This window comes from Ranitomeya variabilis, chromosome 2 (genome assembly GCF_051348905.1).
Source record: "Ranitomeya variabilis isolate aRanVar5 chromosome 2, aRanVar5.hap1, whole genome shotgun sequence".
NCBI classification, from domain to species: domain Eukaryota; kingdom Metazoa; phylum Chordata; class Amphibia; order Anura; family Dendrobatidae; genus Ranitomeya; species Ranitomeya variabilis.
In genome coordinates, this window is record NC_135233.1 from 9,402,994 (window position 1) to 9,547,172 (window position 144,179).

A 144,179-nucleotide genomic window follows, 5' to 3' on the forward strand; every position below is an offset into this window, starting at 1 on the left:
TGAGATCCTGAAGAGTCACACCAACCAGAAGAAAAAGTCTCTATACATAGGCATGTAACCTATTTTTAGATCTAACAAGTGTCCTTCAGTCCAGCATCAAGATAAGGGAAAGAAAGGTGATGACATCAAGTAGCATTACTTGATTATTTAGTCAACTTGCATAGTTTATCCCTCTCTGCTTTCGAAGTCAACAAACTGGCTCCATAACTCAATGCATAATTAGCATATCAGCAAACATCTTTGTTCAGTAGCCATGCCTCACTGTTTTACAAAGATAACAGAAGACAAACTGTAGGAAATAATATTAGAGGCAAATATTCATCCTATAAGAAGAGTCAATACTTCACACAACAGTTTATGATTCTGAGCCTACACAATTTATGTCTGGCATAATTAAGAAAAAATGTTGAAATTAAGAAAAAATATAAATACTTCATGGATTGACTAAAGTACATTAACAACAAAAATTGAAACTTTTTAAAAAGGCACAAATGACAAATCAATCAAAAACACCTCGAACTCTTAAAGTTCGTCCACAATGGGGAACAGGAAAAATGGTGAACACGTAAAATAGACATCAAAACCAGCCAAATGGGAAGAAGAAATATGGCAGCTCTTGTGTAATCACCGATCAATGACATATCCAATGTGACTGAGGAGACAAGACCAGAGACACTGCCAGCAGCTCCTGTGCAATTGCCGACCAATGATGTCCTTGATGTGACCAATGAAGACAAGACTGGAGATAATGCCGGTAGCTCCTGTGTAATCTTCGACCAATGACGTCCTTGATGTGCCCAGTGGAGGCAAGTCTGGAGACGCTGCAGCCACTGGAGCAGGTTTAGGCCTTGCAGGGACTCACTGTAGTATGAGGAACATGTCGTGGATAATGAGCTTCTGGACACTTTAGAGAAATGGCCGCACCATTGAGAGCGGTGGCATGAGGTAATTTGACACCTGTTGGAAGCCTCTATCATAGAGAACACTGGAGCGCTCGGCAGAACGAGAGCTCCTGTGTAAGGGAGAGATGGCCGAGATGGCTGTTGGGCGAACCAGTGTTTGGACAACATCTAATGCAGTGCCGGCTTTAGGCTCGCTATGTGGCGTACAATTACTTGCAGTGCATTATGGATTAATCGTGTATCGATTAATGACCTCAGTGACCGCAGCTGAGGACGCAGGTGCCGGGATTTGTGCACGAAGCTCAGACTCCAGACTGAATACATCGGAATTTAAGTAAATGTTGTTTCCATGTTTCATCATTTGCAGATCAGTGACATCTCCGTCCTGTGATCTCCACCATCCACCACTTCTCCTTGGTGAGGAGGACAGTGTATATCTATACTGGCTGCTTTTGCCTCCGCAGCTCCCGTTCTGATCCGCTGCACAGGTTCTTACATCAGGCTTGTTTACATTTTTTACATTTTTCGCGATTTTTATTTGCGCTTTGCATTACTGATTGCCTCCGATACGGCAGAGTGTTGTTGTAAGGTGAGAACTGCTGCAAGGCTTCTCCCAGGAATGTAGTCATTGAGATATAACAGAGGTTCTTGGTGAGATATTTCTATGCTGCGGATTCTTTCTGTGTGTTCTCATTTTTTTCTGTATTAAAGAAGCCTCAACCTCTAAGTCAATGCTGAGTGTCGCATGCAATGCCATAAGCTTGGGGTGCGCCTGCAGAGACCCCCGATACCACACAGCTCCCACGTCACTACGGCGTTCAGGAATCTGAGATATATGGAGCTGCATCGGGGTCCGGCCTCCGCAGAGGTTCCCCTGTGATATTGAGGGGACCTATAGGATCATACAAGGGTCTGATTACTGGACCCCGCACTGGTCACTATCCTGGCGACTCCAGTGCCCCCTCCATGTCACAGTCAGCACAAGGACCCGCATACAGCTCCCCAAACCTCAGCTTCCTGGAGCCTTGGGATATTGATTAAGTAGGAACATCAGGGTTTTCCCCGGAATTTTTCAGTTTCCAGTAGTCACCGTGCAGTGCAGATCCCAGGGACGGTTACTCGCAGACTGGTTATGGACTTGGCCAGCGCTTCTCAGGACGCTGTAGGTCCTTGGGGGTCCTCACATCCTGGCAGTAAGTGACCAGGGAGCTGTCGGGGGTTTCCACCAGGGTAATTTAATATAATTATATATTTTTTTATGTTATGTAAATGTCACTGCTCTGAATCCAACATTGTTTTTCCCTTGGCCCTGCATCTCTTCAGTCCTGAGACATGGTCTCCAATTCCATATATATATATATATATATATATATATATATATATATAATCTCTTTAGCCAAGTGGGTGTGGAAGATAAGAAAAAGTCAAGGACCAAGCTCGGTTGTCTAAAAAGACAAGATTTACATACAGGGAAGAAGAGGCCATATCTGGAGGTTATCCCACCCATTGGCCTGCGGGGGAGGCCGAGGCTTGGATAGCGCCTGCTCTCTGTAGTGACTACTCCTGCCTTCCTATATACTATATTTATCTCTCTCTCTATATATATATATATATATATATTTTACTAGATGAAGAAAAACTGAATCCCATTTTTGTGGCTCCTAAAATGTATAGGACTGATGGGGGTTGATACTAGATGGCCACAGCTTTGTTATCCGGTGGCTGTAGGCTTTCCTGCTGCTGCCTGACATTGAGCAATGTGTCTTAGCACACAAGTACCTGGTAACAATGTATCAGTGTGGGGAATGTTCGGTATTTGCTTCACTTTACTCCACTTTGCTTGGATACATGTTACATAAAGTGACATCATATCATTAGTCTGGATGCATGACTTGCCAAACTAGCTGACATTTTTATGGGTGGCATTCCTCCAGGATGTCCTTTGTTGAAATCCCCCCCAGCATTTCATAGTTTCACTTAATTAACTGAATTACTGAACGCTGTTCACACCCAGAGCCGCTTTCATCATTTTTCTGCTTGCCCTCACTAATTATCTATCAGTCATGTGACTTAATTGCTCTTGGCTCCGGCTGCTGACGATCTGAACTCCTACAATACATCGCTCTTCTTCTAGCCGGCGAGTATGGCTTGGTGTGCACTATTGACCGCCATTTGGTGATCCTTTACTGATCAGCGCTCCTTCGATATCCTGCGTACATAGATGTACTGAGTGATCTGTAATAGTTAAGTGCACATAGGTGGCCGTAATTCTCGGCAGCACGAGTTCTGTTTACACAAGACAATGTGCTGCCGAGAACGATGATTCCATCTGATCATTGCATCCAATGAACGTTTTGCTCGCACGTCAGGTGATCGGCCATCTGTTGAAACTGCAAGATAATCGCGAAATGAGCGTTTCTAGGAGCAATAATCGTTTAGTGTAAATGCATCTTTAGATATCACAGAATACAAGATTAGTCAAGTGAAGAATTTACAAAGTTACACAACTTTTCCAGTGTATTTCATCTGTGGAATGCTGTAAATTGTTCAGATGAGGAGTTTTCCTTTAACTCTTCACATACCTTTGCAACATTAGGAAATTTAATCCTGACAGCGGCTCTAACATTGATCGCTCACATTGATAAGGAGAGCAATTCCATCTGCAGAAGTCTACAGTCCGGGAGGCCCTTCTATTTGTGGTTAATGTGTAGGTGTTCTATAAGTGCTCCATGTTTGCCACATAAGTATCGTGTGCTATGTGTGTAAGTGTGGGTGGTGTATGTGTGATCTATGTGTGATATGTGAGTACTGTGTGTTCACTCTGTGTGATATGTGTGTACTGTATGTCCGCTGTAGGTATGATATGTGTGTGATATGTGTGTACTGTATGTCCGCTGCAGGTATGATATGTGTGTGATATGTGTGTACTGTATGTCCGCTGCAGGTATGATATGTGTGTGATATGTGTGTACTGTGTGTTCACTCTATGTGTGATATGTGTGTACTGTGTGTTCACTCTATGTGTGATATGTGTGTACTGTATGTCCGCTGTAGGTATGATATGTGTGTGATATGTGTGTACTGTATGTCCGCTGCAGGTATGATATGTGTGTGATATGTGTGTACTGTATGTCCGCTGCAGGTATGATATGTGTGTGATATGTGTGTACTGTGTGTTCACTCTATGTGTGATATGTGTGTACTGTGTGTTCACTCTATGTGTGATATGTGTGTACTGTGTGTTCACTCTATGTGTGATATGTGGGTACTGTATGTCCGCTGTAGGCATGATCTATGTGTGATATGTGTGTACTGTGTGTTCACGCTATGTGTGATATGTGTGTACTGTATGTCCGCTGTAGGCATGATCTATGTGTGATATGTGTGTACTGTGTGTTCACGCTATGTGTGATATGTGTGTACTGTATGTCTGCTGTACGTATGATATGTGTGTACTGTGTGTTCACTCTATGTGTGATATGTGCGTACTGTGTGTTCACTCTATGTGTGATATGTGGGTACTGTATGTCCGCTGTAGGCATGATCTATGTGTGATATGTGTGTACTGTGTGTTCACTCTATGTGTGATATGTGGGTACTGTATGTCTGCTGTAGGCATGATCTATGTGTGATATGTGTGTACTGTGTGTTCACGCTATGTGTGATATGTGTGTACTGTATGTCCGCTGTACGTATGATATGTGTGTACTGTGTGTTCACTCTATGTGTGATATGTGCGTACTGTGTGTTCACTCTATGTGTGATATGTGTGTACTGTGTCCGCTGTAGGTATGATATGTGTGTGATATGTGTGTACTGTGTGTTCGCTCTATGTGTGATATGTGTTTACTGCATGAATCATGTAAATGCCCTATGTGTGCGCTGTATGTATACTGTATGTGTGCACTGTATCCAGGTCCGTCGTTGGGGTAGGAGAAAACTGGACAAATGCCTGGTCCCCACTCCATTAGGGTACCCTGTAATTTACAGCAGAAACTGCATTAATAATAATAGTTCTGCATTTTCAGTGTAATTTCTGAGTTTGAGAGTGCAGCAGAACATTTGGCGACATAATGGTAATATTCTGTACTCTGTGGAGCCTAGAAGAACCGAACAGTTAGCGACAGAATGGTAAGTCCTCTATAGTGTCTGTGAATGTATGTGTGTGTATGTGTTCTGTATATTTCTCTCTCTATATATATATATATATATATACACATCTGTATGTATATGCTCTGTGCATACATATGTATATATGCAAGTGCCATGTGTATAGGTGTGTGTATGCTCTGTATAAATATATGTCTGTATGTGTGTATGTGCTCTGTATACAGGTGTCAGGACTCTGAACATTTTTTATTACCTTTTTGTGCATTACTGCCCTTTTCCAAGATGGCGTCTTTGGTCTCATGTGCACTGTGTCTTCCTGCTATAAAACTCCACCCCAGCCTTCAGTCTGTGGTAGAGTATTCTGCCTTGCATCCAGCTCCTGACCTCTGGTGACTCCCTGGCTATATACCTGCTCCTGTGGACCTGTGGGGTGATCCTGCTACTCTGCTCTGAGTTCCTGCTGCATACACCAGTTCCAGTAATCCTCCTTCATCCGCTGCTCGTGTTTACTTCCATCTGCATTTGCTGGACATGTAAGCTGGTTCTGCTCTGCAAGAACCTGAGACTATTAACCAGGCCTCCCTGGTTGAGCTAAGATATGATTTGAACTGCCTTATAAGCATATCTATCTGTGCCTGGACTAAGACAAGGATTTATTCGTGTCAAGTATCCTCAAGAATAACTGTGCTTCATAGACTTTCTGCGTGATTGCATTTTCCTCTGAAGTTTCCTATAGACTGCTGAGCTGCATTTGTTATTTGCACCAAGTGTTGTGGACTTGAGTTTCTCTCTGCACCTGTTTGAATCACCTTGTGATAATATAGACTTTACCACTTATAAAACTGTGTCCTGTAGTTGTCTTGTTCCACACAAAGAGACTCCTGAGTTATCCCCTATAATTATTACAACAGGTCTTTATGTATTTGCTCGTTGTATACAGGTCTTTATGTATTTTCTCGCTGTATACAGGTCTTTATATATGTGCTCTGTGTATACAGGTCTTTATATATGTGCTCTGTGTATACAGGTCTTTATACATGTGCTCTGTGTATACAGATCTTTATATATGTGCTCTGTGTATTCAGGTCTTTATATATGTGCTCTGTGTATTCAGGTCTTTATATATGTGCTCTGTGTATTCAGGTTTTTATGTATGTGCTGTGTGTATACAGGTCTTTATATATGTGCTCTGTGTATTCAGGTCTTTATGTATGTGCTCTGTGTATACAGGTCTTTATATATGTGCTCTGTGTATTCAGGTCTTTATGTATGTGCTCTGTGTATACATGTCTTTATATATGTGCTCTGTGTATTCAGGTCTTTATATATGTGCTCTGTGTATTCAGGTTTTTATGTATGTGCTCTGTGTATACAGGTCTTTATGTATGTGCTCTGTGTATTCAGGTCTTTATATATGTGCTCTGTGTATTCAGGTCTTTATATATGTGCTCTGTGTATTCAGGTTTTTATGTATGTGCTCTGTGTATACAGATCTTTATATATTTGCTCTGTGTATTCAGGTCTTTATGTATGTGCTCTGTGTATTCAGGTCTTTATATATGTACTCGTTGTATACAGGTCTTTATGTATTTGCTCTGTGTATACAGGTCTTTATATATGTGCTCTGTGTATTCAGGTCTTTATGTATGTACTCTGTGTATACAGGTCTTCATATTTGTGCTCTGTGTATTCAGGTCGTTATGTATTTGCTCTGTGTATACAGGTCTTTATATATGTGCTCTGTGTATTCAGGTCGTTATGTATGTGCTCTGTGTATAAAGGTCTTTATATATGTGCTCTGTGTATTCAGGTCGTTATGTATGTGCTCTGTGTATTCAGGTCTTTATATATGTGCTCTGTGTATTCAGGTCTTTATATATGTGCTCGTTGTATACAGGTCTTTATGTATTTGCTCTGTGTATACAGGTCTTTATATATGTGCTCTGTGTATTCAGGTCTTTATGTATGTGCTCTGTGCATACAGGTCTTCATATTTGTGCTCTGTGTATTCAGGTCGTTATGTATTTGCTCTGTGTATACAGGTCTTTATATATGTGCTCTGTGTATTCAGGTCGTTATGTATGTGCTCTGTGTATACAAGTCTTTATATATGTGCTCTGTGTATTCAGGTCTTTATATATGTGCTCGTTGTATACAGATCTTTATATATGTGCTCTGTGTATTCAGGTCTTTATGTATGTGCTCTGTGTATTCAGGTCTTTATGTATGTGCTCTGTGTATACAGGTCTTTATATATGTGCTCTGTGTATACAGGTCTTTATGTATGTGCTCTGTGTATTCAGGTCTTTATGTATGTGCTCTGTGTATTCAGGTCTTTATGTATGTGCTCTGTGTATACAGGTCTTTATATATGTGCTCTGTGTATTCAGGTCTTTATGTATGTGCTCTGTGTATTCAGGTCTTTATGTATGTGCTCTGTGTATACAGGTCTTTATATATTTGCTCTGTGTATTCAGGTCTTTATATATGTGCTCTCTGTATACAGATCTTTATATATGTGCTCTTTGTATTCAGGTCTTTATGTATGTTCTCTGTGTATACAGATCTTTATATATTTGCTCTGTGTATTCAGGTCTTTATGTATGTGCTCTGTGTATACAGGTCTTTATGTATGTGCTCTGTGTATACAGGTCTTTATATATGTGCTCTGTGTATACAGGTCTTTATGTATGTGCTCTGTGTATTCAGGTCTTTATGTATGTGCTCTGTGTATTCAGGTCTTTATGTATGTGCTCTGTGTATACAGGTCTTTATATATGTGCTCTGTGTATTCAGGTCTTTATGTATGTGCTCTGTGTATTCAGGTCTTTATGTATGTGCTCTGTGTATACAGGTCTTTATATATTTGCTCTGTGTATTCAGGTCTTTATATATGTGCTCTGTGTATACAGATCTTTATATATGTGCTCTTTGTATTCAGGTCTTTATGTATGTTCTCTGTGTATACAGATCTTTATATATTTGCTCTGTGTATACAGATCTTTATATATGTGCTCTGTGTATACAGGTCTTTATATTTGTCCTCTGTGTATTCAGGTCTTTATATATGTGCTCTGTGTATTCAGGTCTTTATGTATTTGCTCTGTGTATACAGGTCTTTATGTATGTGCTCTGTGTATACAGGTCTTTATATATTTGCTCTGTGTATTCAGGTCTTTATATATGTGCTCTGTGTATACAGATCTTTATATATGTGCTCTTTGTATTCAGGTCTTTATGTATGTTCTCTGTGTATACAGATCTTTATATATTTGCTCTGTGTATTCAGGTCTTTATGTATGTGCTCTGTGTATACAGGTCTTTATATTTGTCCTCTGTGTATTCAGGTCTTTATATATGTGCTCTGTGTATTCAGGTATTTATGTATTTGCTCTGTGTATACAGGTCTTTATATATGTGCTCTGTGTATTCAGGTCTTTATATATGTGCTCTGTGTATTCAGGTCTTTATGTATGTGCTCTGTGTATACAGATCTTTATATATGTGCTCTGTGTATTCAGGTCTTTATGTATGTGCTCTGTGTATACAGATCTTTATATATGTGCTCTGTGTATACAGGTCTTTATATTTGTCCTCTGTGTATTCAGGTCTTTATGTATGTGCTCTGTGTATACATGTCTGTTGTGAAATTGGATTCTGGGCTCCCCCGGTGGCCACTTGTGGAATTTAACTTGTGTGCATCATCCCCTCTGTTCACCTGCTCCTATCAGGATGTGGGAGTCGCTATATAACCTTGCTCCTCTGTCAGTTTCATGCCGGTCAACAATGTAATCAGTAGCCTTTCTGTGCTTGTTCCTGCTACTAGACAACTCCCAGCTAAGTTGGACTTTTGTCCTTGTGTGTTTTTGCATTTTGTTCCTGTTCACAGCTGCTGTTTCGTTACTGTGTCTGGAAAGCTCTTGTGAGCGGAAATTGCCACTCTGGTGTTATGAGTTAATGCTAGAGTCTTAAAGTAATTTCTGGATGGTGTTTTGATAGTGTTTTCTGCTGACCATGAAAGTGCCCTTTCTGTCTTCATGCTATCTAGTAAGCGGACCTCGATTTTGCTAAACCTATTTTCATACTACGTTTGTCATTTCATCTTAAATCACCGCCAATATATGTGGGGGCCTCTGTCTGCCTTTTGGGAAAATTTCTCTAGAGGTGAGCCAGGACTGTCTTTCCCTCTGCTAGGATTAGGTAGTTCTCCGGCTGGCGCTGGGCATCTAGGGATAAAAAAACGTAGGCATGCTACCCGGCCACTTCTAGTTGTGCGGCAGGTTTAGTTCATGGTCAGTATAGTTTCCATCTTCCAAGAGCTAGTTCTCATATATGCTGGGCTATGTTCTCTCGCCATTGAGAATCATGACACATGTCTTTATGTATGTGCTCTGTGTATTCAGGTCTTTATGTATGTGCTCTGTGCGTACATATGTGCTTTGTGTATACATATATTTCTGTATGTATGTGCTCCAGCACAACCAAAGAAATGGGCCGACACACCTCTTGGAATATGTGCAATGTGAAGGTGTACATTCACACTGTGGTCATGTAACAAACAGAACCTAGGATAAAAACAAATGAGCAAATCCCCTGCAGTAAGTAAACATGTATAGAAGACTTAGGTGACAATATTTTGATCAAAAGAGCAGAAAAACCATCCCACCACGACAAGGTGTGACCAATCAGGACAGTCCCTAACTCTTATTGTTCGCCTTGCTATGTGCCAACAGGTCTCAAAACATGTCCATCAAAAGCTATATAACTGGAATGCACAGCCCAGAAAGAGGTAATCACGTCCTTGTATGTGTAAAGTACACTAAAAGCAAAAACAAAATGGGCAGCACACCTTGTTTGAGGTCTGTACATAAATGTGTCTGTATGTATGCGTTCTTTTTATACATATATGCCGTATGTATGTGCTCTGTCTGTACATATAAGTTTGTATGCATTTGCTCTGTGTATACATACTGTATTTATCTGTATGTGTGTGCTTTGTGTATACATGTGTATGCATGTATGTGCTCTGTATACAGGTGTTTATATGAATGTACTCTGCATACATTTATGTCTGTATGTATGTGCTTTGTGTATACAGGTGTTCGTATGTATGTGCTCTGTGCATACATTTATGTCTGTATATAGGTGTTTTGTGTATACAGGTGTTTGTATGTATGTGCTCTGTGCATACATATATGTCTGTGTATGTGCTCTGTGTATACTGATGTTTGTATGTGCTCTGTGCATACATTTATAACTGTATGTATGTGCTCTGTATATACATTTGTGTATGCATGTACTCTGTGTATACGTGTGTGTATGTGCTTGTTATGATTGTGTAACAACTCACATGGGGTAATAGGTAAAACAATTGAAACTAAAAACTGCAACTGAGCCAGTGGAGTCCTGTACAGGCTAGAAATTCTGACCCCACAGTCCCTAGTGGTTCCTACATGGGTTGAAATAACCTTATCAACAGTCTAAACAATCGCAGCTCGGGCCTGTGCTGCCTGAAAGGCTGTAGAGCGCTTCAAGTTCTCCCTAAGGAATCGGAGGGCAGAGCAAAGTGCAAATTACCTACTGAAGGGAAGGAGTGCTGAGATAGAAAAAGATCCCAGAGTCAGTTTAAACAAACCACGAAATACAAAATGAGAAGATAAGGTACGTACTGCTAGAGAGTATGCCACCTACTTCCTAGAGAAGTGCAGGGTGAAAAACATAATCAGTAGAGATATAACCCCTAGCTGGTCCTTCACTGACTGACATAAACAACAGCAGTATGGTTAGACATCCAAATGAGACTATCACCAGCATGAAACACCAGCAGGGGGGAATGGAAGGAATTATGAATCCTCCATACAATCGGGAGCAAATTTCCTTGACAAATCTTTTAGATGAAGAATTTTTGAGGAAAGCCAAGCAAGATCTTCTACCTTAATGAAAGGGGCCCTCTTATGTCTGCAGTTCGTAGTTCTCTTGGTCCGATCGCAAGTTATCAAAATACCTTTTTCAACTTGTCTCCAGACCTTAATCAAAAGAGAAAAATATCTTTCCTCCTCCGAGACTGCAAACCAGCAAAATTTAGAAAAACTGGATGAAAACCCCCACAGCACAAAAAAGGCTAGGTACCGGTAACAGTAGAGGTGCGGCTATTGAAAGCGATCCAGACTTCTCAAATATTGTTCTAATTCTTGGTTCATTCTCTTCCTCTGACCCTTAGTTTCAAGATGATAACCTGAGTAGAACAAAAGCTTAAGTCCTAATCTGGAACAAAAGTAAAGCCAAAAGCTAGCCATAAACTGAACCCCTTTATCGGAAATAATGTTTTTAGAAACAGCATGTAACTTAACGACGTGAGAGATAAACAATGCAGCTAAACTCTTAGCCGTAGGCAATTTTGGTAGAAGAACCAAGAGAACACCTTGCTGAAACTTTTCACGACCACCCATGCTACAGTATTAGCACCAGAATTAGGCAAATTTGTGACGAAATCCATGGAATTAATTCCAGGTTGAGATGGAACCTTTTTAGACAAAAGAAACCCTGGCGGGGCCTGTCGATAGACTTTAGACCTGTCGCAAACTCTGCACTTATGGACATATTCATCAACATCCTTTCGAGCACTCTGCCACCAAAATGAAATGGAAACAGTTGTTCAGGTTGCAGAGGAACCGGGACACAGAGTCATGCACTTCATTAAGAAGATCAGTGCGAAGCGAAAATGGCACAAAAATCTTGCCGGGTGGTAAAACATCTGGTGCACCAACCTGAGCCTCCACAATGTGCTGCCTGAGCTCAATCCCCAGACACCCACCACCACCCCTTCACTAGGAATCTTGACTGGATTTTTGTACTTCAACTCAAGAACAAAATTACGTGATAAAGCATCAGCCTTTATATTCATAGTACCAGGGAGATATGTTAGAAAGAAATCAAACAGAGTGAAAAAGAGGGTCCACCGGACCTGTCTAGTATTCAAGCACTTAACGACTTCAACATACAGTTCATTTTTGTGATCAGTAAAGAGGGTTACTCTAGGCCTAGCCCCCTTCAACCAACGCCTCCATTCCTCGAAAGCTCTCGTAACAGCTAGGAGTTCCCGATCGCCTATATCATAGTTGGACTCTGCTTGCGAGAATCTCCTGAGGAAAAAAAGCACAAGAATGAAAGTAACCGTCCTTCTTCAACTCCCATCCCCACCAAAGAGGCGTCTACCTCACCACAAAAGGCAAATCAACATCGGGTTGACTGAGGACAAAAGCTTTAGAAAAGGCCATCTTAAGAGCAGCAAAAGCATCAACAGCCTCGATGTTAGGAATTGTGGCTCTGTGCTACCACTTGGGAGTGGATTGGGTCCAGTGCTACGCTACTCCGGTTGCAAGCACCGCCATTGTTCTGGCCCTGGAAATGGAGCTGCCACGCGCACAGGGAAGGGATCCCTATCATATGGAGGATTGCATTCTGGTGTAGGGATGTATGGGGTCACGGAACTCTCGTTATCTGACATGGATTTCACTGCCCGGGGCAACTCAGGACGCTACTGTGTCTGGTACTAGGCAATGGTGGGATTGTGTCCATTCTGCTGTCAGGTAAGCAGGGAGTGGCTGTCTGGGGATGATTGGGAGATATTCAACACCTGATCATTTCCCTCAGTATCCAGCTGGCTATTTATTTAACCCTATATTTCAACCCTATATTTCAATATCATCAAAACAGAAATCATAATACCTCTATTAAATGTAAACACTGACCTATGCCTCCATAGCAGGACCCATGCAAATAGTACATTCGGAAACTCCTACCAAGGATATATGCAGAAGAAATGGAGCATGGAGTCCAGAGTAAGATTCAAAAAAGCTTTAATTCTTTATTATGTCTACAAAGGCAACAATTGATATAAAACCTGTATAAAAAACAAAGCTATTCACAGCAGAGAACGGGGACAATAAGGGGCGTGAATACCACAAGCGTGGTTAGGACAGGGAGAGCATAATGGTATAATTGATATTTATATAAAGGGACAGTGCCAAGATACTGTTAATATCGAAAGTGCATGAGTCCCTGCCAAAAGAGATACAAAGGTATTATAAGTGTTTATATCCTCAGTCTCATTATCAGCATCTCTGTTAGCAACATACACCTAACAATTAGAGGATCTTACGCATTTTCCACATTTGTGGTACCATATGGATCGCCCACAAAGGCTGTGGGGTACTCGGTACTGGGTCCTTCGGTTCTCAAGGGGGATGTCACGGTGGCTGGCCTGGTCCGTGGCCCTAGGGACGTCCGTTTTAAAGGGGAAAGGTCTTTAAAGTGGAAATGTTCGTGACTCCACCTGTGGTATTCGGTCAGGGTGACCGACGCTGCTTAGGGGTCCGCTGGGGTGATGTTATGGCAGCTAGATGGTATACCTTCCCGCAGGTGAAGTATGTCCCCAGGGCTTCCCAGTGTGTAGATGGTGAATGGTGTGAGGCGCAGTGAAGAACGATGACACAAGGTTGCAGTCCCTTTAACTTTTTACTGTAGACTTCAGCATCCACAGTCCAGAGCACCAGATCACAGGGCAGGCAGAGTCCGGTCGGTCTGGAGGCAAATCCAGAGTCCCCTTATCCAGGTGGAAATCAGTAGCCTTCCTCTAGCGCCTGGGTTTTTTCTTGCCGGTCTCTGGTGCAAGGCATAAAGGACTGTTGCTCCCTCGGTGTTCTGGCTACCGGATCCTGCGCCTCAGAAGGAGGCAGCCTGTGCAGGGCAGAACTCCTTCTGGTTTCCACTCCTTTTGCTATGACTTCTTTCTCACTCTCTACAATACAGTTCGCTTTCGTGTCCTTTCTTAGGAACTGCCGCACATGGGGCAGGCGCAGCTCCGTGTCCTTCTGTCTAGGCCTCTAACAGGATCCCACCCCTGTCAAGGACCAACTACCTGAGCCGAAGCTCAGCCAGCAACTGCCTAACTTCCTCTCCAGGCCACCAGTTTTACCTAAGTGTGAAGAGTGCCCTAATAAATAGGAGCATAGCTCCCCCTGGTGGACTGGAGTATGAAATGTGTTGTATGTTTGTGATACCTGGTAAAGAGATCTCCTTCATTGCCTCCAAACGTAATATCACTCCCCCCTAGAGGAGAATGATATTACTACAACGACCAGGACCCTAGGGCGCTGCACATGCACACAGCCCCAGCTGTTCTCACGGAGCGAGCGATGCCGTAAGTGAGGTCACCGGGGTTTATCAGCTATGAACTCCGGTGAAATTTCTCACAACAGCTCAGCACTAAACACTGCAGGAGCGTGATTCCACTCCTGCGTCAGTGTGAGCCGGCTGGAAGGGATAGTGGTCACTGATGTGACTGCTCTCCAAGTCATCCGGATCAATGTGGCACAATATGGATTATCTTCACGTCAGACAGGTGAGGAATATGGTTGTTTATCATTTTTCTTCTTTACCAGGGGACATGGACATTGTTGGATTAGGCGTAATGGGGAGTATTATGGTTGTTTGTTATTTTCTGTTTTTTACAGGTGACATGGGCTTCAATGGATTAGGCGTAAAGGTGAGTGCAAGTGTTCTTTTTTATTTCTTTTTCAAATAAAGGAGTCTTATTTCAATTAAAGGATTTTATTCTGGCTGTGTCTTTTTTACAATCTAGCTATGGGGTTAGTCATGGGGGTGCCTTATAGATGTCTCTCCATTACTAACCTCTGGGCTTGATGTCAGCGGCCATAAAACATGACATCAACCCCACAACCATTACCCCACTTGCCACGACACTAAGGCAAGTTGGAAGAGGCGGGCAAAGCACCAGAACTGGTGCACCTAATAGAGGCATCTTTTCCAGGGCTGCTGTGGGCTGCTATTTTTAGCTTGAGGGGGCAATATCCAGTCTGAGAATACTAGCCCCCAGCTGTTTGCTTTAGCTTGGCTGGTTGTCAAAATGGGGGGACCCATTGCTGTTCTTTTTATTTATTTAAATAAAAAAAGGAGTAGGACCCCTCTATTCTTGATAATCAGCCATGATAAAGCTGACAGCTGAGGGTCTCAGCCTGCAGCTGTCAATTTTGCCTGCACTGGTTATCAAAGATAGAAGAGACCCCACATAATTTTTTAAATTTTTTTATAGTGCACAGTTGCTGGCTGATGAATACTCCCATCAGCGGTGCCTGCTCTCGCTGTTATCAATGACATCAGGCGTAGGCTGATGAGAGTAGTACTTACTCATAATCCGCAGTCTGTGACCAGCGGTAACCTTTTTACTGCCAGTCACAGCTGCTGACTCACACCGCAGCTCTCTGACTTACGGTAATCATCTTACCGCCAATCAGAGCCTGTGTTTGCTGTGCTGTCATACAGATGTCAGCGTGACAAACAACAGAAGTTTTGGCGTTTATTCATCTGAATGGAATCCTGGTTACAGTACCATTCTGGTACTGGATGCAAAAATTTTTTAGATGTTCGGCGAACGTGAACATCCGCGGGTTCGCCCTTCACTAAACATCATACCAACAGAAAATATAGTGGTGGTAGTGTGATGATCTGAGGCTGTTTTGCTGCTCCAGGACATGGAAGACCAAAATTCCTGAAGGAGCATGTCTGGCCATCTGTTTGTGACCTCAAGCTGAAGCGCACTTGGGTTATGCAGCAGTACAATGATTCAAAACACATCAGCAAGTCCACCTCTGAACGGCTTTAGAAAAACAAAATTAAAACTTTGTAGTGGCCTAGTCAAAGTCTGACCTTAATCTGATTGGGAAGCTGAGGCATGACCTTAAAAAAGGCAGTTCATGCTCAGAAACCTCCAATGTGGCTGAATTATAACAATTCTGCAGAGAAGAGCAGCCAAAAGTCCACCAGAGCGAGGTAAAAGACTCATCGGCAGTTATCACAAATGCTTGATTGCAGTTGTTGCTGCTAAGGGCAGCCCAACCAGTTATTAGGTTTAGGAGGCAATCATTTTTCACACAGCACTATGTAAGTTTGGATTTCTTTTTCCCTTAATAATAAAGACCTTCTATTATAAACTGCAATTTGTGATTACTTGTGTTCTCTTTTTCTAATACTTGCTTTGTTTGGTGATCGGAAACATTTAAGTGTGACAAACATGCAAAAGAATAGGAAATCAGGAGGGGGCAAACACTTTTTCACACAAGTTTATCTAACATGAAGTATGCTCTTTGATGTATGTGTGCTGTGTGGAGGTACAAGGTGGGTCTCAGCATAGCACATGTTCGCACTGTACCCTGCTGGCTACGCCCAGTCATGTATACAAGATTTCTGTATTAGTGGATCTCAGAGAGACTTCTTTAATTAAAAAGTTTTTTCAGACAACCCCATTGTAAATGCTCTAACGAGGCAGCTGGAGTTAATGTCAGGACGTTTCATAATCTCATGCCATGAGTTTCTTCACCTTGCCACATGACTGATGCCTCACGTATAACAGCTGCTTTCAGGACATCTCGGCAGTGGGACCCCATATACTGTACTTCAGCTATTACTGCAGGGGACAAGTCCTGGCAGCAGGCTGGCCATCATGTGACAGCGGCATCATGCAGCTGGGATAGTCTTCACCGACTCTGGAGCTTGTCCTTCGTCTTGGACATGGTGTTTGATCTGACACAGGAGTCTTCCCAGTCCCAAATTCTGGACACAAGGGGTGACCCTGTTTTACATCCCGTGTCCTCCATAGAGAAACACATTATTAAAAGGGTGGGGTATTTCACTAGCCTGGTCATGGCAGTGATGGTGTTCGCATTTTAAGAAGGGCTGTGGAGTCGGGGAGACGGAGTCAGAGTCCATTTTGGTGGAGTCGGAGTTGGAGTTTGAGTCGGTCTAAAATGGACCAAGTCCAACTCCTAAAATATATAATAAATTGAGTACAGTAGTTCAATACAGTTTGTGGGCAATATTTTTTTCATAAGAATTTGAGAAAGTTATGAAATGTCCTATAAATGTCTGTCCTATTCCTGAATTAAGGTCTAGACTTTTAGCTGAGATGAATCTGTGCTGCAGTTTATGTTCATGATAAGTAGTGAAGCTCCTCCTCTACAGATAAGGGGAAAAAATAAACTCACAGGGAAGGAATGCCTGCATTCATCTCAGAACTTCTGGAGTGAACAGTAAAGCAGGATTAAAAAAGGTAAGTACTTCCTAAAGCATATCTAAACATTCAATAAACTGTGCATAAATAAATAGTCCAGTATATGTTGTCTCTGTATGCTTGATGTTTTAGTTTGCTTTTCCCACTTAGCTCATGTTTGGAGAAATTAGCTGCTCTGATGACTTATATACACTATACATAGAATATAAGGGGGAAAACTGTTTTCTAACATCTCAAATTCAGAAATACAGTAACAGGATTGAAGAGGACATATTTATTTGTGTGTGTGGTCTGCAATATGATTCAGAACAAACATGCTCCCTCCTCTCCTCTTCATAGACAGTGAAGAAATATGATGTGAAGCATATAGTGAGCTGTACCCTGCTGAGACAAGCCTTGACATTGAAAGTTCAGAGTAAAGCTATTTAACAACACATTTTACAAAATTATTCTTATCATCTGTCCTATTGATTTATGCAAAGATTGTTTTATTTCTATCCCAAATTATACAGTGCATGACTCCCTCTTGCAAGAATTACAGTATACTTTTTTTTTACAGCACAAAATTATTTTGAGAGCTAAATTAACATAATTACAAAATGTCTAAGAAGCATCTTATGAAATCAGCTGTATTTGAGCATTTCACAGTAACTCAAGATAGTAAAGATTTTGTGTGTCAGTGTATAAGTGACTCAGATGAAAACAAATGCTGTGATGCCTAAATCAGTGCATACTCAGGCAGTGGTAAAAATGCTCCTTGAAGAGCTTCCAATCTAAAAAGACATTTACAATGCTGCCACGCAGAAGTTTACAAAGCTGTGACTGAAAAATATCACAGCAGCACCAAGAAACCAGAGACTAGCACTTCCTGGCAGGCAAAGGAGCTTCTCAAACATCAGTTACAAGATATTTTGTAAGTGACAAAGTTACTGTAACAATGACAGCAGATGTGTTTAAAAGACAGCTCATCGAGCTTGTGAAGAACTGTGTGCCATTATCATTATTTGTACGACCAGCTTTTACAGCTCTTAATGGAGAAATGGCTCGCAAACTTGGTGTTTCTCTGGAAAGAGAAAGTAGTAGAAAATTAGTGATTGAAGAAGCCCTTAACCAAAAGGAAGATCTTAAAAAGACTCTCAAGAGATGCTTTGTATTTCTTAAAATGGATGCCTGCACACATCAAAGAGTGAACTATTTTGCTATCAACGTTCAATATGTTTGTGACAACAAAAAAATTGTTACTAAGACTCTCACAGTATAAGATACTAAAGCTCATCCCAGCAGCCAGTTTCTCCAGATCTTAGTGGAAAAAGTTTTGCAAGATTATGAACTCAAAAAATAACAGGTTCTTGCTATTGTAACTGATAATGCTTCAAACATGACAAGTACAATTAAACTGATGAATGAGAATAATGAAGGTGAACAGCAGCTAGAAGAACATTTCACATGCAGTATGTTGGAAAAGGAAGGCCACAGTCCTGTTCCCATAACAGAGGAATAAACAGATATTATTACAGAAGAACAACAAAATGATTCTTTACAATTAGATGATCTTGATGAAGCTGCTTCACACCTCTTTCCTATTCAGCACATGCACTGTGTTGTGCACATGCTGCAGCTGGTAATAAGAGATAGTCTGCAAGAGGGACATGCTGGAACACTGATTATCAAAGTGAGGAATTTGTCTATTACTGCCAGAACCCCTAAAATTGATTCCATTTTGAAGAGACGTGCTGTAAAAGGGGCAATTGTGGACCAAGCCACTCGGTGGGGCAGCACCTTTTTAATGATTGAGCAATTGCTTGAGCTGAAACCCTTCCTTGTAGATATGGCCAACCCTCAGGTAACACTACATGAAGGTCAATGGACACAGGTGGCTGAATTGAAGGAACTGGCTCATCACCCATTTACAGTGACTAAAAAGGAACAAGCTGAGGATTTATCTCCTGGCATTTTTATAAAAGAGTGTAAGAATTTGTTGTTTTCCCTGTCCCAAAGAGGAGGTTTAATCACAGATGGCATTGCTGCTTCAATGAAATGGAGAGACACTGCTATTAGAAAATAAAATTCTTCTGGCAGCTGTTTATGTGGAGGGGACATGAGTCTGGATGGCACAGAAGGTCTAGAGAGGACAGAAAGGTCTGGAGGGTGTAAAGGAGTCTGGAAAGGCGGACAGAGTAGTCTGCAGCAGAGAAGTCTGGAGGGGACAGAGAGGCCTGGAGGGTATAAAGGAGGTTGGAGAGGTCTGGAAAGGAGAACAGAGAAATCTGGAGGGTATAAAGGAGTCTGGAGAGACAGAGGAGTCCACAGGGGATATAAAAATCTGGAGAGAACATAGGAATCTGGAGGGGACAGAGAGGTCTGAAGGGTATAGAGGAGTCTTGAAGGGACAGAGAGGTCTGGAGGGGACAGAGGTCTGGAGGGTATAAAGAACTCTCGAGGAGTCTTGGGGCAGAGGAGTCTGGAAAACAGAGGAGTCTGGAAAAGAAGGCAAAGGAGTCTGCAGTGGACAGAAAATTCTGGAGGGGACAGAAAGTCTAGATGTGACAGAGAAGTCTGGAGGGGACAGAAGGTCTGAAAGGACAGAGAACTGGAGGAGACAGTAAAGTCTGGAGGGTATAAAAGAGTCTGGAAAGGAAGACGGGAGTCCGCAGCTGACAAAAAAGTCTGGGTCTGGAGGAGACAGAATGTCTGGAGGGGACAGAGAAGTTTGGAGTCCGGTAGCAACTTTCTCCTCTATTCTTCATTGAAGACACGTGAACATTCTACCAAGGAACGGACTTGATGATGTTAGTGATGGAGGTACTCTGGCTGGTATTCATCATGAGACACTGGCTGAAGCTGTTACGGGGGAACTCTGACACCATTATAGAGGCCTCTGTAACTGATTTCATACCAACAACTGCCAAGTAATTACTTTGATGGACACTTAAAATCAGGGCTGTGGAGTCAGTAAGCCAAACCTCCGACTCCAACTCCTCAATTCCCATGACACTGACTCCAACTCCGACTCCCTCATACATGGCTCATGCTTAAGTTTAAGCGATAAATTTACTGTAGTAAAATTATAATATCAGGCTTTTAATCTTTATTATGATACAATAATCAAGCCAATAAGATAGAGCATAAAATATATTTATTGGAATACAACTTTAGAACAAAGAACTTTGCATATTTACAATTTATTATACACTCTGCAGTAAGTGTAAAAAAACAGTTTTCAACAAAAACGTACTGAATAGCATTTGTGCAGTCTATGAATTTGTTCTGAGAAATAGTATCGCCATCAGATCCTCCATTATAGATTACCTCAAATCTGACCTAATTATTTTAAGGCTAGAGAACAACCTCTCTACACTAACTTGGCTTGGTGGCAAAGCAGTAACCACATGGGTGACATCGCTAACAATTTCAGGATGTAAAGGAATTGCCTCGTGCACAGTCAAGTTTTGATGAAAAATTTTGCTGAAATATGGTCAATCTGTTTTCTATGGGAGTGGATTCTTTTTACCTGCAGCAACGCTTTCCCTGCTCCATGTCATCCAAATACTTGTCGAAATCTGTTGAGGATGAAGGAACGGCAGCAGCAGTGCTGGCAGGACCCGAGTCCTCTTGCTCTTGGCCGTCCTGTAGCCACTCATCCTAACTGCTACCTCAATCAGAGCTTCTTTTCCTTTAGTAAGCTGTTGATCATCCAGCAACATACGATGACTCGGGTCCACATAAACAGCTGTGGCAGGGCCCCTTTATTTTTTTCCTTGTGTGTTGCATGTATATATATAGTGCTGGACGACCCGCCTGCTAATACTATGGGCGTGATCAATAGGTTGTCCAGACACTGTGCATCACATTTATCTGTGTGAATAGCGTCTTATGCAGCCTTACCTGTGTGCATTTTTGCTACTAGGTGGCCAACCCCTCTAATGTTTGGGTGAGTGGGTGGTTGCTCTCATCAGTAGCTTGCACCTGTGCTGATTTATTATCGGGGGCCTGCTGCACCCTGCGAGTGCATTTGTCATTTGACAAGATTTTGATGAGTCTTCTCTTCATGTTGGTTTTTTTTTTGTTTTTCTATGTTAGCAGACCTCTTTATCCCCTCCAGGCATCTCTGGCTGCAGCCTATCTCCTCTGAGAACAGAAGGAATGGTATTTACCTACTAGTTGGCTAATCCTTCTCTTCCCCGTCATCATCTGTCAGTTAAGACCCTGGAGAACCTTATGAACATTACACGCGTGTCCTGTCCCACCGATCGGCAAACTTTATTGTGCATTTGGGCCTTTTGATAATCTGATGGATTGATGGGAATAATAATGGCAGGTATCAGGGTAGATGGTGGAGGCCCCTGAGTCATTGCCCCATTGCAAGATTTCTCTCGCGTATCACCCCTACTCTGGAACTCTCTACCACAACACATCAGACTCTCGCTTACCATCGAAACCTTCAAAAAGAGCCTGAAGACCCACCTCTTCCGACAAGCCTACAACCTGCAGTAACCACCGATCAACCAAACCGCTGCACGACCAGCTCTATCCTCACCTACTGTATCCTCACCCATCCCTTGTAGATTGTGAGCCCTCGCGGGCAGGGTCCTCTCTCCTACTGTACCAGTTATGACTTGTATTGTTTAAGATTATTGTACTTGTTTTTATTATGTATACCCCTCCTCACATGTAAAGCGCCATGGAATAAATGGCGCTATAACAATAAATAATAATAATAATTTGCCCCTTCCTACTCTGGTTATTTTATGACCCATGGCTGATATGTCCTACACTGGACATCCAGGGTCCTCAGACACTGTTGGCAGTGCGTACACTTAGTTTACATATGGGGCACTTGGTCTTCACCTGCTCTCCAGATGTGTGGGGAATGTTATATGTTAGTCTGATGTCCACTTTTATCCTCGTGTCTGTGACATTTCTCCACCGTGAGATGATACTGAATACACTACAACTCCCATCATTTATATCCAGTCTGAGAAGGAAGACATGCTGACAAATGTGGAGGGGACAGAAGATGATCCATCATGGCTCCGGGTCCTTTGTGCCTGTGCTGCGCACCTTTGAAGATTTTGCTTTGAGTTTCCATTACAGATAATGTTCTGCACATGATCCAATATCAAAGTTACAATATGAGAGGTGACGACGAGCCGGCTGTCTGCAGGATTCCTGCCCATGATTTATGGGAAGGCTCCCGTCCACACATCACTATGGCTTTCTACTGGATGTGTAGAAGCAGAGTGAGGAGCGTGGAGAGCGGAGTTCGGGGTGCGGAGGGTGGAGGGCGGTGTGCCTTCCCTTCATTGCTGCTGGGGAGTCACTTTAATGAAGTTATCAGTAAATGTAAGTAGAATCCAAGATCAACACTCAGAAACGAAGGCCACGGTGCCCATAGGGCGGACAGGCCTCGTGACAATTTAGAGAGTGGGAGTGAAGGGGTTCACTTATTTGAGAATAATAATGGGATGCATCTTTTGTGGTGTAGTTGCAGGAAGTCTGAATGGTAGGGGAGGAGTTGGGGGGGCACTATGTAATGGAAACAGGAGGAATCCCACCTTCTCTTACTTCCTAGATCCAGCTGCAGCATAACAATGAATATAGAAGAGTCAGAAGAATGGCAGACCTGCCGGCATTAGTGGGCTTGGTGCAGGCAGCCACTGCAGTCCACGTGGCCTAGGTGGTGGAAAAGCTCCGTGCAACCTATCATCCCCTTCGGCGGTGGCGGTGAGTCCATCTAACAAAGCTGTGCATGCTCAGTGTGTTACTCTCTGTAAAGCCCAAGAGGGGCCAAAAGGCTTTCCAGGAGCCCCCTCCGGGACCCTCGGGGCTGGAGGAGAGTTGTTGGCCTGCGGCTGCTTCTCCAGATTCCAGTAGGAATCCTTGCCGTAGCTGCGGCCTACTGAAAGTGAGCATTGCCACCCTTCGACCTACTTCCAATTCGCAGCCTGCTAGGCTCTGGACCTGTGTAGTGGTGACCCCTGGTGATGTGCCAGCCGGGGGTTGAACCCAGAGAAAGGGGGATGTCGTGGAGCTTCCTTGCAACCGGCGTGAGGATTGCGGCCGGCTTTAAGTGTATGGACTGCTAGGCCCCAGACTTGCACAGCAATGGCCCCCAGTGGTGTGCAGGCTGGGGGTCGAACACAGCGCCAGTGGGATGTCGGGAGAATTCCTTGTGGTTGGCAGGACAAGCCGCGGCCTGCCTCTTTGGTGTGGTCAGTGGTAGGGGTGGTCCCTGGTGATGTCCTGGCTGGGGGCCAAATTTGGTGCTGGATCTGAAAGGCCCTTCTGCAGTCGGCTGGGGGATCTATTGACAGCATACGCACCACAGGTGGGTGTGGAATTTTGGGGGTCTCTGGATCCATAGTGGTCATGTGGGGCTCCCTCATCTGGCGGGGCTTCCAGACGTTGTTCAGCAGGAGGAAGGAAGCATCCAGCTGCAGGGGAAGAGCTGGGCGCTGTAACGGGGGGGTTGACTGCATACGTCAGTAGGCGGTTCCTTCTATGGTCCCCCCGGTGCTTGATAACGATATTAGGAGTCCACAATGCAGTGGTAAAGATGGCAAAATCTCCCAGGATGAGCAGGTACCAGCAGGCGACATTGCGGCTGTTCCGAGGTTATCTCCGAGGCAGCTTGGTGAGGAGATGTAGATTGTAAGTGGTTTACATAATGTGGGGTTTTTTGGTAATGAGTTGGGGGTTAGTAATGTTGGGGTAGCACTGGATAATCAGGGCTTTAATGCGGGGGCATCAAATTTAGGGGGTCAGTTATTAGGTGTGTTACAAGGTTTAGTGGGGGAGCAGTCAGGAGCTGGTGAACCATATTCCCTGCTGGGAGCTTGGTTGGGCCCTGTAAGTTCTGGGTCTGGAGTTGGGCAGAATAAATCAGTTACTCAGCACAGTGTTGAGGTTGAGCACCAGAAGGGCGTTTCGGCTGTGGTGGCAGAAGAAAGCTCTGGGGAAAAGGAAAAAGAAGATGAAGTTGTGCGTTTAGGTGATAGGGCAAAAAGTGAAGTGTATGTTTGATTTGAGGGCCCATTGGGGGCGCATTTAAAAAAGGAGGTGAGAAATAAGGTCTGGAAGGGAGAGTATGTGGAGATATTTTCTTTACTCCCGCTAGAAAAGATAGTCAGTAATTCTGAAAAAGACAAGGGCAAAAAAGAAAAGCGTAGGTACAGGTCGGTTCCGAGAACGTTTTCTAACTGGTTACAAGCATTCGCGATCTTGGCCAGTGTGAATGGGGAAAAAGAATCATTGTTCCGCTCTCTTTGGTTAACTAGGTGCAATTGGGAAGGCGTATAGGGTATACGGCGGAATCGCTTGGCTGAGGTACCACAAACAATTTAGGCAGAGGAAGACTATGCTGCAAGCTATGCGGTGGGACCATAAGGACATATCCTTATGGATGAGCCTGATGACAGCCTCTGCCCCTCAGCCCTTTCGGGATGGTGCCGGGAGCTCCAGCTCAGCCTTGTGCTAGTTCAAGCATGAGTGTTCTGCTTGTGAAGGCAGTCACTGTTTGTCCAAGTGCTCCCCCATATACAGGAGCTATGGTTGCTCTCCTACCTGCTCCTTCATATATAGGAGCTATGGCTGCTGTAAGATGGCCTCCGGACGGGACCTTTGGGGGAGATATGTATAATCGAAGTTGAGAGAGTTATTAGGCAATTCCAGGGCCGGGTTTTATGAGCAGTCAAAAGAGATGGGTGGGAATGACCGCTCACATATCTCCACCCCAGGGGCATGGTTTGGCAGATAAAATGGAGACCGAGAGTCTCATTCAGTGTCTGGGGATGTGTAGATCTTCTGTGTGTTGGTCTGTGCTAAGGCCTAAACAACCGGACACTATCCTGAGTGGGCAGATACACAATATTGTATGGACTTTTTATTTTGTGTTTTCACTTTGTTCCAGAAAAGGCTTGTTTGGATCGCTAAGTGGTTTATCCAGTCTATATAAACCTGCCTGGACATTTTCATGAAACCACTTCCCGTGGCTACCATAAACCACAGCACAGTAAGTACAAAACCCTCCACTGCTCTCTTACCTGCTCCCTCGTGCATAGAACCTATGGTCGCTCTCCTACCTGTGCCTTGTATATAGGAGCTATGGCCGCTCTCCTACCTTCTCCCTGATGTATAAGAGCTATGGTCGCTCGCATACCTGTTCCCTCATATATAGGAGCTATGGTCGCTATATAGGAGCTATGGCCACTCTCCTACCTTCTTCCTCATATATAGGAGCTATGGTCGCTCTCCTACCTGTTCCTCATATATAGGAGCTATGGTCACTATATAGGAGCTATGGCCACTCTCCTACCTTCTCCCTCATATATAGGAGGTATGGTCGCTCTCCTACATGCTCCCTAACTGCACCGATTAGAAGAATTAGGACATTTTATTGTTAATAGGACACTTATTCCCATTTTAAAATGGAGTGGCAGATGGGATGTCTGACCGCAGCTCCATTCATTCTCTTTGGCGCGTCTAGAAAAAAACAAGTGCAGCCACTGAGGGAATTAATGGATCACTGGTCAAGTCGGACATGCCACTCCAGTCTAATGGGGATAAAAAGTTCCACATTTTGCTGAATGGGTCCAAGTAGTCAGACCCCCACCAGTCAATTTGTTATCACTTATCCTGTGGAGAAGTGATTACTTTCTTCCACAGGAAAACCCCTGTTAGTGCATGTCTACCGCTGTGTTCCAAGTATTTAATCTTTAATGGAAATAAAGAATTTTCTCCTAATATCAGGGAGAACAAATTACCACCATACACAACACAATCACCTATACCAAGACCAATAATACCACATATACAGAAAGAAATATCACCACACCATGACCAGACCACATAGTGACCGAATAATACTACATACAGGGAACAAATACCGCCACACCATGACCAAACCACATATTACCACCACATAGTGACCGAATAATATGACATATTGCCAGCATATAGGGACCAAATAATGCCACATACAAGGAGAAATACTGCCACACCGTCACCAGACCACAAATTACCACCACATAGTGACCGAATACTACATTACTAATTATGCATACAAACCACAATACTAACAGCACTATTACCACCAGTGACATTATACACAGGAGCTCTGTATATATTAGTGTATTGGTGATACAGTGATCACAGGTAACATTATACACAGGAGCTCTGTATATAGTGTGAGAGTACAGATAACACAGTGATCACCAGTGATATACACAGGAGCTCTGTATATAGTTTCAGTGTACAGGTAATACAATGATCACCAGTGACATTTTACACAGGAGCTCTGTATATACAGTAGTATCAGTGTACAGGTAATACAATGATCACCAGTGACATTATGCACAGGAGCTCTGTATATAATGTCAGTGTACAGGTAATACAGTGATCACTGGTGACGTTATACACAGGAGCTCTGTATATAGTGTCAGTGTACAGGTAATACAGTGATCAGTGATATACACAGGAGCTCTGTATATAGTATCAGTGTACAGGTAATATAGGGATTACCAGTGACATTATACACAGGAGCTCTGTATATAGTGTAGAGTGTACGGGTAATACAGTGATCACCAGTGACATTATATACAGGAGCTCTGTATATAATGTCAGTGTACAGGTAATACAGTGATCACCAGTGACATTATACACAGGAGCTCTGTATATAATGTCAGTGTACGGGTAATACAGTGATCACCAGTGACATTATATACAGGAGCTCTGTATATAATGTCAGTGTACAGGTAATACAGTGATCACCAGTGACATTATACACAGGAGCTCTGTATATAGTGTCAGTGTACAGGTAATACAGTGATCACCAGTGACTTTATACACAGGAGATCTGTATATAGTGTCAGTGTACAGGTAATACAGTGATCCCCAGTGATATTATAGACAGGAGCTCTGTATATAGTGTCAGTGTACATTTAATACAGTGATCACCAGTGATATTATAGACGAGCTCTGTATATAGTGTCAGTGTACAGGAAATACAGGGATCACCAGTGATATATACAGGAGCTTTGTATATAGTGTCAGTGTACAGGTAATACAGGGATCACCAGTGATATACACAGGAGCTCTGTATATAGTTTCAGTGTACAGGAAATACAGGAATCACCAGTGATATACACAGGAGCACTGTATATAGTGTCAGTGTTTAGGTAATACAATGATAACGAGTGACAATATGCACAGGTGCTCTGTGTATAGTGTCAGTGTACAGATAATACAGTGATCACCAGTGACATTATACACAGGAGCTCTGTACACGGTGTATAGTGTGCGTGTACATGTAAGACACTGACTCATCAGTGACGTCTGTAGTTGAAGTCTTTCATCTTTGCTTTTGTTCTTCAACCAGCACAGACCACCATCACTTCTTCCAGCCAGGACTCATCTCTGCAGAAAATAGCACACAGTCATCAATAGCTGATTGCTTCCAGAGCACTTTCTCCACTTTTTCCATGACTCCTACACTACGTCAGATGAAGAAGAAAAGCGACGTAGTGCCGCCCTGCATAGTAACAGGACCCCCCTTTTATTCCCTCCATGGAAAACCGTTTCCTAAAAAGTAAATTATATTACAGAAGTAATAATGTCCATAATTTGACTCTAAAGAAATTATGTTCCCCTCTTGTCACCATAAACTAATATGGCATGTTCCTCATTCTGGCTTACGAACAGTAATTAAGTCCCTCATCCTGGCCCCCTTTATTTAATAATCTCACCCAGCCTGGCCCCCTTTATTTTATAATATGCCCCAGCCTGGCCCCCATATATCCATCCCGCTTCCCCAGCTATACATACTGGCCCTCATATGTCCCTTGTCCTGCCCCACCTTATATCTCTCCTGGACCCCCATATATCTTTCCTGGTCCCTTGTCCTGGCTCCCCCATATATATGCATCCCCCATATATATGCTTCCTGGTCTCTTGTCCTGCCAACCCATATATCCATCCTGGCCTCACATATATGCAACCTGGCCCCCCACATATATCCATCCTGGCCCCACATATATGCAACCTGGCCCCCCATATATATCCATCCTGGCCCCTCCCCATATATTCATCCTGCCCCCCAAATATATATGCATCCTGGTCCCTTGTCCGTCCCCTCCCCATATATCCATCTTGACCCCCATATATGCATCCTGCCCCCTCTCTATTTATCCACCCTATCCCCCCTATATATCTGTAAGGGGTTGGAAAGACTATCATCTCTTGCTAACTACTTAAGTGACGTCCCAGTTGTATTTATTGCTGCTGTATGTATACAAGTTATATATCTGTGTAATATATATATGTAATATCATTGTACTGGTAGGTGAGTATAGTACCCAAAGTTAGCCACAAGATGGGGTACATTATAGGTGTAGTTGTAGCTTGTAATGGTTAAACATAGGAGGGGCACGGTGGATAAGGCAGGAAGGACTTCCTGGTAAAGTTAGTTGGGGCCTGGGCGCCTGTGCAGCTCACTTGGGCTAGCCAGCCCTGGGCTACATCGTGTCACGCAACGTTAGAATAAGTTAAAGGCCCAGCCATATAGTATCTCTGGCCAGGAACTCATCAGAAAGAGCAACAGCAACAGTGCTAGTGGTGCAGTATTAGTGGGACTGCAGTTGCTATAAAAGGCTAAGCAGTACGAGCAGGTCGCTCATCATGTGGCAGCTTATTGCGTGGGCTGACACCCTCAGAACCGGCGCAAAACAGCTGAGAGAGTCTCCAAACAGAGTAAGGCTGAGCAGAGAGGACACTGAGGAATCGAAAGGTATGGTCCGTCCCGGAAGCGAGTTTAGCGACAGAGAGAGGAGGGCAGGGACAGAAGAGGAGTTCCACGTTGTGAAACCTGATGTTGATGCTGGAAAGAACATGGATGTGCTGTGTAAGGAACTCAGTAAAGCAGTTGTTGTTAAAGTTGAGCTGGACTGTGTCTCTCTTTGTGTGATACCAATGAGGAGCCTTCAGCAGCCCAGGGTGGACCCTGATGGCACAGAGACCCAGAACATTGGTATGCCGAAGGAAAGGCACTATTGTACTGTGGGGAGAGGCCAGGGTGTGATACAGGGATTACTCTAAGCCATGGCTACTGCCGTGGCCCACCCCAACATATCCATCCTGGCCCCCCATATATCCATCCTGCCCCTCCCCATGTATTCATCTTAGCCGCCCCATATATGCATCCTGGCCTGCCATATATATGCATCCTGGTCCCTTTTCCTCCACCCCCCATAAATCCATCCAGGCCGCCCATATATTTGCATCCTGGCTCCTTTATATATCCATCTTGGCACCCCATATATCCATCCTGGTCCCTTGTCCTGCCCCCCCATATCTCCATCCTGGCCCCCATATGTATCCATCCGGCCCATTGTCCTGTCCACCCAGATCTCACACAGGTGTGTTTGGCTCAGGTTGCATGTATCCGGCACCAGCTGTGCGATCTCAGACAGATGTGTCAAACTCAGGTCGCATGTATCCGGCATCGGCTGTACGATCTCAGACAGGTGTGTTTGGCTCAGGTCGCATGTATGCGGCACCGGCTATACGATCTCAGACAGATGTGTCAAACTCAGGTCACATGTATCCGGCATCGGCTGTACGATCTCAGACAGGTGTGTTTGGCTCAGGTTGCATGTATCCGGCACCAGCTGTACGATCTCAGACAGGTGTGGTTGGCTCAGGTCGCATGTATCCGGCACCGCTGTACGATCTCAGACAGGTGTGTTTGGCTCAGGTCGCATGTATCCGGCACCAGCTGTACGATCTCAGACAGGTGTGTTTGGCTCAGGTCGCATGTATCCGGCATCGGCTGTACGATCTCAGACAGGTGTGTTTGGCTCAGGTCGCATGTATCCGGCATCGGCTGTACGATCTCAGACAGGTGTGTTTGGCTCAGGTCGCATGTATCCGGCATCAGCTGTACGATCTCCGACAGGTGTGTTCAGCTCAGGTCGCATGTATCTGGCACCGGCTGTACGATCTCAGACAGGTGTGGTTGGCTCAGGTCGCATGTATCCGGCATCGGCTGAACGATCTCAGACAGGTGTGTTTGGCTGGTCGCATGTATCCGGCACCGGCTGTACGATCTCAGACAGGTGTGTTTGGCTCAGGTCGCATGTATCCGGCACCGCTGTACGATATCAGACAGGTGTGTTTGGCTCAGGTCGCATGTATCCGGCATCGGCTGTATGATCTCAGACAGGTGTGTTTGGCTCAGGTCGCATGTATCCGGCATCAGCTGTACGATCTCAGATAGGTGTGTTCAGCTCAGGTCGCATGTATCTGGCACCGGCTGTACGATCTCAGACAGGTGTGGTTGGCTCAGGTCGCATGTATCCGGCATCGGCTGTACGATCTCAGACAGGTGTGTTTGGCTCAGGTTGCATGTATCCGGCACCGGCTGTACGATCTCAGACAGGTGTGTTTGGCTCAGGTCGCATGTATCCGGCACCGCTGTACGATATCAGACAGGTGTGTTTGGCTCAGGTCGCATGTATCCGGCACCGGCTGTACGATGTCAGAGAGGTGTGTTTGGCTCAGGTCGCATGTATCCGGCATCGGCTGTACGATGTCAGACAGGTGTGTTTGGCTCAAGTCGCATGTATCCGGCACCGGCTGTACGATGCCAGACAGGTGTGTTTGGCTCAGGTCACATGTATCCGGCACCGGCTGTACGATCTCAGACAGGTCTGTTCAGTTCAGGTCGCATGTATCCGGCATCGGCTGTACGATCTCAGACACGTGTGTTTGGCTCAGGTCGCTTGTATCCGGCATCGGCTGTACGATCTCAGGTGTGTTTGGCTCAGGTCGCATGTATCCGGCATCGGCTGTACGATGTCAGACAGGTGTGTTTGGCTCAAGTCGCATGTATCCGGCACCGGCTGTACGATGCCAGACAGGTGTGTTTGGCTCAGGTCACATGTATCCGGCACCGGCTGTACGATCTCAGACAGGTCTGTTCAGTTCAGGTCGCATGTATCCGGCATCGGCTGTACGATCTCAGACACGTGTGTTTGGCTCAGGTCGCTTGTATCCGGCATCGGCTGTACGATCTCAGGTGTGTTTGGCTCAGGTCGCATGTATCCGGCACGAGCTGTACGATCTCAGACAGGTGTGTTTGGCTCAGGTCGCATGTATCTGGCACCAGCTGTACGATCTCAGACAGGTGTGTTTGGCTCAGGTCGAATGTATCCGGCATCGGCTGTACGATGTCAGACAGGTGTGTTTGGCTCAGGTCGCATGTATCCGGCACCAGCTGTACAATGTCAGACAGGTGTGTTTGGCTCAGGTCGCATGTATCCGGCATCGGCTGTATGATGTCAGACAGGTGTGTTCGGCTCAGGTCGCATGTATCCGGCACCAGCTGTACGATCTCAGACAGGTGTGTTTGGCTCAGGTCGAATGTATCCGGCATCGGCTGTACGATGTCAGACAGGTGTGTTTGGCTCAGGTCACATGTATCCGGCACCGGCTGTACGATCTCAGACAGGTGTGTTCAGTTCAGGTCGCATGTATCCGGCATCGGCTGTACGATCTCAGACACGTGTGTTTGGCTCTGGTCGCTTGTATCCGGCATCGGCTGTACGATCTCAGGTGTGTTTGGCTCAGGTCGCATGTATCCGGCATCGGCTGTATGATGTCAGACAGGTGTGTTCGGCTCAGGTCGCATGTATCCGGCACCAGCTGTACGATCTCAGACAGGTGTGTTTGGCTCAGGTCGCATGTATCCTGCACCGCTGTACGATGTCAGACAGGTGTGTTTGGCTCAGGTCGCATGTATCCGGCACCGGCTGTACGATGTCAGACAGGTGTGTTTGGCTCAGGTCGCATGTATCCGGCACCGGCTGTACGATCTCAGACAGGTGTGTTTGGCTCAGGTCGTATGTATCCGGCACCGGCTGTACGATCTCAGACAGGTGTGTTTGGCTCAGGTCGCATGTATCCAGCACCGGCTGTACGATCTCAGACAGGTGTGTTTGGCTCAGGTCGCATGTATCCGGCACCGGCTGTACGATCTCAGACAGGTGTGTTCGGTTCAGGTCGCATGTATCCGGCATCGGCTGTAGGTGATCTATGCTCCAGGCTGGGGTCTGGGTGAGGACTAATGAAGATTAATTGAGTGACAACAGATAGTAGCCACCCACCGCCCCGTAACACCAGACATTAACGAGACGGTGACCTGAAGTTTATATATAAACAGCCAGGGATCAGTGTCATGGCAGACACAACAGGACACACTCCTGACTGTCACCAAACCTTACCACTTCCCAGACCACCCAGGGTGATGGCTGCTGAGGGACCCTGCTCCAGATCTACAGGTAATGCTAGGAAATGTACCTGCAGTCCCATGTAACACCACAGATAACACATAAATAACTCTCTGAGTACAGATAATGTAGTAGATGTCACCTGCAGTCCTATGTAACACCACAGATAACACAGCGATAACTGAGTACAGATAATGTAGTAGATGTCACCTGCAGTCCTACGTAACACCACAGATAACACAGTGATAACTCTCTGAGTACAGATAATGTAGTAGATGTCACCTGCAGTCCTATGTAACACCACAGATAACACAGTGATAACTCTCTGAGTACAGATAATGTAGTAGATGTCCCCTGCAGTCCTATGTAACACCACAGATAACAGTGATAACTCTCTGAGTACAGGTAATGTAGTAGATGCCACCTGCAGTCCTATGTAACACCACAGATAACAGTGATAACTCTCTGAGTACAGATAATGTAGTAGATGTCACCTGCAGTCCTATGTAACACCACAGATAACACAGTGATAACTCTCTAGTACAGATAATGTAGTAGATGTCACCTGCAGTCCTATGTAACACCACAGATAACACAGTGATAACTCTGAGTACAGATAATGTAGTAAATTACACCTGCAGTCCTATGTAACAGCACAGATAACACAGATATCTCTGAGTACAGATAATGTAGTAGATGTCACCTGCAGCCCTATGTAACACGATGCCCAGAATAGAGACGTCATCAATAATACGCACTTCCAATATTTATAACCCGAACAGGACAAGGAAGCAAATTAGCGTGATAAAATGTATGAATAAAACAAATACTTTATTGATACAAGAATACAGGGTCCCTGTTGTCACATTATTCTCAGGGAACCATCATTTCTGTCCAGGCCGATTTCATGAGTTGTTTTTTTTATTCTGTGGACTCATGGTGGACAAGCAATGTCTGACTTTCATCTGTTCATTTTCATAGATCTTTTATTTATTATTACCTTTGTCAGATTCAAGTTATTTCTGTGACCATTGTGGGTTTTTCTGTCATTAAACGAGGGGGACCAGCAATTTTGACCATGATGGAAATATGGAACCTATATGGTCTGTCTTTACTTTGGCAATGTTTCCACCAGGCTAAAAAATGTTTACATAAATATTTGCTACTGTTTGTACTATTGTCTATGAACAGACCTCTACCTTCCACCAGTCCCTGGATAGTTAGCACATTTTACTCGCAGGAGTCTCATCTTTTTAGCAGGCTGCTATTTTGCATGTTATCATTATTTACTCTTGTTGTGGAGATTACATTGTATCCCTGGCAGGGCCGGCATTAGAGGCAGGCAGACAAGGCAGCTGCTTAGGGCACCCGCTCCTCCAGGGGCCCCCACCAGCCAGTGCTGTGCCGTTAATGTCATGATCTGCATAGTTTGTGAGATTAGGCAGTTCAGAGGTTATTCTGGATGGCCTCACTATGGGATTCTGGGAGGCTTCTTATAGCCTCATTGTTTGCTCTTCCCTGGTCGCTTATACTCTGACCCTTGGCCGAGTGTGTGTGACCCTGTTGTGCCTGTGTCTGTGCTTTGTGCATGCGCTACTTTATGCTTGTCCGGTTCTGTCCCCGTTTAGAGTTCTGCCTGTCCCTCTTGTACTGCGCTGCTATCTCCGTGTATGACTCCTTGCTTACGTTCTGACTATTCTCTGCTCGCCCCTTCTGTACCGCGCCGCCCTCTCCGTGTATGACCCCCGCCTGTCCGACCTGAGTTCCCCTCTCCTCTACTTTAGTTTCCCTGTAGAATCCTGCACTCATCTCCAGCAGCAGGACGCTAAGCTCCACCCCCTGTGGTCACATGATCGTAGGTCCTTCTGCTCAGTGCTCACTGTCATACTCAGCACACTGCTCAGGTCCCGTCTGCCTGAGCTTTCCCTGCGGCATCTGACCCCGGGCTCTCACGCAGTGTGGGTGAGTCACCCTGTTCAGCCGTGGCAGTGCGCCAGTGCTGACAGGATCCTGATAGTTAATAGTGGCACACCACACTCACTATGGAGCCCCTGAGTAAGAGGGGCCCAGCACTGCACCCCCCCCCCCCGCATTCAACTTATCAGCATCATAGATGCCGACACAGTTACAAGCAGTGATGGAGGAGAGAGCGTCTGGCTCCCTCTCTCATCACTTCCCCTCTGCCTCTGACTCAGCATGTGCCAGCAGCGGAGCTGATGAGATGCTCTGCAGAAGTCAGAGCTGCAGGGGAACTAGGAGGAGGGGTAAGTATTGTGCGTGTATGAGTCTGCCATAATGTACTGTATGTGAGGGGACTGCAATATACTGTGTTTTTTTTGTCTGCTGCACTATACTATGTGTGGGGGGTTGCATTATACTGTGAGTGGAGGCCTGCACTATATTGTGTGGGGGTTGTATTATACTGTGTAGTGGGAACTGCACTATACTGTTTGTGTAGGGGCTGCATTATACTGTGTGTGTGGGGCTGAACTATACTTTGGGGGCTATACTATACTGTATGTGGGTGGACTGCACTATACTGTGTATGTGGGGGGCCTGCACTATACCGTGTATGTGGGGGGCTGCATTATGTGTTGCGGCTGTATTATACTATGTGGGGGAACTACACTATACTGTGTTGGGCTGCATTATACTGTGTGTGGTGTCTGCACTATACTGTGTGTGGGGACTACACTATACTGTGTGTGGGGGTCTGCATTATACTGTGAGTGGGAGGCTGAAATATACTGTATGTGAGGCTGCACTATATTGTGTGTGTTTGGGGGGCTGCATTATACTGTGTGGGGGGGCTGCATTTTAATCTGAAGGGGCTACATTATACTCTGAGGGGCTGCTTTATACTTTGGGGGCTGCATTATACTGTGTGTGAGGATGCATTAAACTCTGAGGGGGCTGCATTATGTTCACTGAGGGGACTACATTATACTCTGGTGTGCTGCATTATACTCTGAGGGGGCTGCATTATACTCTTATCAATGACCATGGGGAGTACATTCTGCTATATGTACTATATGGGACCTGCATTATACTGCATCAAGAACTATCTGTCCCCATCATTCTTTCTCAGCCGCAGTAAGGGTAGGTGCACACGGTCAGTAAACAATGTGGGTTGGACGCTGCGTACTTGTGCAGTGAGTGACCATATGTTACAGCATAGTGGATGGTTTCAAGAAATCCCATGCCCACAATGCATGCACAGACGCCCACAGCTCACCCGTGGAGACTGACATGCGGCTTGTCTCTCCAGACCACAGTAAGTCTATTTATCTTGCGGAGACTCGAGGGTCCGCAAGATAAATTTCATCCTTACAATGTATTGGACGCGGTGAATCCACACCGTTCAGTGAACACATGCGGAGTCACCTGCATTCAATAGCCCGCAGAATACATGTGCTGCATCCAAAGCGCTGCCAATTACTGACCCTGTGCACCTGCCCTAAAGAGGCCGGGAAACAAGTGGCAAATGACTTCAATATTGTCGATCGCGCTCGTTTAGTGACCTGAACTCAGCACAAGTAAATGCACCACCACACAGAAACCTTTTGGTTGTAATATGTGAGCATTTGGGGCCCCACTTCGTCTAAAACCCGCCCTGATCCCTGGTGCTGTGCTCACTCAGTGATACTTCTCCCTGGTTTTATTGGTGTTTTTATGACTGTATTTTTGTATCAATAAAGTATTTGTTTTATTCATACATTTTTTCACGCTAATTTGCTTCCTTGTCCTGTTTGGGTTATACTTTCACATACGAGACAACTGCGGAATTTCATCAGATTCGTTCATTGTTCGTATCTACCATTATGTGGTCCCTATATGGCCTTTGTATGGCCTGTGTATTGTCCTTGTGTGGTCCCTGTGTGGTTTCTGGTTCTGTGTGGTTGGCCTTTTTTTTACATGGTCTTTATATGGTCACTGTATGGTATGATCCTTGTACATCCCTGTGGGTTCCCTGTATGGTACCTGTATGATCCCTATGTGTTCTCTGTATGGTCTCTATGTGTCCCCTGCAACGTCCTTGTGTGGTCGATTCCTGTGTGGTCCCTGTATAGCCTGTGTGGTCTCTGTATTGTCTCTATGTGGTCCCTATATGATCTCAATGTTGGTGCCTGTATTCTCCCTGTGTGGTCTCTATGTTGTCCCTGTATAGTCCCTATATGGTCCCTGTGTGGTGTGGTTGGTCACTGTATAGTCTGTGTGGTCTCTATGTGGTCCCTGTTTAGTCCTTGTGTGCTCTCTATGTGGTCCCTGTCTGGTCTCTATGTGGTTCCTGTTTGGTCCTAGTATGATCTCCATACGGTCCATGTGTAGTCCCTGTGTGGTCGGTCCCTGTGTGGTCTTAGCATGATCTCTGTATATTCCCTGTGCGGTTGGTCCCTGTGTGGCCTCTATGTGGTCCCTGTATAGTCCCTGTGTGGTCTCTATGTGGTCCCTGTGTGGTCCCAGTATGATCTCCATATGGTCCATGTGTAGACCCTGTGTGGTCTTAGTTTTCTTTATGGTCCCTGTGTGGTCTCTATGTGGTCCCTGTATAGTCCCTGTGTGGCCTCTATGTGGTCCCTGTGTAGTCCCTGTGTGGTCTCTATGTGGTCCCTGTGTGGTCCCAGTATGATCTCCATATGGTCCATGTGTAGACTGTTGTGAATTTGCTTTTTGCTCCCTCTAGTGGTTACTAGTTTTTTGACTCTGGTTTTTCTGTCATTCCTTTTATCCGCACCTGGGTCGTTAGTTAGGGGTGTTGCTATATAAGCTCCCTGGACCTTCAGTTCAATGCCTGGCAACGTAGTTATCAGAGCTAGTCTGCTGTGCTCTTGTCTACTGATCCTGGTTCCAGTTATATCAGCTAAGTCTGCCTTTTGCTTTTTGCTATTTGTTTTGGTTTTGTATTTTTGTCCAGCTTGTTCCAAATCTATATCCTGACCTTTGCTGGAAGCTCTAGGGGGGCTGGTGTTCTCCCCCCGGACCGTTAGACGGTTCGGGGGTTCTTGAATTTCCAGTGTGGATTTTGATAGGGTTTTTGTTGACCATATAAGTTACCTTTCTTTATTCTGCTATCAGTAAGCGGGCCTCTCTGTGCTAAACCTGGTTCATTTCTGTGTTTGTCATTTCCTCTTACCTAACCGTCATTATTTGTGGGGGGCTTCTATCCAGCTTTGGGGTCCCCTTCTCTGGAGGCAAGAAAGGTCTTTGTTTTCCTCTACTAGGGGTAGCTAGATTCTCCGGCTGGCGCGTGTCATCTAGAATCAACGTAGGAATGATCCCCGGCTACTTCTAGTGTTGGCGTTAGGAGTAGATATATGGTCAACCCAGTTACCACTGCCCTATGAGCTGGATTTTTGTACTCTGCAGACTTCCACGTTCCTCTGAGACCCTCGCCATTGGGGTCATAACAGTTTGCCAGGCCAGTATTAAATGTTTAATGCATTGCAGAAGAGGGATTATAAGAAAGAAGATTCTGAGTTTTTTTTTTTTTTGTTTTTTTTTCTTTCTTCTTCCCCTTTACCTCAGAGTGGCTATGCTTGCTGCAGACATGAATGTCCAGACCTTGATTACAAGTGTGGACCAGCTGGCTACTCGTGTGCAGGGCATACAAGACTATGTTATCAGAAATCCTAGGTCAGAACCTAAAATACCGATTCCTGAACTGTTTTCCGGAGACAGGTTTAAGTTTAGGAATTTCGTGAATAATTGTAAATTGTTTTTGTCCCTGAGACCCTGTTCATCTGGAGATTCTGCTCAGCAAGTAAAAATTGTTATTTCGTTCTTACGGGGCGACCCTCAGGATTGGGCTTTTTCGCTGGCGCCAGGAGATCCGGCATTGGCTGATCTTGATGCGTTTTTTCTGGCGCTCGGTTTACTTTATGAGGAACCCAATCTTGAGATTCAGGCAGAAAAGGCCTTGCTGGCTATGTCTCAGGGGCAGGACGAGGCTGAAGTGTATTGCCAAAAATTTCGGAAATGGTCCGTGCTGACACATTGGAACGAGTGTGCACTGGCCGCTAATTTTAGAAATGGCCTTTCTGAAGCCATTAAGAATGTTATGGTGGGTTTTCCCATTCCCACAGGTCTGAATGATACTATGGCACTGGCTATTCAAATTGACCGGCAGTTGCGGGAGCGCAAAACCGCAAATTCCCTCATGGTGTTGTCTGAACAGACACCTAATTCGGTGCAATGTGATAGAAAAACTGCAAATTCCCTCATGGTGTTGTCTGAACAGACACCTGATTTAATGCAATGTGATAGAATCCTGACTAGAAATGAGCGGAAAATTCATAGACGCCGGAATGGCTTGTGCTACTACTGTGGTGATTCTACACATGTTATCTCAGCATGCTCTAAACGTATAGCTAAGGTTGTTAGTCCTGTCACCGTTGGTAATTTGCAACCTAAATTTATTCTGTCTGTAACTTTGATTTGCTCACTGTCATCTTATCCTGTCATGGCGTTTGTAGATTCAGGTGCTGCCCTGAGTCTCATGGATCTCTCATTTGCTAAGCGCTGTGGATTTACTCTTGAACCATTAGAAAATCCTATTCCTCTTAGGGGTATTGATGCTACACCATTGGCAGCTAATAAACCGCAGTATTGGACACAGGTTACCATGTGCATGACTCCTGAACACCGCGAGGTGATACGTTTCCTGGTTTTACATAAAATGCATGATTTGGTTGTTTTAGGGCTGCCATGGTTACAGACTCATAATCCAGTCCTGGACTGGAAGGCTATGTCAGTCTCAAGTTGGGGCTGTCGTGGTATTCATGGGGATTCCCTGCCTGTGTCTATTGCTTCTTCTACGCCTTCGGAAGTTCCGGAGTATTTGTCTGATTATCAGGATGTCTTCAGTGAGTCTGAGTCCAGTGCACTGCCTCCTCATAGGGACTGTGACTGTGCTATAGATTTGATCCCAGGCAGTAAATTTCCTAAGGGAAGACTGTTTAATCTGTCGGTACCTGAACATACCGCTATGCGTTCATATATCAAGGAGTCTCTGGAGAAAGGACATATTCGTCCGTCTTCTTCTCCTCTTGGTGCGGGATTCTTTTTTGTGGCAAAAAAGGACGGATCTTTGAGACCTTGTATTGATTATCGGCTTTTAAATAAGATCACTGTCAAATTTCAGTATCCTTTGCCGCTGCTGTCTGACTTGTTTGCCCGGATTAAGGGTGCCAAGTGGTTCACCAAGATAGACCTTCGTGGTGCGTACAACCTTGTGCGCATTAAGCAAGGTGATGAATGGAAAACCGCATTCAATACGCCCGAAGGTCATTTTGAGTACTTGGTGATGCCTTTTGGGCTCTCCAATGCGCCTTCAGTTTTTCAGTCCTTTATGCATGACATTTTCCGGAAGTATCTGGATAAATTTTTGATTGTTTATCTGGATGATATTTTGGTTTTTTCTGATAATTGGGATTCGCATGTGGAGCAGGTCAGGTTGGTCTTTAAAATTTTGCGTGAAAATTCTTTGTTTGTCAAGGGCTCAAAGTGTCTCTTTGGTGTACAGAAGGTTCCCTTTTTGGGGTTCATTTTTTCCCCTTCTGCTGTGGAGATGGACCCAGTCAAGGTCCGAGCTATTCTTGATTGGACTCAGCCCTCGTCAGTTAAGAGTCTTCAGAAGTTCTTGGGCTTCGCTAACTTCTACCGTCGTTTTATTGCTAATTTTTCTAGCATTGTGAAACCTTTGACGGATATGACCAAGAAGGGCTCCGATGTAGCTAACTGGGCTCCTGCTGCCGTGGAGGCTTTCCAGGAGTTGAAACGCCGGTTTACTTCGGCACCTGTTTTGTGCCAGCCTGACGTCTCACTTCCCTTTCAGGTTGAGGTGGATGCTTCGGAGATTGGGGCAGGGGCCGTTTTGTCGCAGAGAGGCCCTGGTTGCTCTGTTATGAAACCTTGTGCCTTTTTCTCTAGGAAGTTTTCGCCTGCCGAGCGAAATTATGATGTGGGCAATCGGGAGTTGTTGGCCATGAAATGGGCATTTGAGGAGTGGCGTCATTGGCTCGAGGGTGCTAAGCATCGTGTGGTGGTCTTGACTGATCACAAAAATCTGATGTATCTCGAGTCTGCTAAACGCCTTAATCCGAGACAGGCCCGCTGGTCATTGTTTTTCTCCCGCTTTGATTTTGTTGTCTCGTATTTACCAGGTTCAAAGAATGTGAAGGCCGATGCTCTTTCTAGGAGCTTTGTGCCTGATGCTCCTGGAGTCGCTGATCCTGTTGGTATTCTTAAAGATGGAGTTATCTTGTCAGCTATTTCTCCGGATCTGCGACGTGTGTTGCAGAGATTTCAGGCTGATAGGCCTGAGTCTTGTCCACCTGACAGACTGTTTGTCCCGGATAAGTGGACCAGCAGAGTCATTTCCGAGGTTCATTCCTCGGTGTTGGCAGGTCACCCGGGAATTTTTGGCACCAGAGATCTGGTGGCCAGGTCCTTTTGGTGGCCTTCCTTGTCAAGGGATGTGCGGTCATTTGTGCAGTCCTGTGGGACTTGTGCTCGAGCTAAGCCTTGCTGTTCTCGTGCCAGCGGTTTGCTCTTGCCCTTGCCTGTCCCGAAGAGACCTTGGACACATATCTCCATGGATTTCATTTCTGATCTTCCGCTATCTCAGGGCATGTCCGTTATCTGGGTGATATGTGATCGCTTCTCCAAGATGGTCCATTTGGTTCCTTTGCCTAAGCTGCCTTCCTCTTCCGATCTGGTTCCTGTGTTTTTCCAGAACGTGGTTCGTTTGCACGGCATCCCTGAGAATATTGTGTCAGACAGAGGATCCCAGTTCGTTTCCAGGTTCTGGCGATCCTTTTGTAGTAGGATGGGCATTGATTTGTCGTTTTCGTCTGCTTTCCATCCTCAGACTAATGGACAGACGGAGCGAACCAATCAGACTTTGGAGGCTTATTTGAGGTGTTTTGTCTCTGCTGATCAGGACGATTGGGTGACATTCTTGCCGTTGGCTGAGTTTGCCCTTAATAATCGGGCTAGTTCCGCCACCTTGGTTTCGCCTTTTTTCTGCAACTCTGGTTTCCATCCTCGCTTTTCTTCGGGTCATGTGGAGCCTTCTGACTGTCCTGGGGTGGATTCTGTGGTGGATAGGTTGCAGCAGATCTGGAATCATGTGGTGGACAACTTGAAGTTGTCACAGGAGAAGGCTCAGCGCTTTGCCAACCGCCGCCGCGGTGTGGGTCCCCGACTACGCGTTGGGGATTTGGTATGGCTTTCTTCCCGCTTTGTTCCTATGAAGGTCTCCTCTCCCAAATTTAAACCTCGTTTTATTGGGCCTTACAAGATATTGGAAATCCTTAATCCTGTATCTTTTCGTCTGGATCTTCCTGTGTCGTTTGCTATTCACAATGTATTTCATAGGTCCTTGTTGCGGCGGTACATTGTGCCTGTAGTTCCTTCTGCTGAGCCTCCTGCTCCGGTGTTGGTTGAGGGCGAGTTGGAGTACGTGGTGGAGAAGATCTTGGATTCTCGCCTCTCCAGGCGGAGGCTTCAGTACCTGGTCAAGTGGAAGGGCTATGGTCAGGAGGATAATTCCTGGGTGGTCGCCTCTGATGTTCATGCGGCCGATTTAGTTCGTGCCTTTCATGCCGCTCATCCTGATCGCCCTGGTGGTCGTGGTGAGGGTTCGGTGACCCCTCACTAAGGGGGGGGTACTGTTGTGAATTTGCTTTTTGCTCCCTCTAGTGGTTACTAGTTTTTTGACTCTGGTTTTTCTGTCATTCCTTTTATCCGCACCTGGGTCGTTAGTTAGGGGTGTTGCTATATAAGCTCCCTGGACCTTCAGTTCAATGCCTGGCAACGTAGTTATCAGAGCTAGTCTGCTGTGCTCTTGTCTACTGATCCTGGTTCCAGTTATATCAGCTAAGTCTGCCTTTTGCTTTTTGCTATTTGTTTTGGTTTTGTATTTTTGTCCAGCTTGTTCCAAATCTATATCCTGACCTTTGCTGGAAGCTCTAGGGGGGCTGGTGTTCTCCCCCCGGACCGTTAGACGGTTCGGGGGTTCTTGAATTTCCAGTGTGGATTTTGATAGGGTTTTTGTTGACCATATAAGTTACCTTTCTTTATTCTGCTATCAGTAAGCGGGCCTCTCTGTGCTAAACCTGGTTCATTTCTGTGTTTGTCATTTCCTCTTACCTAACCGTCATTATTTGTGGGGGGCTTCTATCCAGCTTTGGGGTCCCCTTCTCTGGAGGCAAGAAAGGTCTTTGTTTTCCTCTACTAGGGGTAGCTAGATTCTCCGGCTGGCGCGTGTCATCTAGAATCAACGTAGGAATGATCCCCGGCTACTTCTAGTGTTGGCGTTAGGAGTAGATATATGGTCAACCCAGTTACCACTGCCCTATGAGCTGGATTTTTGTACTCTGCAGACTTCCACGTTCCTCTGAGACCCTCGCCATTGGGGTCATAACAGTAGACCCTGTGTGGTCTTAGTTTTCTTTATGGTCCCTATGTGGTCTCTATGTAGTCCCTGTATAGTCCCTGTGTGGTCTGTCCCAGTATGGTCTCTGTGTAGTCCCTGTGTGGTCTCTGTATGGTCCCTGTGTGGTTTCTATGTGATCCCTGTATAGTCTCTGTGTGGTCAGTCCCAGTATGGTCTCTGTGTAGACTCTGTGTGATCCCTGTATGGTCCCTGTGTGGTTTCTGTGTGGTCCCTGTGTGGTTTCTATGTAGTCCCTGTGTGGTCGGTCCTAGTATGGTCTCTTGTGTAGTCCCTGTGTGGTCTCTATGTCTTCCCTGTATGGTCCCTGTGTTGTTTCTCTGTGGTCCCTGTATAGTCCCTGTGTGGTCAGTCCCAGTATGGTCTCTGTGTAGTTCCTGTGTGGTCTCTATGTGGACCCTGTATGGTCCCTATGTGGTTTCTATGTGGTCCCTTTGTGGTCTCTATGTAGTCTCTGTATGTCTTTGTCCCAGTATGATATCCATATGGTCCATGTGTAGACCGTGTGTGGTCTTAGTATAATTTCTTTATGGTCCCGGTGTTATCTCTATATAGTCCCTGTGTGGTCGGTCCAGTGTGGTCCCTGTGTGGTTCCTATATGGTCCCTGTGTTTTCATTGTCTTTGTGGTCAGTCCCTGTGTGGTCGGTCCCTGTGTGGTTGTTCCTGTGTTTTCATTCTCTGTGTGGTCGATCCCTGTGTGGTCGTTCTCTGTGTGGTCTCTCCCCATGTTGTATCTCCACATGTGAGCTCTCCCTGTGTGGTCGGTCCTTGTGTGGTCATTCCGTGTGTTGTCATTCCCTGTGTGGTCGGTCTCTGTGTCGTTGGTCTCCGTGTGGTTGGTCCCCGTGTATTCGGTCCCTGTGTGGTCGATCCCAGTGTGGTTGTTCCTGTGTGGTCATTCTCTGTGTGGTCGGTCCCTGTGTGGTTGTTTCCTGTGCGGTCGATCCCTGTGTGGTTGTTCTCTGTGTGGTCGGTCCCTGTGTGGTCGTTCTCTGTGTGGTCGTTCCTGTGTGGTCATTCCCTGTGTGATCGGTCCCTGTGTGTTCAGTTCCTGTATTTTCATTCTCTGTGTGGTTGGTCCCTGTGTGGTTGTTCCTGTGTGGTCAGTCCCTGTGTTTTCATTGTCTGTGTGGTCAGTCCCTGTGTGGTCGGTCCCTGTGTGGTTGTTCCTGTGTTTTCATTCTCTGTGGTCGTCCCCTGTGTGGTCGGTCTCTGTGTGGTCAATCCCTGTGTGGTTGTTCTCTGTGTGGTCTCTCCCCATGTTGTATCTCCACATGTGATCTCTCCCTGTGTGGTCATTCCGTGTGTTGTCATTCCCTGTGTGGTCAGTCTCTGTCGTTGGTCTCCGTGTGGTCGGTCTCCGTGTAGTCGGTCCCTGTGTGGTCGATCCCAGTGTGGTTGTTCCTGTGTGGTCGTTCTCTGTGTGGTCTGTTATGTCCCCAATGGCAGAGGGTCTCAGAAATAAATACCAAGTCTGCAAACACAAAAAAACAGCTCATAAGGCAGTGGTAACTGGGCTGACCGTATATCTAATCCTAGCACCACAAATAGCAGCAGCCGGGGAACGTGCCTACGTTGGTTCTAGACGTCTCGCGCCAGCCGGAGAACTAACTAACCCTAGAAGGGAAAAGATAGACCTTTCTTGCCTCCAGAGAAAAGACCCCAAAAGTTGGATACAAGCCCCCAACAAATAATAACGGTGAGGTAAGAAGAAAAGACAAACGTAAGAATGAACTAGGTATTTAGCAAAGAGAGGCCCACTGACTAATAGCAGAATATAGTAAGATGACTTATACGGTCAGCAAAAACCCTATCAAAATTTCCACGCTGGATATTCAAGAACCCCCGAACCGTCTAACGGCCCGGGGGGAGAATACCAGCCCCCTAGAGCTTCCAGCAAAATCAGGAATCACATTTAGTACAAGCTGGACAAAAAATAAGAGCAATGCAAATAACCAAAAAACAAGGAAGCAAGACTTAGCTTAATTTTGCAGGTACCAAGACCAGCAGACAGGAGCAAACAGAAAGAACTGATTACAACGATGCCAGGCACCAGACTGAGAATTCAGGAAGTTCATATAGCAACACCCCTGGACTAACGACCCAGGTGGGTGCCAAACTGAGGAAAGACAATCCCAGAGTCATATCACTAGTGACCACAAGAGGGAGCCAAAAAAGTCTAATTCACAACAGTGGTCATTCTCTGTGTGGTTGTTCCTGTGTTTTCATTCTCTGTGTGGTCATTCCCTGTGTGGTCGGTCCCTGTGTGGTTGTTCCTGTGTTTTCATTCTGTGTGTGGTTGTCCCCTGTGTGGTCGGTTCCTGTGTTTTCATTCTCTGTGTGGCCGGACCCTGTGTTTTCATTATCTGTGTGGTCGGTCCCTGTGTGGTTGTTCTCTGTTTGGTCATTCCCTGTGTGGTCGGTCCCTGTGTGGTTGTTCCTGTGTTTTCATTCTGTGTGGTTGGTTCCTGTGTGGTCGTCCCCTGTGTGGTCAGTTCCTGTGTTTTTATTCTCTGTGGTCGGTCTCTGTGTGGTTGTTCCTGTGTGGTCGGACCCTGTGTTTTCATTCTCTGTGTGGTCGGTCCCTGTGTGGTCGTCCCCTGTGTTTTCATTCTCTGTGTGGTCATTCTCTGTGTGGTCGGTTCCTGTGTGGTCAGTCCCTGTGTGGTCAGTCCCTGTGTGGTCAGTCCCTGTGTGGTCGGTTCCTCTGTGGTCATTTCCTATGTAGTCAGTTCCTGTGTGGTCGTTTCCTGTGTGGTCGTTTCCTGTGTGGTCGTTTCCTGTGTGGTCGTTTCCTGTGTGGTTGTTTCCTGTGTGGTCGGTCCCTGTGTGGTCATTTCCTTTGTGGTCGGTCCTTGTGTGGTCATTTCCTTTGCGGTCGGTCCCTGTGTGGTCATTTCCTGTGTGGTCATTTCTTGTGTGGTCGGTCCCTGTGTGGTCGGTCCCTGTGTGGTCGTTTCCTGTGTGGTCATTTCTTATGTGGTCGGTCCCTGTGTGGTTGTTTTCTGTGTGGTTGTTTTCTGTGTGGTTGTTTCCTGTGTGGTCGGTCCCTGTGTGGTCGGTCCCTGTGTGGTCGGTCCCTGTGTGGTCATTTCCTGTGTGGTCGGTCCCTGTGTGGTCGTTTTCTGTGTGGTTGGTCCCTGTGTGGTTGGTCCCTGTGTGGTTGGTCCTTGTGGTCGGTCCCTGTGTGGTCGTTCTCTGTGTGGTCGTTCTCTGTGTGGTCAGTCCCTGTGTGGTTGTTCTCTGTGTGGTTGTTCCTGTGTTTTCATTATCTGTGTGGTCATTCCCTGTGTGATCGGTCCCTGTGTGTTCAGTTCCTGTGTTTTCATTCTCTGTGGTCGGTTTCTGTGTGGTTGTTCCTGTGTAGTCGGACTCTGTATTTTCATTCTCTGTGTGGTCGGTCCCTGTATTTTCATTCTCTGTGTGGTCTGTTATGATCCTTAGTGGTTGAGGATCACAAAATACTCCAGCTAAGTAACAAAACATAGGACAAGCTCTAGGGAGGTGGTAAACTGGACTGACCGCAAATCTGAACCTATCCAACACACTAGAGGTAGCCGGTGAACGTGACTAAAATCCTAGACGTCTCGAGCCAGCCTGAGGAACTAACTACCCCTAGAGAGAAATAAAGACCTCACTTGCCTCCAGAGAAATAATCCCCAAAGATATAGAAGCCCCCAACAAATAATAACGGTGAGGTAAGAGGAAGGCACATACACAGGGGTGAAAGCAGATTCAGCAAATGAGGCCCACTAATACTAGATAGCAGAAAATAGAAAAGGGGTCTGTGCGGTCAGTAAAAAACCCTTACAAAATATCCACACTGAGATTTCAAGAACCCCCGCACCAACTAACGGTGTGGGGGGAGAAACTCAGTCCCCTAGAGCAACCTGCAAGTGAGGAAATCACATTTTAGCAAGCTGGACAAGAAACATGATGAATGCTGATAATCAAAAAATAAACAAACAAAAACTTAGCTTGTCTTGGAGAGACTGGGAGCAAGGTAGTCACAAGGAATCTGAAGAGCACTGAATACATTGAGAGCAGGCAAGGAACTGAGTATCCAGGTGAGCCAAATAGGAAACCAACCAAGGATAACGAACTAGCTGATGCTGCCAACCTGCAGAAAGACAACACTACACAGTACCGCTTGTGACCACTAGAGAGAGCCCAAAAATAGAGTTCACAACAGTGGTCGGTCCCTGTGTGGTTGTTCCTGTGTGGTCAGTCCCTGTGTTTTCATTGTCTGTGTGGTCGGTCCCTGTGTGGTCGGTCCCTGTGTGGTTGTTCCTGTGTTTTCATTCTGTGTGGTCGGTCTCTGTGTGGTCGTTCTCTGTGTGGTTGTTCCTGTGTTTTCATTCTCTGTGTGGTCATTCCCTGTGTGGTCGGTCCCTGTGTGGTTGTTCCTGTGTTTTCATTCTGTGTGTGTTTGTCCCCTGTGTGGTCGGTTCCTGTGTTTTCATTCTCTGTGTGGCCGGACCCTGTGTTTTCATTCTCTGTGTGGTCGGTCCCTGTGTGGTTGTTCTCTGTGTGGTCATTCCCTGTGTGGTTGTTCCTGTGTTTTCATTCTGTGTTTGGTTGTCCCCTGTGTGGTCGGTTCCTGTGTTTTCATTCTGTGTGGTCGGTTCCTGTGTGGCCGGACCCTGTGTTTTCATTCTCTGTGTGGTCATTCTCTGTGTGGTCGGTCCCTGTGTGGTTGTTCCTGTTTTCATTCTGTGTGTGGTCGTCCCCTGTGTGGTCAGTTCCTGTGTTTTCATTCTCTGTGGTCGGTCTCTGTGTGGTTGTTCCTGTGTGGTCGGACCCTGTGTTTTCATTCTTTGTGTGGTCGGTCCCTGTGTTTTCATTCTCTGTGTGGTCATTCTCTGTGTGGTCGGTCCCTGTGTGGTTGTTACTGTGTTTTCATTCTGTGTGTGGTCGTCCCCTGTGTGGTCGGACCCTGTGTTTTCATTCTCTGTGTGGTCGGTCCCTGTGTGGGCGTTCCCTGTGTTTTCATTCTCTGTGTGGTCAGTCCCTGTGTGGTCGGCCCTTGTGTGGTCGGTTCTTGTGTGGTCATTTCCTATGTAGTCAGTTCCTGTATGGTCGTTTCCTGTGTGGTCTGTTGTGTATCCTGTCATGAATCCCCAATGGCTAGGGATAGCACAGGACAAGCAAAGTATAACAAATATCGGACGAGCTCTAGGGTGATGGAAACTGGGCTGACCGCTGCCCTACGCCTGACAAACGCAACTAGAGATAGCCAGGGAGCGTGCCTACGTTGGTTCTAGACGCCACGCACCAGCCTAAGAGCTAACTAGTTCTGCAGAGAAAACAAAGACCTCACTTGCCTCCAGAGGAATTAACCCCAAAGGTATAGTTGCCCCCCACATGTATTGACGGTGAAATGAGAGGAAGGCACACACATAGAGATGATGTATATAGCTTTAGCAAATAGAGGCCCGCTGAAAACTAGAAAGCAGAATGATACAAAAGGGGACTGAGCGGTCAGCAAAAAACCCTAATCGAAAAAAACCATCCTGAGATTACAAGAACCCATGTGCCAACTCATGGCACATGGGGAGAACCTCAGTCCACTAGAGCAACCAGCTAGCATAGAGACATTCTAAGCAAGCTGGACCAAAAACCAAACAACTGAAAATCAGCACTTAGCTTATCCTGAAAGATCTGGGAGCAGGTAGGCAGGAACCAAACCGAGCACATCTGAACACATTGATAGCCGGCAAGGGAAATGACAGAAATGCCAGGTAAAATAGGAAACACCCAGCCTCTGATGGACAGGTGGAAACCAAAGGCCGCAACCCACCAAAGTCACCCAGTACCAGCAGTAACCACCAGAGGGAGCCCACAAACAGAATCCACAACAGTACCCCCCCCTTGAGGAGGGGTCACCGAACCCTCACGAGAACCCCCAGGGCGATCAGGGTGAGCTCTATGGAAGGCGCGGACCAAATCAGTCGCATGAACATCGGAGGCGACCACCCAGGAATTATCCTCCTGACCATAACCCTTCCACTTAACCAAATACTGGAGTTTGCGTCTGGAAACACGAGAATCCAAGATCTTTTCAACAACATACTCCAATTCTCCCTCCACCAGCACCGGAGCAGGAGGCTCGACCGAAGGAACAACGGGCACCTCATACCTCCGCAACAACGACCGATGGAACACATTATGAATAGCAAACGATGCTGGGAGATCCAAACGAAAAGATACAGGATTAAGAATCTCCGAGATCCTATAAGGACCGATGAACCGAGGCTTGAACTTAGGAGAAGAGACCTTCATAGGGACAAAACGAGAAGACAACCACACCAAATCCCCAACAAGAAGTCGGGGACCCACGCGGCGACGGCGATTAGCAAACTGCTGAGTCTTCTCCTGAGATAACTTCAAATTGTCCACCACCTGATTCCAAATCCGATGCAGCCTGTCCACCACCACGTCCACTCCAGGACAATCCGAAGATTCCCCCTGACCAGAGGAAAAACGAGGATGAAACCCCGAATTACAAAAAAAAGGAGAGACCAACGTGGCAGAACTAGCCCGATTATTAAGAGCAAATTCGGCCAGTGGCAAAAAAGCAACCCAGTCGTCCTGATCAGCAGAAACAAAACACCTCAAATAAGTTTCCAAGGTCTGATTAGTTCGCTCCGTCTGGCCATTCGTCTGAGGATGGAATGCAGACGAGAAAGACAACTCAATGCCCATCTTGGCACAAAACGTCCGCCAAAATCTAGACACAAACTGGGATCCCCTGTCAGAAACGATATTCTCCGGAATCCCATGCAAACGCACCACGTTCTGAAAAAACAAAGGAACCACTTAGAGCAACTTAGGCAAGGGCACCAAATGAACCATCTTAGAAAAGCGGTCACACACAACCCAGATAACGGACATTTTCTGTGAAACCGGGAGATCAGAAATAAAATCCATGGAAATGTGCGTCCAAGGCCTCTTCGGGATGGGCAATGATAACAATAACCCACTAGCCCGTGAACAGCAAGGCTTAGCTCGAGCACACACTTCACAAGACTGCACAAAGGTACGCACATCCCTAGACAAGGAAGGCCACCAAAAAGACCTGGCCACCAAATCTCTTGTACCAAATATTCCAGGATGACCAGCCAACACAGAAGAATGGACCTCAGAGATGACTCTACTGGTCCAATCATCCGGAACAAACAGTCTTTCTGGTGGACATCGATCCGGTTTATCCACCTGAAACTCCTGCAATGCGCGTCGCAAGTCTGGGGATACGGCGGACAATATTACCCCATCCCTAAGGATACCAGCAGGCCCAGTGTCTCCAGGAGAGTCAGGCACAAAACTCCTGGAAAGAGCATCTGCCTTCACATTCTTTGAACCTGGCAGGTATGAAACCACGAAATTGAAACGAGAAAAAAATAACGACCAACGAGCCTGTCTAGGATTCAAACGCCTGGCAGACTCAAGGTAAATGAGATTCTTGTGATCAGTCAAGACCACCACGCGATGTCTAGCACCCTCAAGCCAATGACGCCACTCCCCAAATGCCCACTTCATGGCCAAAAGCTCCCGATTACCCACATCATAATTGCGCTCGGCGGGCGAGAATTTTCTAGAGAAGAAAGCACATGGCTTCATCACCGAGCCATTAGAACTCCTCTGTGACAAAACCGCCCCTGCTCCAATCTCGGAAGCATCAACCTCCACCTGAAAAGGAAGTGAAACATCTGGTTGACACAACACAGGAGCAGAAGAAAACCGGCGCTTAAGTTCCCGAAAGGCCTCCATGGCCGCAGGAGACCAATCAGCAACATCAGCACCCTTTTTAGTCAAATCAGTCAAAGGTTTAACAACACTGGAAAAATTAGCAATGAACCGACGATAAAAATTAGCAAACCCCAAGAACTTCTGAAGGCTCTTAACAGATGTAGGTTGTGTCCAGTCACAAATAGCCTGAACCTTAACGGGATCCATCTCAATAGTAGAAGGAGAAAAAATGTACCCCAAAAAAGAAATCTTCTGGACTCCGAAGAGACACTTTGAGCCCTTCACAAACAGAGAATTGGCCCGCAAAACCTGAAACACCTTCCTGACCTGTAGAACATGAGACTCCCAGTCATCAGAAAACACCAAAATATCATCCAAATACACAATCATAAACTTATCCAGATATTCACGGAAAATATTGTGCATAAAGAACTGAAAGACTGATGGAGCATTGGAGAGTCCAAAAGGCATTACCAAATACTCAAAATGGCCCTCAGGCGTATTAAATGAGGTTTTCAACTCATCACCCTGTTTTATCCGCACCAGATTATACGCACCACGAAGATCTATTTTAGTGAACCACCTAGCCCCCTTAATGCGAGCAAACAAATCAGTAAATAATGGCAATGGATACTGGTATTTGACTGTAATCTTATTCAGAAGGCGATAATCTATACAAGGCCTCAGGGAACCATCTTTTTTTGCCACGAAAAAAAAAACCTGCTCCCAGAGGGGACGAAGATGGACGAATATGTCCCTTTTCCAAGGACTCCTTAATATAATTCCGCATAGCAGTATGCTCTGGCAGTGACAGATTAAATAAACGACCCTTAGGGAACTTACTGCCAGGAATCAATTCTATAGCACAGTCACATTCTCTATGAGGAGGGAGCGAATTGAGCTTAGGCTCCTCAAAAACATCTCTATCTCTATAATCCGACAAAAACGCAGGGATCTCCGAAGGAGTGGATGAAGCGATAGAAATCGGAGGTGCATCATCATGAACCCCCTGACATCCCCAGCTTAGCACAGACATTGTTTTCCAGTCCAGGACAGGATTATGAGTTTGTAACCATGGCAGACCAAGCACTAGTACATCATGTAAATTATACAGTACAAGGAAGCGAATCACCTCCTGATGAACGGGAGTCATGCGCATGGTCACTTGTGTCCAATACTGCGGTTTATTCATATCCAATGGTGTAGAATCAATTCCCTTCAGAGGAATAGGAACTTCCAGAGGCTCTAGACTAAAACCGCAGCGTTTAGCAAATGACCAATCCATAAGACTCAGGGCAGCGCCTGAATCCACATAGGCATCGACGGGAGTCACAGACAGAATGAACTTAGACTGCAGAGTATCAATGGCAAAAGATTTATCAACCCTTTTTGTGCGTTTAGAGCATGCTGATATAACATGAGCTGAATCACCACAATAAAAACACAAACCATTTTTCCGCCTATAATTTTGCCGTTCACTTCTGGACTGAATTCTATCACATTGCATAGTCTCAGGTGCCTGTTCAGAAGACACCGCCAACTGGTGCACGGGTTTGCGCTCCCGTAAACGCCGATCAATCTGAATGGCCATAGCCATAGACTCATTCAGACCTGTAGGCGCAGGGAACCCCACCATAATATCCTTAATGGCCTCAGAAAGACCATTTCTGAAGTTTGCAGCCAGGGCGCACTCATTCCACTGAGTAAGCACCGATCATTTCCGAAATTTCTGACAATATATTTCCGCTTCATCATGCCCCTGAGAGAGGGCTAATAAAGCCTTTTCAGCCTGAATCTCTAGGTTAGGTTCCTCATAGAGTAATCCCAATGCCAGAAAAAACGCATCCACACTGAGCAATGCAGGATCCCCTGGTGCCAATGCAAATGCCCAATTCTGAGGGTCGCCCCGTAGGAACGATATAACAATCTTGACCTGTTGAGCAGGGTCTCCAGAGGAGCGAGATTTCTAAGAGAGAAACAATTTACAATTGTTCCTGAAATTCAGGAAGGTAGATCTATCTCCAGAAAAAAACTCTGGAATAGGAATTCTAGGTTCAGACATGGGAGTGTGAACAACAAAATCCTGTATGTTTTGGACCTTCGCCGCGAGATTACTCAGGCTGGAAGCCAAACTCTGGACATCCATGATAAACAGCTAAGATCAGAGCCATTCAAGGGTTAAGAGGAGGTAAGAAGCAGCTAGACAGCAATTAAGGGCTAGGCAGCAAAACTCTGAAGGAAAAAAAAAAAAATTTCCCTTGAACACTTCTTTTTCTCCTGCTTCAGCCCAAACAATTAACACTTTGTGGGCCGGCTATACTGTCATGAATCCCCAATGGCTAGGGATAGCACAGGACAAGCAAAGTATAACAAATATCGGACGAGCTCTAGGGTGATGGAAACTGGGCTGACCGCTGCCCTACGCCTGACAAACGCAACTAGAGATAGCCAGGGAGCGTGCCTACGTTGGTTCTAGACGCCACGCACCAGCCTAAGAGCTAACTAGTACTGCAGAGAAAACAAGACCTCACTTGCCTCCAGAGGAATTAACCCCAAAGGTATAGTTGCCCCCCACATGTATTGACGGTGAAATGAGAGGAAGGCACACACATAGAGATGATGTATATAGCTTTAGCAAATAGAGGCCCGCTGAAAACTAGAAAGCAGAATGATACAAAAGGGGACTGAGCGGTCAGCAAAAAACCCTAATTGAAAAAAAACCATCCTGAGATTACAAGAACCCATGTGCCAACTCATGGCACATGGGGAGAACCTCAGTCCACTAGAGCAACCAGCTAGCATAGAGACATTCTAAGCAAGCTGGACCAAAAACCAAACAACTGAAAATCAGCACTTAGCTTATCCTGAAAGATCTGGGAGCAGGTAGGCAGGAACCAAACAGAGCACATCTGAACACATTGATAGCCGGCAAGGGAAATGACAGAAATGCCAGGTAAAATAGGAAACACCCAGCCTCTGATGGACAGGTGGAAACCAAAGGCCGCAACCCACCAAAGTCACCCAGTACCAGCAGTAACCACCAGAGGGAGCCCACAAACAGAATCCACAACAGTATCCGCTTTTTGGGCTCCCCTGGTGGTTGCTGGTGGTACTGGTGACTTGTTTGCACTTTGCTGCTTCTGTTCACCTGCTTCCATCAGTGTTTGGGAGTTTCCTATTTAGCCTTGCTCTCCAGTCTTTTCCTTGCCGGTCATCATTGTAACCAGAGCCTTCGGTTGCATGTTCCTGCTACTAGTCTGCTGATCAGCTAAGTGGACTTTGTCCTTTTGTTTTGTACCTTTTGTCCAGTTTGCAGTTTTGTTATTCTCTGTAGCTGGAAGCTCTTGCGGGCTGAAATTGCCACTCTTGTGTCATGAGTTGACACAGGAGTCTTAAAGTAATTTCAGGATGGTTTTTGAAAGGGTTTTCAGTTGACCGTGAAGTCCTCTTTTGTATCCTTCTGCTATCTAGTAAGTGGACCTCTCTTTGCTAAATCTACTTTCATACTGTGTATGTCTTTTCCTCTTAATTCACCGTTATTACATGTGGGGGGCTGCTATCATCTTTTGGGGTATTTCCCTAGAGGTAAGCCAGGTCTGTTTCTTCCTCTACCAGGCGTAGTTAGTCCTCCGGCTGGCGCGTGGCATATAGGAAGCCGTAGGTATGCTCCCTGGCTACTGTTAGTTGTGTGGTAGATTTAGCTCACGGTCAACTCGAGTTTCCATCACCCGAGAGCTCGTTCGTTACTTATATGTTTCTTACGTTCCCTTGCCATTGGGAACCATGACAGTATGACCGGCCTGTGTTAAACTTATTGGCAGAAGAAAGTAGAGACAAAAGAAGTCTGTAGATTTTTTTTTTTTTCCTATGTTTGCTCCATAGTTGGATCAGTTGTATTTCAGCTCTAATTACAGCCTTTGCCTTTCTCTCCTTCTAATCCTTGAATGGCTCTGAGCTCACCTGTTTAAAGATGGATCCTCAGAGTTTGGCTGCAGGTTTAAATAATCTTGCTACGAAGGTTCAAAATTTACAAGATTTTGTTATGCATACTCCTATTTCTGAACCTAAAATTCCTACACCAGAGGTGTTTTCCGGAGATAGATCTCGGTTTTTGAATTTCAAATATAATTGTAAATTATTCCTTTCTCTCAGACCTCACTCCTCAGGAGATCCTGTCCAGCAGGTTAAGATTGTAATCTCTTTGCTGCGAGGTGACCCTCAAAATTGGGCATTTTCATTGGCACCAGGGGATCCTGCGTTGCTCAATGTGGATGCGTTTTTCCTGGCTTTAGGGTTGCTTTATGAGGAACCTAATTTGGAGATTCAAGCTGAAAAAGCTTTGATAGCCCTATCTCAAGGGCAAGATGAAGCGGAGATATACTGCCAAAAATTTCGTAGGTGGTCTGTGCTTACTCAGTGGAATGAGTGCGCCTTAGCGGCAAATTTCAGAGAGGGCCTTTCTGATGCCGTTAAAGATGTTATGGTCGGGTTCCCTGCGCCTACAGGTCTGAATGAGTCCATGACAATGGCAATTCAGATTGATCGGCGTTTGCGGGAGCGCAAACCCGTGCACCATTTGGCGGTATCTTCTGAAGAGACGCCAGAGAAAATGCAATGTGACAGAGTTATGTCCAGAAGCGAGCGGCAGAATTATAGGCGTAAAAATGGGTTATGCTTCTATTGTGGTGATTCTGCTCATGTTATATCAGCATGCTCTAAGCGTACTAGGAAGGTTGACAAGTCCATTTCAATTGGCACTTTACAGTCCAAATTTATTTTGTCTGTAACCTTGATTTGTTCATTATCAGTTATTACCGTGGATGCCTATGTGGACTCTGGCGCCGCTCTGAGTCTTATGGACTGGTCCTTTGCCAGGCGCTGTGGGTTTGATTTAGAGCCTCTGGAAGTCCCTATACCTCTGAAGGGTATTGATTCTACACCTTTGGCTTGTAATAAACCACAGTTCTGGACGCAAGTGACTATGCGTATGACTCCAGACCATCAGGAGGTGATTCGCTTCCTTGTGTTGTACAATTTACATGATGTTTTGGTGCTTGGATTACCATGGTTACAGTCTCATAACCCAGTCCTTGACTGGAAGGCTATGTCTGTGTTAAGCTGGGGATGTCGGGGGGCTCATGGGGACACTCCTATGGTGTCCATTTCATCATCTATTCCATCTGAGATTCCGGCATTTTTGTCTGATTATCGTGATATTTTTGAAGAGCCTAAGATTGGTGTTGTGAAATTGGATTCTGGGCTCCCCCGGTGGCCACTTGTGGAATTTAACTTGTGTGCATCATCCCCTCTGTTCACCTGCTCCTATCAGGATGTGGGAGTCGCTATATAACCTTGCTCCTCTGTCAGTTTCATGCCGGTCAACAATGTAATCAGTAGCCTTTCTGTGCTTGTTCCTGCTACTAGACAACTCCCAGCTAAGTTGGACTTTTGTCCTTGTGTGTTTTTGCATTTTGTTCCTGTTCACAGCTGCTGTTTCGTTACTGTGTCTGGAAAGCTCTTGTGAGCGGAAATTGCCACTCTGGTGTTATGAGTTAATGCTAGAGTCTTAAAGTAATTTCTGGATGGTGTTTTGATAGGGTTTTCTGCTGACCATGAAAGTGCCCTTTCTGTCTTCATGCTATCTAGTAAGCGGACCTCGATTTTGCTAAACCTATTTTCATACTACGTTTGTCATTTCATCTTAAATCACCGCCAATATATGTGGGGGCCTCTGTCTGCCTTTTGGGAAAATTTCTCTAGAGGTGAGCCAGGACTGTCTTTTCCTCTGCTAGGATCAGGTAGTTCTCCGGCTGGCGCTGGGCATCTAGGGATAAAAAAACGTAGGCATGCTACCCGGCCACTTCTAGTTGTGCGGCAGGTTTAGTTCATGGTCAGTATAGTTTCCATCTTCCAAGAGCTAGTTCTCATATATGCTGGGCTATGTTCTCTCGCCATTGAGAATCATGACAGTTTGACCGGCCCAAAAAAGGGTTAAATTACTGGCTGAGAAAGGAGAGAAAAAAGAAGTCTGCTACAATTTTTTTTTTTTTTTTTTTTTTTTTTTCCCCTCTAGTTCTGAGTGTGCTCTTAATTGAATCACTTGCTAGTCTGCCTATACTGCAGCCTTCCTCTCTTCCTCTCCTTCTAATCCTTGAATGGCTCTGTGTTCACCTGTTCCAAATGGATCTTCAGAGTGTAGCTACAGGTTTGAATAATCTCGCCACAAAGGTACAAAATTTGCAAGATTTTGTTGTTCATGCACCTATGTCTGAGCCTAGTATTCCTTTGCCTGAATTCTTCTCGGGGAATAGATCTCACTTTCAAAATTTTAAAAATAATTGCAAATTGTTTTTGTCCCTGAAGTCTCGCTCTCCCGGAGACCCTGCACAGCAGGTCAGGATTGTAATTTCCTTGCTCCGGGGCGACCCTCAAGACTGGGCTTTTGCATTGGCACCAGGGGATCCTGCGTTGCTCAATGTGGATGCGTTTTTTCTGGCCTTGGGGTTGCTTTATGAGGAACCTCATTTAGAGCTTCAGGCGGAAAAGGCCTTGATGTCCTTGTCTCAGGGGCAAGATGAAGCTGAAATATACTGCCAAAAATTCCGCAAATGGTCTGTGCTTACTCAGTGGAATGAGTGCGCCCTGGCGGCGATTTTCAGAGAAGGTCTCTCTGATGCCATTAAGGATGTTATGGTGGGGTTCCCTGTGCCTGCGAGTCTGAATGAGTCCATGACGATGGCTATTCAGATCGATAGGCGTCTGCGGGAGCGCAAACCTGTGCACCATTTGGCGGTGTCTACTGAGAAAACGCCAGAAAATATGCAATGTGATAGAATTCTGTCCAGAAGCGAGCGGCAGAATTTTAGACGAAAAAATGGGTTGTGCTTCTATTGTGGTGATTCAACTCATGTTATATCAGCATGCTTTAAGCGTACTAAGAAGCCTGACAAGTCTGTTTCAATTAGCACTTTACAGTCTAAGTTTATTCTATCTGTGACCCTGATTTGTTCTTTGTCATCTATTACCGCGGACGCCTATGTCGACTCTGGCGCTGCTTTGAGTCTTATGGATTGGTCCTTTGCCAAACGCTGTGGGTATGATTTGGAGCCATTGGAGGCTCCGATACCTCTGAAAGGGATTGACTCCACCCCATTGGCTAGTAATAAACCACAATACTGGACACAAGTGACTATGCGTGTTAATCCGGATCACCAGGAGGTTATTCGCTTTCTGGTGCTGTATAATCTACATGATGTTTTGGTGCTGGGATTGCCATGGCTGCAATCTCATAACCCAGTCCTCGACTGGAGAGCTATGTCTGTGTTAAGCTGGGGATGTAAAGGAACTCATGGGGACGTACCTTTGGTTTCCATTTCATCATCTATTCCCTCTGAGATTCCTGAATTCTTGTCTGACTTTCGTGACGTTTTTGAAGAACCCAAGGTTGGTTCACTACCTCCGCACCGGGAGTGCGATTGTGCCATAGACTTGATTCCGGGTAGTAAATACCCTAAGGGTCGTTTATTTAATCTGTCTGTGCCTGAACACGCTGCTATGCGAGAATATATAAAGGAGTCCTTGGAAAAGGGACATATTCGTCCTTCGTCATCTCCCTTAGGAGCCGGTTTTTTCTTTGTGTCTAAGAAAGACGGCTCTTTGAGGCCGTGTATTGATTATCGACTTTTGAATAAAATCACGGTTAAATATCAATATCCGTTACCACTGCTTACTGATTTGTTTGCTCGTATAAAGGGGGCCAAGTGGTTCTCTAAGATTGATCTCCGTGGGGCGTATAATTTGGTGCGAATCAAGCAGGGGGATGAGTGGAAAACCGCAATTAATACGCCCGAGGGCCATTTTGAGTATTTGGTGATGCCTTTTGGTCTTTCAAATGCCCCTTCAGTCTTCCAGTCCTTTATGCATGACATTTTCCGCAATTATTTGGATAAATTTATGATTGTGTATCTGGATGATATTCTGATTTTTTCGGATGACTGGGACTCTCATGTCCAGCAGGTCAGGAGGGTTTTTCAGGTTTTGCGGTCTAATTCCTTGTGTGTGAAGGGTTCTAAGTGTGTTTTTGGGGTTCAGAAGATTTCCTTCTTGGGATACATTTTTTCCCCCTCTTCCATCGAGATGGATCCTGTTAAGGTTCAGGCTATTGGTGATTGGACGCAACCCTCTTCTCTTAAGAGTCTTCAGAAATTTTTGGGCTTTGCTAACTTTTATCGTCGATTTATTGCTGGTTTTTCTGATGTTGTAAAACCATTGACTGATTTGACTAAGAAGGGTGCTGATGTTGCTGATTGGTCCCCTGATGCTGTGGAGGCCTTTCGGGAGCTCAAGCGCCGCTTTTCTTCGGCCCCAGTGTTGCGTCAGCCTGATGTTGCTCTTCCTTTTCAGGTTGAGGTCGACGCTTCTGAAATCGGAGCTGGGGCGGTGTTGTCGCAGAGAAGTTCCGACTGCTCCGTGATGAGACCTTGTGCTTTTTTTTCCCGTAAATTTTTGCCCGCCGAGCGGAATTATGATATTGGGAATCGGGAGCTTTTGGCCATGAAGTGGGCTTTTGAGGAGTGGCGTCACTGGCTTGAGGGGGCCAGACATCAGGTGGTGGTATTGACTGACCACAAAAATTTAATTTACCTTGAGTCTGCCAGGCGCCTGAATCCTAGACAAGCGCGCTGGTCGTTGTTTTTCTCTCGGTTTAATTTTGTGGTGTCTTATTTACCGGGTTCTAAGAATGTTAAGGCGGATGCCCTTTCTAGGAGTTTTGAGCCTGACTCCCCTGGTAATTCTGAGCCCACAGGTATCCTTAAAGATGGAGTGATATTGTCTGCCGTTTCTCCAGACCTGCGGCGGGCCTTGCAGGAGTTTCAGGCGGATAGACCTGATCGTTGCCCACCTGGTAGACTGTTTGTTCCTGATGATTGGACCAGTAGAGTCATCTCTGAGGTTCATTCTTCTGCGTTGGCAGGTCATCCTGGAATCTTTGGTACCAGGGATTTGGTGGCAAGGTCCTTCTGGTGGCCTTCCCTGTCACGAGATGTGCGAGGCTTTGTGCAGTCTTGTGACGTTTGTGCTCGGGCCAAGCCTTGTTGTTCTCGGGCTAGTGGATTGTTGTTACCCTTGCCTATCCCGAAGAGGCCTTGGACGCACATCTCGATGGATTTTATTTCGGATCTGCCTGTTTCTCAGAAGATGTCTGTCATCTGGGTGGTGTGTGACCGTTTCTCTAAGATGGTCCATCTGGTTCCCTTGCCTAAGTTGCCTTCTTCTTCCGAGTTGGTTCCTCTGTTTTTTCAAAATGTTGTTCGTTTGCATGGTATTCCGGAGAATATCGTTTCTGACAGAGGGACCCAATTCGTGTCTAGATTTTGGCGGGCATTCTGTGCTAGGATGGGCATAGATTTGTCTTTTTCGTCTGCTTTCCATCCTCAGACTAATGGCCAGACCGAGCGGACTAATCAGACCTTGGAGACATATTTGAGGTGTTTTGTGTCTGCGGATCAGGATGATTGGGTTGCTTTTTTGCCTTTGGCGGAGTTCGCCCTCAATAATCGGGCCAGCTCTGCCACCTTGGTGTCCCCGTTTTTCTGTAATTCGGGGTTTCATCCTCGATTTTCCTCCGGTCAAGTGGAATCTTCGGATTGTCCTGGAGTGGATGCTGTGGTGGAGAGGTTGCATCAGATTTGGGGGCAGGTGGTGGACAATTTGAAGTTGTCCCAGGAGAAGACTCAGCTTTTTGCCAACCGCCGTCGTCGTGTTGGTCCTCGGCTTTGTGTTGGGGACTTGGTGTGGTTGTCTTCTCGTTTTGTCCCTATGAGGGTTTCTTCTCCTAAGTTTAAGCCTCGGTTCATCGGCCCGTACAAGATATTGGAGATTATTAACCCTGTGTCCTTCCGTTTGGACCTCCCTGCATCCTTTTCGATTCATAATGTTTTTCATCGGTCATTGTTGCGCAGGTATGAGGTACCAGCTGTGCCTTCCGTTGAGCCTCCTGCTCCGGTGTTGGTTGAGGGTGAGTTGGAGTACGTTGTGGAAAAGATCTTGGACTCTCGTTTTTCCAGACGGAAACTCCAGTATCTGGTCAAATGGAAGGGATACGGTCAGGAGGATAATTCTTGGGTCACTGCCTCTGATGTTCATGCCTCCGATCTTGTCCGTGCCTTTCATAGGGCTCATCCTGATCGCCCTGGTGGTTCTGGTGAGGGTTCGGTGCCCCCTCCTTGAGGGGGGGGTACTGTTGTGAAATTGGATTCTGGGCTCCAACGGTGGCCACTTGTGGAATTTAACTTGTGTGCATCATCCCCTCTGTTCACCTGCTCCTATCAGGATGTGGGAGTCGCTATATAACCTTGCTCCTCTGTCAGTTTCATGCCGGTCAACAATGTAATCAGTAGCCTTTCTGTGCTTGTTCCTGCTACTAGACAACTCCCAGCTAAGTTGGACTTTTGTCCTTGTGTGTTTTTGCATTTTGTTCCTGTTCACAGCTGCTGTTTCGTTACTGTGTCTGGAAAGCTCTTGTGAGCGGAAATTGCCACTCTGGTGTTATGAGTTAATGCTAGAGTCTTAAAGTAATTTCTGGATGGTGTTTTGATAGGGTTTTCTGCTGACCATGAAAGTGCCCTTTCTGTCTTCATGCTATCTAGTAAGCGGACCTCGATTTTGCTAAACCTATTTTCATACTACGTTTGTCATTTCATCTTAAATCACCGCCAATATATGTGGGGGCCTCTGTCTGCCTTTTGGGAAAATTTCTCTAGAGGTGAGCCAGGACTGTCTTTTCCTCTGCTAGGATCAGGTAGTTCTCCGGCTGGCGCTGGGCATCTAGGGATAAAAAACGTAGGCATGCTACCCGGCCACTTCTAGTTGTGCGGCAGGTTTAGTTCATGGTCAGTATAGTTTCCATCTTCCAAGAGCTAGTTCTCATATATGCTGGGCTATGTTCTCTCGCCATTGAGAATCATGACAGATTGGTTCACTCCCTCCTCACAGGGATTGTGATTGCGCCATAGATCTGATTCCTGGCAGTAAATTTCCAAAGGGTCGTTTGTTTAACCTATCTGTACCTGAACATGCTGCTATGCGCGAGTATATTAAGGAGTCCCTGGAAAAGGGACACATTCGTCCTTCTTCATCTCCTTTAGGAGCTGGTTTTTTCTTTGTCTCTAAAAAGGATGGCTCTCTGAGGCCTTGTATTGATTATCGTCTCCTGAATAAAATTACAGTCAAATATCAGTATCCGTTGCCTTTGCTGACTGATTTGTTTGCTCGCATAAGGGGGGCTAAGTGGTTCTCTAAGATTGATCTTCGTGGGGCGTATAATTTGGTGCGAATTAAGAAGGGGGATGAGTGGAAGACCGCATTTAATACGCCTGAGGGCCATTTTGAGTATTTGGTAATGCCTTTCGGCCTTTCTAATGCACCTTCTGTCTTTCAGTCCTTAATGCATGATATTTTCCGTGAATATTTGGATAAATTTATGATTGTGTACTTGGATGATATTTTGATTTTTTCTGATGACTGGGAGTCTCATGTTCAGCAGGTCAGGAGGGTTTTTCAGGTTTTGCGGGAGAATTCTTTGTGTGTAAAGGGTTCAAAGTGTGTTTTTGGGGTTCAAAAAATTTCATTTTTGGGGTATATTTTTTCCCCTTCTTCTATTGAGATGGACCCTGTCAAGGTTCGGGCTATTTACGACTGGACGCAGCCTACTTCTCTGAAGAGTCTCCAGAAATTCTTGGGCTTTGCTAATTTTTATCGTCGATTTATAGCTGGTTTTTCTGGCGTTGCTAAACCTCTGACGGATTTGACTAAAAAGGGTGCTGATGTTGCCAATTGGTCCCCTGCTGCCGTGGAGGCCTTTCGGGAGCTTAAGCGCCGCTTTTTGTCTGCCCCTGTGTTGCGCCAGCCTGATGTTTCTCTTCCCTTTCAGGTTGAGGTCGATGCTTCCGAGATCGGAGCGGGGGCGGTTTTGTCGCAGAAAAGTTCCGACTGCTCAGTGATGAGACCTTGTGCGTTCTTTTCGCGAAAATTTTCGGCCGCCGAGCGAAACTATGATGTTGGTAATCGGGAGCTTTTGGCCATGAAGTGGGCATTTGAGGAGTGGCGTCATTGGCTTGAGGGTGCCAGACATCAGGTGGTAGTTTTGACTGATCACAAGAATTTAATTTATTTGGAGTCTGCCAGGCGCCTGAATCCTAGACAGGCACGTTGGTCGTTGTTCTTTTCCCGGTTTAATTTTGTGGTCTCGTACTTACCGGGTTCTAGGAATGTGAAAGCAGATGCTCTTTCTAGGAGTTTTGAGCCTGACTCTCCTGGGAATTCTGAACCTGCTGGTGTCCTTAAGGATGGAGTGGTTTTGTCTGCTGTCTCTCCAGATTTGCGACGTGCTTTGCAAGAATTTCAGGCGGATAGACCTGATCGTTGTCCGTCTGGTAGACTGTTTGTTCCTGACGAGTGGACCACTAGAGTCATCTCGGAAGTTCATTCTTCTACTCTGGCAGGTCATCCGGGAATTTTTGGCACCAGAGATTTGGTGGCTAGATCCTTCTGGTGGCCTTCCCTGTCTCGAGATGTGCGTGTTTTTGTGCAGTCTTGCGATGTGTGTGCTCGGGCCAAGCCTTGTTGTTCTCGGGCTAGTGGGTTGTTGTTGCCCTTGCCTATTCCGAAGAGGCCTTGGACGCACATCTCTATGGACTTTATCTCGGATCTCCCTGTTTCTCAGAAGATGTCTGTCATCTGGGTGGTGTGTGACCGTTTTTCTAAAATGGTTCATTTGGTGCCATTGCCTAAGTTGCCTTCCTCATCTGAGTTGGTCCCTCTGTTTTTTCAAAATGTGGTTCGCTTGCATGGTATTCCGGAAAACATCGTTTCTGACAGGGGTACCCAGTTCGTGTCTAGATTTTGGCGGGCAGTCTGTGCCAGGTTGGGCATTGATTTGTCCTTTTCGTCTGCATTCCATCCTCAGACCAATGGCCAGACGGAGCGAACTAATCAAACTTTGGAGACTTATTTGAGGTGTTTTGTGTCTGCGGATCAGGATGATTGGGTTGCCTTTCTGCCGTTGGCGGAGTTTGCTCTTAATAATCGGGTTAGTTCTGCCACTTTGGTTTCTCCTTTCTTTTGCAATTCAGGGTTTCATCCGCGTTTTTCATCTGGTCAGGTTGAATCTTCGGATTGTCCTGGAGTGGATGCGGTGGTGGATCGGTTGCATCGGATTTGGGGACAAGTGGTGGATAATTTGGAATTGTCCCAGGAGAGGACTCAGCAGTTTGCTAACCGTCGTCGTCGTGTTGGTCCCCACCTTCGCGTTGGGGACTTGGTGTGGTTGTCTTCCCGTTTTGTCCCTATGAGGGTTTCTTCTCCCAAATTTAAGCCTCGGTTCATCGGTCCTTATAGGATTTTGGAGATTCTTAACCCTGTTTCCTTTCGTTTGGACCTCCCGGCATCTTTCGCTATCCATAATGTGTTCCATCGGTCGTTGTTGCGGAGATATGAGGTACCGGTGGTTCCTTCTACTGAACCTCCTGCTCCTGTGCTGGTGGAGGGTGAATTGGAGTACGTCGTAGAGAAGATCTTGGACTCCCGTATTTCCAGACGGAGACTTCAATATCTGGTTAAATGGAAAGGCTATGGTCAGGAAGATAATTCTTGGGTAACTGCCTCTGATGTTCATGCCTCGGATTTGGTTCGTGCCTTTCATAGGGCTCATCCAGATCGCCCTGGCGGTTCTTGTGAGGGTTCGGTGCCCCCTCCTTAAGGGGAGGGTACTGTTGTGTATCCGCTTTTTGGGCTCCCCTGGTGGTTGCTGGTGGTACTGGTGACTTGTTTGCACTTTGCTGCTTCTGTTCACCTGCTTCCATCAGTGTTTGGGAGTTTCCTATTTAGCCTTGCTCTCCAGTCTTTTCCTTGCCGGTCATCATTGTAACCAGAGCCTTCGGTTGCATGTTCCTGCTACTAGTCTGCTGATCAGCTAAGTGGACTTTGTCCTTTTGTTTTGTACCTTTTGTCCAGTTTGCAGTTTTGTTATTCTCTGTAGCTGGAAGCTCTTGCGGGCTGAAATTGCCACTCCTGTGTCATGAGTTGACACAGGAGTCTTAAAGTAATTTCAGGATGGTTTTTGAAAGGGTTTTCAGTTGACCGTGAAGTCCTCTTTTGTATCCTTCTGCTATCTAGTAAGTGGACCTCTCTTTGCTAAATCTACTTTCATACTGTGTATGTCTTTTCCTCTTAATTCACCGTTATTACATGTGGGGGGCTGCTATCATCTTTTGGGGTATTTCCCTAGAGGTAAGCCAGGTCTGTTTCTTCCTCTACCAGGCGTAGTTAGTCCTCCGGCTGGCGCGTGGCATATAGGAAGCCGTAGGTATGCTCCCTGGCTACTGTTAGTTGTGTGGTAGATTTAGCTCACGGTCAACTCGAGTTTCCATCACCCGAGAGCTCGTTCGTTACTTATATGTTTCTTACGTTCCCTTGCCATTGGGAACCATGACAGTGGTCGTTTCCTGTGTGGTCATTTCCTGTGTGGTCGTTTCCTGTGTGGTCGGTCCCTGTGTGGTCATTTTCTTTGTGGTCGGTCCCTGTGTGGTCATTTCCTTTGTGGTCGGTCCCTGTGTGGTCGGTCCCTGTGTGGTCGTTTCCTGTGTGGTCATTTCTTATGTGGTCGGTCCCTGTGTGGTCAGTCCCTGTGTGGTCGGTCCCTGTGAGGTCGTTTCCTGTGTGGTCATTTCTTATGTGGTCGGTCCCTGTGTGGTTTTCTGTGTGGTTGTTTTCTGTGTGGTCGGTCCCTGTGTGGTCGGTCCCTGTATGGTCATTTCCTGTGTGGTCGGTCCCTGTGTGGTCATTTTCTGTGTGGTTGGTCCCTGTGTGGTCAGTTCCTGTGTGATCATTTCTTATGTGGTCGGTCCCTGTGTAGTTGTTTTCTGTGTGGTTGTTTTCTGTGTGGTCGTTTTCTGTGTGGTCCTTTTCTGTGTGGTCCTTTTCTGTGTGGTCCTTTTCTGTGTGGTCCTTTTCTGTGTGGTCCTTTTCTGTGTGGTCCTTTTCTGTGTGGTCATTTCCTGTGTGGTCATTTCTTATGTGGTCGGTCCCTGTGTGGTTGTTTCCTGTGTGGTCGTTCTCTGTGTGTTCGATCCCTGTGTGGTTGTTCTCTGTGTGGTCGGTCCCTGTGTGGTCGGTCCCTGTGTGGTCGGTCCCTGTGTGGTCGTTCTCTGTGTGGTCGTACTCTGTGTGGTCGGTCCCTGTGTGGTCGTTCTCTGTGTGGTTGTTCCTGTGTTTTCATTCTCTGTGTGGTCATTCCCTGTGTGATCGGTCCCTGTGTGTTCAGTTCCTGTGTTTTCATTCTTTGTGGTTGGTCTCTGTGTGGTTGTTCCTGTGTAGTCGGACCCTGTATTTTCATTCTCTGTGTGGTCGGTCATTGTATTTTCATTCTCTGTGTGGTCGGTCCCTGTGTGGTTGTTCCTGTGTGGTCAGTCCCTGTGTTTTCATTGTCTGTGTGGTCAGTCCCTGTGTGGTCGGTCCCTGTGTGGTTGTTCCTGTGTTTTCATTCTCTGTGGTCGTCCCCTGTGTGGTCGGTCTCTGTGTGGTCAATCCCTGTGTGGTCGTTCTCTGTGTGGTCTCTCCCCATGTTGTATCTCCACATGTGATCTCTCCCTGTGTGGTCGTTCCGTGTGTTGTCATTCCCTGTGTGGTCAGTCTCTGTCGTTGGTCTCCGTATGGTCGGTCCCCGTGTAGTCGGTCCCTGTGTGGTCGATCCCAGTGTGGTTGTTCCTGTGTGGTCGTTCTCTGTGTGGTCATTCTCTGTGTGGTCATTCTCTGTGTAGTTGTTCCTGTGTTTTCATTCTCTGTGTGGTCATTCCCTGTGTGGTCGGTCCCTGTGTGGTTGTTCCTGTGTTTTCATTCTGTGTGTGTTTGTCCCCTGTGTGGTCGGTTCCTGTGTTTTCATTCTCTGTGTGGCCGGACCCTGTGTTTTCATTCTCTGTGTGGTCGGTCCCTGTGTGGTTGTTCTCTGTGTGGTCATTCCCTGTGTGGTCGGTCCCTGTGTGGTTGTTCCTGTGTTTTCATTCTGTGTGTGGTTGTCCCCTGTTTGGTCGGTTCCTGTGTTTTCATTCTGTGTGGTCGGTTCCTGTGTGGCCGGACCCTGTGTTTTCATTCTCTGTGTGATCATTCTCTGTGTAGTCGGTCCCTGTGTGGTTGTTCCTGTTTTCATTCTGTGTGTGGTCGTCCTCTGTGTGGTCAGTTCCTGTGTTTTCATTCTCTGTGGTCGGTCTCTGTGTGTTTGTTCCTGTGTGGTCGGACCCTGTGTTTTCATTCTCTGTGTGGTCGGTCCCTGTGTTTTCATTCTCTGTGTGGTCATTCTCTGTGTGGTCGGTCCCTGTGTGGTTGTTACTGTGTTTTCATTCTGTGTGTGGTTGTCCCCTGTGTGGTCGGACCCTGTGTTTTCATTCTCTGTGTGGTCGGTCCCTGTGTGGTCGTTCCCTGTGTTTTCATTCTCTGTGTGGTCGGTCCCTGTGTGGTCAGTCCCTGTGTGGTCGGTCCTTGTGTGGTCGGTTCTTGTGTGCTCATTTCCTATGTAGTCAGTTCCTTTATGGTAGTTTCCTGTGTGGTCATTTCCTGTGTGTTCGTTTCCTGTGTGGTCATTTCCTGTGTGGTCGTTTCCTGTGTGGTCGGTCCCTGTGTGGTCATTTCCTTTGTGGTCGGTCCCTGTGTGGTCATTTCCTTTGTGGTCGGTCCCTGTGTGGTCGGTCCCTGTGTGGTCGTTTCCTGTGTGGTCATTTCTTATGTGGTCGGTCCCTGTGTGGTCGGTCCCTGTGTGGTCGGTCCCTGAGAGGTCGTTTCCTGTGTGGTCATTTCTTATGTGGTCGGTCCCTGTGTGGTTTTCTGTGTGGTTGTTTTCTGTGTGGTCGGTCCCTGTGTGGTCGGTCCCTGTATGGTCATTTCCTGTGTGGTCGGTCCCTGTGTGGTCGTTTTCTGTGTGGTTGGTCCCTGTGTGGTCAGTTCCTGTGTGGTCACTTCCTGTGTGGTCATTTCTTATGTGGTCGTTCCCTGTGTGTTTGTTTTCTGTGTGGTTGTTTTCTGTGTGGTCCTTTTCTGTGTGGTCCTTTTCTGTGTGGTCCTTTTCTGTGTGGTCCTTTTCTGTGTGGTCATTTCCTGTGTGGTCATTTCTTATGTGGTCGGTCCCTGTGTGGTCGGTCCCTGTGTGGTCGTTCTCTGTGTGGTCGTACTCTGTGTGGTCGGTCCCTGTGTGGTCGTTCTCTGTGTGGTTGTTCCTGTGTTTTCATTCTCTGTGTGGTCATTCCCTGTGTGATCGGTCCCTGTGTGTTCAGTTCCTGTGTTTTCATTCTTTGTGGTTGGTCTCTGTGTGGTTGTTCCTGTGTAGTCGGACACTGTATTTTCATTCTCTGTGTGGTCGGTCCCTGTGTGGTTCTTCCTGTGTGGTCAGTCCCTGTGTTTTCATTGTCTGTGTGGCCAGACCCTGTGTTTTCATTCTCTGTGTGGTCGGTCCCTGTGTGGTTGTTCCTGTTTTCATTCTGTGTGTGGTCGTCCCCTGTGTGGTCAGTTCCTGTGTTTTCATTCTGTGTGGTCGGTCTCTGTGTGGTTGTTCCTGTGTGGTCGGACCCTGTGTTTTCATTCTGTGTGTGGTCGGTCCCTGTGTGGTCGTTCCCTGTGTTTTCATTCTCTGTGTGGTCATTCTCTGTGTGGTCGGTCCCTGTGTGGTTGTTACTGTGTTTTCATTCTGTGTGTGGTCGTCCCCTGTGTGGTCGGACCCTGTGTTTTCATTCTCTGTGTGGTCGGTCCCTGTGTGGTCGTTCCCTGTGTTGTCGTTTCCTGTGTTTTCATTCTCTGTGTGGTCTGTTATGGACCTGGTGGTTAGGTGCACCAGGAATGACCTGATAGTTAAACACAGAATCGGGACGAGCTCTGGGGAAATGGGAACTCTGCTGACCGCAAACCCTACTCCTATCAACACAACTAGAAATAGCCGTGGAGCGTGCCTGACTCTGCCTAGACGCCTCTTCACAGCCTAAGAGCTAACTACCCATAAAGAAAGGAAACAAAGCCTCACTTGCCTCAGAGAAATTTCCCCAAAGGTAAAAGCAGCCCCCCACAAGTATTGACTGTGAGCTAAGAGGAAATCACAAACACAGGATGAAATAGGCTTTAGCAAAGGGAGGCCAGTCTAACTAAACAGATTGAGGATAGAAAAGGGATCTTTGCGGTCAACACAAAAAACTACAAAACCACGCAGAGTGTGCAAAACATACCCCCGCACCGACTCACGGTGCGGTGGTGCCACTCTGCACCCCCAGAGCTTCCAGCTAGCCTGGCAGTTTCATGATAGCAAGCTGGACTAGAACTTAGCAAGAAAAACCATATGTAACAAATGAACAAGCAGGAACTTAGCTTCGCTGGAGTAGACAGGTCCTCAGAAAGATCCAGGAGAGATCTGAACCAGTACTAGAACATTGACAGCTGGCATGGAGTAACGATCTGAGTGGAGTTAAATAGAGAATCCAACCTAGCCCTAAACGAGGGCAGGTGGGGAAGGAATCTCAGAACCAGCAGCTCCACTCACAGCCACCAGAGGGAGTCCACGGACAGAACTCACCGAAGTACCATTCATGACCACAGGAGGGAGTTCGAGAACGGAATTCACAACAGTGGTCATTCTCCGTGTGGTCGGTCCCTGTGTGGTCAGTCCCTGTGTGCTCGGTCCTTGTGTGCTCGGTTCCTGTGTGGTCATTTCCTATGTAGTCAGTTCCTGTGTGGTCGTTTCCTGTGTGGTCGTTTCCTGTCTGGTCGGTCCCTGTGTGGTCATTCCCTTTGTGGTCGGTCCCTGTGTGGTCATTTCCTTTATGGTCGGTCCCTGTGTGGTCAGCCCCTGTGTGGTCATTTCTTATGTGGTCGGTCCCTGTGTGGTTGTTTTCTGTGTGGTTGTTTTCTGTGTGGTCGGTCCCTGTGTGGTCGGTCCCTGTGTGGTCGTTTCCTGTGTGGTCGTTTCCTGTGTGGTCGGTCCCTGTGTGGTCATTTCCTTTATGGTCGGTCCCTGTGTGGTCGTTTCCTGTGTGGTCATTTCTTATGTGGTCGGTCCCTGTGTGGTTGTTTTGTTTTCTGTGTGGTCGGTCCCTGTGTGGTCATTTCCTGTGTGGTCGGTCCCTGTGTGGTCGTTTTCTGTGTGGTTGGTCCTGTGTTTTCATTCTCTGTGTGGTCATTCCCTGTGTGATCGGTCCCTGTGTGTTCAGTTCCTGTGTTTTCATTCTCTGTGGTCGGTCTCTGTGTGGTTGTTCCTGTGTAGTCGGACCCTGTATTTTCATTCTCTGTGTCGTCGGTCCCTGTATTTTCATTCTCTGTGTGGTCGGTCCCTGTGTGGTTGTTCCTGTGTGGTCAGTCCCTGTGTTTTCATTGTGTGGTCAGTCCCTGTGTGGTCGGTCCCTGTGTGGTTGTTCCTGTGTTTTTATTCTCTGTGGTCGTCCCCTGTGTGGTCGGTCTCTGTGTGGTCAATCCCTGTGTGGTCGTTCTCTGTGTGGTCTCTCCCCATGTTGTATCTCCACATGTGATCTCTCCCTGTGTGGTCGTTCCGTGTGTTGTCATTCCCTGTGTGGTCAGTCTGTCGTTGGTCTCCGTGTGGTCGGTCCCCGTGTAGTCGGTCCCTGTGTGGTCGATCCCAGTGTGGTTGTTCCTGTGTGGTCGTTCTCTGTGTGGTCATTCTCTGTGTGGTTGTTCCTGTATTTTCATTCTCTGTGTGGTCATTCCCTGTGTGGTCGGTCCCTGTGTGGTTCCTGTGTTTTCATTCTGTGTGTTGTTGTCCCGTGTGGTCGGTTCCTGTGTTTTCATTCTCTGTGTGGCCGGACCCTGTGTTTTCATTCTCTGTGTGGTCATTCCCTGTGTGGTCGGTCCCTGTGTGGTTCCTGTGTTTTCATTCTGTGTGGTCGGTTCCTGTGTGGCCGGACCCTGTGTTTTCATTCTCTGTGTGGTCATTCTCTGTGTGGTCGGTCCCTGTATGGTTGTTCCTGTTTTCATTCTGTGTGTGGTCGTCCCCTGTGTGGTCAGTTCCTGTGTTTTCATTCTCTGTGGTCGGTGTTATGGACCTGGTGGTTAGGAGCACCCGGAATGACCTGATGAGTAAACTCAAAAACGGGACTAGCTCTGGGGAAGTGGGAACTCTGCTGACCGCAAACCCTACTCCTATCACACACACTAGAAATAGCCGTGGAGCGTACCTAACTCTCCCTAGACGCCTCTTCACAGCCTAAGAGCTAACTACACCTAAAGATAGAAATAGAAGCCTTACCTTGCCTCAGAGAAATTCCCCAAAGGTAAGGCAGACCCCCACATATATTGACTGTGAGTTAAGAGGAAAGTCACAAACACAGGAATGAAACAGGTTTTAGCAAAGGAGGCCAGATTTCACTAAATAGTCAGAGGATAGAAAAGGGAACTATGCGGTCAGCACAAAAGACTACAAAAAACCACGCAGAGTAAGCAAAAAGACTCCCCACACCGACTCACGGTGTGGAGGTGCCACTCTGCACCCCCAGAGCTTCCAGCTAGCAAGGGAATATCAGATAGCAAGCTGGACTAGAAATTAGCAGTACTAAGAAATATATTCAGGAAGCAGTAACAACAAATGAACTAGCAAAGACTTAGCTTCTGCTGGAGTAGACAGGTCCTCAGAGAAGTCCAAGAGAGATCTGAACCAATACTGAAACATTGACAGCTGGCATGAAGTAACGATCTGAGTGGAGTTAAATAGGGAAGCCAGCATAGCAATAAATGAGAGCAGCTGATAAAGCCAACCTCAGTGACCAACAGTTCCGCTCGAAGCCACCAGAGGGAGTCCAAGAGCAGAACTAACCAAAGTACCATTCATGACCACAGGAGGGAGTCCGAGAACGGAATTCACAACAGTACCCCCCTCCACCACATACTCCAACTCCCCCTCAACCAACACCGGAGCAGGAGGATCAACGGAGGGAACCATAGGCGCCACGTACCTCCGCAACAACGACCTATGGAACACATTATGGATGGCAAAAGAAGCTGGAAGGACCAAACGAAATGACACAGGGTTGAGAATTTCAGAAATCTTATAAGGACCAATGAAACGAGGCTTAAACTTAGGAGAAGAAACCTTCATAGGAACATAACGAGAAGACAACCAAACCAAATCCCCAACACGAAGTCGGGGACCAACACAACGACGGCGGTTAGCGAAATGTTGAGCCTTCTCCTGGGACAACGTCAGATTGTCCACCACGTGAGTCCAAATTTGCTGCAACCTGTCCACCACAGAATCCACACCAGGACAGTCAGAAGGCTCAACCTGCCCCGAAGAAAAACGAGGATGAAAACCAGAATTGCAAAAAAAAGGCGAAACCAAAGTAGCCGAACTAGCCCGATTATTAAGGGCGAACTCAGCCAATGGCAAGAAGGTCACCCAATCATCCTGATCAGCAGAAACAAAGCATCTCAGATAGGTTTCCAAAGTCTGGTTGGTTCGTTCGGTTTGGCCATTTGAGGATGGAAAGCCGAAGAAAAAGACAAATCAATGCCCATCTTAGCACAAAAGGACCGCCAAAACCTAGAGACAAACTGGGAACCTCTGTCCGACACAATGTTCTCCCAAATGCCATGCAAACGAACCACATGTTGAAAAAATAATGGCACCAAATCAGAGGAGGAAGGTAATTTAGGCAAGGGTACCAAATGGACCATCTTAGAAAAGCGATCACAAACCACCCAGATGACAGACATCCTTTGAGAGACATGAAGATCTGAAATAAAATCAATGGAAACATGCGTCCAAGGCCTTTTCGGGACTGGCAAGGGCAAAAGCAACCCACTGGCACGAGAACAGCAGGGCTTAGCCCGAGCACAAGTCCCACAGGACTGCACAAAAGAACACACATCCCGTGACAAGGATGGCCACCAAAAGGACCTAGCCACCAAATCTCTGGTACCAAAAATCCCAGGATGACCAGCCAACACCGAGCAATGAACCTCAGAAATAACTCTGCTAGTCCATCTATCAGGGACAAACAGTTTCTCCGCTGGACAACGGTCAGGTCTATCAGCCTGAAACTCCTGCAGCACCTGCCGCAAATCAGGGGAGATGGCAGACAGAATTACCCCCTCTTTGAGAATACCAGCCGGCTCAGGGACTCCCGGAGAATCAGGCACAAAACTCCTAGAAAGGGCGTCCGCCTTCACATTCTTAGAACCTGGAAGGTATGAGACCACAAAATCGAAACGGGAGAAAAACAGCAATCATCGAGCCTGTCTAGGATTCAACCGCTTGGCAGACTCGAGATAAGTCAGATTTTTGTGATCCGTCAAGACCACCACGCGGTGCTTGGCTCCCTCAAGCCAATGTTGCCACTCCTTGAATGCCCACTTCATAGCTAGCAGCTCCCGATTGCCAACATCATAATTACGCTCAGCAGGCGAAAACTTTCTAGAAAAGAAGGCACATGGCTTCATCACAGAGCCATCAGAACTAGTGTTGAGCATTCCGATACCGCAAGTATCGGGTATCGGCCGATACTTGCGGGTATCGGAATTCCGATACCGAGATCCGATACTTTTGTGGTATCGGGAATCGGTATCGGGATTAATATCAATGTGTAAAAGAAAGAATTAAAATAAAAAATAGGGATATACTCACCCTCTGACGCAGTCTGGATTTTACAAATTACAGTCAAATATCAGTATCCGTTGCCTTTGCTGACTGATTTGTTTGCTCGCATAAGGGGGGCTAAGTGGTTCTCTAAGATTGATCTTCGTGGGGCGTATAATTTGGTGCGAATTAAGAAGGGGGATGAGTGGAAGACCGCATTTAATACGCCTGAGGGCCATTTTGAGTATTTGGTAATGCCTTTCGGCCTTTCTAATGCACCTTCTGTCTTTCAGTCCTTAATGCATGATATTTTCCGTGAATATTTGGATAAATTTATGATTGTGTACTTGGATGATATTTTGATTTTTTCTGATGACTGGGAGTCTCATGTTCAGCAGGTCAGGAGGGTTTTTCAGGTTTTGCGGGAGAATTCTTTGTGTGTAAAGGGTTCAAAGTGTGTTTTTGGGGTTCAAAAAATTTCATTTTTGGGGTATATTTTTTCCCCTTCTTCTATTGAGATGGACCCTGTCAAGGTTCGGGCTATTTACGACTGGACGCAGCCTACTTCTCTGAAGAGTCTCCAGAAATTCTTGGGCTTTGCTAATTTTTATCGTCGATTTATAGCTGGTTTTTCTGGCGTTGCTAAACCTCTGACGGATTTGACTAAAAAGGGTGCTGATTTTGCCAATTGGTCCCCTGCTGCCGTGGAGGCCTTTCGGGAGCTTAAGCGCCGCTTTTTGTCTGCCCCTGTGTTGCGCCAGCCTGATGTTTCTCTTCCCTTTCAGGTTGAGGTCGATGCTTCCGAGATCGGAGCGGGGGCGGTTTTGTCGCAGAAAAGTTCCGACTGCTCAGTGATGAGACCTTGTGCGTTCTTTTCGCGAAAATTTTCGGCCGCCGAGCGAAACTATGATGTTGGTAATCGGGAGCTTTTGGCCATGAAGTGGGCATTTGAGGAGTGGCGTCATTGGCTTGAGGGTGCCAGACATCAGGTGGTAGTTTTGACTGATCACAAGAATTTAATTTATTTGGAGTCTGCCAGGCGCCTGAATCCTAGACAGGCACGTTGGTCGTTGTTCTTTTCCCGGTTTAATTTTGTGGTCTCGTACTTACCGGGTTCTAGGAATGTGAAAGCAGATGCTCTTTCTAGGAGTTTTGAGCCTGACTCTCCTGGGAATTCTGAACCTGCTGGTGTCCTTAAGGATGGAGTGGTTTTGTCTGCTGTCTCTCCAGATTTGCGACGTGCTTTGCAAGAATTTCAGGCGGATAGACCTGATCGTTGTCCGTCTGGTAGACTGTTTGTTCCTGACGAGTGGACCACTAGAGTCATCTCAGAAGTTCATTCTTCTACTCTGGCAGGTCATCCGGGAATTTTTGGCACCAGAGATTTGGTGGCTAGATCCTTCTGGTGGCCTTCCCTGTCTCGAGATGTGCGTGTTTTTGTGCAGTCTTGCGATGTGTGTGCTCGGGCCAAGCCTTGTTGTTCTAGGGCTAGTGGGTTGTTGTTGCCCTTGCCTATTCCGAAGAGGCCTTGGACGCACATCTCTATGGACTTTATCTCGGATCTCCCTGTTTCTCAGAAGATGTCTGTCATCTGGGTGGTGTGTGACCGTTTTTCTAAAATGGTTCATTTGGTGCCATTGCCTAAGTTGCCTTCCTCATCTGAGTTGGTCCCTCTGTTTTTTCAAAATGTGGTTCGCTTGCATGGTATTCCGGAAAACATCGTTTCTGACAGGGGTACCCAGTTCGTGTCTAGATTTTGGCGGGCAGTCTGTGCCAGGTTGGGCATTGATTTGTCCTTTTCGTCTGCATTCCATCCTCAGACCAATGGCCAGACGGAGCGAACTAATCAAACTTTGGAGACTTATTTGAGGTGTTTTGTGTCTGCGGATCAGGATGATTGGGTTGCCTTTCTGCCGTTGGCGGAGTTTGCTCTTAATAATCGGGCTAGTTCTGCCACTTTGGTTTCTCCTTTCTTTTGCAATTCAGGGTTTCATCCGCGTTTTTCATCTGGTCAGGTTGAATCTTCGGATTGTCCTGGAGTGGATGCGGTGGTGGATCGGTTGCATCGGATTTGGGGACAAGTGGTGGATAATTTGGAATTGTCCCAGGAGAGGACTCAGCAGTTTGCTAACCGTCGTCGTCGTGTTGGTCCCCACCTTCGCGTTGGGGACTTGGTGTGGTTGTCTTCCCGTTTTGTCCCTATGAGGGTTTCTTCTCCCAAATTTAAGCCTCGGTTCATCGGTCCTTATAGGATTTTGGAGATTCTTAACCCTGTTTCCTTTCGTTTGGACCTCCCGGCATCTTTCGCTATCCATAATGTGTTCCATCGGTCGTTGTTGCGGAGATATGAGGTACCGGTGGTTCCTTCTACTGAACCTCCTGCTCCTGTGCTGGTGGAGGGTGAATTGGAGTACGTCGTAGAGAAGATCTTGGACTCCCGTATTTCCAGACGGAGACTTCAATATCTGGTTAAATGGAAAGGCTATGGTCAGGAAGATAATTCTTGGGTAACTGCCTCTGATGTTCATGCCTCGGATTTGGTTCGTGCCTTTCATAGGGCTCATCCAGATCGCCCTGGCGGTTCTTGTGAGGGTTCGGTGCCCCCTCCTTAAGGGGAGGGTACTGTTGTGTATCCGCTTTTTGGGCTCCCCTGGTGGTTGCTGGTGGTACTGGTGACTTGTTTGCACTTTGCTGCTTCTGTTCACCTGCTTCCATCAGTGTTTGGGAGTTTCCTATTTAGCCTTGCTCTCCAGTCTTTTCCTTGCCGGTCATCATTGTAACCAGAGCCTTCGGTTGCATGTTCCTGCTACTAGTCTGCTGATCAGCTAAGTGGACTTTGTCCTTTTGTTTTGTACCTTTTGTCCAGTTTGCAGTTTTGTTATTCTCTGTAGCTGGAAGCTCTTGCGGGCTGAAATTGCCACTCCTGTGTCATGAGTTGACACAGGAGTCTTAAAGTAATTTCAGGATGGTTTTTGAAAGGGTTTTCAGTTGACCGTGAAGTCCTCTTTTGTATCCTTCTGCTATCTAGTAAGTGGACCTCTCTTTGCTAAATCTACTTTCATACTGTGTATGTCTTTTCCTCTTAATTCACCGTTATTACATGTGGGGGGCTGCTATCATCTTTTGGGGTATTTCCCTAGAGGTAAGCCAGGTCTGTTTCTTCCTCTACCAGGCGTAGTTAGTCCTCCGGCTGGCGCGTGGCATATAGGAAGCCGTAGGTATGCTCCCTGGCTACTGTTAGTTGTGTGGTAGATTTAGCTCACGGTCAACTCGAGTTTCCATCACCCGAGAGCTCGTTCGTTACTTATTATTATTATTATTATTATTTATTGTTATAGCGCCATTTATTCCATGGCGCTTTACAAGTGAGGAGGGGTATACATAATAAAAACAAGTACAATAATCTTGAACAATACAAGTCATAACTGGTACAGGAGGAGTGAGGACCCTGCCCGCGAGGGCTCACAATCTACAAGGGATGGGTGAGAATACAGTAGGTGAGGTGAGTATATGTTTCTTACGTTCCCTTGCCATTGGGAACCATGACAGTGGTCGTTTCCTGTGTGGTCATTTCCTGTGTGGTCGTTTCCTGTATGGTCGGTCCCTGTGTGGTCATTTTCTTTGTGGTCGGTCCCTGTGTGGTCATTTCCTTTGTGGTCGGTCCCTGTGTGGTCGGTCCCTGTGTGGTCGGTCCCTGTGTGGTCGTTTCCTGTGTGGTCATTTCTTATGTGGTCGGTCCCTGTGTGGTCAGTCCCTGTGTGGTCGGTCCCTGTGAGGTCGTTTCCTGTGTGGTCATTTCTTATGTGGTCGGTCCCTGTGTGGTTTTCTGTGTGGTTGTTTTCTGTGTGGTCGGTCCCTGTATGGTCATTTCCTGTGTGGTCGGTCCCTGTGTGGTCATTTTCTGTGTGGTTGGTCCCTGTGTGGTCAGTTCCTGTGTGGTCATTTCTTATGTGGTCGGTCCCTGTGTAGTTGTTTTCTGTGTGGTCCTTTTCTGTGTGGTCCTTTTCTGTGTGGTCCTTTTCTGTGTGGTCCTTTTCTGTGTGGTCCTTTTCTGTGTGGTCCTTTTCTGTGTGGTCATTTCCTGTGTGGTCATTTCTTATGTGGTCGGTCCCTGTGTGGTTGTTTCCTGTGTGGTCGTTCTCTGTGTGTTCGATCCCTGTGTGGTTGTTCTCTGTGTGGTCGGTCCCTGTGTGGTCGGTCCCTGTGTGGTCGGTCCCTGTGTGGTCGTTCTCTGTGTGGTCGTACTCTGTGTGGTCGGTCCCTGTGTGGTCGTTCTCTGTGTGGTTGTTCCTGTGTTTTCATTCTCTGTGTGGTCATTCCCTGTGTGATCGGTCCCTGTGTGTTCAGTTCCTGTGTTTTCATTCTTTGTGGTTGGTCTCTGTGTGGTTGTTCCTGTGTAGTCGGACCCTGTATTTTCATTCTCTGTGTGGTCGGTCATTGTATTTTCATTCTCTGTGTGGTCGGTCCCTGTGTGGTTGTTCCTGTGTGGTCAGTCCCTGTGTTTTCATTGTCTGTGTGGTCAGTCCCTGTGTGGTCGGTCCCTGTGTGGTTGTTCCTGTGTTTTCATTCTCTGTGGTCGTCCCCTGTGTGGTCGGTCTCTGTGTGGTCAATCCCTGTGTGGTCGTTCTCTGTGTGGTCTCTCCCCATGTTGTATCTCCACATGTGATCTCTCCCTGTGTGGTCGTTCCGTGTGTTGTCATTCCCTGTGTGGTCAGTCTCTGTCGTTGGTCTCCGTATGGTCGGTCCCCGTGTAGTCGGTCCCTGTGTGGTCGATCCCAGTGTGGTTGTTCCTGTGTGGTCGTTCTCTGTGTGGTCATTCCCTGTGTGGTCGGTCCCTGTGTGGTTGTTCCTGTGTTTTCATTCTGTGTGTGTTTGTCCCCTGTGTGGTCGGTTCCTGTGTTTTCATTCTCTGTGTGGCCGGACCCTGTGTTTTCATTCTCTGTGTGGTCGGTCCCTGTGTGGTTGTTCTCTGTGTGGTCATTCCCTGTGTGGTCGGTCCCTGTGTGGTTGTTCCTGTGTTTTCATTCTGTGTGTGGTTGTCCCCTGTGTGGTCGGTTCCTGTGTTTTCATTCTGTGTGGTCGGTTCCTGTGTGGCCAGACCCTGTGTTTTCATTCTCTGTGTGATCATTCTCTGTGTAGTCGGTCCCTGTGTGGTTGTTCCTGTTTTCATTCTGTGTGTGGTCGTCCTCTGTGTGGTCAGTTCCTGTGTTTTCATTCTCTGTGGTCGGTCTCTGTGTGGTTGTTCCTGTGTGGTCGGACCCTGTGTTTTCATTCTCTGTGTGGTCGGTCCCTGTGTTTTCATTCTCTGTGTGGTCATTCTCTGTGTGGTCGGTCCCTGTGTGGTTGTTACTGTGTTTTCATTCTGTGTGTGGTTGTCCCCTGTGTGGTCGGACCCTGTGTTTTCATTCTCTGTGTGGTCGGTCCCTGTGTGGTCGTTCCCTGTGTTTTCATTCTCTGTGTGGTCGGTCCCTGTGTGGTCAGTCCCTGTGTGGTCGGTCCTTGTGTGGTCGGTTCTTGTGTGGTCATTTCCTATGTAGTCAGTTCCTTTATGGTCGTTTCCTGTGTGGTCATTTCCTGTGTGTTCGTTTCCTGTGTGGTCATTTCCTGTGTGGTCGTTTCCTGTGTGGTCGGTCCCTGTGTGGTCATTTCCTTTGTGGTCGGTCCCTGTGTGGTCATTTCCTTTGTGGTCGGTCCCTGTGTGGTCGGTCCCTGTGTGGTCGTTTCCTGTGTGGTCATTTCTTATGTGGTCGGTCCCTGTGTGGTCGGTCCCTGTGTGGTCGTTCTCTGTGTGGTCGTACTCTGTGTGGTCGGTCCCTGTGTGGTCGTTCTCTGTGTGGTTGTTCCTGTGTTTTCATTCTCTGTGTGGTCATTCCCTGTGTGATCGGTCCCTGTGTGTTCAGTTCCTGTGTTTTCATTCTTTGTGGTTGGTCTCTGTGTGGTTGTTCCTGTGTAGTCGGACCCTGTATTTTCATTCTCTGTGTGGTCGGTCCCTGTATTTTCATTCTCTGTGTGGTCGGTCCCTGTGTGGTTCTTCCTGTGTGGTCAGTCCCTGTGTTTTCATTGTCTGTGTGGCCAGACCCTGTGTTTTCATTCTCTGTGTGGTCGGTCCCTGTGTGGTTGTTCCTGTTTTCATTCTGTGTGTGGTCGTCCCCTGTGTGGTCAGTTCCTGTGTTTTCATTCTGTGTGGTCGGTCTCTGTGTGGTTGTTCCTGTGTGGTCGGACCCTGTGTTTTCATTCTGTGTGTGGTCGGTCCCTGTGTGGTCGTTCCCTGTGTTTTCATTCTCTGTGTGGTCATTCTCTGTGTGGTCGGTCCCTGTGTGGTTGTTACTGTGTTTTCATTCTGTGTGTGGTCGTCCCCTGTGTGGTCGGACCCTGTGTTTTCATTCTCTGTGTGGTCGGTCCCTGTGTGGTCGTTCCCTGTGTGGTCGTTTCCTGTGTTTTCATTCTCTGTGTGGTCTGTTATGGACCTGGTGGTTAGGTGCACCAGGAATGACCTGATAGTTAAACACGGAATCGGGACGAGCTCTGGGGAAATGGGAACTCTGCTGACCGCAAACCCTACTCCTATCAACACAACTAGAAATAGCCGTGGAGCGTGCCTGACTCTGCCTAGACGCCTCTTCACAGCCTAAGAGCTAACTACCCATAAAGAAAGGAAACAAAGCCTCACTTGCCTCAGAGAAATTTCCCCAAAGGTAAAAGCAGCCCCCCACAAGTATTGACTGTGAGCTAAGAGGAAATCACAAACACAGGATGAAATAGGCTTTAGCAAAGGGAGGCCAGTCTAACTAAACAGATTGAGGATAGAAAAGGGATCTTTGCGGTCAACACAAAAAACTACAAAACCACGCAGAGTGTGCAAAACATACCCCCGCACCGACTCACGGTGCGGTGGTGCCACTCTGCACCCCCAGAGCTTCCATCTAGCCTGGCAGTTTCATGATAGCAAGCTGGACTAGAACTTAGCAAGAAAAACCATATGTAACAAATGAACAAGCAGGAACTTAGCTTCGCTGGAGTAGACAGGTCCTCAGAAAGATCCAGGAGAGATCTGAACCAGTACTAGAACATTGACAGCTGGCATGGAGTAACGATCTGAGTGGAGTTAAATAGAGAATCCAACCTAGCCCTAAACGAGGGCAGGTGGGGAAGGAATCTCAGAACCAGCAGCTCCACTCACAGCCACCAGAGGGAGTCCACGGACAGAACTCACCGAAGTACCATTCATGACCACAGGAGGGAGTTCGAGAACGGAATTCACAACAGTGGTCATTCTCCGTGTGGTCGGTCCCTGTGTGGTCAGTCCCTGTGTGCTCGGTCCTTGTGTGCTCGGTTCCTGTGTGGTCATTTCCTATGTAGTCAGTTCCTGTGTGGTCGTTTCCTGTGTGGTCGTTTCCTGTCTGGTCGGTCCCTGTGTGGTCATTCCCTTTGTGGTCGGTCCCTGTGTGGTCATTTCCTTTATGGTCGGTCCCTGTGTGGTCAGCCCCTGTGTGGTCATTTCTTATGTGGTCGGTCCCTGTGTGGTTGTTTTCTGTGTGGTTGTTTTCTGTGTGGTCGGTCCCTGTGTGGTCGGTCCCTGTGTGGTCGTTTCCTGTGTGGTCGTTTCCTGTGTGGTCGGTCCCTGTGTGGTCATTTCCTTTATGGTCGGTCCCTGTGTGGTCGTTTCCTGTGTGGTCATTTCTTATGTGGTCGGTCCCTGTGTGGTTGTTTTGTTTTCTGTGTGGTTGTTTTCTGTGTGGTCGGTCCCTGTGTGGTCATTTCCTGTGTGGTCGGTCCCTGTGTGGTCGTTTTCTGTGTGGTTGGTCCTGTGTTTTCATTCTCTGTGTGGTCATTCCCTGTGTGATCGGTCCCTGTGTGTTCAGTTCCTGTGTTTTCATTCTCTGTGGTCGGTCTCTGTGTGGTTGTTCCTGTGTAGTCGGACCCTGTATTTTCATTCTCTGTGTCGTCGGTCCCTGTATTTTCATTCTCTGTGTGGTCGGTCCCTGTGTGGTTGTTCCTGTGTGGTCAGTCCCTGTGTTTTCATTGTGTGGTCAGTCCCTGTGTGGTCGGTCCCTGTGTGGTTGTTCCTGTGTTTTTATTCTCTGTGGTCGTCCCCTGTGTGGTCGGTCTCTGTGTGGTCAATCCCTGTGTGGTCGTTCTCTGTGTGGTCTCTCCCCATGTTGTATCTCCACATGTGATCTCTCCCTGTGTGGTCGTTCCGTGTGTTGTCATTCCCTGTGTGGTCAGTCTGTCGTTGGTCTCCGTGTGGTCGGTCCCCGTGTAGTCGGTCCCTGTGTGGTCGATCCCAATGTGGTTGTTCCTGTGTGGTCGTTCTCTGTGTGGTCATTCTCTGTGTGGTTGTTCCTGTATTTTCATTCTCTGTGTGGTCATTCCCTGTGTGGTCGGTCCCTGTGTGGTTCCTGTGTTTTCATTCTGTGTGTTGTTGTCCCGTGTGGTCGGTTCCTGTGTTTTCATTCTCTGTGTGGCCGGACCCTGTGTTTTCATTCTCTGTGTGGTCATTCCCTGTGTGGTCGGTCCCTGTGTGGTTCCTGTGTTTTCATTCTGTGTGGTCGGTTCCTGTGTGGCCGGACCCTGTGTTTTCATTCTCTGTGTGGTCATTCTCTGTGTGGTCGGTCCCTGTATGGTTGTTCCTGTTTTCATTCTGTGTGTGGTCGTCCCCTGTGTGGTCAGTTCCTGTGTTTTCATTCTCTGTGGTCGGTGTTATGGACCTGGTGGTTAGGAGCACCCGGAATGACCTGATGAGTAAACTCAAAAACGGGACTAGCTCTGGGGAAGTGGGAACTCTGCTGACCGCAAACCCTACTCCTATCACACACACTAGAAATAGCCGTGGAGCGTACCTAACTCTCCCTAGACGCCTCTTCACAGCCTAAGAGCTAACTACACCTAAAGATAGAAATAGAAGCCTTACCTTGCCTCAGAGAAATTCCCCAAAGGTAAGGCAGACCCCCACATATATTGACTGTGAGTTAAGAGGAAAGTCACAAACACAGGAATGAAACAGGTTTTAGCAAAGGAGGCCAGATTTCACTAAATAGTCAGAGGATAGAAAAGGGAACTATGCGGTCAGCACAAAAGACTACAAAAAACCACGCAGAGTAAGCAAAAAGACTCCCCACACCGACTCACGGTGTGGAGGTGCCACTCTGCACCCCCAGAGCTTCCAGCTAGCAAGGGAATATCAGATAGCAAGCTGGACTAGAAATTAGCAGTACTAAGAAATATATTCAGGAAGCAGTAACAACAAATGAACTAGCAAAGACTTAGCTTCTGCTGGAGTAGACAGGTCCTCAGAGAAGTCCAAGAGAGATCTGAACCAATACTGAAACATTGACAGCTGGCATGAAGTAACGATCTGAGTGGAGTTAAATAGGGAAGCCAGCATAGCAATAAATGAGAGCAGCTGATAAAGCCAACCTCAGTGACCAACAGTTCCGCTCGAAGCCACCAGAGGGAGTCCAAGAGCAGAACTAACCAAAGTACCATTCATGACCACAGGAGGGAGTCCGAGAACGGAATTCACAACAGTACCCCCCTCCACCACATACTCCAACTCCCCCTCAACCAACACCGGAGCAGGAGGATCAACGGAGGGAACCATAGGCGCCACGTACCTCCGCAACAACGACCTATGGAACACATTATGGATGGCAAAAGAAGCTGGAAGGACCAAACGAAATGACACAGGGTTGAGAATTTCAGAAATCTTATAAGGACCAATGAAACGAGGCTTAAACTTAGGAGAAGAAACCTTCATAGGAACATAACGAGAAGACAACCAAACCAAATCCCCAACACGAAGTCGGGGACCAACACAACGACGGCGGTTAGCGAAATGTTGAGCCTTCTCCTGGGACAACGTCAGATTGTCCACCACGTGAGTCCAAATTTGCTGCAACCTGTCCACCACAGAATCCACACCAGGACAGTCAGAAGGCTCAACCTGCCCCGAAGAAAAACGAGGATGAAAACCAGAATTGCAAAAAAAAGGCGAAACCAAAGTAGCCGAACTAGCCCGATTATTAAGGGCGAACTCAGCCAATGGCAAGAAGGTCACCCAATCATCCTGATCAGCAGAAACAAAGCATCTCAGATAGGTTTCCAAAGTCTGGTTGGTTCGTTCGGTTTGGCCATTTGAGGATGGAAAGCCGAAGAAAAAGACAAATCAATGCCCATCTTAGCACAAAAGGACCGCCAAAACCTAGAGACAAACTGGGAACCTCTGTCCGACACAATGTTCTCCCAAATGCCATGCAAACGAACCACATGTTGAAAAAATAATGGCACCAAATCAGAGGAGGAAGGTAATTTAGGCAAGGGTACCAAATGGACCATCTTAGAAAAGCGATCACAAACCACCCAGATGACAGACATCCTTTGAGAGACATGAAGATCTGAAATAAAATCAATGGAAACATGCGTCCAAGGCCTTTTCGGGACTGGCAAGGGCAAAAGCAACCCACTGGCACGAGAACAGCAGGGCTTAGCCCGAGCACAAGTCCCACAGGACTGCACAAAAGAACACACATCCCGTGACAAGGATGGCCACCAAAAGGACCTAGCCACCAAATCTCTGGTACCAAAAATCCCAGGATGACCAGCCAACACCGAGCAATGAACCTCAGAAATAACTCTGCTAGTCCATCTATCAGGGACAAACAGTTTCTCCGCTGGACAACGGTCAGGTCTATCAGCCTGAAACTCCTGCAGCACCTGCCGCAAATCAGGGGAGATGGCAGACAGAATTACCCCCTCTTTGAGAATACCAGCCGGCTCAGGGACTCCCGGAGAATCAGGCACAAAACTCCTAGAAAGGGCGTCCGCCTTCACATTCTTAGAACCTGGAAGGTATGAGACCACAAAATCGAAACGGGAGAAAAACAGCAATCATCGAGCCTGTCTAGGATTCAACCGCTTGGCAGACTCGAGATAAGTCAGATTTTTGTGATCCGTCAAGACCACCACGCGGTGCTTGGCTCCCTCAAGCCAATGTTGCCACTCCTTGAATGCCCACTTCATAGCTAGCAGCTCCCGATTGCCAACATCATAATTACGCTCAGCAGGCGAAAACTTTCTAGAAAAGAAGGCACATGGCTTCATCACAGAGCCATCAGAACTAGTGTTGAGCATTCCGATACCGCAAGTATCGGGTATCGGCCGATACTTGCGGGTATCGGAATTCCGATACCGAGATCCGATACTTTTGTGGTATCGGGAATCGGTATCGGGATTAATATCAATGTGTAAAAGAAAGAATTAAAATAAAAAATAGGGATATACTCACCCTCTGACGCAGTCTGGATTTTACAAATTACAGTCAAATATCAGTATCCGTTGCCTTTGCTGACTGATTTGTTTGCTCGCATAAGGGGGGCTAAGTGGTTCTCTAAGATTGATCTTCGTGGGGCGTATAATTTGGTGCGAATTAAGAAGGGGGATGAGTGGAAGACCGCATTTAATACGCCTGAGGGCCATTTTGAGTATTTGGTAATGCCTTTCGGCCTTTCTAATGCACCTTCTGTCTTTCAGTCCTTAATGCATGATATTTTCCGTGAATATTTGGATAAATTTATGATTGTGTACTTGGATGATATTTTGATTTTTTCTGATGACTGGGAGTCTCATGTTCAGCAGGTCAGGAGGGTTTTTCAGGTTTTGCGGGAGAATTCTTTGTGTGTAAAGGGTTCAAAGTGTGTTTTTGGGGTTCAAAAAATTTCATTTTTGGGGTATATTTTTTCCCCTTCTTCTATTGAGATGGACCCTGTCAAGGTTCGGGCTATTTACGACTGGACGCAGCCTACTTCTCTGAAGAGTCTCCAGAAATTCTTGGGCTTTGCTAATTTTTATCGTCGATTTATAGCTGGTTTTTCTGGCGTTGCTAAACCTCTGACGGATTTGACTAAAAAGGGTGCTGATTTTGCCAATTGGTCCCCTGCTGCCGTGGAGGCCTTTCGGGAGCTTAAGCGCCGCTTTTTGTCTGCCCCTGTGTTGCGCCAGCCTGATGTTTCTCTTCCCTTTCAGGTTGAGGTCGATGCTTCCGAGATCGGAGCGGGGGCGGTTTTGTCGCAGAAAAGTTCCGACTGCTCAGTGATGAGACCTTGTGCGTTCTTTTCGCGAAAATTTTCGGCCGCCGAGCGAAACTATGATGTTGGTAATCGGGAGCTTTTGGCCATGAAGTGGGCATTTGAGGAGTGGCGTCATTGGCTTGAGGGTGCCAGACATCAGGTGGTAGTTTTGACTGATCACAAGAATTTAATTTATTTGGAGTCTGCCAGGCGCCTGAATCCTAGACAGGCACGTTGGTCGTTGTTCTTTTCCCGGTTTAATTTTGTGGTCTCGTACTTACCGGGTTCTAGGAATGTGAAAGCAGATGCTCTTTCTAGGAGTTTTGAGCCTGACTCTCCTGGGAATTCTGAACCTGCTGGTGTCCTTAAGGATGGAGTGGTTTTGTCTGCTGTCTCTCCAGATTTGCGACGTGCTTTGCAAGAATTTCAGGCGGATAGACCTGATCGTTGTCCGTCTGGTAGACTGTTTGTTCCTGACGAGTGGACCACTAGAGTCATCTCAGAAGTTCATTCTTCTACTCTGGCAGGTCATCCGGGAATTTTTGGCACCAGAGATTTGGTGGCTAGATCCTTCTGGTGGCCTTCCCTGTCTCGAGATGTGCGTGTTTTTGTGCAGTCTTGCGATGTGTGTGCTCGGGCCAAGCCTTGTTGTTCTAGGGCTAGTGGGTTGTTGTTGCCCTTGCCTATTCCGAAGAGGCCTTGGACGCACATCTCTATGGACTTTATCTCGGATCTCCCTGTTTCTCAGAAGATGTCTGTCATCTGGGTGGTGTGTGACCGTTTTTCTAAAATGGTTCATTTGGTGCCATTGCCTAAGTTGCCTTCCTCATCTGAGTTGGTCCCTCTGTTTTTTCAAAATGTGGTTCGCTTGCATGGTATTCCGGAAAACATCGTTTCTGACAGGGGTACCCAGTTCGTGTCTAGATTTTGGCGGGCAGTCTGTGCCAGGTTGGGCATTGATTTGTCCTTTTCGTCTGCATTCCATCCTCAGACCAATGGCCAGACGGAGCGAACTAATCAAACTTTGGAGACTTATTTGAGGTGTTTTGTGTCTGCGGATCAGGATGATTGGGTTGCCTTTCTGCCGTTGGCGGAGTTTGCTCTTAATAATCGGGCTAGTTCTGCCACTTTGGTTTCTCCTTTCTTTTGCAATTCAGGGTTTCATCCGCGTTTTTCATCTGGTCAGGTTGAATCTTCGGATTGTCCTGGAGTGGATGCGGTGGTGGATCGGTTGCATCGGATTTGGGGACAAGTGGTGGATAATTTGGAATTGTCCCAGGAGAGGACTCAGCAGTTTGCTAACCGTCGTCGTCGTGTTGGTCCCCACCTTCGCGTTGGGGACTTGGTGTGGTTGTCTTCCCGTTTTGTCCCTATGAGGGTTTCTTCTCCCAAATTTAAGCCTCGGTTCATCGGTCCTTATAGGATTTTGGAGATTCTTAACCCTGTTTCCTTTCGTTTGGACCTCCCGGCATCTTTCGCTATCCATAATGTGTTCCATCGGTCGTTGTTGCGGAGATATGAGGTACCGGTGGTTCCTTCTACTGAACCTCCTGCTCCTGTGCTGGTGGAGGGTGAATTGGAGTACGTCGTAGAGAAGATCTTGGACTCCCGTATTTCCAGACGGAGACTTCAATATCTGGTTAAATGGAAAGGCTATGGTCAGGAAGATAATTCTTGGGTAACTGCCTCTGATGTTCATGCCTCGGATTTGGTTCGTGCCTTTCATAGGGCTCATCCAGATCGCCCTGGCGGTTCTTGTGAGGGTTCGGTGCCCCCTCCTTAAGGGGAGGGTACTGTTGTGTATCCGCTTTTTGGGCTCCCCTGGTGGTTGCTGGTGGTACTGGTGACTTGTTTGCACTTTGCTGCTTCTGTTCACCTGCTTCCATCAGTGTTTGGGAGTTTCCTATTTAGCCTTGCTCTCCAGTCTTTTCCTTGCCGGTCATCATTGTAACCAGAGCCTTCGGTTGCATGTTCCTGCTACTAGTCTGCTGATCAGCTAAGTGGACTTTGTCCTTTTGTTTTGTACCTTTTGTCCAGTTTGCAGTTTTGTTATTCTCTGTAGCTGGAAGCTCTTGCGGGCTGAAATTGCCACTCCTGTGTCATGAGTTGACACAGGAGTCTTAAAGTAATTTCAGGATGGTTTTTGAAAGGGTTTTCAGTTGACCGTGAAGTCCTCTTTTGTATCCTTCTGCTATCTAGTAAGTGGACCTCTCTTTGCTAAATCTACTTTCATACTGTGTATGTCTTTTCCTCTTAATTCACCGTTATTACATGTGGGGGGCTGCTATCATCTTTTGGGGTATTTCCCTAGAGGTAAGCCAGGTCTGTTTCTTCCTCTACCAGGCGTAGTTAGTCCTCCGGCTGGCGCGTGGCATATAGGAAGCCGTAGGTATGCTCCCTGGCTACTGTTAGTTGTGTGGTAGATTTAGCTCACGGTCAACTCGAGTTTCCATCACCCGAGAGCTCGTTCGTTACTTATTATTATTATTATTATTATTTATTGTTATAGCGCCATTTATTCCATGGCGCTTTACAAGTGAGGAGGGGTATACATAATAAAAACAAGTACAATAATCTTGAACAATACAAGTCATAACTGGTACAGGAGGAGTGAGGACCCTGCCCGCGAGGGCTCACAATCTACAAGGGATGGGTGAGAATACAGTAGGTGAGGTGAGTATATGTTTCTTACGTTCCCTTGCCATTGGGAACCATGACAGTGGTCGTTTCCTGTGTGGTCATTTCCTGTGTGGTCGTTTCCTGTATGGTCGGTCCCTGTGTGGTCATTTTCTTTGTGGTCGGTCCCTGTGTGGTCATTTCCTTTGTGGTCGGTCCCTGTGTGGTCGGTCCCTGTGTGGTCGGTCCCTGTGTGGTCGTTTCCTGTGTGGTCATTTCTTATGTGGTCGGTCCCTGTGTGGTCAGTCCCTGTGTGGTCGGTCCCTGTGAGGTCGTTTCCTGTGTGGTCATTTCTTATGTGGTCGGTCCCTGTGTGGTTTTCTGTGTGGTTGTTTTCTGTGTGGTCGGTCCCTGTATGGTCATTTCCTGTGTGGTCGGTCCCTGTGTGGTCATTTTCTGTGTGGTTGGTCCCTGTGTGGTCAGTTCCTGTGTGGTCATTTCTTATGTGGTCGGTCCCTGTGTAGTTGTTTTCTGTGTGGTCCTTTTCTGTGTGGTCCTTTTCTGTGTGGTCCTTTTCTGTGTGGTCCTTTTCTGTGTGGTCCTTTTCTGTGTGGTCCTTTTCTGTGTGGTCATTTCCTGTGTGGTCATTTCTTATGTGGTCGGTCCCTGTGTGGTTGTTTCCTGTGTGGTCGTTCTCTGTGTGTTCGATCCCTGTGTGGTTGTTCTCTGTGTGGTCGGTCCCTGTGTGGTCGGTCCCTGTGTGGTCGGTCCCTGTGTGGTCGTTCTCTGTGTGGTCGTACTCTGTGTGGTCGGTCCCTGTGTGGTCGTTCTCTGTGTGGTTGTTCCTGTGTTTTCATTCTCTGTGTGGTCATTCCCTGTGTGATCGGTCCCTGTGTGTTCAGTTCCTGTGTTTTCATTCTTTGTGGTTGGTCTCTGTGTGGTTGTTCCTGTGTAGTCGGACCCTGTATTTTCATTCTCTGTGTGGTCGGTCATTGTATTTTCATTCTCTGTGTGGTCGGTCCCTGTGTGGTTGTTCCTGTGTGGTCAGTCCCTGTGTTTTCATTGTCTGTGTGGTCAGTCCCTGTGTGGTCGGTCCCTGTGTGGTTGTTCCTGTGTTTTCATTCTCTGTGGTCGTCCCCTGTGTGGTCGGTCTCTGTGTGGTCAATCCCTGTGTGGTCGTTCTCTGTGTGGTCTCTCCCCATGTTGTATCTCCACATGTGATCTCTCCCTGTGTGGTCGTTCCGTGTGTTGTCATTCCCTGTGTGGTCAGTCTCTGTCGTTGGTCTCCGTATGGTCGGTCCCCGTGTAGTCGGTCCCTGTGTGGTCGATCCCAGTGTGGTTGTTCCTGTGTGGTCGTTCTCTGTGTGGTCATTCCCTGTGTGGTCGGTCCCTGTGTGGTTGTTCCTGTGTTTTCATTCTGTGTGTGTTTGTCCCCTGTGTGGTCGGTTCCTGTGTTTTCATTCTCTGTGTGGCCGGACCCTGTGTTTTCATTCTCTGTGTGGTCGGTCCCTGTGTGGTTGTTCTCTGTGTGGTCATTCCCTGTGTGGTCGGTCCCTGTGTGGTTGTTCCTGTGTTTTCATTCTGTGTGTGGTTGTCCCCTGTGTGGTCGGTTCCTGTGTTTTCATTCTGTGTGGTCGGTTCCTGTGTGGCCAGACCCTGTGTTTTCATTCTCTGTGTGATCATTCTCTGTGTAGTCGGTCCCTGTGTGGTTGTTCCTGTTTTCATTCTGTGTGTGGTCGTCCTCTGTGTGGTCAGTTCCTGTGTTTTCATTCTCTGTGGTCGGTCTCTGTGTGGTTGTTCCTGTGTGGTCGGACCCTGTGTTTTCATTCTCTGTGTGGTCGGTCCCTGTGTTTTCATTCTCTGTGTGGTCATTCTCTGTGTGGTCGGTCCCTGTGTGGTTGTTACTGTGTTTTCATTCTGTGTGTGGTTGTCCCCTGTGTGGTCGGACCCTGTGTTTTCATTCTCTGTGTGGTCGGTCCCTGTGTGGTCGTTCCCTGTGTTTTCATTCTCTGTGTGGTCGGTCCCTGTGTGGTCAGTCCCTGTGTGGTCGGTCCTTGTGTGGTCGGTTCTTGTGTGGTCATTTCCTATGTAGTCAGTTCCTTTATGGTCGTTTCCTGTGTGGTCATTTCCTGTGTGTTCGTTTCCTGTGTGGTCATTTCCTGTGTGGTTGTTTCCTGTGTGGTCGGTCCCTGTGTGGTCATTTCCTTTGTGGTCGGTCCCTGTGTGGTCATTTCCTTTGTGGTCGGTCCCTGTGTGGTCGGTCCCTGTGTGGTCGTTTCCTGTGTGGTCATTTCTTATGTGGTCGGTCCCTGTGTGGTCGGTCCCTGTGTGGTCGTTCTCTGTGTGGTCGTACTCTGTGTGGTCGGTCCCTGTGTGGTCGTTCTCTGTGTGGTTGTTCCTGTGTTTTCATTCTCTGTGTGGTCATTCCCTGTGTGATCGGTCCCTGTGTGTTCAGTTCCTGTGTTTTCATTCTTTGTGGTTGGTCTCTGTGTGGTTGTTCCTGTGTAGTCGGACCCTGTATTTTCATTCTCTGTGTGGTCGGTCCCTGTATTTTCATTCTCTGTGTGGTCGGTCCCTGTGTGGTTCTTCCTGTGTGGTCAGTCCCTGTGTTTTCATTGTCTGTGTGGCCAGACCCTGTGTTTTCATTCTCTGTGTGGTCGGTCCCTGTGTGGTTGTTCCTGTTTTCATTCTGTGTGTGGTCGTCCCCTGTGTGGTCAGTTCCTGTGTTTTCATTCTGTGTGGTCGGTCTCTGTGTGGTTGTTCCTGTGTGGTCGGACCCTGTGTTTTCATTCTGTGTGTGGTCGGTCCCTGTGTGGTCGTTCCCTGTGTTTTCATTCTCTGTGTGGTCATTCTCTGTGTGGTCGGTCCCTGTGTGGTTGTTACTGTGTTTTCATTCTGTGTGTGGTCGTCCCCTGTGTGGTCGGACCCTGTGTTTTCATTCTCTGTGTGGTCGGTCCCTGTGTGGTCGTTCCCTGTGTGGTCGTTTCCTGTGTTTTCATTCTCTGTGTGGTCTGTTATGGACCTGGTGGTTAGGTGCACCAGGAATGACCTGATAGTTAAACACGGAATCGGGACGAGCTCTGGGGAAATGGGAACTCTGCTGACCGCAAACCCTACTCCTATCAACACAACTAGAAATAGCCGTGGAGCGTGCCTGACTCTGCCTAGACGCCTCTTCACAGCCTAAGAGCTAACTACCCATAAAGAAAGGAAACAAAGCCTCACTTGCCTCAGAGAAATTTCCCCAAAGGTAAAAGCAGCCCCCCACAAGTATTGACTGTGAGCTAAGAGGAAATCACAAACACAGGATGAAATAGGCTTTAGCAAAGGGAGGCCAGTCTAACTAAACAGATTGAGGATAGAAAAGGGATCTTTGCGGTCAACACAAAAAACTACAAAACCACGCAGAGTGTGCAAAACATACCCCCGCACCGACTCACGGTGCGGTGGTGCCACTCTGCACCCCCAGAGCTTCCATCTAGCCTGGCAGTTTCATGATAGCAAGCTGGACTAGAACTTAGCAAGAAAAACCATATGTAACAAATGAACAAGCAGGAACTTAGCTTCGCTGGAGTAGACAGGTCCTCAGAAAGATCCAGGAGAGATCTGAACCAGTACTAGAACATTGACAGCTGGCATGGAGTAACGATCTGAGTGGAGTTAAATAGAGAATCCAACCTAGCCCTAAACGAGGGCAGGTGGGGAAGGAATCTCAGAACCAGCAGCTCCACTCACAGCCACCAGAGGGAGTCCACGGACAGAACTCACCGAAGTACCATTCATGACCACAGGAGGGAGTTCGAGAACGGAATTCACAACAGTGGTCATTCTCCGTGTGGTCGGTCCCTGTGTGGTCAGTCCCTGTGTGCTCGGTCCTTGTGTGCTCGGTTCCTGTGTGGTCATTTCCTATGTAGTCAGTTCCTGTGTGGTCGTTTCCTGTGTGGTCGTTTCCTGTCTGGTCGGTCCCTGTGTGGTCATTCCCTTTGTGGTCGGTCCCTGTGTGGTCATTTCCTTTATGGTCGGTCCCTGTGTGGTCAGCCCCTGTGTGGTCATTTCTTATGTGGTCGGTCCCTGTGTGGTTGTTTTCTGTGTGGTTGTTTTCTGTGTGGTCGGTCCCTGTGTGGTCGGTCCCTGTGTGGTCGTTTCCTGTGTGGTCGTTTCCTGTGTGGTCGGTCCCTGTGTGGTCATTTCCTTTATGGTCGGTCCCTGTGTGGTCGTTTCCTGTGTGGTCATTTCTTATGTGGTCGGTCCCTGTGTGGTTGTTTTGTTTTCTGTGTGGTTGTTTTCTGTGTGGTCGGTCCCTGTGTGGTCATTTCCTGTGTGGTCGGTCCCTGTGTGGTCGTTTTCTGTGTGGTTGGTCCTGTGTTTTCATTCTCTGTGTGGTCATTCCCTGTGTGATCGGTCCCTGTGTGTTCAGTTCCTGTGTTTTCATTCTCTGTGGTCGGTCTCTGTGTGGTTGTTCCTGTGTAGTCGGACCCTGTATTTTCATTCTCTGTGTCGTCGGTCCCTGTATTTTCATTCTCTGTGTGGTCGGTCCCTGTGTGGTTGTTCCTGTGTGGTCAGTCCCTGTGTTTTCATTGTGTGGTCAGTCCCTGTGTGGTCGGTCCCTGTGTGGTTGTTCCTGTGTTTTTATTCTCTGTGGTCGTCCCCTGTGTGGTCGGTCTCTGTGTGGTCAATCCCTGTGTGGTCGTTCTCTGTGTGGTCTCTCCCCATGTTGTATCTCCACATGTGATCTCTCCCTGTGTGGTCGTTCCGTGTGTTGTCATTCCCTGTGTGGTCAGTCTGTCGTTGGTCTCCGTGTGGTCGGTCCCCGTGTAGTCGGTCCCTGTGTGGTCGATCCCAATGTGGTTGTTCCTGTGTGGTCGTTCTCTGTGTGGTCATTCTCTGTGTGGTTGTTCCTGTATTTTCATTCTCTGTGTGGTCATTCCCTGTGTGGTCGGTCCCTGTGTGGTTCCTGTGTTTTCATTCTGTGTGTTGTTGTCCCGTGTGGTCGGTTCCTGTGTTTTCATTCTCTGTGTGGCCGGACCCTGTGTTTTCATTCTCTGTGTGGTCATTCCCTGTGTGGTCGGTCCCTGTGTGGTTCCTGTGTTTTCATTCTGTGTGGTCGGTTCCTGTGTGGCCGGACCCTGTGTTTTCATTCTCTGTGTGGTCATTCTCTGTGTGGTCGGTCCCTGTATGGTTGTTCCTGTTTTCATTCTGTGTGTGGTCGTCCCCTGTGTGGTCAGTTCCTGTGTTTTCATTCTCTGTGGTCGGTGTTATGGACCTGGTGGTTAGGAGCACCCGGAATGACCTGATGAGTAAACTCAAAAACGGGACTAGCTCTGGGGAAGTGGGAACTCTGCTGACCGCAAACCCTACTCCTATCACACACACTAGAAATAGCCGTGGAGCGTACCTAACTCTCCCTAGACGCCTCTTCACAGCCTAAGAGCTAACTACACCTAAAGATAGAAATAGAAGCCTTACCTTGCCTCAGAGAAATTCCCCAAAGGTAAGGCAGACCCCCACATATATTGACTGTGAGTTAAGAGGAAAGTCACAAACACAGGAATGAAACAGGTTTTAGCAAAGGAGGCCAGATTTCACTAAATAGTCAGAGGATAGAAAAGGGAACTATGCGGTCAGCACAAAAGACTACAAAAAACCACGCAGAGTAAGCAAAAAGACTCCCCACACCGACTCACGGTGTGGAGGTGCCACTCTGCACCCCCAGAGCTTCCAGCTAGCAAGGGAATATCAGATAGCAAGCTGGACTAGAAATTAGCAGTACTAAGAAATATATTCAGGAAGCAGTAACAACAAATGAACTAGCAAAGACTTAGCTTCTGCTGGAGTAGACAGGTCCTCAGAGAAGTCCAAGAGAGATCTGAACCAATACTGAAACATTGACAGCTGGCATGAAGTAACGATCTGAGTGGAGTTAAATAGGGAAGCCAGCATAGCAATAAATGAGAGCAGCTGATAAAGCCAACCTCAGTGACCAACAGTTCCGCTCGAAGCCACCAGAGGGAGTCCAAGAGCAGAACTAACCAAAGTACCATTTATGACCACAGGAGGGAGTCCGAGAACGGAATTCACAACAGTACCCCCCCCCCCTTGAGGAGGGGTCACCGAACCCTCACCAGGGCCCCCAGGCCGATCAGGACGAGCCAAATGAAAGGCACGAACTAAATCGGCAGCATGGACATCGGAGGCAACAACCCAGGAATTATCCTCCTGACCATAGCCCTTCCACTTAACCAGGTACTGAAGCTTCCGTCTCGAAATACGAGAATCCAAAATTTTTTCCACCACATACTCCAACTCCCCCTCAACCAACACCGGAGCAGGAGGATCAACGGAGGGAACCATAGGCGCCACGTACCTCCGCAACAACGACCTATGGAACACATTATGGATGGCAAAAGAAGCTGGAAGGACCAAACGAAATGACACAGGGTTGAGAATTTCAGAAATCTTATAAGGACCAATGAAACGAGGCTTAAACTTAGGAGAAGAAACCTTCATAGGAACATAACGAGAAGACAACCAAACCAAATCCCCAACACGAAGTCGGGGACCAACACAACGACGGCGGTTAGCGAAATGTTGAGCCTTCTCCTGGGACAACGTCAGATTGTCCACCACGTGAGTCCAAATTTGCTGCAACCTGTCCACCACAGAATCCACACCAGGACAGTCAGAAGGCTCAACCTGCCCCGAAGAAAAACGAGGATGAAAACCAGAATTGCAAAAAAAAGGCGAAGCCAAAGTAGCCGAACTAGCCCGATTATTAAGGGCGAACTCAGCCAATGGCAAGAAGGTCACCCAATCATCCTGATCAGCAGAAACAAAGCATCTCAGATAGGTTTCCAAAGTCTGGTTGGTTCGTTCGGTTTGGCCATTTGAGGATGGAAAGCCGAAGAAAAAGACAAATCAATGCCCATCTTAGCACAAAGGGACCGCCAAAACCTAGAGACAAACTGGGAACCTCTGTCCGACACAATGTTCTCCCAAATGCCATGCAAACGAACCACATGTTGAAAAAATAATGGCACCAAATCAGAGGAGGAAGGTAATTTAGGCAAGGGTACCAAATGGACCATCTTAGAAAAGCGATCACAAACCACCCAGATGACAGACATCCTTTGAGAGACATGAAGATCTGAAATAAAATCAATGGAAACATGCGTCCAAGGCCTTTTCGGGACTGGCAAGGGCAAAAGCAACCCACTGGCACGAGAACAGCAGGGCTTAGCCCGAGCACAAGTCCCACAGGACTGCACAAAAGAACACACATCCCGTGACAAGGATGGCCACCAAAAGGACCTAGCCACCAAATCTCTGGTACCAAAAATCCCAGGATGACCAGCCAACACCGAGCAATGAACCTCAGAAATAACTCTGCTAGTCCATCTATCAGGGACAAACAGTTTCTCCGCTGGACAACGGTCAGGTCTATCAGCCTGAAACTCCTGCAGCACCCGCCGCAAATCAGGGGAGATGGCAGACAGAATTACCCCCTCTTTGAGAATACCAGCCGGCTCAGGGACTCCCGGAGAATCAGGCACAAAACTCCTAGAAAGGGCGTCCGCCTTCACATTCTTAGAACCTGGAAGGTATGAGACCACAAAATCGAAACGGGAGAAAAACAGCAATCATCGAGCCTGTCTAGGATTCAACCGCTTGGCAGACTCGAGATAAGTCAGATTTTTGTGATCCGTCAAGACCACCACGCGGTGCTTGGCTCCCTCAAGCCAATGTCGCCACTCCTTGAATGCCCACTTCATAGCTAGCAGCTCCCGATTGCCAACATCATAATTACGCTCAGCAGGCGAAAACTTTCTAGAAAAGAAGGCACATGGCTTCATCACAGAGCCATCAGAACTAGTGTTGAGCATTCCGATACCGCAAGTATCGGGTATCGGCCGATACTTGCGGGTATCGGAATTCCGATACCGAGATCCGATACTTTTGTGGTATCGGGAATCGGTATCGGAATTAATATCAATGTGTAAAAGAAAGAATTAAAATAAAAAATAGGGATATACTCACCCTCTGACGCAATCTGGATTTTACCGCCGTAACCGGGAGCCGTTGTACCTAAAAATGCGCGCTTGAAGGGCCTTAGATGACGTCACGGCGCTCTGATTGGTCCGTAGGGGTCGTGTGACCGCTACGCGACCAATCACAAAGCAGTGACGTCACCTAAGGTCTTTCAAGCGCTTGAAAGACCTTAGGTGACGTCACTGCTTTGTGATTGGTCGTGTAGCGGTCAAGCGACTGCTACGGACCAATCAGAGCGCCGTGACGTCATCTAAGGCCCTTCAAGCGCGCATTCTTAGGTACAACGGCTCCCGGTTACGGCGGTAAAGTCCAGGCTGCGTCGGAGGGTGAGTATATCCCTATTTTTTATTTTAATTCTTTCTTTTACACATTGATATGGATCCCAGGGCCTGAAGGAGAGTTTCCTCTCCTTCAGACCCTGGGAACCATACAGGATACCGTCCGATACTTGGTGTCCCATTGACTTGTATTGGTATCGGGTATCGGTATCGGATTAGATCCGATACTTTGCCGGTATCGGCCGATACTTTCCGATACCGATACTTTCAAGTATCGGACGGTATCGCTCAACACTAATCAGAACTTCTTTGAGACAAAACAGCCCCTTCTCCAATCTCGGAAGCATCCACCTCGACCTGAAAAGGGAGCGAAACATCTGGCTGACGCAACAGAGGGGCCGAAGAAAAACGACGTTTCAGCTCCTGAAAAGCCTCAACGGCCGCAGAGGACCAATTCACCACATCAGCACCTTTCTTTGTCAAATCAGTCAAAGGTTTAACCACACTAGAAAAATTAGCGATGAAGCTACGGTAAAAATTAGCAAACCCCAGGAATTTCTGGAGGCTCTTCACAGATGTAGGTTGAGTCCAATCATAAATGGCCTGAACTTTAACAGGATCCATCTCGATAGTAGAAGGGGAAAAAATGAAGCCCAAAAAGGAAACCTTCTGAACTCCGTAGAGACATTTAGACCCCTTCACAAACAAGGAATTAGCACGAAGGACATGGAATACCATTCTGACCTGTTTCACATGAGACTCCCAATCATCCGAAAAGACCAAAATATCATCCAAATATACAATCATGAATCTATCCAGATACTTTCGGAAGATGTCATGCATAAAGGACTGAAACACAGATGGAGCATTTGAAAGCCCGAATGGCATTACCAGGTACTCAAAATGGCCCTCGGGCGTATTAAATGCTGTTTTCCATTCATCGCCCTGTTTAATACGCACAAGGTTATACGCCCCTCGAAGATCTATCTTGGTGAACCAACTAGCCCCCTTAATCCGAGCAAACAAATCAGACAGCAGAGGCAAAGGGTACTGAAATTTGACCGTGATTTTATTGAGAAGGCGGTAATCTATACAGGGTCTCAGAGAACCATCCTTCTTGGCCACAAAAAAGAACCCTGCTCCCAACGGTGATGAAGACGGGCGAATATGCCCTTTCTCCAAGGACTCCTTTATATAACTCCGCATAGCGGCGTGCTCTGGCACAGATAAATTGAAAAGTCGGCCCTTAGGAAACTTACTACCAGGAATCAAATTTATAGCACAATCACAATCCCTATGAGGGGGTAGGACACTGGATTTGGGCTCATCAAATACATCCTGGTAATCCGACAGAAACTCAGGGACTTCAGAAGGAGTGGAAGCAGAAATTGACACCAACGGAACATCGCCATGTACCCCTTGACAACCCCAACTAGACACAGACATTGATTTCCAATCCAATACTGGATTATGAACCTGCAGCCATGGCAAACCCAACACGACCACATCATGCAAATTATGCAACACCAAAAAGCAAATATCTTCCTGATGTGCAGGAGCCATGCACATGATCAACTGAGTCCAGTACTGAGGTTTATTCTTGGCCAACGGCGTGGCATCAATTCCCCTTAATGGAATAGGATACTGCAAAGGCTCCAAGAAAAAACCACAGCGCCTGGCAAACTCCAAGACCATCAAATTCAGGGCAGCGCCTGAATCCACAAATGCCATAACCGAGTAGGATGACAAAGAGCAAATCAGAGTAACAGACAAAAGAAATTTAGGCTGTACAGTACCAATGGTGACAGACCTAGCGAACCGCTTAGTGCGCTAAGGACAATCAGAGATAGCATGAGTGGGGTCACCACAGTAAAAACACAGCCTATTCTGACGTCTGTGTTCTTGCCGTTCAGTTCAGGTCAAAGTTCTATCACATTGCATAGGCTCAGGCCTCTGCTCAGAGGACACCGCCAAATGGTGCACAATTTTGCGCTCACGCAAACGCCGATTAATTTGGATGGCCAAGGACATTGATTCATTCAGACCAGCAGGCGTGGGGAATCCCACCATAACATCCTTAAGGGCTTCAGAAAGACCCTTTCTAAAAATTGCTGCCAGGGCACACTCATTCCATTGAGTAAGCACAGACCATTTTCTAAACTTCTGACAATATATCTCCGCTTCATCCTGACCCTGACACAAAGCTAGCAAGATTTTCTCTGCCTGATCCACTGAATTCGGTTCGTCATAAAGCAATCCAAGCGCCAGAAAAAACGCATCTACATTAAGCAATGCAGGATCTCCTGGCGCAAGGGAGAATGCCCAGTCTTGAGGGTCGCCACGCAACAAAGAAATAATAATTTTTACTTGCTGAATGGGGTCACCAGAGGAGTGGGGTTTCAAAGCAAGAAACAGTTTACAATTATTTTTGAAATTCAGAAACTTAGATCTATCCCCAGAAAACAAATCAGGAATTGGAATTCTAGGCTCTAACATCGGATTCTGAACTACATAATCTTGAATGCTTTGTACCCTAGCAGTGAGATGATCCACACAAGAGGACAGACCTTGAATATCCATATCTACACCTGAGTCCTGAACCACCCAGAGGTTAAGGGGAAAAGAGAGACAAAACACACTGCAAAGAAAAAAAAATGGGTTCAGAACTTCTCTTATCCCTCTTTTGAGATGCATTAACACTTTAGGGCCAGCTGTACTGTTATGGACCTGGTGGTTAGGAGCACCCGGAATGACCTGATGAGTAAACTCAAAAACGGGACTAGCTCTGGGGAAGTGGGAACTCTGCTGACCGCAAACCCTACTCCTATCACACACACTAGAAATAGCCGTTGAGCATACCTAACTCTCCCTAGACGCCTCTTCACAGCCTAAGAGCTAACTACACCTAAAGATAGAAATAGAAGCCTTACCTTGCCTCAGAGAAATTCCCCAAAGGTAAGGCAGACCCCCACATATATTGACTGTGAGTTAAGAGGAAAGTCACAAACACAGGAATGAAACAGGTTTTAGCAAAGGAGGCCAGATTTCACTAAATAGTCAGAGGATAGAAAAGGGAACTATGCGGTCAGCACAAAAGACTACAAAAAACCACGCAGAGTAAGCAAAAAGACTCCCCACACCGACTCACGGTGTGGAGGTGCCACTCTGCACCCCCAGAGCTTCCAGCTAGCAAGGGAATATCAGATAGCAAGCTGGACTAGAAATTAGCAGTACTAAGAAATATATTCAGGAAGCAGTCACAACAAATGAACTAGCAAAGACTTAGCTTCTGCTGGAGTAGACAGGTCCTCAGAGAAGTCCAAGAGAGATCTGAACCAATACTGAAACATTGACAGCTGGCATGAAGTAACGATCTGAGTGGAGTTAAATATGGAAGCCAGCATAGCAATAAATGAGAGCAGCTGATAAAGCCAACCTCAGTGACCAACAGTTCCGCTCGAAGCCACCAGAGGAAGTCCAAGAGCAGAACTAACCAAAGTACCATTCATGACCACAGGAGGGAGTCCAAGAACGGAATTCACAACAGGTCGGTCTCTGAGTGGCTGTTCCTGTGTGGTCGGACCCTGTGTTTTCATTCTCTGTGTGGTCGGTCCCTATGTGGTCGTTCCCTGTGTTTTCATTCTCTGTGTGGTCATTCTCTGTGTGGTCGGTCCCTGTGTGGTTGTTCCTGTGTTTTCATTCTGTGTGTGGTCGTCCCCTGTGTGGTCGGACCCTGTGTTTTCATTCTCTGTGTGGTCGGTCCCTGTGTGGTCGTTCCCTGTGTTTTTATTCTGTGTGGTCATTCTCTGTGTGGTCGGTTCCTGTGTGGTCAGTCCCTGTGTGGTCGTTCTCTGTGTGGTCAGTCCCTGTGTGGTCGGTCCTTGTGTGGTCGGTTCCTGTGTGGTCATTTCCTATGTAGTCAGTTCCTGTATGGTCGTTTCCTGTGTGGTCGTTTCCTGTGTGGTCATTTCCTGTGTGGTCATTTCTTATGTGGTCGGTCCCTGTGTGGTTGTTTCCTGTGCGGTCGTTCTAAGTGTGGTCGATCCCTGTGTGGTCGTACTCTGTGTGGTCGGTCCTTGTGTGGTCGGTTCCTGTGTGGTCATTTCCTATGTAGTCAGTTCCTGTATGGTCGTTTCCTGTGTGGGCGTTTCCTGTGTGGTGGTTTCCTGTGTGGTCGGTCCCTGTGTGGTCATTTCCTGTGTGGTCGGTCCCTGTGTGATCGTTTTCTGTGTGGTTGGTCCCTGTGTGGTTGGTCCCTGTGTGGTTGGTCCCTGTTTGGTTGGTCCCTGCGTGGTCGGTTCCTGCGTGGTCGGTCCCTGTGTGGTCGGTCCCTGTGTGGTCGTTCTCTGTGTGGTCGTTCTCTGTGTGGTCGTTCTCTGTGTGGTCGTACTCTGTGTGGTCGGTCCCTGTGTGGTCGTTCTCTGTGTGGTTGTTCCTGTGTTTTCATTCTCTGTGTGGTCATTCCCTGTGTGTTCAGTTCCTGTGTTTTCATTCTCTGTGGTCGGTCTCTGTGTGGTTGTTCCTGTGTAGTCGGACCCTGTATTTTCATTCTCTGTGTGGTCGGTCCCTGTATTTTCATTCTCTGTGTGGTCGGTCCCTGTGTGGTTGTTCCTGTGTGGTCAGTCCCTGTGTTTTCATTGTCTGTGTGGTCAGTCCCTGTGTGGTCGGTCCCTGTGTGGTTGTTCCTGTGTTTTCATTCTCTGTGGTCGTCCCCTGTGTGGTCGGTCTCTGTGTGGTCAATCCCTGTGTGGTCGTTCTCTGTGTGGTCTCTCCCCATGTTGTATCTCCACATGTGATCTCTCCCTGTGTGGTCGTTCCGTGTGTTGTCATTCCCTGTGTGGTCAGTCTCTGTCGTTGGTCTCCATGTGGTCGGTCCCCGTGTAGTCGGTCCCTGTGTGGTCGATCCCAGTGTGGTTGTTCCTGTGTGGTCGTTCTCTGTGTGGTCATTCTCTGTGTGGTTGTTCCTGTGTTTCCATTCTCTGAGTGGTCATTCCCTGTGTGGTCGGTCCCTGTGTGGTTGTTCCTGTGTTTTTCATTCTGTGTGTGTTTGTCCCCTGTGTGGTCAGTTCCTGTGTTTTCATTCTCTGTGTGGCCGGACCCTGTGTTTTCATTCTCTGTGTGGTCGGTCCCTGTGTGGTTGTTCTCTGTGTGGTCATTCCCTGTGAGGTCGGTCCCTGTGTGGTTGTTCCTGTGTTTTCATTCTGTGTGTGGTTGTCCCCTGTGTGGTCGGTTCCTGTGTTTTCATTCTGTGTGGTCAGTTCCTGTGTGGCCGGACCCTGTGTTTTCATTCTCTGTGTGGTCGGTCCCTGTGTGGTTGTTCCTGTTTTCATTCTGTGTGTGGTCAGTTCCTGTGTTTTCATTCTCTGTGGTCGGTCTCTGTGTGCTTGTTCCTGTGTGGTCGGACCCTGTGTTTTCATTCTCTGTGTGGTCGGTCCCTGTGTGGTCATTCCCTGTGTTTTCATTCTCTGTGGGGTCATTCTCTGTGTGGTCGGTCCCTGTGTGGTTGTTACTGTGTTTTCATTCTGTGTGTGGTTGTCCCCTGTGTGGTCGGACCCTGTGTTTTCATTCTCTGTGTGGTCGGTCCCTGTGTGGTCGTTCCCTGTGTTTTCATTCTGTGTGGTCATTCTCTGTGTGGTCGGTTCCTGTGTGGTCAGTCCCTGTGTGGTCGTTCTCTGTGTGGTCAGTCCCTGTGTGGTCGGTCCTTGTGTGGTCGGTTCCTGTGTGGTCATTTCCTATGTAGTCAGTTCCTGTATGGTCGTTTCCTGTGTGGTCGTTTCCTGTGTGGTCATTTCCTGTGTGGTCATTTCTTATGTGGTCGGTCCCTGTGTGGTTGTTTCCTGTGCGGTCGTTCTCTGTGTGGTCGATCCCTGTGTGGTTGTTCTCTGTGTGGTCGGTCCCTGTGTGGTCATTCTCTGTGTGGTCGTACTCTGTGTGATCGGTCCTTGTGTGGTCGGTTCCTGTGTGGTCATTTCCTATGTAGTCAGTTCCTGTATGGTTGTTTTCTGTGTGGTCGTTTCCTGTGTGGTCATTTCCTGTGTGGTGGTTTCCTGTGTGGTCGGTCCCTGTGTGGTCGGTCCCTGTGTGGTCGGTCCCTGTGTGGTCATTTCCTGTGTGGTCGGTCCCTGTGTGGTCGTTTTCTGTGTGGTTGGTCCCTGTGTGGTTGGTCCCTGTGTGGTTGGTCCCTGTTTGGTTGGTCCCTGCGTGGTCGGTTCCTGCGTGGTCGGTCCCTGTGTGGTCGGTCCCTGTGTGGTCGTTCTCTGTGTGGTCGTTCTCTGTGTGGTCGTTCTCTGTGTGGTCGTACTCTGTGTGGTCGGTCCCTGTGTGGTCGTTCTCTGTGGTTGTTCCTGTGTTTTCATTCTCTGTGTGGTCATTCCCTGTGTGATCGGTCCCTGTGTGTTCAGTTCCTGTGTTTTCATTCTCTGTGGTCGGTCTCTGTGTGGTCGTTCCCTGTGTTTTCATTCTGTGTGGTCATTCTCTGTGTGGTCGGTCCCTGTGTGGTCAGTCCCTGTGTGGTCGGTCCTTGTGTGGTCGGTTCCTGTGTGGTCATTTCCTATGTAGTCAGTTCCTGTATGGTCGTTTCCTGTGTGGTCGTTTCCTGTGTGGTCGTTTCCTGTGTGGTCATTTCCTGTGTGGTCGTTTCCTGTGTGGTCGGTCCCTGTGTGGTCATTTCCTTTGTGGTCGGTCCCTGTGTGGTCATTTCCTTTGTGGTCGGTCCCTGTGTGGTCGGTCCCTGTGTGGTCGGTCCCTGTGTGGTCGTTTCCTGTGTGGTCATTTCTTATGTGGTCGGTCCCTGTGTGGTCGTTTCCTGTGTGGTCATTTCTTATGTGGTCGGTCCCTGTGTGGTTGTTTTCTGTGTGGTTGTTTTCTGTGTGGTTGTTTTCTGTGTGGTCGGTCCCTGTGTGGTCGGTCCCTGTGTGGTTGTTTTCTGTGTGGTTGTTTTCTGTGTGGTCGGTCCCTGTGTGGTCGTTTTCTGTGTGGTTGGTCCCTGTGTGGTCATTTCTTATGTGGTCGGTCCCTGTGTGGTTGTTTTCTGTGTGGTTGTTTTCTGTGTGGTTGTTTTCTGTGTGGTCCTTTTCTGTGTGGTCCTTTTCTGTGTGGTCCTTTTCTGTGTGGTTGTTTCCTGTGTGGTCGATCCCTGTGTGGTTGTTCTCTGAGTGGTCATTCCCTGTGTGGTCGGTCCCTGTGTTTTCATTCTCTGTGTCGTCGTTTCCTGTGTGGCCGGACCCTGTTTTTTCATTCTCTGTATGGTCGGTCCCTGTGTGGTTGTTCCTGTTTTCATTCTGTGTGGTTGTCCCCTGTGTGGTCGGTTCCTGTGTTTTCATTCTCTGTGTGGTCGTTTCCTGTGTGGCCGGACCCTGTGTTTTCATTCTCTGTGTGGTCGGTCCCTGTGTGGTTGTTCCTGTTTTCATTCTGTGTGTGGTCGTCCCCTGTGTGGTCAGTTCCTGTGTTTTCATTCTGTGTGGTCGGTCTCTGTGTGGTTGTTCCTGTGTGGTCGGACCCTGTGTTTTCATTCTGTGTGTGGTCGGTCCCTGTGTGGTTGTTCCCTGTGTTTTCATTCCCTGTGTTTTCATTCTCTGTGTGGTCGGTCCCTGTGTGGTTGTTACTGTGTTTTCATTCTGTGTGTGGTCGGACCCTGTGTTTTCATTCTCTGTGTGGTCGGTCCCTGTGTGGTCGTTCCCTGTGTTTTCATTCTCTGTGTGGTCATTCTCTGTGTGGTCGCTTCCTGTGTGGTCGGTCCCTGTGTGGTCGGTCCTTGTGTGGTCGGTCCCTGTGTGGTCGGTCCCTGTGTGGTCATTTCTTATGTGGTCGGTCCCTGTGTGGTCATTTCTTGTGTGGTCATTTCTTGTGTGGTTATTTCTTGTGTGGTCGTTTCCTGTGTGGTCGTTTCCTGTGTGGCCGTTTCCTGTGTGGTCGGTCCCTGTGTGGTCGGTCCCTGTGTGGTCGGTTCCTGTGTGGTCATTTCCTGTGTGGTCATTTCCTGTGTGGTCATTTCCTATGTAGTCGGTTCCTGTGTGGTCATTTCCTGTGTGGTCGGTTCCTGTGTGGTCATTTCCTATGTAGTCGGTTCCTGTGTGGTCATTTCCTGTGTGGTCGGTCCCTGTGTGGTCGGTCCCTGTGTGGTCGGTTCCTGTGTGGTCATTTCCTGTGTGGTCATTTCCTGTGTGGTCATTTCCTATGTAGTCGGTTCCTGTGTGGTCATTTCCTATGTAGTCGGTTCCTGTGTGGTCATTTCCTGTGTGGTCGGTTCCTGTGTGGTCATTTCCTATGTAGTCGGTTCCTGTGTGGCCGTTTCCTGTGTGGTCGGTCCCTGTGTGGTCGGTCCCTGTGTGGTCGGTTCCTGTGTGGTCATTTCCTGTGTGGTCATTTCCTGTGTGGTCATTTCCTATGTAGTCGGTTCCTGTGTGGTCATTTCCTGTGTGGTCGGTTCCTGTGTGGTCATTTCCTATGTAGTCGGTTCCTGTGTGGTCATTTCCTATGTAGTCGGTTCCTGTGTGGTCATTTCCTATGTGGTCAGTTCCTGTGTGGTCGGTCCCTGTGCAGTCATTTCCTATGTGGTCAGTTCCTATGTGGTCGGTCCCTGTGTGGTCGTTTTCTGTGTGGTTTGTCCCTGTGTGGTCGGTTCCTGTGTGGTCGGTCCCTGTGTGGTCGGTCCTTGTGTGGTCATTTCCTATGTAGTCAGTTCCTGTGTGGTCGGTCCCTGTATGGTCATTTCTTATGTGGTCGGTCCCTGTGTGGTCATTTCCTATGTGGTCAGTTCCTGTGTGGTCGGTCCCTGTGTGATTGTTTTCTGTGTGGTTGGTCCCTGTGTGGTCATTTCTTATGTGGTCGGTTCCTGTGTGGTCGGTCCTTGTGTGGTCGGTTCCTGTGTGGTCGGTTCCTGTGCTGTCATTTCCTATGTGGTCAGTTCCTGTGTGGTCCTTTCTGTGTGGTTGGTCCCTGTGCAGTCATTTCCTATGTGGTCAGTTCCTGTGTGGTCGGTCCCTGTGTGGTCGTTTTCTGTGTGGTTTGTCCCTGTGTGGTCATTTCCTGTGTGGTCATTTCCTATGTAGTCGGTTCCTGTGTGGTCGGTCCCTGTGTGGTCATTTCTTATGTGGTCGGTCCCTGTGTGGTCGGTCCCTGTGTGGTCGTTTCTTATGTGGTCGGTTCCTGTGGTCGGTCCCTGTGTTATCAGACTTTGTCACGCATGCTCTTTGTATGGTGTCTTGCGTGGCGCAGTGTGTCGGTAATATTCACCCAGGTGCCTCCTCATAGTGTATGATAGCCGTGTGGTGTCAGCTTTTTCTTGGTTTCGTGGTTTTGGGGACAAGTCACTTATGTCTTGTTCCCCTTATGGGCAGATCTGATCTTAGGCCCTGGCATTCGCTGTCATCCATCCCTGACGTGTGAGGCCATTTCTGCCATGTTTATGTGACTCTGATCGGTATCTAGGAGGAGCAGTCACAGGGGAGGACATGACAGGAAATCACTCTGGATGGCACTAGTGATGGTGACATCATGGACTCCACATGCTGAGGTGACGGTGGACATGAACCTGATGTGCAGACGCTGACAGCAGCCGGTGAGCAGAACACTGAGGTCTCCTGGGTGTGGACCCATGCTGTCACGTCTGCCACCATAATCTCCAATATTAATATCCTGACGGACATTAGTGGCTCAGCTGTCTTCTGACAAGCTGCCACTAGTCATGTCACTGATAAAGATACAGGTTGGCTTAGTCTAGGGCCCAGGTGCAGATTTCGGTTTAGAACACAAGATTGCTCCTTATTGGGTTTCTGCGCTATGTAACTGCTGAAATGGAAGCAAAACGAGCCGTGGAACCAAAACATGGCAACCGGCAACAGGAGTGAAGCTACTAAACTGTGGACAAGCTGCATTAAAGCCTTGGAGCAGTGTGCACAATGCCAGGTGGTGGCTGCAGTGGGTTAAGCCGCTGGATTGTGGGGCAGCCACATTAAAGCTTAAGAGCAGCATGCACAATGCCAGGCGGCAGTTGGAAGGGGGTAAAGCCACTGGACTCAGGAGTAGTCGCATTGAAGCCTATGATCAGCATGAACAATTCCAGGTGGCAGCTCGAGTGGAGTAAAGCCACTGAACTGTGGAGAAGTAGCATTAAAGCCTATGATCAGCATGCACAATGCAGGTGGCAGCTGGAGGGTGGTAAAGCCATTGGACTGTGGAGCAACTGCATTAAAGCTTAAAGGGAACCTGTCACCACGTTTTTGGAAGATGGGATAAAAATAGCGTTAAATAGGGGCAGAGGTGGGCGTTACATTAGTGTGTTTGTTATGCGTTTATTACCCACCTAAGTTGCCGAAATAACTTTGCAAAGTCTCCGTTTTCGCCTGTCAATCAGGCTGGTCAGGTCACATGGGCGTGGTGTCTTCACCCAGATTTGGCGTAGTTTTCCGTTGGTGGCGTAGTGGTGTGCGCATGCCCAAAGTCCGGAATCCTCTTCCAGGGGATTTAAAATAGCGCGGTGTTCGTTATTGCATTGGTGATCGGTGGGCGCGGCCATCTTCCTTTGGCCGCGCGTGCGCAGAAGCGGCGCTCTGCTGGCCGCGGCTTCAGGAAAATGGCCGCGGGATGCCGCGCGTGCGCAGATGGATATCGCGGCGGCCATTTTCCTGAAGCCGCGGCCAGCAGAGCGCCGCTTCTGCGCACGCGCGGCCAAAGGAAGATGGCCGCGCCCACCGATCACCAATGCAATAACGAACACCGCGCTATTTTAAATCCCCTGGAAGAGGATTCCGGACTTTGGGCATGCGCACACCACTACGCCACCAACGGAAAACTACGCCAAATCTGGGGGAAGACAACGCCCATGCGACCTGACCAGCCTGATTGACAGGCGAAAACGGAGACTTTGCAAAGTTATTTCGGCAACTTAGGTGGGTAATAAACGCATAACACACACACTAATGTAACGCCCACCTCTGCCCCTATTTAACGCTATTTTTATCCCATCTTCCAAAAACGTGGTGACAGGTTCCCTTTAAGATCAGCATGAACAATGCCAGGTGGCAGCTGGAGTAGCGTAAAACCACTGGACTGTGGAACAGCTGAATTAAAATCCAAGATCAGCATGCATATTTCGAGGCAGCAGCTGGAGGTAGGTAAAACATGTCACTGTACTGTGGAGCAGTGGAAATATGTTACTTGGAGTAATGGATCCCTTTTTGCTGTCTGACAAATGAGTTTGTTATTGCAGGTTGGCCAGAGAACATTACGTATCGCTACCCAATGCGTCATGAAGCGTGCTGGAGGTGGGATAATGGTGCAGAGCTGTTTTTCTGTGAGCATCCCCTTATGTAAATTAGGTAAACAAATCAAATTTGCAGACAATGTAAAGCTGGGAGAGATACCTAAGGGTACCGTCACACAGTGCCATTTTCATCGCTACGACGGCACGATTCGTGACGTTGCAGCGTCGTATAAGTATCGCTCCAGCGTCGTAGACTGCGGTCACACGTTGCAATACACGGCGCTGGAGCGATAATTTCATGACGTATTTGCGATGTAGAAGCCGTTGGTTACTGTGTGCACATCGTATACAACCTGTGTCACACGATGCAATCATGCCGCCACAGCGGGACACTAGACGACGAAAGAAAGTTTCAAACGATCTGCTACGACGTACGATTCTCAGCGGGGATCCGGATCGCAGCAGCGTGTCAGACACAGCGATATCGTAAATGCATCGCTGGAACGTCACGAATCGTGCCGTTGTAGCGATCAAAATTGCACTGTGTGACGGTACCCTAACACGTGAGGAGACAGAGAAAGGATTCAGAAGTATCTAGATAAGCTTGAACAATAGGCAGCGACTAATAAAATGGTATTTACCAGGGAAAAATGTAGGATTCTACTTCTGGGCAATAATAATTAAAATTACATCTACAGAATGGGAGGAATAGAACTAAGCAACAGCACGTGAGAAAAACACTTGGCCATACTAATTGTCATGCTGCTGCAGTGCAGTATAGCACAACCTCCACCAGGGGGAGCTTGAGAGGGAAGTGAGACTGCACACACAGAGCAGCAGCACAGACGCCACTGAGTGGCGAGAGAGTGGTCAGACAAGCTGAGTCAAAACATAGTCAGAAGCTGAAGTACCAAAAGTAGCAGCAGTATACGTGGTCAGGAACAAGCCAGGAGGTTCAGCAACGGTCAGAAGCGGATAAGACAAAGACAGAAGGCAGAAGCGAGTCTGAATACGAGCCAAGTCAAAAACCAGAGAATCAAACCAATAAACAGGGAAACACTGGGAAAAGGGCAGACAGAGGGAGTCAACAGACATGGGGCAAGTCAGGGATCACAGCAAGACAAATCAACAGCTACCGGAGTCAGGTTCACACGCCGAATGCAGAACTGTAGCTGACACCGCCAGCAGGATGCATCGGAGCTAAATAGCAAACCTGAACCCAAAATAAGGCAGAACAACGTTAACCCCTGACATGATCCACCTGGAAAAAGGGCAGACAGGATTAAACCCCGGGACGGATCATGACACTAATAGATCACAGACTGCACATGAGTCAACTGTGTGATGCAGCAGCAAAAAAGGCAAGCACAGTTCTAGGATCTAGAAAGAGAAGCATAGAGTCTAGATCACGTGAACTAATTACCCCCCTCTACTCCTCCTTGGTCAGGCCACATCTGGAATACTGTGTCCAGTTCTGGGCACCACATTATATAAAAAAAATTGAAAAACTGGAGCAAGTTCAGAGAAAAGCGACCAGGATGGTGAGCGGACTGTAATGCATGTCCTACGAAGAACGGTTAAAGGGAATCTGTCACCCCCGGGATGTTTATAACCTATTAATATTGGCACACAGGTGATAAAATGGTAGAACCAGTCCTACCTGTCGGCCTCATATCAGCAGCATTCTTGTGAGAAATCCTCTTTTATTCTATGGTAATGAGTTCTTCTAGGTTCTGGGGCATGCCGTGCCAACTCTGCCTTCACTATTCATTATCATACCAGCCCACTACCATCAGTGTCACCTGCCCTGTGATGTGTAGCCGTGGCCCCGGAATCCCACGCCTGTGCCCTGCAATAGCACAACTACACATCACTTTTCTGCCCGTCTATGGGAATTGGCTTCTTCTTCGAGTGCCAGCGAGTCACTGCTACTTCCACTCCAGTGACCAGTGGCGTCATCTTGGAGGATGATTTTTTTTTCTCTAGTAAGATGACGGCGCCTGCACAGTAGCAGCTATCGGATAACCAATATCTGTTACCGCGCAGGCGCTGCTGCTGCCATTTTCTAACAGATTTTTTTTTTGGAACTTCAGGATTACATCAAACAAATGTGTATATAATTCATTACACATGTTATCTTGCTGCAGTGCAGGCGCCAATGCCAGCGCCTGCCTGCAGAAGGTTTTTCTTCCCAAGATACACAGTGGGTACAGGAGGTATTCAGACCCCTTTAATTTTTCACTGTTTGTTTCATTGCAGCCATTTGGTAAATTCAAAAAAGTGCATTTTTCTCTCATTAATGTACACTCTGCATGCCATCTTGACTGAAAAAAAACAGAAATGTAGACATTTTTGCAAATTTATTAAAAAAGAAAAACTGAAATATCACATGGTCATAAGTCTTCAGACCCTTTGCTCAGACACTCAATAATGTAGAGGGCAGAGCACAGGTCTAGGAGGAGGAGCACAGAGTATTGTAGAAGGCAGAGATCACTTCCAGAAGGAGGAGCACAAAGTTATGTAGAAGGTAGAGGACAGGTCTAGGAGGAGGAACACATAATAATGTAATAGATAGAGGACAGGTCTAGGAGGAGGAGCACAGATTAATGTAGAAGGAATCGGACATGTCTAGGAGGAGGAGCACAGTGCATTGTAAAAGGAAGAGTACAGGTTTATAAGGAGGAGCTCAGGGTTATGAATAAGGCAGAAGACAGGTCTAGGAGGAGGAGCACAGAGTAACGGAGTAATGTAGAAGGCAGAGGATAGGTTTAGGAGGAGGAGCACAGAGTAATGTAGAAGAAGAGGACAGGACTAGAATTAGGACAAGAGAATTGTCTATTATTTTTAGCAGTAGTAAGTTGTTAGTAGTTTTAGTTGGGGAAGTGTGACGCTTGCCACTTCTCACGGCCAAGCCGTGAGTCAGAATAGTCAAGGAGTCCAAGGTCAGAAGCCAGGAGGGTACGTCATATACAGAAGGAAGAGACAAAAGCTTGGTCAGGTAACGTTTCAAAGTCAGAATATCATGAGGATAGCGGATCAGAGCAGAAGGGGTTAAACAGACAGATGGTCAGAACGAAGCCCAAGGTCAGGCAACAAAAGATCAAGCATACAGAACTCAAGGCACAGGAAGCACAAACCTCACTAGCTGAATGTACGTCTGGGAGAAACAGCTCAGTTAAGAAGCATGGCAATTACCTGGGATAATAAACACTTGGAGACAGCCAACACCTGTCAGTCTCAGATTGGATAGTTGAGCTGTAAATCAACACACTCAGCCAAGGTACTGGAGGGAATTACGGACCCTCCGAGAATCCACAACCCTCTGAACCTCATAGTCCAGGCCACCATGTACTGAAAGCAGAGGAGGCGGGGATGAGGGAGATCATGCAGAAGGGACATACTCCTTTAATAGGGATTTATGAAATACATTAGGGATGCAAAAGGATGGAGATTCTCTAGAATCTCATATGACTAATAAACTTTGGACCCAACTTTGCTGACGACAGCCAAACCTAATCCCCAATCTTAAAAACATGACCCACTGAATGTCTTCTATCAGCCTTTCATTTTGGACAACTCTGGGCAGTCCCAATATTCTTCTGAACCTCCCTCCAGACATCCCCAAGTCTCTGTATGGTGACCTCCACCCCTAATCCTAGAAAATTCACCAAAATGGGGATGAAAACAATAATTACAGAAGAATGGTGAGGTTCCGGTAGATTGATTTTCCGGACTGTTAAAAGCAAACTCAATGAGAGGTAAAATCAAAGACCAGTCCTCCTGTTGCGCTGCCACAAAGCACTTTAAAATTTGTTCCAAAGCTTGATTTGTCCTCTCAGTCTGACCATTGGTTTCAGGGTGATAAGCAGATGAAAATGACAAGTCAATCCCTAGTTTACTGCAAAAAGTTCTCCAAAATCTAGAGACAAATTGTACTCCCCTATCAGACACAATGTTCAGAGGGATCCCACGTAACCTTACAATATGAGAAATAAACATCCTAGAGAGTGTCTCTGCATTATGTAATCCTGACAAAGGAACAAAATGAGCTTGTTTGCTGAATCGATCAACTACCACCCAGATAGCAGTTTTCCCATCAGACTGAGGCAAATCTGTACTGAAATCCATGGACAAATGAGTTCATGGTATTTCTGGAATTGGCAATGGAGCCAATTCCCCAGCCGGCCGGCTATGACTGACTTTGGTGCGTGCGCATACTTCACAAGCAGATACAAAATCTTTAAAGATCATTATCATTATGCATGGACAGCCACCAAAAACATCTGAAAAATGTACAAATATGCTCTGCTAGTCTGAAGGGTCTTCTATGGTACCTGAAGGACTTCGTAGATGTGTTCTCGGAAAAAGAGGTAGAGGTATTACTTCTAGTGATGAGCGAATATACTCGTTACTCGAGATTTCCCGAGCACGCTCGGGGGTCCTCCCGAGTATTTTTTTAGTGCTCGGAGATTTAGTTTTCATTGCCTCAGCTGAATGATTTACAGCTATTAGCCAGGCTAAGTACATGTGGGGGTTGCCTGGTTGCTAGGGAATCCCCACATGTAATCAAGCAGGCTAGTAGCTGTAAATCATTCATCTGCGGCGAAGAAAACTAAATCTCCGAGCACTAAAAAATACTCGGAGGACACCTGAGAGTGCTCGGGAAATCTCGAGTAATGAGTATATTCACTCATCACTAATTACCTCCCCATCATTCCTATGATTGCGCTATTGATCTTATTCCTAGCACCACTGCCAGCAGTGGGGGGTTAAACAGATGGTCAGAACGAAGTCCAAGGTCAGGCATCAAAAGTTTAACGAATGGAAACGGAGGCACAGATGGTGAAGTTCACATTTGTTTTTATTGAAATTAAACGTGGAACCTCTGGAGCACGGTCCGAGGGCTCCGAAGGGGGAGTGACTACGTGAGCCCCAGACACCCGTAGTAAGACCTCTCGAACCGGGTCAGAATGGGATACCTGGGGACACGGGTGCTACCTCCAGTTAGACGCCCGAACTCGTGGTAGCTGACCCAGCGGGACAGATGGACAAGCAGGGTTAGCAGGTGACGTAGAGCTAACCAGTGGCTACCGGGGGTGCGGGTAGAAGCTGGTTCCAGCGGTACTGACGTCCTGAGGTTCAGGTAACTGAATGGCGGGACGAGACGGAACTGGAGTAAGCAGAATGGAGATCGTCCAGGAGAGCCAGGTAACGGGTAGCAGATAGTCTGTGGAGACAAAAGTGTAAGCAGAGCACTGACAGAACTTCAGAAACAGAAGCACATGCTAGCAGGAACCGGAAGTTAGCAACTGAGGATACTTGTTGCTCCGGCACCCTCCCTGTGGTGGAGGGGCCAGAAATAGTAATCATTAAGACGCCATTGGTCAGAAGCACTTTTTGGAAAATGCGTGCAGTCTCTTTAAGAGACCGGGAGCGAGTGCGTGCACGACCTAAGCACACAGCCCGAGTACCTGCTGGCTGCATGCCAGGAAGCAGAGGAGGAAGAGAAAGCAGAGGCCCTGTCAGGACAGCGTGGAGCTGGCATAGAGCGGGAGTCTCGATGGGGACCCCGCAAAGGTACAGGGACCGGACCTGGTGTAACAAAAAGATCAAGCATACAGAACGCAAGGCACAGAAAAACAAACCTCACAAGCTGAATGTACATCCGGCAGAGGTCTGGGAGAAGCATCTCATTTAAGTAGTTTGGTAATTACCTGGGATAATGAACACTTGGAGACAGTTGACACCTCCCAGTTTAAGATTGGATAGTCAAGCTGTCAATCAACACACTTATAGCCAGGGCTGCCACTAGAAATTTTGGGGCCCCATACTGGCAAAATTTTCGGGGCCCCCTTGAGACTCTGCCCAGGCTCCACCCCAGCCCCGCCTCCACGCTCCACCCCTCAAACTGTCCACAGTCACTGCTCTCTCTTGGAAAAATTCCACTTCTCACCTATCACACATTGACAGTTCCCATCAGCAGATCACACATATAGCCGGCAGCTTTTGTTTTGGCCAAAAGATTTTTTAAGCCACCAAAATGACAAGGTAGACACTTTTGGCTGGGTCCTACTCTACTGTAACCTATTAAATATTTGTTAAAATATGCAATACAATTTAGGTATATTTTTATTTATTTTTCAATTTTTAAAATGACCTATAATACCACATACAAGGAACAAATACCACAACACCATGACCAGATGACATATTACCACCACAGTGATCTATAATACTATCTACAAGGCACAAATACCGCCACACCATGACCAGATGACATATTACCACCACAGTGATCGAATAATATCAAATACAAGGAACAAATACCACAACATCATGACCAGACCACATATTACCACCACAAAGTGACTGAATACTACAATACTGATCAATAATAAAAAAAAACCACAATACCATCACCATCAGTGCCATTATACACAGGAGATCTGTACTTAGTATGCAGTGTCTGTGTACAGATAATACAGCGATCACTGGTGACATTATACACAGGACCTCTGTATATAGTATACAGTGCATAGGTAACACTGACTCACCAGTGACGTCTCTAGGTGAAGTCCTTCATCTTTCATCCCGCACAGACCGCCATCACTTCATCCAGCCAGGACTCGTCTCTGCAGGAAATAACACCGTTATCTCGAGTTCCGCTTGCAGAACACATTACTTAATTTTCCCAACTTCTACATTACACCACATGAAGAAGGCGACATAGTGTCACTCTGCACAGTAACAGGACCGCCCCCTCATTTAAAACTGTCCTCAAAAAATAAAATAAATACATCACTGCAGTAATAATATCCCTAAATTAGTCCCTATGGTAATAATATTCGCCATCCTAGCCCCCGTGTGTCTCATTCCTGGCGTCAGCCATATGTTCTCCCATCCTGCCCTCATGAGTATCCATTCTGCCCCATATGATCTCCCCATCCTGCCCCATCTGTCTCCATCGTATCCATCCTGCCCCATGATCCTGCCCCATCTGTCTCCAATCATGCCCGTATCTCCATACTGCCCCGTCTCCAATCATGCCGACCCAGTGTCCGGCATGCCGCCCCAGTGTCCAGCATTCTGCCCCTGTGTCCAGCATTCTGCCCCTCGTGTCCAGCAGCGTTCTGCCCCTGTGTCCAGAATTCTGCCCCTCGTGTCCAGCATTCTGCCCCTCGTGTCCAGCAGGGTTCTGCCCCTGTGTCCAGCGTTCTGCCCGTGTCCAGCATTCTGCCCCGGTGTCCAGCGTTCTGCCCCTGTGTCCAGCGTTCTGCCCCTGTGTCCAGCGTTCTGCCCCCCTGTGTCCAGCGTTCTGCCCCCCCTGTGTCCAGCGTTCTGCCCCCCTGTGTCCAGCTTCCTGCCTTGGGCCCCCTGGATCGCCGCTCTCAATAGAAAATAAAAAAGTTCTGCTTACCTGCCGCGCTCCTGCTCTCTCCACGCAGCTGAAGCGTGCACTCGCCGGCGACATGCATGCTGCGGCTGACGTCAGCTGGCAGCCTCAGATTGTTAACCATTGATGTGCGGGCGCGGTCCCGCACGTCAATAGCTTTAAACAGCTGCAGCGCCGGCCGCCGCTAAGGGCCCGGTTCAGCCTGCGGCTGCCGGCTGGGGCCCGGTGAGCAGAAGAGACGGGGCCCGATGCGGGCCTCCTCTGCCACCGGGCCCCATACGCCAGTCACGGCTGTAATGCCCTGATGGTGGCCCTGCTTATAGCTTCAGCACGCGCCTGTCCTGGATTGGACGGCTGAACTGTCAGTAACTGCATCCCAGACACATTGAGGGGGTGGAACAGTGACAGGAGTCTTCAGTTGAGAGATGGGGACAGAACCAGATTGTTTTAGAAGAGTAAGGGTACTGTCACACTCTGCAACTTTCCAACGATCACGACCAGCGATACGACCTGGCCGTGATCGTTGGAAAGTCGTTGTGTGGTCGCTGGAGAGCTGTCACACAGACCGCTCTCCAGCGACCAACGATGCCGAAGGCCCCGGGTAACCAGGGTAAACATCGGGTTACTAAGCGCAGGGCCGCGCTTAGTAACCCGATGTTTACCCTGGTTACCATTGTAAAAGTAAAAAAAAAAAACAGTACATACTCACATTCCGGTGTCCGTCAGGTCCCTTGCTGTCTGCTTCCCGCTCTGACTGAGTGCCGCCGTAAAGTGAAAGCAGAGCACAGCGGTGACGTCACCGCTGTGCTCTGCTATTACTTTACGACCCTGGTTACAAGCGAACGCATCGCTGGATCGCTGTCACACACCGATCCAACGATGACAGCGGGAGATCCAGCGACGAAAGAAAGTTCCAAACGATCTGCTACGACGTACGATTTTCAGCAGGGTCCCTGATCGCTGCTGCGTGTCAGACACAGCGATATCGTATGGATATCGCTGGAACGTCACGGATCGTACCGTCGTAGCGACAAAAGTGCCACTGTGAGACAGTACCCTAAGTTAGATGATGGGTGGAAAGCTCAGTATTAGATTTCCTTCCTGTTTATAGATCCTGTACTCTATCTCTTTCTTCTGGACTGTAGGTTTTAGAGGGATCAACAGATTATTGGGGGACACATAGGCAACTAGGGTATGGGAAGGAATCAAATTAATGCGATTTTGGGAGGGTTTGGAAATACAGTATTATTATTAGCAACCTTCCGCTCGATCTTAAGGCATGGTGACTTGATGGATGAACATGGGAAAATCGATCTTGGGCAAGCCTAGATAGGTCCACCAGGGTCTTCTCCATCGTTATCTTGATTGCAGCAAGCCATCGGTTGTACTTGGCAGCCATCAGTATCTTTGTCTTACGTGTTTTGAGTAGCAGTCCCATGCTCGAGCTTTCCATCTCGGCATTCCATCCACGCTTGTTTCTATCAATGTTGTATTCTCTGCGTATCTAAGATTCTTGATGATTCGTCTAGCAATTTTGATTCCTTTTTCTTTTACAGCAAGTCCAGCCTTCCTGAAGATCGTTTCTCCATATAAATTGAAGAGAAATGTGGTGACAGTATGCCGCCTTGATTGATGCCGCACTCTACTATGAACCATAGGAGGACACAGTAATGCTGAGAATAAGCGAGATGAATGGGACAATGGTGGATGCAGCTCTGGATAGGAGTAGATCAGAATGAATCTCATGAAGCACGGCTGACATAGTGACCAAGCATCAGAATAGCGTAGGACACTTGGAGCTCCACTTTATGGAAAGCATCGGAGAAGAAATGACACCCACAGTTTATACACTTAATGTCCATCATGTGGCCTCTGCCATACAATGGCCCCTATAGAGACCATGACACCCCCCAGAATAAGCCGCTACAGATTTCATGTAAGTGGATTTAGAGACATCTGAAAATAATCTGCTCAGATCCAGATTCCAAGTGGTTTGTATGGTGATTATAGGCTCAGGGAGGATTGTGAGAGCACAGTGCTTAGTATTACACCGACCTCTGACGTGACTCTCCGCAGGAAGAAGAGACGTGTGTGTGCGTATATATATATATATATATATATATATATATATATATATATATATATATATACAGCTCTGGCAGAAATTAAGAGACCACCACACCAGATCCCTGTCATGGCCGCCCAATCTCCAGACCTGAACCCCACTGAAAACCTCTGGAATGTAATCAGGAGGAGGATGGATAGTCACAAGCCATCAAACATAGAAGAACTGCTGACATTATTGTACCAGGAGCGGCATAAGATCACCCAGGAGCAGTGTGAGAGACTGGTGGAAAGCTGCCAAGACGCAGGAAAGCGGGGATTAACAATCATGGTTATTCCACACAATATTGATTTCTGAACTCTTCCTGAGGTAAAACATTAGTATTGTTGTTTCTAAATGATTATGAACTTGGTTTCTTTACATTATTTGAGGTCTGCAAGCAATGTATTTTTTTGTTATTTTGACCATTTCTCATTTTCAAAAAATAAATACAAAATGTATTGCTTGGGACTTCGGAGACATGTTGTCAGAAGTTTATAGAATAAAAGAACAATTTACATTTTACTCAAAAATATAAAGAAAAATCAGACAAACTGAACATTCTGCAGTGGTCTCTTCATTTTTTCCAGAGCTGTATATATATATACAGGACAGGAGGAGCGGTACTGTGCAGTGTATATATACAGGAGGAGTGGTACTGTGCAGTGTATATATACAGGAGGAGTGGTACTGTGCAGTGTATATATACAGGAGGAGTGGTACTGTGCAGTGTATATATACAGGAGGAGTGGTACTGTGCAGTGTATATATACAGGAGGAGTGGTACTGTGCAGTGTATATATACAGGAGGAGTGGTACTGTGCAGTATATATACAGGAGGAGTGGTACTGTGCAGTGTATATATACAGGAGGAGTGGTACTGTGCAGTGTATATATACAGGAGGAGTGGTACTGTGCAGTGTATATATATACAGGAGGAGTGGTACTGTGCAGTGTATATATACAGGAGGAGTGGTACTGTGCAGTATATATACAGGAGGAGTGGTACTGTGCAGTGTATATATACAGGAGGAGTGGTACTGTGCAGTGTATATATACAGGAGGAGTGGTACTGTGCAGTGTATATATACAGGAGGAGTGGTACTGTGCAGTGTATATATACAGGAGGAGTGGTACTGTGCAGTGTATATATACAGGAGGAGTGGTGCTGTGCAGTGTATATATACAGGAGGAGTGGTACTGTGCTGTATATATATACAGGAGGAGTGGTACTGTGCAGTGTATATATACAGGAGGAGTGGTACTGTGCAGTATATAACAGGAGGAGTGGTACTGTGCAGTGTATATATATATATATATATACAGGAGGAGTGGTACTGTGCAGTGTATATATACAGGACAGGAGGAGTGGTACTGTGCAGTGTATATATACAGGACAGGAGGAGTGGTACTGTACAGTGTATATATACAGGAGGAGTGGTGCTGTGCAGTGTATATATACAGGACAGGAGGAGTGGTACTGTGCAGTGTATATATACAGGAGGAGTGGTACTGTGCAGTGTATATATACAGGACAGGAGGAGTGGTACTGTGCAGTGTATATATACAGGACAGGAGGAGTGGTACTGTGCAGTGTATATATACAGGAGGAGTGGTTCTGTGCAGTGTATATATACAGGACAGGAGGCGTGGTACTGTGCAGTGTATATATACAGGACAGGAGGAGTGGTACTGTGCAGTGTATATATACAGGACAGGAGGAGTGGTACTGTGCAGTGTATATATACAGGAGGAGTGGTACTGTGCAGTGTATATATACAGGAGGAGTGGTGCTGTGCAGTGTATATATACAGGAGGAGTGGTACTGTGCAGTGTATATATACAGGAGGAGTGGTGCTGTGCAGTATATATACAGGAGGAGTGGTACTGTGCAGTGTATATATACAGGACAGGAGGAGTGGTACTGTGCAGTGTATATATACAGGACAGGAGGAGTGGTACTGTGCAGTGTATATATACAGGAGGAGTGGTACTGTGCAGTGTATATATACAGGAGGAGTGGTACTGTGCAGTATATATACAGGAGGAGTGGTACTGTGCAGTGTATATATGCAGGAGTGGTACTGTGCAGTGTATATATACAGGAGGAGTGGTATATATACAGGAGGAGCGGTACTGTGCAGTGTATATATACAGGAGGAGTGGTACTGTGCAGTGTATATATACAGGAGGAGTGGTACTGTGCAGTGTATATATACAGGAGGAGTGGTACTGTGCAGGGTATATATACAGGAGGAGTGGTACTGTGCAGTGTATATATGCAGGAGGAGTGGTACTGTAAAGTGTATATATACAGGAGGAGTGGTACTGTAAAGTGTATATACAGGAGGAGTGGTACTGTGCAGTGTATATATACAGGAGGAGTGGTACTGTGCAGTGTATATATACAGGAGGAGTGCTGTGCAGTGTATATATACAGGAGGAGTGGTACTGTGCAGTGTATATATACAGGAGGAGAGGTACTGTGCAGTGTATATATACAGGACAGGAGGAGTGGTACTGTGCAGTGTATATATACAGGAGGAGTGGTACTGTGCAGTGTATATATACAGGAGGAGTGGTACTGTGCAGTGTATATATACAGGAGGAGTGGTACTGTGCAGTGTATATATACAGGACAGGAGGAGTGGTACTGTGCAGTGTATATATACAGGAGGAGTGGTACTGTGCAGTGTATATATACAGGAGGAGTGGTACTGTGCAGTGTATATATACAGGAGGAGTGGTACTGTGCAGTGTATATATACAGGACAGGAGGAGTGGTACTGTGCAGTGTATATATACAGGAGGAGTGGTACTGTGCAGTGTATATATACAGGAGGAGTGGTACTGTGCAGTGTATATATACAGGAGGAGTGGTGCTGTGCAGTGTATATATACAGGAGGAGTGGTACTGTGCAGTGTATATATACAGGAGGAGTGGTACTGTGCAGTGTATATATACAGGAGGAGTGGTACTGTGCAGTGTATATATACAGGAGGAGCGGTACTGTGCAGTGTATATATACAGGACAGGAGGAGTGGTGCTGTGCAGTGTATATATACAGGAGGAGTGGTACTGTGCGGTGTATATATACAGGAGGAGTGGTACTGTGCAGTGTATATATACAGGAGGAGTGGTACTGTGCGGTGTATATATACAGGAGGAGTGGTACTGTGCAGTGTATATATACAGGAGGAGTGGTACTGTGCAGTGTATATATACAGGAGGAGTGGTACTGTGCAGTGTATATATACAGGAGGAGTGGTACTGTGCAGTGTATATATACAGGAGGAGTGGTACTGTGCAGTGTATATATACAGCAGGAGTGGTACTGTGCAGTGTATATATACAGGAGGAGTGGTACTGTGCAGTGTATATATACAGGAGGAGTGGTACTGTGCAGTGTATATATACAGGAGGAGTGGTACTGTGCAGTGTATATATACAGGAGGAGTGGTACTGTGCAGTGTATATATACAGGAGGAGCGGTACTGTGCAGTGTATATACAGGACAGGAGGAGTGGTGCTGTGCAGTGTATATATACAGGACAGGAGGAGTGGTACTGTGCAGTGTATATATACAGGAGGAGTGGTACTGTGCAGTGTATATATACAGGACAGGAGGAGTGGTACTGTGCAGTGTATATATACAGGACAGGAGGAGTGGTACTGTGCAGTGTATATATACAGGAGGAGGAGTACTGTGCAGTGTATATATACAGGAGGAGTGGTACTGTGCAGTGTATATATACAGGAGGAGTGGTACTGTGCAGTGTACATATACAGGACAGGAGGAGTGGTGCTGTGCAGTGTATATATACAGGACAGGAGGAGTGGTGCTGTGCAGTGTATATATACAGGACAGGAGGAGAGTACTGTGCAGTGTATATATACAGGAGGAGTGGTACTGTGCAGTGTACATATACAGGACAGGAGGATCGGTACTGTGCAGTGTATATATACAGGACAGGAGGAGTGGTACTGTGCAGTGTATATATACAGGAGGAGTGGTACTGTGCAGTGTATATATACAGGACAGGAGGAGTGGTGCTGTGCAGTGTATATATACAGGACAGGAGGAGTGGTGCTGTGCAGTGTATATATACAGGAGGAGTGGTACTGTGCAGTGTATATATACAGGAGGAGTGGTACTGTGCAGTGTATATATACAGGAGGAGCGGTACTGTGCAGTGTATATACAGGACAGGAGGAGTGGTGCTGTGCAGTGTATATATACAGGACAGGAGGAGTGGTACTGTGCAGTGTATATATACAGGAGGAGTGGTACTGTGCAGTGTATATATACAGGACAGGAGGAGTGGTACTGTGCAGTGTATATATACAGGACAGGAGGAGTGGTACTGTGCAGTGTATATATACAGGAGGAGGAGTACTGTGCAGTGTATATATACAGGAGGAGTGGTACTGTGCAGTGTATATATACAGGAGGAGCGGTACTGTGCAGTGTATATACAGGACAGAAGGAGTGGTGCTGTGCAGTGTATATATACAGGACAGGAGGAGTGGTACTGTGCAGTGTATATATACAGGAGGAGTGGTACTGTGCAGTGTATATATACAGGACAGGAGGAGTGGTACTGTGCAGTGTATATATACAGGACAGGAGGAGTGGTACTGTGCAGTGTATATATACAGGAGGAGGAGTACTGTGCAGTGTATATATACAGGAGGAGTGGTACTGTGCAGTGTATATATACAGGAGGAGTGGTACTGTGCAGTGTACATATACAGGACAGGAGGAGTGGTGCTGTGCAGTGTATATATACAGGACAGGAGGAGTGGTGCTGTGCAGTGTATATATACAGGACAGGAGGAGAGTACTGTGCAGTGTATATATACAGGAGGAGTGGTACTGTGCAGTGTACATATACAGGACAGGAGGATCGGTACTGTGCAGTGTATATATACAGGACAGGAGGAGTGGTACTGTGCAGTGTATATATACAGGAGGAGTGGTACTGTGCAGTGTATATATACAGGACAGGAGGAGTGGTGCTGTGCAGTGTATATATACAGGACAGGAGGAGTGGTGCTGTGCAGTGTATATATACAGGACAGGAGGAGAGTACTGTGCAGTGTATATATACAGGAGGAGTGGTACTGTGCAGTGTATATATACAGGAGGAGTGGTACTGTGCAGTGTATATATACAGGAGGAGTGGTACTGTGCAGTGTATATATACAGGAGGAGCGGTACTGTGCAGTGTATATATATACAGGAGGAGCGGTACTGTGCAGTATATATACAGAAGGAGTGGTACTGTGCAGTGTATATATACAGGAGGAGTAGTACTGTGCAGTGTATATATACAGGACAGGAGGATCGGTACTGTGCAGTGTATATATACAGGACAGGAGGAGTGGTACTGTGCAGTGTATATATACAGGAGGAGTGGTACTGTGCAGTGTATATATACAGGAGGAGTAGTACTGTGCAGTGTATATATACAGGACAGGAGGATCGGTACTGTGCAGTGTATATATACAGGACAGGAGGAGTGGTACTGTGCAGTGTATATATACAGGAGGAGTGGTACTGTGCAGTGTATATATACAGGAGGAGTAGTACTGTGCAGTGTATATATACAGGAGGAGTGGTACTGTGCAGTGTATATATACAGGACAGGAGGATCGGTACTGTGCAGTGTATATATACAGGACAGGAGGAGTGGTACTGTGCAGTGTATATATACAGGAGGAGTGGTACTGTGCAGTGTATATATACAGGAGGAGTGGTGCTGTGCAGTGTATATATACAGGAGGAGTGGTACTGTGCAGTGTATATATACAGGAGGAGTGGTACTGTGCAGTGTATATATACAGGACAGGAGGAGTGGTACTGTGCAGTGTATATATACAGGAGGAGTGGTACTGTGCAGTGTATATATAGAGGACAGGAGGAGTGGTACTGTGCAGTGTATATGTACAGGACAGGAGGAGTGGTACTGTGCAGTGTATATATACATGACAGGAGAATTTTTCTTGCAATTTTTACAGAACAACATATGTGCATGAGTTGACTTTTAATAGAACGTGGGTTATGTAGCTAGGCAGTGACTCAAAGCCACAGAAAAGTGGCTACCATTCTATATGAAGTTTTGGAATGGTCAATTCACAGTCCAGACAGTCTGGACCTTAACCCCATCATTGGCCATCTTCCTGGCTTTGATGCTGCCCCCGACACCAGCAGCTGGTGTTCTCCCCTGACGCCAGCAGCTCATGTGTCCCCCATACGAGCAGCTCCTGTGACCCCCAACATCAACAGCTCATGTGACCCCCGACACCAGCAGCTTATGTGACACCCCAACCCAAGTAGCTCATATGTCCCCTGACACAAGCAGCTCATGTGGCTCCTTGACACCAGAAGCTCATCTGCCCCCTACATCAGCAGCTCATCTGCTCCCGACACCAGCAGCTCATGTGGTCCTGAGACCAGCATCTGATGTGTCCCAGGCATCTGCAGCTTTTTGCCCCTGACACCATGCAGCATGAAGCTTAGCTCTGGCAATGACAGCTTGCAAGGGCACAGAATATATAGGAAAGGGGAGTGGCCAGCAGTGAACAGCTGAGCGCCTTAATGCAGGATGGCTTCCAAAAGCTCTCAACAAAGCAGATTAGCCCCTGCACTGCTAAAAGAAAAGAAACCCGCACCATTTAATATGACGGTGAAGTGCTTCTAATCAGTGCAAGAGTAGGAGAAATCATACTCTGGCTCCTCTTTGTCACAGTAAACAATGACCGGAGTTGGCTTTAGCGGTGATGGTACAGTGGACGCAATGTGTTTTTGAGTAGAGATTGATTAAGCACATTATGGCTCCTAAAGGTAGGCGGTAAAACAAGGTGGAATGCTACTGGATTGGCGACGGCCACAATCTTATAAGGACCTCTGAACCTGGGACCCAGATTCCAAGAGGGAACCTCCAACTTAATGTTCCTTGAGGACAACCAAACCTAGTCAACAACACACAGGTCAGGAACCACCAAACATCTCCGATCAGCCTCACTCTAGTATTTGATAATTAAAGTTTCAGGTGCACTACCATCTCACAATAATATAAAGCTCAAATAATACTGAGGCAGGGTGCTACCAAATGCATGGAATATGCAATACCAAGCCAAAGAGGAAAGCCCATAAAACTGATCCTTTTGGCCTCACCCTGCATACCAGCAGTTTTATTCTATGGTGGACGGCTGTGTGTCATGTGCTCTGACATGCTGGTGGGCACATTATACTATTAGCCCTCTTATCATCCTTAGGGGCTGTCTATTTGTATTCTCCCAGACCCCACAGGGGTGGCTATCTCTGGGGTACAGCCATACATTTAATTTTTGATTCCAGCAGGGACTTTATTTCATCATATATTTCCCCTTATTCACATGGATTGTGATCACTTGTGAGCAAGTTTGGGGACGCCCTTATTCAGCTCACTGAGACAGGACCAGGCATTTGGTTATTGGTACAATATGGTACATTTACCTTGTGATATTATATAAATAAAATTTTCCTGGGGACACATAATATCAAATTGTTGATTGTTAACTAACTTGGATTATCCTCCTGTTTGTTGCAGTTTTATATATGACAATATATAGAGGGCTTTTGTATATTATATATCTTCATGTGGACCAGGGTACATGGGGGTGGCTGTGTTGTTTTAATTGGTTTTAGATTTTTTGCTGTTTGGTGTTTACATAAATAAAAATCATATATATTTATATTTTTCCATGACTTTGTAGCAGGTGTGCACTCATTTATGCATGGGCTTTCCTCACTCTAGTATTTGGACTCCATCTTCTTCAAATTATCAATAACCACTTGTCACACAGATATAATTGTTGATGAAAACCGTTCTTCAGGTATTCCAGAAGAACAATTCCTATTAAATGAGCAGAACTGAGGATGAAACACGTACGGGGACTTAACAGTAGACTCGTGACAATGATTATTTACCGCAAATTCAGCTAGAGGTAAGTAGGTAACCCAATCCTCCTGATTCTCAAATACAAAACACCTAAGGTAAGTCTCCAGATTCTGGTTAACCCGTGACGATTAGACATTAGAAATGCTCAAGTGATACAGATGGATCCCCAAAACGGGTGCAAAATGCCCTCCAAAATTTGGAAATAAACTGCACAGATTGATTGATCAGAAACGATATCCCGTGTAATTTTACAATCTCTCTGATGAAAATTTGTGCCAAAGTCTTGGTGTTAAGTAATGTTGGTAGAGCAATGAAATGTGACATTTTACTGAATCTACACCACCACTAAAATTACAGTATTCCCCGTTGACATGGGTAGAGATCTGTGATAAAATCGACCGATAAATGAGTCCAAGGTCTACTGGGAATCGCCAATGGTCTGAGACACCTAGATGAACAAGTATGAGAGGTTTTGGAATGCGCAGACACTGCAGGTGGCTACATACTTCCAAACTCTCTGATATACCCCGACCACCAAAAACGCTGAGTAAGAAGTTCTGTGGTGGCTTTATTTTCGGGATGTGTGGCCAAGACTGAATCATGATGTTCTATGAGAACTCTCAGATGGAGAATCACATATACAGTTTCCCTAATGGAAAGGCAGCAGACTCTAGATATATGAGATTCTTATGATCGGTGATTACCATAACTGGATGAACTGCTCCCTACAGAAAATGATGCCACTCTTCAAAGGCCCACTTGATTGCCAAGAGTTCCCTGTTACCAATGTCATAATTTTTCTCCACAGATGAGTTTTTTAGAAAAGTATGTACATGGACGCCATGTACCAGGAGATGCACCCTATGACAATATAGCCCCCATCCCCTTTTCCGATGCATCAACTTCTACAGTAAATGTTTGAGTGACGTCAGGCTGAATCAGAATCGGTGCAGATGCAAAACACTCTTTCAAGGTATCAAATGTCTCACTTGCCAGACTGGACCATTTGGAATAGACTGTCCCTTTCCTGGTTAGATCCGTCAAAGTTGTGTCCACTACCGAAAAGTTTTTCATGACCTTACGGTAGTAGTTTGCAAAACACAAAAATCCTTTGTAACGCCTTCAAATCCTCAGGACGATGCCAATCCAGTACCGCCCAGACTTTCGCCAGAAACAGTCGAAAACCGGTGAATGATAAAACATAGCCCAGAAAAGGCATCTTCTCAACTGAGAATATACACTTCTCTTGTTTGACAAATAATTTATTGTCTCTGAGTATATACATCTGCCTGACATGTACCTGATGTGACTCAAGGTCAGGTGAATAAATTAATATGTCATCAAGATAGATCACAACAAATCTACCTACCAGGTGACTAAAGATGTCATTTACAAAGTGCTGAAAGACGGCGGGCGTGTTCGTCAACCCAAATGGCATCACCAGATTCTCATAGTGTCCCTCAGGTGTACTGAATGGTGTTTTCCACTCATCCCCCTCTTTAATACAAATGAGATTATACGCCTTCCAGAGATCCAGTCTAGAAAACCATTCTGCTCCTACAATCTGATTAAAGAGGTCCAGGATGAGAGGGAGCGGACACGGATCCCAAACCATGATCTGATTGAGTTTGTGTAAATCGAGGCAGGGGCGTAACCTCCTGTCTTTCTTCTTTGCAAAGGAAAACCACGCAACAAGGGGGATGAGGATGGTCTGATGTGACCCTTTACCAAACTTTCTGTGATATAGTCCTTCATGGCCTGCTTCTCTGGACCAGAGATATTATATAGTCTGCTCTTTGGCATTTTGACCTCAGGGATAAGATTATCAGCGCAGTCATAAGGATCATGGGGAGGAAGTTCTTGGCACCCTGGCTCTGAGAACACATCCACAAAGTCAGACAGGTGTTCAGGCACAGACTGTGTACCCACCCTGGCTAGCCGGGTGTCCAGTGTCCTCAACAATACTCGCTCCACTTTACCACCTCCCGAGTCTGCCAATCTACCACAGGATTGTACAGCGTGAGACAGAAGTCCAAGAACCACAGGAGAAGGCAGACCTTCTAGCACAAAACAGTCTATTACCTCACAGTGCATTGCTCCTACCTGACGACTTGAGAAAAATACCCCTGTCTCAAGGGTGTGGAGTCGATGGCTATTATGGGTATAGGTCTGGACTTTGCATTTGGTTTGAGGCCCTGGACCTGGACAAACCTAGTGTCGATCAAGTTAACCCCCCCACACTGTCCAGGAAGGCAGAAATAACCACCTTATTTTTGCAAAGATGGATTTCAACAGGTAGAAAATATTATGCCCTATTCACAGAGGAGATATTTACACCCGGGTTGCTAATCTCCCCGCAGCCTGTGCTCCTTAGTTTTCAGGCAGCTTTTTGCCGTGAGATTGGGAAGGACATGTGCACACGAAACGGCCCTTTCTACCACAGTAAAAACACGCCCCTTTATGCCAAACAGACTGCTTTCTAGAACAAGTCACCCCACCCAACTGCATGGGTTCCTCAGATGACTTCCTTGGGCCTGGACCTCCCTCACATTGGGGTGTCTCTTTATTTCTCTGGTGAAGACGTCGATCCACCCGGAGAGCTAGAGACATGGCAGCCTTAAGAGACACTGGAGTCTCATATAGGGCTAAGGCATCCTTCACTCTTACCGATAGCTCTTGACAGAACTGGCTTTAGAGCACGGGGTAATTCCACTTAGTGTCCATGTACCACCTCTGTAACACGAAGCAATACTCCTGCACTCAGCCAGGGTGACGTAGTCGGGATCGCTGGATATATGACTCCGCACCAGAAAAAATTCCTCCACCATCCAGAGCAACTGGGACCGATGAGAGAGAGAATGCCCATGCTTGGGGGTCACCCTGAAGGAGAGAGATTATTATCCCCAACAGTTGCTCCTCGGTTCCTGAGGAACAAGAACATAACCTGACATATATCTTACAGGCCTCCCTAAAAACAAAGAACTTGTCATGCCCCCCTAGAACACCTGTCATTCAGAGTGATCTTGTGCTCCACTAAGGGCTGCCAGGGAGTCAGAGTTTCGAATCCTGATGAGTTACGGTGCTGCAAAACAACAGTGTGTAGATCTGCCACCTCCAGGCTGAGCTGCTGCAGTTGCCCTGTCAGAGCGGTGATAGGATCTATAATGGATCAAAAAATGGTTTTGGCCAGTGCTAATGTCACGACTAGAGATGAGCGAATATTTCAATGTTCAGTTCGGATTACAATTGCCGAATTTGCAATATTTGCTGATTAATTAGTTGAATATTTGCCAAACATAACCGAATGTCATTCAGCTCAATGGGAGGCAAAAATGAACGCATGCACAACACCTTATAACGGCCCCAAATGCTACCAAAACACATCAAATCAGGGACAGACACCAGGAAAGTGGCCTCAATTCACCCACATTACAGATTTTAGCATGGAACTGCAGCAATCAGCCAAGCATGAGGTATCGGGGTCTGGGATAGCGTTTACAGCTTTCAATTGACTGTCACAGTAAGACGAGGTGGGTGAGGGATCAGTGTAGGCTCCTGTGCTAGGAGCCCTGATAAAACATGCAACACCTCTACCTGCTTTCATGCTGAGCCACACTCAGGTGGAACAAATATCAGTTTTGTAGACTACCATTGTCAGAAAAATCTAAGGATAGTAATACGGGTAGTTGAGTCCAAGGAAGTGGAGGCCTGACAGTGTCGGATGCCTACTGCTACAGGCAACACGCATGATAGAAACCCAATAAGGAGTCTACACATTTCCAAAAATTATTGGCAGACACCACAAAAATGGCATCAATTCCACCACAGTAGAAATAGTTTAATAGGGACTAACAGTTCTTCCACTACACTCAATCCAGCAGATGGACACCCAACCAGGAGTGTTCACATTTTAAAAACTGAGGGCCTGACACAACCAAAGTGGAATAACTGTCACGAGAATACAAATAGTATAATTGGGACTGAGATGTCTTCCACTACAGCTAACCCAGCAGATGTAGACCAACCATGACTGTCCACATTTTTACAAATTTGTGTTAACATCAGGAGCAGCAGCCACTTCAGGCACAGAAGCCACACTAAAGATATCACAGAGTGCAGTTACGTGATATTAATGCATCACACTAAAAAATGCAGAAAAATGCAATATCACCTAGTCTGTACAGTCAGCGATTGGGGTGCAAAAGTCCTTGGAGATCCATGACTTGTTCATCTTGATGAAAGTTAGGCAGTCTACACTTTCAGGGGACTGTCGGCTGCGCTTATCCGTCAGGACACCACCACCAGTGCTGGAGACACTTTCTGAGAGAACGCTGGCTGCCGGGCACGATAAAACCTCCAAGGCGCGTGAGGCGAGCTCAGGAGACTCATCCATTTTGGAAGACTAAAATATGAAAAGGTCCAAACCTTCCCTGATGGTATTGATATTTAGTTCTAGATACTCCTGCACCACCCTCTCCATTCGTTCACCACGTGTAAGACTTGGACTCTGTTGTGCTGGTGCAGGAGTTGGTCTAAAAAAAGTGTCAAAAGACTCACAGAAATTGATTCTTACACTTCCGCCACTGCTGCTAATGTTTTGTCATTGATGAATTGATGTGCCGGAGGCTGGAAGTCTAGAGCTGCGATGTAAACTGTGCGCTTCACTGCTGTCTTAGGGAAAAGTTCTCTTAAGATTGTATAAAAGCGTGTTTCCATACTCCAGCATTCGCAGGTCCCTTTCTAGGGTGGGAATCATCTGGCAAAATTTGGTTTTATAACGTGAATCTAACAGAGAGGCAACCCAGTAGTCAGCATTATTCCTAATCATCACTATACGGGGATCATGTTGCAGATAGTGCAGCAAGAAGGCACTCATATGTCGGGCTCTACCATGAGGTCCAAGCCCATGCTGTGTTGGTGGCGGGGAATATTATTATTATTATTTATTATTATAGCACCATTTATTCCATGGCACTTTACATGTGAGGAGGGGTATATATAATAAAAACAAGTACAATAATCCTGAACAATACAAGTCACAAACTGGTACAGGAGGAGAAAGGGCCCTGCCCGCGAGGGCTCACAATCTACAAGGGATGGGTGAGGATACAGTAGGTGAGGGTAGAGCTGGTCGTGCAGCGGTTTGGTCGATCGGTGGTTACTGCAGGTTGTAGGCTTATGAGGCTCGTTTCCTCCATCCCCTCTCGCCAGCCACGAACAATGGAAAGGGGAGGATTATCCTCTTCATCTGATAGTTGCTCGCCCATCACCTCTTCCTCCTCCATTTGTTCCTCGGATCTTACAACTTCGATAACAGTCTGTTATCACCAGCACCCCTCGATTGCAGTTATCCACCCTCCCTTGGCACCAGCCTGTGACTTCAGTATTGAACTTAGAGACAATGTTATCCCTTCTGCAGCCTCCTCTGCTTCCTCATCTTCTTCTGGGACCACCATCTCCTCCCGCAGGTTATTCGAAGTCTGCTCCATCATACATATGACTAGAAAAGTGTCATCAGCGCTAACCATCTTTGTAGCCATTTCGAAACTGTGCAGAAGGGTTCAGAGGTCCTTAATCTGTGCCCACTCTGTAAACGTGATATGCGCCACGTCCATACTGCGTTGGCCCAGGCTATACGACATGAAATACTGACTCAGGGCTCGTTGCTGCTGCCACAGTCACTGCAATATGTGCAGAGTGGAATTGCACCATGTCGGCACATCGCATATCAACCAACCTGTTATGTGGCATGGAAAAAGACCTCTGTATCGATGCAAGTCGATGACCTGAGGGGTGCGAACAGCGGAAATGAGCCCAGAGCTTACGTGCTTTCTGGAGCACTTCACCCAGGCCAGGATTGTGGCGGAGAAAATGCTGTACCACCAGGTTGAGGACGTGAGCCATGCAAGGCACATGTATGAGCTTGCTTTACGGTAGGGCTGCCACCAGGTTCGCATCATTATCGGACATGGCCTTCCCTGGATGTAGGTTCAGTGAAGACAGTCATTGATCAAACTCAGCCTGGAGAGCTGTCCACAACTCTTCAGCTGTATGACTGCGATCACCGAGGCATATCAATTTTAATACTGCCTGATTGCGGTGAGCCCTGGCTGCGCAGTACAGAGGTGGTGGGGATTCACTTTGCACTGTTGGAACGCATGTCTCATTAAAGCAGAGGTTGAGGGTTCAGGTGGAGGCCCTAGAGGAGATAGAGGAGGTAGAAGTAGTGGAGGAAGTGTTAAATGTAGAGGTTTATCCTGCAAGCCTTGGGGATTCCCAGACTTGTGGAGCAGTGCCTGTCCCCATAGGCACCAGAGTCACCCAGTTCCAAGTCCAGCGAGATGTAACACCCTTGGCCATGCTTACTCATCCATGTGTCTGTGGTGAAATACACGCTGACAGACAGAGATTTTGTCAAGGAATGGGTGATGTTGTCTGCGACATGCTGATGTAGCGCAGCCACAGCTTTCTCAGAAAGGTAATGGTGTCTGGGTAATTGGTACTGGGGAACTGCGACCGCCATCAGCTTTCAAAAACCGTTTGTATCTGCCAGGCAGAAAGGCAGCATTAACGAGGCCAACAGATTGGAGATGGTGGAGTTCAACCTCCTAGCTTTGTCATGCGTAGGAGGAACCAATCTTTTACGTCACCACAACTGCAGAACCATGGGCTGGCTGCAGTGCTGAGAGAGGGCAGAGTACAGTGAACTGGACAAACTGCTGGACCATGAGAGAGGTGCAGGCAGAGATGTTATGGTGGATTGAGAAACTTGTGGTGTGCTCTTTCTCTGAGATTTGTCAAAAACAGCAGGCGTGTCCGCTTCCATTACAGTTGAAGGTGGGCTCTCTGTCAGCATGACTGGAGCAGGTAAAGAAACCGAGGTTCTGCGGTTAAAGACCTGCATCTCAATAGTTGACAGGGTAACAGAAGAGGAGGAAGAAGCAGCAGATGCGATTGATGGGGTGGCTAATGGTTGATGAGGTCCGCTGGTCCACATTTTTGTGCAGTGGGATTCCCACAGTAAAGCAGGTTGACTGTGCATGTGAAGGTTCATACATGTAGTAGCCAAATTATTGCACTTTTTACCTCGATTCAGTTTTTTTGCAAAGTTGGCAGATTACATGAGTTGACTCATCCTTTGCAGTGTCAAAAAAGGCCCAGGCTCGGAAACCCTTGCCACCCCTGTGAGCTGTAGACCCACAGATGCTGCTGGTCACAGGCACAGTTGTGGCTGAGGATGCATTGCTCATTGTGGCAGCATCACTAAGTGTCTGCGACGTACGGTACAAGGTAACCTCCTCATCTTCCTCCTCAGATGACCTACTCAGCTGTGTGCCTCTATGTTCACGCCATCTGGGATCTAACAACTCATCATCACCCTCTGTGTTATCACATTCCTCGCCCTTGGAGTCACCCTCCTCTTCTTGCCCTGACAGCACAGTACAGTCCATGTGAGCCTCAGATATCTGAGTCTCATCAGGATCACCTCCCCCCCAGGGGTTAATGTCTGATGATGAGGATCAGGATGCTGTTTGGACCATACTTCGTCCTGCCTGGATCCAAGCTAAAAAAATGTGGGCATTAGTGCAGATTTCCTCCTCTTGACTCTACGAAGCTTTTGAGTACACTTCTGATGAACATGGCATAGAATGTGTAAACAGCTTTTCAGACTCACTCATCTGTGGTTCCATACAGTCAGTTGTATGGTTGGATAGTTGGGATGCAGGGGGAAGCAAGGGGAATTTGGTGCCACCTCTATGGACTGTACTGTGTGTGATGTTGAGGTGGAGAAAGAGGAGTTGAAGCTACTTGAAGCTGCACTTGCCATCCACTCGAGCACATGCTCTTTCTGGGTCTCATCAACAAAGCGTAGCACTGTGCGTCTGTCAAAGAAAGGTAGTGGTGTAGCCTGTCCAGTATCATAAGTTGTCAATTGTTTTTGCATAGGACGTGACATTGCTTCACTAGTGCTTTCACAAACATTACTGTCACACTCACGCCCTGACTGGTGGGCGTGAGTTCGGGGGGTTTGTGACCCCACTGTGCCACGAAAGACTACCCTTGAAGGGGCGTGACTATGACAGCTGCCTTGGTCTTCGCTGGAGCCTCTGATGGTGAGGTCAGACTTGTGCGGCAGGCAGCTGCCAGGTGCTACTTCAGGGTGGTGTCTGGCTGTGGCTGCTGATCCCACTTGGAGAACAGGAACACTAGGACAGGTGCAGGCATCAGGCAGGACTAGCAGATGAGCATGGATGAAACTCAGACGAGTAGGCTAGCACAGCTGAGACACAGGGCTGGCAGGCACGGCAGAGACACAGGGCTGGCAAGCACGGCAGAGACACAGGACTGGCAGGCACGGCAGAGACACAGGGCTGGCAGATACGGCAGAGACACGGCTGGCAGGAACGGCAGAGACACAGGGCTGGCAGGAATGGCAGAGACACAGGACTGGCAGGAACAGCAGAGACACAGGGCTTGCAGGAACAGCAGAGACACAGGGCTGGCAGGAACGGCAGAGACACAGGGCAGGTTGGTGTGTTTGAAGGAACAGGTAGGGACCTGTTCACACAGGAGGTGCAGGTACAGATATGTAGTATGAAGGAACAGGTAGGGACCTGTTTACCCTGGAGGTGCAGGTACGGATATGTAGTATGAAGGAAAGGAGAATGAAGGAACAGGTTGGGACCTGTTCACACAGAAAGAGAACCACAAGGCTGCAGATAGGAGCGGTAGAGTAGCAAGAGATAGTGCAGCAACCAAAAGCTAAGCAGAGCGGAACTGCAAGGAAAGCGGAGAGGAGCTGCAGCAAGAGATCACTGCAGCAGCAGAAGCTAAGCAGAGCAGAACCACAAGGAATGCGGAGAGGAGCTGCAGCAAGAGATTAATGCAGCAGCAGAAGCTAAGCAGAGCGGAACCACAAGGAATGTGGAGAGGAGCTGCAGCAAGAGATTTCTGCAGCAGCAGAGTAGAACAGAGCAGAACTGCAGGAGTGCGGAGAAGAGGTAAAGCTGCAAGACAAGAGAGTGGAGCACAGGCAAAGCCACAAGAGCCGTAAGAGTGCGGAGCATAAGCAAACAGAGGACACAGCAGGGAAAGAAGCCACAGACAAGGAGACAGAGGTAGGACAAAGTTCAGACAAGGTAATGAAACAAGACAAGGTACAAGAACAAAGACACAGGGACCAGGATATTCTGCCTCCTGGAGGGCGGACAGACCAAAACAAGGCAAAGCAAGGACACAGACACTGAGACCAGGATATACAGCCTCCTGGAGGGCAGACCAAGAAGAACAAGGCAAAGCTAAGGAGCAGAGCCTCCAGAGAAGGAGAAACACAGAGCAAGGCCTGGCAGCTCAGAAGCAAAACACTAACTGAGTTATCACATTGCACAGGCCCAGTCCACAGGGTGGAACTGTCCTAAATACTGGAGGCCTCTTGGTAATTGGTCAGGAACAGATTAGACAGGTGCACCCTGATTCTATAAGAACCAGAGAGTACTGGCGCCGCCCCCCTATGCACACAGCCAGGAAGCATGCAGAGAGCAGAGGCACAGAATATGGAGCTGGCAACAAACAGAAACCACAACATGACCTGGAGCAGTGGGTAAGATAGTGGGAGAGATGAGAGGCTATGCCGTGATGCCAGCAGAGTTGTTACAATTACCACGTACACCTTGAACACCAAGCCTAATTCCTCTTCCACCACACCCTCTCTTTTTTCCAGTCATGTTGCTCAGATAGTGTGGTAGGAGCACAGTATTAAAAACAAATTAGATTTTAAACTGTGCACCAGCTCTGCAAACAGCTGAATATCAGCAACACTAAATTCCAAGTTGAAATATGGCATGCTCTAACGTGATAGTCACAAAAAAAAGAATTGTTTGAGTGTGGATGAGGCCTGTTTGACAAAGAAGTTATGCTGCAAACAATTTAAAAGTCAGGTCCCCTACTGTATGGCACTAGGAACAGAAGAAGTTTTTGTAGCCTATGGAGCAGGCCTGTATAATACACTAGATGCTACAAACTATTTTAAAGCCAGGTCCCCTACTGTATGACACTAGGAACAGAATAATTTTTGTGGCCTCTGGATCAGGCCTCTACAGCTTTATTTCAACCCATCCAAATGACAAAGTGTGATACGGCGGGTTGTCTAATGTTTTGCAACTGAAAAATTATAACTTTTTTTAGTGTGCCTTAGGTCTGCAGACAGGTTCATATCACCGCTACAAAATGACAATGTGGGATACAGCAGGCTGTTTCACATTTATCTAGTAATAAAATATTATTTAGAATGCTATACTTGTGCATGGAGCACAATAGAAGCAGTGCACAACACACATGCAGGGCATGTGCCCTGCTGGTTTTGTCTGTGGACCTCAGTAATGGCCAAAAAAAAAAGTGCTGGAAGGTAAATTTAACAGCCACACTGGACACTAACTAGCTACACTATCTGATACACAACCACCTAACTAACTAGCTAAAATCTTGCTGCTAACAGTGCCACCATCAGGAGCAGCCTCTCTGTGCTGTTACAGTGTCAAAAAGGCGGTAAAGCAAGATGTCCGCTCTTTATATGGAGACGGACATGTGATTTCAGCAGCCAATGACACAAGCCATTGTGTCAGGACATTGTGGGTGTTTCCTGTGCCCTGGTTGGCTAGCCTCAATGTGCACACATAAAGTTAGGAAAAGAAAAAAATACTGTTTACAAGACCGTCACACCACTAAGCTCTGCAAACCCCCTCCCCAAATGCTCATGATTCACCACCATTATTGTTGCTAAAGTGCTGAAATTACTTTTGTGGCAACACAAATATTTTCCCGCACTTTTACAGAATGTTACCGATTTTAACCGATTTTATAAACTTTTGCTCGTGTTTCTGATCACAAATCCGAATGTGCCATATTCGTGCCAAATTTATGTTTGGTGATCATTTTCTGAACAAATTTGCTCATCACTAGTCACGACTTCTCAAACAACAAACCACCATCTCCTAAACCATGCAGCATAAGCTAACTCTGACAATGAGTGCTAGCCAGGGCCCAGAATATTTAGGAGAGGGGAGTGGCCAACTGTGAACAGCGGAGAGCCTTAATGCAGGAAAGCTTCCAAGAGCTCTCAACAGAGCAGATTAACCCCTGCACTGCTAAAAGAAACCTGCACCATTTAATAGTGCTTCTAATCAGTGCAGGAGTAGGAGAAATCAGACGCTGCGGTCTTATGGCTCCTTTCTGTCATGGTAAATCCAACAGCTCATGTGTCCCCACATAAGGAGGAGGCTATTACCAGTTCACACTGGAAGCATCGGGATTTTTCTTAGACCTTATCACCTTTGTGACACCATACAGATTTGAAGTAATCTGTTTCACAAACATCTCTCTTGGTCTCATTCCTCCAGAGTACAGAGTCATGGTATCTTCATATTTTTCAGCGGGGACCCCGGCACATTGTAGGCAGTTTTTTGTATGTGGCTTTAGCAGCAGCTTCCTCTCTGGATGCCCCCATGCCGCTGTTCCTCAGCAGTGTGCATCGGATTTGTGTTCCCCCGCTTTGGCTCTCTACATCTTTAGATGACTGCAGGGAACTTACATGTGGATTCATCAGATGACGCGCCTGTTTCATGGGTGACTTCCATGTTTGCTGGATGTTCCTGTGAGATTCTCCAACTGCATCTTTGTCAAGTTTTTTAGTAACATTTGCTCCAGTATCTGATAAGCTGATCTTTTTGTAGCCTTCACCTTTCTTGTTTACAGAAATGTCTTGTGTGACACTTCTCTTCCATGTGGTGCCATTGCTGACACCATGAAATAGGAAGGGGTTTTCTATGTTAAATAGCAGCTCCTTATAGTTGCCGGTCTGCTGGACACCGGTGTAATGAAGGCTTAGACTGACCTGGGGGTGAATTCTTGTTATAGAGTTTTGTAGTCTAAACTTTAGCTTTACCCCTAAGACTTTCATTGCTGCACTCATTGATTGGAATTAATTTGTTAGGAAAAACTACTTATTTGGTGTGCAAATAACAAGTCTTTTTTGCACTAATGGTCCCTTATTCCTGGTACCTCCAGGTCCTGCGTGAGGCTGGATTCTCATACATTACCTGTGTAGATTTCTTCTCTTCTGTGTATTTGGTCTCTTTACCTTGTTCTTGGCTCTGCATCGATTTTTGAGAGAATTTTGCTTGGGATTTGTTCTCCTGTGTTCTCTGTGATCCTGTTTTGGGTAACGACATTTCGCGGGGTCCTTTGATTTATTTGCAGTCGTGACCTGGCCCTGTGAGCTCAGAGCTCGCGGGTTTATGTGTGACGCCTTCATCTCCCGCCATTACGACTCGTTCATATGACTGAGATCCTACACTGGGTGGCAGCGGCTAGTTATGCGTCCGGTGCCCGGTGGCACCATATAGAACCCACTAAGTATATCCCATCACAAACCTCTATTATCCACGCGCTGAAGTCTCGGGCCATGTCCTAAAATATCTAAGACGAGGATACAGCCACACTTTTCCTGAAAGGAGTCGATTAGTGATTTCATACGGAGGTGTCCAGAAATCGCTTTAATTCGTCCTCGCTATAAATAGTTGTTAATGCTGGAACAAAGTGTTTTGGCCGTAAGTTTCCAAAGACGTCACCATTATCGAGTGGCAGCAGGGCGGCTGATGAGACGGCGGCTGGAAATGAGCGTGTAGGTGTTGTGCGCTCTCCCCTTCATGATGGCTGTTAATCTGTTCCCCGCGGACGGCCCTGGCTCAGATTACTGGAAATCACTTGACATTTTTCGTATTTTGTAAGCGACACGATCAATAGTTGTGTATCCTGCTCCTGAGTAACTGTGCGACTACGGGCAGGAGAGCAACATGGTCGTCACAGGAGCCGCAGACTCTGCCCATCTGTGCATTGTAGTGGACAAAGATCACCACGTACAGGACTGCGATATATAGACAGAAGACGCATGGCCATAAACTGCAGAAATCTATAGCACAGGGGAATATAAGAAACTTTGTAATAAGTCACAGGAATCTGCTTCTTTCTCCACTTATGAGCCACTCCTCCTCCTGCCTCCAAAACGTATAATTTACTCTGAAAAGCTGCTGAAATCCACCGCCTCCAGACCCCGAGACTGAAGGCCAGATCACTGAGGCATCACATTACAGCTGCCTAATGAAGTCAGCACAGACTTACACGTTATGAAGATTTGTAGTAAGTATTTCTTCTCACTCCAATGATTAGTGCTGCTATATCCTGCGCTCCATATTGCTGTTTCTTCCTAGATAAGTACTTTGTAACTTTGTAATGCTGGATTCACAGATACACTGCCCAGTGCTGCTTTATGATGCCTTCCAAGATACTGTTGCTTTCTAGCAAGTGTTTTCACTTATCCCAGAACTGAAGCCACATCTACTATGGCCATAAATCCAACATTTATAAGAAAAAAAAATACACCATATTCTAGAGCAGTGAATCATTTTGTAGAATTGCACAATGATAATTGAGTTTTTCTTTCCACGGCATTGAAAGAGTTAATTAACGGCAAGAAGTGGGAACTGGCAGAGACAATAATTATAAAAAGAAGCTTTTTGATGCCTGAGTCTCGCGCTGGGCAGCCTGCTGCATGAACTCTGAGTGTGATCCATCATTTGTGCATTAATAAGGTGATATCCATCGATGTGCATCAAATGTGCTCATCAGGTGAAGGGAGATTTTATATGCTACAATATAGATATTTAACAAAATATACCATAAGTTAAAAGTTTTAAGTAATAAGGATCTACCATTTTTCTTCTAATCTTCTGTTATGCCCAGAAATGCTGTATGATCTCCTCCATGCTGCTGCTGTCTCTAGTAAGTGTTTATCTCACCCCAAGAGCTGGACTCAGAGCTACACTGCTCAGTATTGCTGTATAGTGTCCTCAATGCTGCTGCTTTTCAACCTGAGCTATATACAGACTTGAGAGCAGGAATCCCTCAATTCTGTGTATGCTCTATAGCACGTGTGTCAAACTCTGGCCCCCAAGCTACTAACAATTGGCCTGTGAAGAAGGCAGCCCCCCCCCCCCCTGGTCCTGCAGTCTCAAGGAGGTGCTCAGACACAAGCAACTGCCCCCTACACAATGGATGTAATGTTACTGGCCAGCACTTCTTCAGACCGCCCACTGCACTGCCCAATCAGAGAAGAGAAGTCCCAGCAGGTGACCACACAAGAGATGCTCCTGTGTAAGGAGAGATAAGACCTTTCTTCTGTATGTAGTAATATTACCTCACATGGCCGCACCTTGCCTCTGCTGGGAGGAGGGGGCGCACATGGCCGCAGCTTGCCTCTGCTGGGAGGAGAGGGCGCACATGGCCGCAGCTTGCCTCTGCTGGGAGGAGGGGGCGCACATGGCCGCAGCTTGCCTCTGCTGGGAGGAGAGGGCGCACATGGCCGCAGCTTGCCTCTGCTGGGAGGAGAGGGCGCACATGGCCGCAGCTTGCCTCTGCTGGGAGGAGGGGGCGCACATGGCCGCAGCTTGCCTCTGCTGGGAGGAGAGGGCAGGAAAATTGTACTGGCTCCTGGACCATGTGGAAACACAGCAGAGATTCCTCGCACGTACTGCTCTCCTGGGCTGGACATTACAGCACTATAGGTTTCCTTACATTTCCATTCCATACCACTTGTTTTTTCCTTTGCTACATCTTGAGGCTTTTGATGTCAGCCTTGTCCAATTACTAGTGTGGTTAAGTTTTACTTCTTTTCTTCATAATCCAAAATTTGCCATTTTAAATGGCTCCAGCAAAACAACCCCAGCATCATCCTCCACCTCCTCCCCCTCATCCTCTACACCCTCCTCATCCTGCTCCTCCTCCCCTCCTCCACCTCCCCCTCATCCTGCTCCTCCCCATCTTCATCCTCCTCCTCCCCCTCATCCTCCATCCCCTCCTCCTCCTGTTCCTCCTCATCCTGCTCCTCCCCATCATCATCCTCCTCCCCCTCATCCTCCACCCCTCCTCTTCCTGCCCCTCCTCCTCTCCTCCCCTCTTACCTCTCATCCTCCTCCTCCTGCACCTCCTTGTCATGAATCCCCAATGGCTAGGGATAGCACAGGACAAGCAAAGTATAACAAAATATCGGATGAGCTCTAGGGTGATGGAACCTGGGCTGACCGCTGCCCTACGCCTGACAAACGCAACTAGAGATAGCCAGGGAGCGTGCCTACGTTGGTTCTAGACGCCACGCACCAGCCTAAGAGCTAACTAGTACTGCAGAGAAAACAAGACCTCACTTGCCTCCAGAGGAATTAACCCCAAAGGTATAGTTGCCCCCCACATGTATTGACGGTGAAATGAGAGGAAGGCACACACATAGAGATGATGTATATAGCTTTAGCAAATAGAGGCCCGCTAAAAACTAGAAAGCAGAATGACACAAAAGGGGACTGAGCGGTCAGCAAAAAACCCTAATCAAAAAAACCATCCTGAGATTACAAGAACCCATGTGCCAACTCATGGCACATGGGGAGAACCTCAGTCCACTAGAGCAACCAGCTAGCATAGAGACATTCTAAGCAAGCTGGACCAAAAACCAAACAACTGAAAATCAGCACTTAGCTTATCCTGAAAGATCTGGGAGCAGGTAGGCAGGAACCAAACAGAGCACATCTGAACACATTGATAGCCGGCAAGGGAAATGACAGAAAGGCCAGGTAAAATAGGAAACACCCAGCCTCTGATGGACAGGTGGAAACCAAAGGCCGCAACCCACCAAAGTCACCCAGTACCAGCAGTAACCACCAGAGGGAGCCCACCAACAGAATCCACAACACCTCCTCATCCTCCTCCTTCCCATCATCATCCTCCTCCCCCTCATATTTCTCCTCCCACTCCTCTCTCTCCATCCTCCTCTTCCTGCACCTCCTCCTTCCCTCCTTCTGCACTCCTCATCCCCATCCTCCTCCTTCCCATCATCATCCACATCCTCCTCCTCCCCCTCATATTTGTCCTCCCACTCATCATCCTCCTCTCTCCCCATCCTCCTCTTCCTGCACCTCCTCCTTCCCTCCTCCACTCCTCCTCCCCATCATCATTCTCCTACCCCTCATATTTCTCCTCCCACTCATCCTCCTCTCTGTCCCATCCTCCTCTTCCTGCACCTCCTCCTTCTCCACTCATCCCCATCCTCCTCCTCCCCATCATCATCCTCCTCCCCCTCATATTTCTCCTCCCACTCATCCTCCTCCTCCTCTCTGTCCCATCCTCCTCTTCCTGCACCTCCTCCTTCTCCACTCATCCCCATCCTCCTCCCACTCATCCTCCTCCTCCCTCTCCTCCTCCTCTCCCCCATACACACATTCTGTAGCAAAATACAGTACAGTAGGAATGGGGTCCTGCATAAAGTGCCTGAATCGAGTGCTCTTTATTCCACATTTTGTGCATTTATCTAAACAAGAAAAGCAATAACAATAAGTTACAAAACTGTGAATTGAGATGAGGCCGATTATGGCATTTTCTAGTGCTGAGCTGTGATGGGAGGGAAGGAAGGAAGCGTCGCTTGGGGCACCTGCAGAGCAGATGTGCTGCGCCTTGTGCCATAGCGTCCGGCCTCCATTCATTGCCACACTTATTCCAGCTGTAACATTTGGTTTACTTGCTCTAAATGTACAGAAATGTTGTAACTTTAATGCCTGGTACAAGTGATACGATTTTTGCAATGAAAGGCGGCAGTTTTCTGAAGTGTTGACACTTTCCTGTATCTAATATTCATATTTCACAGGAATTATTTTCTCCCCAATAGATGTAACCATTAAGAGGACAAAGCAGAGTGATAAGTGGATCAGAAGAGACAATCCCGCCTCGTGCATGAGCGTGGAGTGAGGAAAGTTACATTAAAGGTACCGTCACATTAAGCGACGCTGCAGCGATAGCGACAACGATGCCGATCGCTGCAGCGTCGCTGTTTGATCGCTGGAGAGCTGTCACACAGACCGCTCTCCAGCGACCAACGATGCCGAGGTCCCCGGGTAACCAGGGTAAACATCGGGTTGCTAAGCGCAGAGCCGCGCTTAGTAACCCGATGTTTACCCTGGTTACCAGCGTAAAAGTAAAAAAAACAAACAGTACATACTCACCTGCGCATCCCCCAGCGTCTGCTTCCTGACACTGACTGAGCTCCGGCCCTAACAGCAGAGCAGTGACGTCACCGCTGTGCTTTCACTTTCACTTTAGGGCCGGCGCTCAGTAAGTGTCAGGAAGCAGACGCTGGGGGACACGCAGGTGAGCATGTACTGTTTGTTTTTTTTACTTTTACGCTGGTAACCAGGGTAAACATCGGGTTACTAAGCGCAGCCCTGCGCTTAGTAACCCGATGTTTACCCTGGTTACCAGTGTAAAACATCGCTGGTATCGTTGCTTTTGGTGTCAAACACAACGATACACGGCGATCGGACGACCAAATAAAGTTCTGGACTTTATTCAGCGACCAGCGACATCACAGCAGGATCCTGATCGCTGCTGCGTGTCAAACTAAACGATATCGCTAGCGAGGATGCTGCAACGTCACGGATCGCTAGCGATATCGTTTAGTGTGACGGTACCTAAAGGATTCGGCAACAATGAGCTGCACCCTGCTTAGGCTTTGGGGCTACAAGATGGCTCAGACCTGGTGAAGTCTCTGGAGCGAGACTGGGAACGTTTCCTGTGTGCACACGGACATAGTGTGAGGAGAACTCACATAATGAGGCAGATTTGTTATTCTTGGCCTTATTCCTCTGTAGCAGTAATTTGCTCTGAAATTGCGGCGCACGCAGCAAAATCCGCCAGTCCAGCAAATCCAGTATTTCTGAAGTTCCACCAGATCCATAGGGGAAAGTAATCACCTTTATTTGTGTTAGGCCTCCTTTAGACATGCTGGTGATACCTGTAAACCGGTACTGGTGTGGTCCGTGTGACCATATGTCCGTGTGATAGCCGTATGTCGGTGTGCTGCCCGTATGTCCGCGTGCCATCCGTGTGATAGCCGTATGTCGGTGTGCTGCCCGTATCTGTGTGTCCATGTGCTGTCAGAGTATCTGTGTGTCCATGTGCTGTCAGAGTATCTGTCCATGTGCTGTCAGAGTGTCTGTGTCCATGTGCTGTCAGAGTGTCTGTGTGTCCATGTGCTGTCAGAGTATCTGTGTGTCCATGTGTTGTCAGAGTATCTGTGTGTCCATGTGCTGTCAGAGTATCTGTGTGTCCATGTGCTGTCAGAGTATCTGTGTGTCCATGTGCTGTCAGAGTATCTGTGTGTCCATGTGCTGTCAGAGTATCTGTGTGTCCATGTGCTGTCAGAGTGTCTGTGTGTCCATGTGCTGTCAGAGTATCTGTGTGTCCATGTGTTGTCAGAGTGTCTGTGTGTCCATGTGCTGTCAGAGTATCTGTGTGTCCATGTGCTGTCAGAGTATCTGTGTGTCCATGTGCTGCTTGTATCTGTGTGTCCATGTGCTGTCAGAGTATCTGTGTGTCCATGTGCTGTCAGAGTGTCTGTGTGTCCATGTGCTGTCAGAGTATCTGTGTGTCCATGTGTTGTCAGAGTGTCTGTGTGTCCATGTGCTGTCAGAGTATCTGTGTGTCCATGTGCTGTCAGAGTATCTGTGTGTCCATGTGCTGCTTGTATCTGTGTGTCCATGTGCTGTCAGAGTATCTGTGTGTCCATGTGCTGTCAGAGTGTCTGTGTGTCCATGTGCTGTCAGAGTATCTGTCCATGTGCTGTCAGAGTGACATGTATGGAATGAAATGCAGCATAGAAACTAAAGAGTATTATGTATTAAAGATGTTCAAAGATAGCGATAGGGATGAGGAACATGATAGAAGATAGATGTGTTTTTTTTCTATACTTGTTTTTAATTTTGTTTTAAATTAATAAAAAAAATGGCTTGGGCTCCCGCAAAATATTCATAACCAGCAGAGGGAAAGCTGACTGCTGGGGGTTGATATTAATAATCTGGAAAAGGGGCCATTAGCCCTAAATATTCCCAGGCTAATAATAACAGCTCACAGCTGCTTGCTCAGCCTTTACTGGTTAGTTTAAGGGGGACCCCTGAAAAAAAATCACTTGGGGTCCTTTTATAAATTCTAACCAGCAAAGGCTAAAGAGACAGCTGTGGATATTGGCCGCCCCTCAGGCTACTAACATCAGCCCTCAGCCACCCCAGAAATGGAGCATCCATAAGATGCATCAAATCTGGTGCTTAGTATCACTCTTCCCTCTTGCCCTGGTGCGGTGGCAAGTGGGATAATAGGGTTGGGGTTGATGTCATCTATGTATTGTCAGCTGACATAAAGTCCAAGGGTTAATAATGGAGAGGTGTCTATAAGACACCCCC

The 144,179-nt window shown here is 47.1% G+C and overlaps 1 long non-coding RNA gene across 1 annotated transcript; it reads left to right on the forward strand.

The window, feature by feature from the left end:
* Positions 1–22,357: 22,357 nt before the first annotated feature.
* On the forward strand, positions 22,358–116,921 carry LOC143809023 (uncharacterized). The gene is made up of 4 exons (XR_013222027.1): positions 22,358–22,443; positions 22,673–22,824; positions 25,010–25,111; positions 116,357–116,921. It is a non-coding gene; the product is annotated as an uncharacterized LOC143809023 (long non-coding RNA).
* Positions 116,922–144,179: the final 27,258 nt, after the last annotated feature.